General features: G+C 55.9%; 1 protein-coding gene across 10 annotated transcripts; it reads left to right on the forward strand.

The window, feature by feature from the left end:
• Positions 1–26378: 26378 nt before the first annotated feature.
• On the forward strand, positions 26379–84642 carry CXXC5 (CXXC finger protein 5). Of its 10 annotated transcripts, none has more exons than XM_068959198.1 (4): positions 53463–53788; positions 58894–59060; positions 74872–75891; positions 83629–84642. In XM_068959198.1, the coding sequence occupies exons 3-4, from the start codon at positions 75103–75105 to the stop codon at positions 83671–83673; spliced, it is 834 nt and encodes a 277-aa protein (XP_068815299.1). In that variant the 5' UTR covers positions 53463–53788; positions 58894–59060; positions 74872–75102; the 3' UTR covers positions 83674–84642. The 10 variants fall into 10 exon arrangements, with proteins under 10 accessions (XP_068815295.1, XP_068815303.1, XP_068815296.1 ...); XM_068959197.1 differs by lacking the exon at positions 53463–53788 and adding an exon at positions 57673–57711 and having other exon boundaries at positions 58200–59060; XM_068959194.1 differs by lacking the exons at positions 53463–53788; positions 58894–59060 and adding an exon at positions 26379–26526.
• Positions 84643–139579: the final 54937 nt, after the last annotated feature.

Consider the following 139579-nt stretch of genomic DNA (forward strand, 5'->3'; position numbering starts at 1 on the left):
CACAAGCCCTAAAGAAGCTTGGTCCCTGGGAGCTTCCAACTCACGTACCGAGCCTCCAGACGCTCGCCACCACAGCCTGGAGGCGTCCTTTAGGGGCAAGATGCAGGCAGGAGCATTTTCTTATGCAGAGACCATCCTGCCTTGCTCAGGAAGGTGCTGGGACCCGTCCAGGGGAACATGTTCCCATTCCAGCACTGGAATGCTGACTGACCTTCTGGATCAGGTGGGAGGTGGGCCAGAGCTCCAGCACTGCAAGGCCATGGCATGAGATTTCTTCTCGGCCATCAGTTGTGTGCTTTGACAAACAATGGTACTTACTTGCAAAGAGGGACAGATGTGTATAGTCCAGGCAGGAGGGCATATTGCTAAATTGGATCTGGCCTTCTACCTGTCTACCAATCCATCCATCCATTCACTGCTGTCTAGCACTGGTTGTTTCTGCTTGAAGGTGGTGGCCTGTGATACAGACTCCTCCACGGCCCTGTGAGTGTTGACGCCCATACCCCTCAGCTGAGGAGATGGGACTACTGGTGAGGGAGCACAGCTATCCTGCTGGTGACTACAGGAGCTTGGCTCTGCCTGAGGAGCATCTCTTTGGGTGCCTTGGAAACAAAGCCAGAAGCCCAAGGAAGTCCTTGTGTTCCTCACTGCAGGATGGGGGTCAACAGCTGGGGCTGGCACTGCAGCAACCCAGTGGCTTGCATTAGCATGGCGATGACATCCAGAACTTGGGGCATGGAGAAGGTGCCTCTGTAAGATGAATGCTCAGTAATACCTTTATGTCTAGATCATCAGAGTTGCGAGCTAAACTCCTCGAGCGTGGCACCATCTCTGTCTTGTTTCAAGGGCTTCTCTCTCTATCCACTAAGGCAGGGAGCAGGAGCCTGCCAGGTCCCACCTGCACAGATGTCTGCACTGCTTTCTTCCCACAGAGGATCCAGTCCCCACGAGGCCCCTGGCAGTCACCTCCACAAGCTGCTGAAGTACAGTGAGCAGGATCATGATGGGCCTGTACAAATGCTCCACAGGAAGGCATCTTCTGGGGGCCGGCAGCTAACGGAGGCTAGACTGAGGCCAAACTGTGAGCTGGGCTGGACCTTAACAAAGAGAGGTATCATGTCAATCATATACAGAGAAAAATGAGCAAGGGGTGGGAGCAATCAGATGAAAGGAGCCACCAAGAGAGGGCTGCAGAGGAACTGTGGAGGGAGAGACTGAAAAGGGATGAGGTGGCATGCAGTAGAGGAAAAGCCTGTGTTGGTGGAAGGCTGGAGGGGTGAAGGTGCTGCAAGGTGCATTTAATTAAGTGGATCACTACAGTAAAGGATGCCCTAGCAATGCGGCATGGCTTCTCCCAGCTGTGCTTGTCTGCAACATAGCCATCCCTGCTTCCCCCATAGTATCTGGGAGGGCTGGAGTAGGCCAACTCCACCACCCTCATCCATGCTGCAGGGAGCCTATTTTAAGCCTTGCTAACGTAGGAGGATTAAATTTGGCTGTCTGAGACACGTCCTGCTCCCAGCTGTCCCCCAACCTCTCCTGAGGTTGGCAGCTCTGCTGCAGGCACGTCTCATGACACAGGAGGCTGCTCTGAACCTCCATGGTCAGCTGCCCTGCACAAGAGAAAACCAAAATTAGGCATTTTACATGTCTCTGCTATGCAGGCACCCATCTTGGGTTTGTGGCAAGAACCCTTCCAGGCACTGATCTCAATGGGTCGAACTGTGGAGCCTATCCCCCATGTGTAAAGCACCCTGGGACAAGACTTAGTAGAATGGGTGGGTTTGGAGGGAGCCCCAGCCCTCTGACCCCTCTCTGAGGAGCAGTGCCCTTACTGGGCAGCGGGAACAGAGCTTTCATACAGCAGCCAGCCTGCATTTCAGCTTGTTACACAGCAGCTACAGCAGTGCCCCTGCATATTCTCCCCCGGCCAGCCCACCGCTAAGGTAAGGGAAGAGAGCAAGCCCCATGGATGTCCGTCTGTGCCCACCCTGCTGGAAGAGGCAGGTGTTTGAGGAGTTCTGCCAAGACCAACTTGGCGATTCACCTCTGCAGCCATCTCGCTCCCCCTGGGCCATGCAGTCCTGTAGTTTGCCCTCACTCGTCCGGACTCCTGTGTACACTATGTGTTCCTGGTCAATCATGTATTTTATTAATTTATAGAGTGCTTGTTCCTGGAGCACTTGCAGAAGAGCCTCATGGAAAATTATATTTTGCTGGGCAGATCAATCTGCCCAAGTCTGCAGTGTATGTATATATTTAAGAGAACATTACACCCAGCCGTTGCTGGCTGAATTACTGACCGCCATCTGGAGGCTGGGCAAGAAGGACCAAATTTTCAGCTGGAGGAAATCGGGCAAGCACTGGAGGGGATAGCTCTGATTTACACTCCGTGGAGCAAACTGTGGCCTCCTCCTGAGCACTGAACTGGGCTCCGTCACTGGTTGCCAGTATCACAGGGGACGTCACTCAGTGGTTCTTCCTCAGTTTGCTCACTTGGAAAATGGGGGTAATAATACCCATCACCTATCTGCAAGGCTGTTGCTGTTGTGAATTTTCATGAGCTACCATCTGAACGGGGCTTTGAGCAGGGAAATTGCTGTATCAGCTCTAGGCAATGATAAACAATACTCAGCATTTACATATTCAAAGCAGTTTGATTAACTCTTGGGGTTTAAGGACTTGATTCAATTCCCACTGAACCGTAATGGCAGCTGGACGGGGTTATCAGCAACGCTGCTGTCTCGTGCTGGCCCTCGGCACTGGGTGCAACCTCGGCTGGTCATAGACTGGCAGCCTGGGGTGGGTGGTGGGGCTGGGGCTTCACTCCTCCTGCCGCTGCTGTGCTGAGGGACCTTGGTGAAATCAGGCAAAGCACCTTGTGCCTTAAGTCCCCGCCTAATAAAGAAGAAATAAATAGCACTCATCTCCCCTTTGGAAAGCAGTGAGATCCTGTGATGCAAAGCCGTGCAGAGCATGGAGTATCATCAGTTCTGCTGCAAAAGCTGTAACCAGGTGTTAAATAGCTGTGAAATTCTAACTTGATGCATGCAGAAGATGCCAAAGAAAGGGGTTTTTCTCTTCCCTTCTCTTCTCTTCTCTTCTCTTCTCTTCTCTTCTCTTCTCTTCTCTTCTCTTCTCTTCTCTTCTCTTCTCTTCTCTTCTCTTCTCTTCTCTTCTCTTTCTCTTCTCTTCTCTTCTCTTCTTTCTCCCTTTCCTTTCCTTTCCTTTCCTTTCCTTTCCTTTCCTTTCCTTTCCTTTCCTTTCCTTTCCTTTCCTTTCCTTTCCTTTCCTTTCCTTTCCTTTCCTTTCCTTTCCTTTCCTTTCCTTTCCTTTCCTTTCCTTTCCTTTCCTTTCCTTTCCTTTCCTTTCCTTTCCTTTCCTTTCCTTTCCTTTTCCTTTTCCTTTTCCTTTTCCTTTTCCTTTTTTTTCTCTTTCTCTTTCTCTTTTTCTTTCTCTTTCTCTTAATAGGGAAGGGTAAGACATGGGCCTTTGCCTCCTGTGTTGCAAAGTGCCATAGACCCAGAGTGACCTCCCCCCAGCCCGTCTGTTAATGCCAAGGTGGCATTAAGCAAAGGAGACCAAACCCAGAAGCACACTTCATAATTTTATTCAGCAGATTATTTTGCTTTTTCCTTTCAAGTCCGTTCAGCCCCTTGATTTTAAATGGCCCCCCCTCTGTCCAGCCGGATGATAAGTCTCCCCTGGGGTGCCTTGTGTAAGAGGATCCTTCAGCATTATTATTAAGATCACCGTAAAACAATAGCAAAACCTGGTGAGACTGCGATCCCAGCGTGACCCATTGGCATAAGATTAGGAAGCCTCCAGCCGGCTGTGGGAGTGGGGCTGCTTGTGCAGGGCAAGGGGTGTCCGCGGGGAACTGCAACAACAGGCTGTGAGCTCCCAGGGTAAAACCCCTCCAGCCTTCCTAACTGCCGCCAAGCCACCAGGCAGCCCTGTCAGCTCCTTCTGCCATTAATTAAAGGCGCTCTGTGAAAAAGTAGCTCTCTCCATTGCTTGAGCATTGGGGGACAGCGCTGATCCTGCATGAACGATTTCGGAGCATCCCCTGAGGCAGCCTGGGGAGGGGAGACGCGCTGCCGTGTCTGACACTGTCATTTTGCACCACTGCTGAGCCCAGCAAGGCCAGACCCCCAGCCTGCGTCCCAGGCCCTGAAAATCAGGCACTGGCTGGAAAAGATAAACTGGAGAGACATGCTTCCCCTCCTCCCGAGGATGAATAAATGGTGAGCTTGGCTGTATTGGCCTCCGGTGCCTGCACACTGAAGGCTACCCTGTTTGGTTTTATGTAGTAAAAAAAGATTTTTCTGCCACCAGGAAGGAAACTTTGGGCAATGCCTCGAGCGCAGCTCACTGAAAGCAGCAGCCGGAGCGGAGCCCTCGCCAGCCCCAAGGACAGCAGATGCCCAGAGCTGGCAGAGGTGGGGTTGGTGCAAGGGTCTGCACCGGCCCCAGAGCTCCGGTCCCGGCGCTGGCGCCTGGCTGTGCCAGTTGGGCGGCTCTTTGGGCTCAGCAGCAGAGACACCTGCGAGCAGCTGCAAGGCCCAGGGTTACAGAAACTGCATTAGATCAACGGGCAGGCTGGATCCTGCCCCTGCCTCTAAAACAGCTCCACAAATTGAGGGCGAGGGAGACCTCAAGGGAACATCCTGGCTGGTATCTTCTGCAGGAGGCTCTGGGCGGGCAGCCACAGTGGGAGGGCCCAAGGCTGGGTCTGGGGTGCAGTGGGTGGCTAGGCTGTGCTGCAGCTGCCCTCCCATCTCAATCTGTCCATGTCCCCCCTCCACCCCGCTGGCCACAGAAACACTGTGGGTTGGGGCAGCCAGAACCCCTTGCACAGCAGCAAATTTTGCTGTCTCCCCAGCATGTCCCGGGCAGTCCCCGATGCCCGTGTGTCACACTGACTGACCCCCCCTTGCAAGTGGGTCCTCCTAGGTCTAGTGGGACATGCCCGGGGCTCGGTCCTCGACTTTCACCCCCCTTCCCAGTCCCCGGGGCCGTGCGTCACCCTGGGCAGGCAGTGCCGCTTTCTGCTGATCCCTGCAGCCTCAGCACGGCCCCCTTCTCCGCGGGGTGCTGGGGGAGGCGCTGCCTGGGGCCTGGCACCCGGCGGGAGGGAGCACCGCGGGGAGCATCAATGGGCTCCGGTGCAATGCAGAGCGGGGAAAGGGCAGGCTGGAGATATTAAATCAAGCCAGCTCGGCTCGCGGGTTTCGGGAGCGAGGTGCAGCGTGCGGTGTCCCGGCCCTGCCGCCATCCTGGGGTCTCTCAGCCCGGAGGGGGGCGGGGTGGCGCCGGCACCCCCTCCCCGCCCCGGCGCTGCGGCCCCGGGGCACTTGCGCAGGACCGGGACGCCGGGGGCGGGGGGGGCCGGGGGCGCCGGGACGAGGGCCGGGATGCCGGGCGTCCCGGGGCGGCGGCGTGCGGGCGCGCCGTGCCGCTGTGCAGCCCGCGCCGGCCGCGCCGCGATCGATCCGCATCGACCGTCCCCGCCGAGCTGCTCCACTTTCCAGCCAATGTCAGGCGGCGGCGGCGGCGGCCCGGGGAGCCCCGCCGGTGGCACCGCACACCCTCGCCTGGCGCGCCGCCCGCGCCGCGCTGCCCCGAAGAGCCGGCCTGGACCGCGCCGCGCCGCGGAGCCGCACCGCGGAGCCGCGCCGCGCCGGGCACTGCCGCGCCGGGCAGCGCCGGCACCTCACCGGGCACCGCACCGAGCACCGCACCAGGCACCCTACCGAGCAACCACGACGGGCAGCGCCGCACCGGGCACGGCACCAGGCAGCACTGCACCGGCACTGGGCAGCACCATACTGTCACCATACCGGTCGCCACCGTATCGGGCAGCGCTATACTGGGCACCTTACTGGGCACCGCTGTGACAGGCAGCAGCACACCGGGCACTGCTGCACCAGGTACCACCGTGCCGGGCACTGTCGCACTGGGCGCCACAGTCCTGGGCAGCACTGCGCCAGTCCACACTGCACTCTGGGCAGCATCAAATCAGACACTTCTGCACCTTGTGCTGTTGTACCAGGCACCACACTGGCCCCTGCACCGGGCACAACTGCACCAGGCACTGCACTGGGCGCTGCCATAATGCGTACTGCACTGGGCACCACTGTACCAGGCATAACCACACAGTGTATCACTGCACTGCACTGACACTGCCGCACCAGGCACCGCACTGCAGCGGGCATCATAGTGGGCACTACTGCACTGGGCACCACACTGCCACCCCACACTGCCCACCACCCGACCCCACTACCCATACAGCCCCTGCCACACTGCATCACCACCCTACACCATCCTGCATAGTCCCCCCATGGCTCCACCCAGCAGAGCCTCAGCCCATGCCCCCTGCTCCTCACCCCCTACCGCACACTACCTCGTACCACCCTGCACTGCCACCCCATACCTCACTGTGCCAGGCCTCCACCCCTTCTGCACCCTATACCCCACTGCCCTTCGCACTTGCTCCCCATGCTGGAAGGCTCCCTGGAAGGAGCACATCTGCCCCCAGGACACCAACACCACGTTCCCATCCCCCTGGGCTGTTCCCTTGATTTTGCAGATGGAAGTGCCACACAGAGCAGGGTCCTCATCTGCGTTTATGCTGCTGGCCCCTGTGGGACAGCCAGGCTCATGGCCCATGCGCTGAGTCCGGCTGTGCAGCCACGTTGCAGAGCCCGTCCAGGCATGCAGCAAGGGGAGTTGCCCCTCGGCACAGGCCTGCGCACCTGGGGCCGCGTGCCTGTGGCGCTGGGAAGGTGCTGGGGCCATTATGCAGCTGCAGAGATGATGGCTGGGTTGCGTTATTTCCCTGATAGTGCAGAAATACGTCCAAACACTGACTCCATTATCTCCTGCTTGGTTTTCTGCGTAAGCGTGAGAGTGACCCATGCATGTTTTTAAACGTAGCCTTTGCACTAGGTACACAAACCAGTGACTTTTACTTACCGCGGAAATGCTGTCTGCAGACTTAATAGAACAGCTTTTGATTGTGTGGATAACACTCTGAAACCTGGCTTGGTGTGTGCTGCTCACCTCAACTGCTTTACAACCAGCAACGCAAACAGTTTAAAAACAAGGCTGTCCTAAGCGTGATACAAAATAAGCCCGTGATAATGCTCCAACGAGAGCCTGCTAGGGAAGCTGTGCATAGCCCAAATATTAATATGAAGCACAAGCAACGCACTTTTTGGAGCGTCCTTTGTGAAAGAGGAGGAGGGGGATTTTTAAGTATCTAATTGCCACGCCACTCACAATGGTGATTTCAGAGGAAGAGGCTGATGGTTTTAATGAGCAGGCAAACGAGTGTGCAACAAGTAGCTAGTGGGACTGCGAGAGAGGGTGAAACGCTTGCAGCAGCAGGAGAGCTGGGAAGTTTGGGCAGCCTTGGCTCTAGGGCTGCTTTCTGAAACCTGGAGAGTCTGTTTCCCCCCGATGTACCTCACCCCTGGCTGTCACCACCCTTCTCCCAGCCATGCTACCCGGTGCCTCTCCCCAGGCTCAGCAGTCTTCTCTTCCCAGGGGCAGCCTAGTGAGCCTAGCGCGGGCTGGCCTGTCCTCGCTCCTGCCCGCGGAGACTCGCTCCAGCACCCTGGCGGCGAGTGGGTCCCCTATAGACTGTTTCTCTTGTGCTAACAAGCAAAGTCTGGAGGGCGAGTGCTGCACGTGGCTGATCTTCCCAGTGACAAGGCAGTGGATAACAGCCAAAGCAGGCAGCAAGGCTCTTAGCGTCGGGCTGGCACAGCCCAAAGGCCACTGCCCCAAGGGTGGGTTGGAGAGCACCCAGATGTGCTGTCGGCACATGTGGATGGTGCCAAGGCAAGGGAAGTCGCGAGCTCAGACTATCTTGGGAGGTTTTTTGGGGGGAAAGGGCACTCTGTGACTCAGTTTCCCCATCCAACGGAGAGGGGGGGGCTGCCTGCCCCCGCCAGCTCTCCAGGAGGCCTGTGGCGGCAGTGGCCGTTAGGCTCGCAGGCAGGCGGTTGTAGAAGCTTCCTGTTTCTGCGGGATATGACTGGCATTGTGCCGCACAGCGAGGGGGGCAGAGCCTCTTCTTGCACCTGCCCAGAGCATCTGCTAGGGAGAAAATTGCCATGGCAACTCTGCCGGTTGCTCCGTCGCTGTTCCACCGGGGACAGAGGGGTCTTCCTTGCCTCCCCCGCTGCGGCACGAGCCCTCTGACCCAGGGAGATGGGCAATCCCTGCAGCTCGAAGCAGGCTGCATGTGCCCCAGGAGCACGGCTTATAGGGAAGGAAGGCTTTGCTGTGGGGGCGTCCCCTGCCACCAAGCCCTGCTGTTCTTGTGCAGTGTCTGGGCTGGGTGGGAGGAGATGGTGTCCTGCTCCAGCGCTGATCCAACCCTGTGGAGACTCTAGATGTCTAAGGCCAACCATGACTGGAGATGAGATCTGGACTTCACTGAATTTAGGGGAGGGTCCCCGCTTTGAACCTAGCTTAAGGGAGGGCACATGGCTCCCCACCTTCCCAGACAGCTCCGCACAAGTCAGAGTTGAGGACTTTGTCCTTTATGGAGGGGGCGCAATTTCTGGGATGCAGTCTCGGGCCTGGCACAAACAAGGCCTCATCTCATACGGGTGCAAGAGAAGACAGGGGAGATTCTCCCAAGGGCAAGGAGGTCCCTGCAAGTCAGGCATCTGGGACCCCTTGGGAAGCTGGGCAGGGTGGGAGGCAGGCCTGCCCCTCCAGGCTCCATCACATGGTCCCCATCACTTGAGCCCCTAACACCCATCATCTTGCTCTGCCCTTGCTCATCAGCAAGGGGCCATGGGCCTGGGGCTCCCCAAACCATGGGCACAGGTAGGAGCCATGGAAGAGGAGAAGGTAGGAGGAGATGTTTTTCCAGCTGAGATTGGAGATGCAATGGAGGAAATTGAAACTGGAAGCAGAGCTCCTGAGGGCTACAGAGACTGTCATCAAATCATCTGGCCCTAGTGTTTATGAAGGCACAGACGTACCGAGGGAAATACTGATTCTGAAGGGCTGGTGAGACCCAGTTTCTTGCAAACCCTTTCCTCGTTCCGAGAGCAAGTGGGATATTGAGGAAAAATCCAGCTCCTCAAAGGTCATCAGTCACTCTGAGCCCTCCTCCATGTCTTTCAGCCTGGCCACCCTTGCTTCCTGGTGTGCAGCCTGCCTGGGGGCTGGCTCAGGCCTGGCCTGGCTGCCTGTGAAAGAGCAGCCAGTGGGGTAGCTTTTCCTGGAGCGAGGGCTTGGGGCACCTCTTCTCTCTCCTGGGTCTCGCCCTTCCTATTGTATCCTTTCACCTCTCTGCTGAGTTGGGTTCATGGTGGCTGGGGGGCATAGCGCTGATCTGCCAGGATGGCAATTCCAGTGCAGAGATTGCATTTGGAGCCTTCTTGTTGCAGCAGGCCAGTCAGGGCACAAGCAAGGCAATGGGGTGAGAGGCTGCAGCGGGAGCAAGGCCGGACCAGCTGGGGTGCTTGAGGAGACTGAGCCTCTGGCATGGGGCAAGCTTTTGTCTTCTTCAGTCCCATCTGCAGCCAGAAATGGCTTTCTTCCCAGACCTAACCCACGAGCAACACGCCGCGAGGCCAGGTGCCTTGATGTTGGAGAGCTGCCCCTTAACGTGCTGAGTCTTCTTCACAGGTATCAGCCTCCCTTCTTCGATTCGCTTCACGGCACCTTTGCAAGCCTTTTCCCCAGCTGTGATGGAGGCTTTGGCCACCCCTAGTTCGAAGAAACTTTTCCGACCTTGCTCACCAGCTGGCTAAGAGAAGGCAGCAGGCGCAGAGCAGTCGAGCTCCAGAGAGGACCGTCCCTTCACCCCCTCAACTCCTTGCAGGGCGTCGGTGCTGAACTGCAGCCCTTCTCCTAATTCAGAGCATTTAGTCAAGCCTCAGCTGCTTGAAACCAAAGCAGTGCCCCGGTACATGCATTTTTTAATGGGAAAAACAAGCCTGTTTTGCAGTGCAAACAAGTAATTTAATGAGGGAAGCCCAGCCCTTGTTCTGAATGAAGACAGGCCCATTTTTCAAGTGCAGACAGCTTTCCCTGCGAGGGCAGGACGCTTGAAGGTTTAGCTTTCTCAGCCAAGATGCTGTCAAGCCCTGCAATGAGGGACTCTCTGCCCCAGAGAGCTTACAGAAGGGAGCACAAAGGGTGGGATGAATAAAAAATGAGTGTCCTTTTTTACAAAAGGGGAAACTGAGGCACAGAGCAATTTAGGGACTCAGACAGGTCATGTGCAACAGCAGTGATAACACTGGAGTCGAATGCAGGTGGCCCAAATCCCAGGCTCTTGTTTGAATTGTGGCTGAATTTTCCAGAGGCAAAAATGGCTATTTTTGCTTCTGAAGCAATCAGCCAAGGCTGCTGAGGCCTCAGAAGGAAGGGAATCACCACAGTGTCTACGGGAAGTCTCCTGAGGCACAAACTCAAGTGAGGGGAGAAGAGTCCAGTCTGAAATGGACTGATATAAGTACCAGAGTGCTAAGACCTGTGCCCTGCTTCTCAGGCTGGCACTACGCTCCCCGAGATGAATATTTGTAATCATCTGTGGCATGAAGCGAGCATCAGCACCCAGATCTCCACCAAGCATTTGCTAAGGAACCTGCTGGCCTCCCTCCAGCAGGTCATTTGTTTCTGGAGAGCCTGGAGCCTCCTGGAGCACCCATGTGACAGTGACCCGGAGGGTGCTGCAATTAGATGGAGCCCTTGTTGGGACAGTCTTAATGCCCATCCCTGAGATGACTAACTTGTTTTATTGGCTGGTGTCAAAGTGGACCTGCTTCATTGTTCCCATACCACCAATGGAGCAACAGAGGCATAGAGAGGTGAAGGGACTGGCCCGAGAGCATCCAGTGGCTGGAGTGGGACTGGAGCCCAACTCCCCAGAGCAGTCCTTGGCTGCACTGTGGCCTGTGGGCTGTAAATCTGCCCTTCGGTCAGGGCATTGCTTGAAAAAAACCTGATCTCTGCCTCTTGGCAGCGTTGGGCGACTCCAGGTGACCTTGCTCATGGGGCTAACTCGTGGGTTCGAGCACAGTCAGGGTGCCGGGTGCCCATAGCTCACCTCCTTGAGGGGTGCGCGCATGCTTAGCCCAGCTTTGCCCCTATGCCTGCCTACGTGCCAGATGGTGGAAGAGTTTGGCCTTTGCTGTGGGCCGAGCAAAGTGCCTGTTGAAAACTGGCCATGTGTGAAGATAAAATAGAGGGAATGTCACGTTCCGAAGCCGTGGTCTCCGGGGGCTGCCGAGCGGGCTGGGATTGTGTCGGGAGGACAGCAGCCAGGACGTCAAGGCAGATCGGAAACTCCCCCAAGCCTAGCCTGAAATCAGAGACGTTTGTACCTAAGCAACACACAAATCTGCTATGAGCTGCGTTTACTGATTTCACTCCTCTTCTAGACATAGTCAGTGCGCTTTGTACAGAGCAAAAGCGGAAGACACCGAACACCAGGCCCTTCCCAGGGGCTTCTGAGCCACAAAACCTCCTGTTTGCTCTGCTCTAGGTTTAGACAGTTGTGTCCGTCCTGTCTCGCTATGCCTGGACTCCAGTGGAGGTCCCCAATTAGCTGATGAGCAGCTGTGAAGGCATGCAGCCGGCAGTGGGTTCACTGTGGCCAGGGTGCTGGGGCAGCATGCTGGGAGTCTGCCCTCTTGGCTTATTCCTGTCCTCTGCCTTGGTCTGGTCATGTCCTGAGCATGTGCTGGACTTTTCGAGCAGATCTGAAGGGGGGAAAAAGCGTCCAACTGCTCTTGAAAGTCAGTAGTGGCCCAGCTCCCCCATGAATGCTGCTGCTGAGGTCTGCAGTAAGCTGGCACAGCCACACGCAGGGTTTTTGTCTTCCCTGCCATGAAGCGTGACAGTGTCCCGGCTGTGCAGTGCCCCAGTCCTGGACAGGACCCCCAGTGGGAACGCAGGAGGAGAGCTCGGATGTTTGGGGCCTGGGTAAGGCCTGGAGAAAATGTGCTCATCACCCCGATTTGGACCGGAATCTGCTATTTTAGTAGATGTGACCTAATGCTCTGTAGGTGCCTTTGAAAATAGCCAGAGTGCATTAGCAGAGGCTGTATTTCAACAGTGCTCTCTAACCTGAGCCCCTGTGGAGCAGCACCAGCCATACTCTCATAGTCCAACAAAAAAGGGCAGCTTGACAGCAAATTCCTGAGTTCTAGCGGAATTTAAATTCCAATTTATTGTATGTGGAAGGAGCGAAAATGTATTGTCCAGATAATGCCAGACCACTGGATTGTAGCATTACATTGAGAACAAGGAAAGATGAAGTCCGGGGGAACAGCGCTGAAATAGTCTGCATTAAAAATGGCATGAAAATCAGCTTTTTCCTGTGAAATACTTTTGCTGGAATGAAATTGTTTTTCCTGATGGCGGCCGGTTCCTTCAGGGGTTAACTGCAGCCCTTTCCAGAGAGCTGTAAAAAGTGTTTCCGAAATAGTTCCACTGCCCGTTGTTTTTATGGCTGGGAAAGGCAGGGCAGGCCTGCCCAGGCAGGAGGGGAGCCACAGGCTTGTGGTGCAGATGGAAACTGAGTTCAGGAGATCAAGTGGGGAATTCAGGCTGGGCATCAGGAAAGTTATCCAAGCAGTGAGGACAATGGCCCTTCGGCATCAGATGTCCGAGCCTTATCTGCAGTCCTGGGCAGTGGCATGGTGAGAGCTTGAAGCCACAGCAGTGGGCACAGAAAGGGGCTTGGGACCCCCTGTCCTGATGCCACCGATGTCACCGAAGTGGTGAATGGCTCTCCCTTGCTCATAGGGCACAGTGAGGCTGCTCAGACTGAATGGGTCAGGATCAGCTCTGGCCTGCTGATTTCAGGGAGGGTGATGGAGAGCCTGGAGGTGCCCAAGGCTCCCTCGGACACAGCCTGTGACATGACGATACTTGTGCCGGGAGGGTGGTGTTTGGGGGGGTTAAGGCTGCATCCCATCGGAGGTCCTGTCCCCTTTCCCTGATGCCAGCAGGATTCATCCCCTCTTGACAACCAAGGCTCAATGGGCCAGCTGCAGGGATAAAGGGAGAGGGAGGAATTTGGACTGCACCAAGCGTCAATCCAAACCTTAGGTGCCTACTGCGCCCATGGATAGAGTTGTTTTTTGGGACTGTGGGGCAACGTTCAAAGAGCCTAATTCAGCCTCCCTTGCCTAGCATTGATGACTGAGATGTTCATGGGTCTCAGACAAGGGAGAGGAGGAAGAAATACAACACCCCGATGATGGTGACTCTCAAAGCCAAAGTGAGTAGAGATAGAGATGTTTGCAGATCTGAAGGCCACAAGAGAGTCTCTGGCCACGTTCTCTGCATACCCCTGGGCCATTGGACTTCTCTAGGGTGCCCTCGGACTGGGCTTGGACACATGGGGCTGGATACATTGGGACACGGGGAGCCGGAGTCCTGAGGTAAGCAGAGGGTGCTGGATGATGGCTTACCAGGTACTTCAAAACTCACCCAGCGCCTAAATAGCACAAAGGAGAGAGTATGGCTAACAGGCATGCTTGGCCTTGATGTCTGCCAAGCAGCCAGGAGGTTTCCCCCTTTCTGATCCCTCCTTTAAACTGCCTCCAGCTCTCGGGGGTTGCACTACACTTGCTCGCTCCTGCTCTGCTGTGCAAATCTTGGCTGCCTGTTTTCCTCCAATGCTTTCGGGCCAGAGAGTTTTCCAAGTGCTTCATACTTAACTCAGGCACAGAAATTAGCGTCCAGGATGCAGCAAAGAAGGAGCAGCCAAGTTTGATTTGGTCAAAAAGTATATTGAATTCCCTGACCTGCAGAGTGCATGCCTAAAAACAGTACGTGAAACAGGACGGCAGCTGAGGAGTCTTCTCTTCAAAGCGTGCCTGTCCTTGAGTGGGGGGGTGTCAGAGGAGCAGAACAGGGAAGGCACCTGGGCAGGGAGGTACCTGGGCTCTAGGTACCATGGCACCTGGAAAGGGGCATCCCAGGGTTAAGGAGAAGTGAAAGAAATATGTGCAGTTTTGTGAGCAGCAGATCTGGCAGAGATGGGATTTCTGGAGACGTATGTCTCAAGGGTGGAGGCCAGCTTCTAATTGTGTAAGCGATGAGGCTGATAGAAACAGGCTTGCGTTTGGTGGCCAGGCTTGGCCCAGCCCGGCGGGGGTGAAGAGCTGGGGAATTTTTATTTTCGCTCTGTGCCTTTTCTCACTCTCAGAAGTAATGAAATGCAGGAGCCAGCATTAATGCACCATTAAGACTGCAAATTTCAGCACGCAGCCATCAGGAAATGCAAATACTCAGGTCTACTGTCAGCTCTGCCTTCACTACAGCAGTGGAGGAAGGGGCTGGTGTGCTGCTGACCTTTGCTACCTTGATGAAATCCTTGGTGACTCGCAGTTTCTGGTGCTTGCCTCCCTTTCCAAACCCTTCATCTTCCCCCACCCACATCTGGGCTGCTCTTCTACTAGCACGGATGGACACAGAGAAGCGTGGTGGCATAAGCTGGCTTGCTCTGGGACCCTGTGCTGAGGCTGAAACCTGTGGCCAGGGGGCTTTCCCAGGAAGCCGGGGTTCCCGAGACAGTGGGAATCTGGGAAACAGGCTGTGCCACAGGGTGCAGTGCCTGCCGACAGCCTGGAAGGACTGTGCAGCCTGGCTCCTGGTCCTTTGGCTATGCAGAGAAGTCTCCGTCACCCAGGCCACCAAGAACAACAGTCCTGAGAAAAAGAGAGAGAGCAAGAGAAAGAAAAGGGTTGCAAATGGGGAAGGGGAGGCTGAAAGGAGCCCTTTTTGCAGCTGGCGAGCACCGTCTGTTCTACCTTTGGGTTGTACTGCATTTCCCTGGCAGGGACCTGCTTTTCCATAAATTTTGGTGGAAGGGAGAGTTTGGCAGAGCCCCTGGCTGCAGGGAAGGATTTACTGCTGCTCTGACTGCTCTGGGCTCTCCCTGCGGTGCTGGGGCTCCCGCAAAAATGCCCTGCTCAGGGAGGAGGAGGAGGAGGAGGAGGAGGAAGAGAAGGAGGAGGAGGAAGACGGAGCGGGTGCCGGCGTCCAACTGGGGCTGCTGCCAGGGCCTTTCTTGGGGGTCCAAAGGGGAAAGGCGATGCTTGGGCTTTGTATGGAGAGACCCCCGCGCTCACTGCTGCCACAGGGGAACATCTCTCTTGGGCAGCCTGGTGGGCAGAGAGCGGCGCCCAGTCCCCTATCTCCTTGCACTGGCTGCCTGTCCTTGGTCACCAGTTGGCAGCCCCATGCCCCTCAGGGGGACTTCTAGCTGGGTTTGCTTTTCTCCCCATGCTGTCACGGGTGAGGGCAAGGGGTCCCAGTCAGCCCTAGTCTGGGGCACAGGGCGATGCAGGCAGCAGGGCAAGGAAGGAAAGCGTGTGGGCAAGCGTGGCCTTGGCCCACCCACAGGCCTGCAGTGATGGAGGTGGCTAGGGGCCAGGGGCTGGCTGGGCCCCCCAGCACTGCCCCGTTTGCTTGCTGAGCCGTCCTGCCAGGCTCGAGGAGGGTGAGGGCTGTCGGAGAGGACACGGCCAGCTGCCAAGGCTCTGGCGAGTCTCCTAGCAATGAGGAAGCACCGGGGAGACCGTCTGAGCCGCCTCCGCTGAGGCCCATGAAATCTCCTGGCACCAGCCTTCCCGCGTGCCCGCGCACCGCCCTGTCTGCCCCATCCTGGGCTGCAGCTCTTTGCGGCTGGATGTAGCTCTCCCATGTCTGCACATCCCTGGGAGCGCACTGGGGCCAGGCAGCTCGTGGTAACCTGCCCTCCACAGCTGCTGGGTCGCTACAGCGGACAACGGCCTTGTCGAGCAGGTGATGATGCAGTTGGCCCGGGTGCAAGTTTGCCAATAATGGACAGGTTTCCAACGCCAGCTCTTTGCCGCCTGCCTCACTGGCCCAGCCCCGGGCACCTCACAGCCTGGCGGATGGTCCCCGGATGCTCCCTGCAGCCCAGATGGTGCACGTCTGCACATCCCTCCTCGGAGACAGCGAGCCAAGGAAACGGCTGGGGCTGAATCGCGTGAAACAAAATGAGCTGGAAGCAGCGGTTGGAAAGGCTGGACTCCAGCTTGCTCTGGGTTATTAGAGATGAAAAGTCATGCTGCCTCACCCTGCTGGGAAAGGACATTTTTCTTCCATTTCCACAGAGGACGTGAATTTGCCAGGCAACCTCTAGGATGTGAGTAACGACCCTACGAGCAGCTCTGGAGCTCTTCCCAGCCGGTTCATTTGGACACCGCACTGCCTTGCCTCCCAGCCGCTGGCGACCCCAACACTGCAGAGCGCTGAGCGGCGGGCACCGGCCCTTGCTGTGCTCCTCTAGCCAAGCTCGCAGGGGCTCTCGGGGCTCCTGGCAAACCTGTCGGCAGCCTCACAGTGCGTGCGAGAGGCATATTGCGGTGGGTGTATGTTATGAAAGGCGAAGCGGTGCCGGGTGGGTTTTGCTTTCTCCCCCTTCAATCGAGAGCCGTCGGGGAAGTGATGCGACAGCTGCCATTTTGTTTGTGGTTGGACGCGGAGCGCCGCAGAAGGAGCCATTATGCTTTTTTTCCCTCGTGGCGACTTTCTATTTATTCTTCCTTTCTTTCCCGCTTGCTCTCTTTAACTTGAAACGAAAGTCACCCAAGGAGGGAAACGCATCTGAAATGCCTGTCCTCTCTCCTTCGCAGTGAGCACAAAATAGGTATTGGCCATGTTTTCAGATGGAAAAGAGAGGCCTGAGGATGGATAAATACTTTTCCAAAGCTTTGGAACAAGGTGTGGACAGCGCTGAGAATAGCATCTCGAAATCTCAACTGCCAAGCCCTTAGCCTAACCAGAAGGTTATTCTTCTTCCCTTATGCTCATACATATCCATTAGGATGAGACCATATGTGTGAGATGTAGATGAATTTCTTTCCTCTTGACAAGTCCAGTTGGTCTTCCTAGGTAAGGAAATGGGGATCTGTTCCCATCCAACTCTGGGCTGGCTCTTTGCCGTGATTTCCTGGATTGTGTTTGCCCTGGTAGAAACAGAGCTACAAGTCTGACAGGGCCCAGTGTGGCCTCAGGCCTAGCTGTTCTCCACCCTTGGGGGCTCTTCATGCCAGACACTTCCGGAGAGGTGCAGAGGTTCCCCCGAGTGTAGGAAGTGGATGAACGTGGGGAAGCCTTCAGTGGAGGACAGCAGCAGAGTGAGATGTTCTGGTGGGGAAAAACAGCTGGCTGGGGAGTGCTGGAGGCCTCTCTGAGTCATCTCAATGAGGACCAAGTTCCTCACCACGTCCCAAAGAGCTTCTCGGTGAAGAGGTTACTTCTCTGACAACAGGGAACAGCGCGGTGAGCACATCCCAATGCTCCTGGTCTTCAGGTGGTTGCCCACGGTGTCTCCTCAGACTCTGGGCAGGTGAGCCTTTGATGGGATCCCTGCACATCTCAGTCCGCCCAAGAATTTGGTGCTGTCCTTCTAGTTGAACACTGTTACTCAAGGGTCCTTTGAAGATGAAGTTTGGGAGATGTCTTGGAGGTGTCTTTAGGTGGTTGAGGAACTAGCCTGTGATGTGAGAGACATGCAATTATTGCTCAGCCCCTTAAGCATCCTTTCTGGAGGAAGAGATTTCTGGACGTAATGGGTCCTTTTAACATTTTCCAATGCATTACAGGCTGCAGATCAGTGCAGAAGTGGCATCAACCCGGATGATGGATGTTGTTTAAGTGATCAGGGGGAGACAGCTTCCTAATACCTGCATGGTCAGATCTATCAGCTTCTTTCAATAGCATCGATCACATGTTGCTGCTGACATCTTTACAAACGGTAAATGGGAACACAGAAGGAAGTCGCAGGTTTTGGGCTTTTTTCCTGTGCTTAGATATAAGCATAGAGGGGCTGAGTGCTTATCATGTTTAAGATGGTGGAGCTAGGCAAAGGAGCCCAACTTAACTGGTAGGGGGTAGCGCTTGGGAATCTTTCTGGCAGGGCACGCAAAAGGGAATCGGATGAAGTACCCTTAGTAACTGGTGCCATGCATGGCTCTTGCAACCCCAGCTCTCCTTTCAAAGGTGACTCAGTCAAGACTGCAGCTATGCGAGCGTTACTAAAGTAGGAGATGCAGAATAAGGGGAAAATCATCGGGGAGGGATCTCACAGCAGGGGGGACCCACTATGCTCCCTTTCTTGGAGACCCAATGACCTTTGGAGGTGACAGAGCATGCTTTGTCTGCCAGGCTTTCTCAGCTTCACTCAGACTTTCTGGCTGCCGATCTGGGTGCTGAGGGCAGCCTGAGCTCTCAGCACACTGACCTGGCCTGATGATAGAGACTTGCCTCTGTAGGGATGCGGAGGATGACGGGCAGTTTCATGGGGACTCTGATAACCCTTAGGGCTAAACTATGCTCTAAAGTTACCATGCTCCTGGGGCTCCCTAGTGATTTGCTTTTTCAGAGTATTCCCCCCAGGTTGGTGCCCTCACTAGCCAGAAGCTCTGCTACCAGGGCTTGCCTGGCTGGGGATCCTGCTGAGCCAGCTCCCCCAGTTCAGGGACTACCACAGTGCAAAGGGTTCCCTGTAAAACAGGGCTTGTCTCCTGCTTGGTCAACCTAGAGACCATCCTCTCCCACTATGTCCATGTCCTTTCCTGACTGCTGGCCCAGATATGCCAAGGCGGCTGGAAGAAAGCTGCTGTGAAGTGGTTCTTGCAATACAAGCTCAGCTCCACTTGACTGCGTCTCCGTGGCCGGCAACGAAACAGCAGTGTGCTCAGATGAGACTCATCACCGTCTTCAGACTCCCAAATCTACCAGGCTTCCTTCAGCATTGGTACCTAAATGCTCTGTCGGCTGTGGCTGCCCCTTTCCAGGGGCACCCAGTGGGTGCAGGGGCCAGGCCTGTCACTGCTGATCACTGCCTGCCAGGGAGTTGTATGGGCAAGGCCTTGGGCGCGGGCGGCACGGAGGGCACGTGGTTAATGTGCTGGGTGGAAGGAGACGTCCTGACCGTCATCCTGGTGAGGGGGAGGCCATCACAGCTTTCACGGTTGTTTCTCCGCAGCTCCTGACTCAAGCGCGCCCAAATTAGCTCTTGCCATAAGTAACTTTTGATATTTCCTAGGGAGGGATCATTTAACTTACGTATCTCTTTCTAAAATTGCAGTTGCCTCGAACCATGATGTTTACTGACTTTGGAGTGATGCTGTGAGCAGAAGTGGTTCAGCAAGCCCCATCTGACCCCTCTGTACATGCTCGCGAGAAGAGACCCTCTTGAACAGCTGTCCTGTCTCTCCCCAAGTGCTGTGGCTGAAGGGTCCTATCTTGTTATGGGGAAGATGCTGAACTGGGTGGGCCAGGGGCTGTGTTGGCAAAACAGGGCTGTCCAGAAGAAACGGGTGAGTGTGCAAGTGGGGCAGGAAGAACTTTTCCTGTGGGGTTGGCTTGTTTTGGATTTCAGCTTCCACCTGAAAGACAGCTGCCTTGAGCTGAGAACAGGTGTTTTCATGTCACTAGTGTGTTCCCAGACGTGGCTGCTGAGCAGCAGCTAGGGGTGAGCCAAAACCCTGCAGGCGCAAGGAAAGCTCCTGTGTTACCGTGACCCAGGCCGAATGTCCCCTGCCTGGCTGTGAGTCACAGTGCTTGCCAGTCCCCCTCTCGCGGGGCTTGGGCACGCTTCCTTAAACCACCAGCAGCAGACGTACGCAGCAGGAGCGGCCGGGAAGGGATCCGAGCAGAGCCGACGTGCCCCAGCCTCACGGCCGCATCCCGGCTGCCTGCCCAGCCTGCACAAGCAGATGGCTTTTGCAGGGTGCTCCGGAGGTTGGAGCAAGGCTATTTTGGACCACGTGGGCGTCTGAATTCCAGGCGAATCCCTGCTCAAAAGACGCCTGCCAGGGTCCCCGGAGGTGGAAGCACTGCAGCTTGAATGTCCTCGTGGCTCTGCTGCCGTCTCTCACGTAGGCGTTCCTGCAGCCATGCCTGCTCGCCAAGCAGCCAGGCCAGCACCCAGTCCCACTTGCCTTCCCGCATTGCAAAAAGGCATCACACCCACTCACCCTTCTGCTGGTAAAGGCTGCTTGCCTGGGGCACCCAGTCGGCCTCCGAGTGCCCCGCGTGTTATCTCAGCCCCCTTAACACGGGTGCAAGCAGCTCCTCAGCCCCCAGGCAGGATTGCTTTGGAGGGGACTTGTCTCATGTCCCCGCAGGAGGCACGTGCGGGTGCCCTGCACCCCTGCCGCTTGGCACTGCGCCGCAGCCATCGGGCTGCCATCTCCGTCCATCCTCCTGCAGGCCAGGCGAGGGAGCCTGGACATCTGCTGCTGCTGCCCTGTGCCCGGCAGCCCCCGGACCTCTCGAGTGCGGGCGACAGCTAAGCCCAGAGGCAGAGACCCCCAGACGAGCTGCTCTACCTCCAGCGAACGCTTCCCCAGACTGTGCTGCGCGGCTGCAAGACCTAGCGCTGCAGGCCGAGGGGATGCACCCCTGCCTGCCCCCGCTGGCAGTTTCTCCCCAGACCCCTGCCCAGCGCGGCTCCCGCGGGCGGCCGCCCACCATTTCGCCCTGCCGCACGCGGCGCGGCTCACGCAGCCGGGCTGGCTCCCCCCGCCGCCGCGCTGGGGTGGGAGAGGGCAGAGGGAAACCGACTTCCTGCCCTTCTCGCAACTGCCTGCGCCGCTTGTGTTTGCTTTGAGGCCCGTGTCCCTCTTGCCAGGACATTCCCGGGCAGCGGCCGCTGCAGTTGCAGAGGAGCCGTGGGACAGCCCTGACCGCAGCCGCCTGCTTGCTGGCTGCAAAGGCGAGCGCTGCATGCCTGCCCCACAGCTGCACCCCCCCGAAACCCCCCGGCCCGCCACGGCCCTGCACTGGGACCCCACAACGGGGAGGAAGGGGCCGGTGAGCCCCGGCACGGCGGGAGCGCGTCCACGCCGGGGGCCCTTTCCAGGAAGGGGTGGCCAGCCCCAGGGCACCGCCGAGCGACCGCTGCACGTCCCCAGGAAGTGGGACCAGAACGCGCCGCTGCGGCGAGTGACTGAGACGGCTGGGGTTAAAAATTAACACAGCCGGAGCCTCGATTAATGCGCAGCGGGGACATGAGCTGGCTGAGGGCTGCGTGTCCCTCTTGGGACCCAAAGGTTTTGCGCTCTGGAGCCTGCTTCTCACAGCCCCCCTCGCTGGGGGAGGAGGAGGAGGCGCTGCCCCCCCCCCCCCCCGCAGGGCTTGCGACCACCCGACCGAGAAATGGGCTTGCAGCGCGCGGTGTGGAGGGGCTGGCCCAGAGCAGCGGGCCAAGCAGTGCCGTGGGTCATTCTGCTCCCGGGCACAGCAGCCACGCTCCGGCGTGCACGCTGGCAGGTTAACTCGGAAACCCCCCAGCTGCTCCAGCTCGACTTTCTTGCACCATTACAGCGAGGGCCACGGGAGGAAATGGCTTTCTAAAAAGACAAAAGGGTTGTGCTGGGCTGTTCTCCCTGCTGGGGCAGGGACTCTCGCAGCGCAGCGTCTGCAGGAGCTATTCCCGCTTCGCCAGCGCTGCGTCCCGCTAAGTTTCTGGGTCCTGGTGCTGGGAGGTTTCAGATGGAAACTCATTTCAACAGTCTTGAAATGGCTGAACAAATCCAGACCCCTAAACTGGGGGTGTCACTAAGATCTGGGGCTCCCTGCACAGCGCTGTTATTGGCAGCTGCCCGGATTTGGGTTCCCTCTGGGAGAAGACACCCTGTGTCCGTGCCGGGGCTCGGCGCGGAGGAGGTGGCGAGTGGCTGCCCGTTCCGTAACCCGCTTGGATCACAGCGGCTGGGCCAAGCTTTGGGCTTTTGAGTTGGGTTTTTTTTTGGACCGTGTTTGTGTGCAGGAGGTTGTTGGGACGCATCTTTTTCTCAGGCAGCCTTGGCAGTCCTCCAGCTGCTGTCCCACAGTGCCCTGCAGCCCACTGGCATCCAAGGGGCTGTGTACCTGCACGACCCACACCTCTGCGGCGTTGGCTTGCCCGGCGTCCCCTCCCCAGCTGTACGCTGGCGCGCCGCCCGGCCGGCTCCGTCTGCGGTGCGAGGGTGCATGCCTCCGCTTCCCCTGCTGTTATTCCAACAACGCCGTAGCAGCCCAGCCATGTGCCTCCGTCTGGAGCCGAGTAGAGGTCCTGGATTTGCTCACCAGCCAGGGAGAGGAGACAGCACAGGCCCCTGCCGCAGGAGCCGCGTGCCCTGCGTGGCGGGGAAGATTTTGGCACCAGTTCTGGCATGCGGAGATGGGAGGCAGCGTGGCTGTTTGCAGGCCTGCCTTCCGCCCTGTCCCCCTCGCCCTCCATCCTGTCTCCCTTGCCCTCCGCACCTGCCCCCCTCCACCCCTTGTCTCCGTCCTGCTCCATCCCTGTGCCCCTCACCCTTCGTCCCCGTCCGCCTTGCCCCCGCGAAAGCCGGCGTTCCCGCAGCCCCCAGGCACTAGGCTGCAGAGCAGGGGACGTTCCCAGGAAGGTAGGGACTTCCTCCAGTGCAAAGGCAGGTCAGTGCAGATTTACTGGGGAGAGGGAGGAGGGGAGATGCGGGGAGCGTGTACTAGCGCTCTGGAACTGCCCAGGGTGGCCCGCGGTCTTGCCGCCGCCATGCCGGGAGTGGGCCATGTGCCATGGCAGAGGCGGGGGGATGCTGGAGAACGGTAGCAACTCTGGGGACACTCGGGAGCTGGAGGTTTGCTGGGAGCTCTGGGCTGGAGTTCCGGCTTTGCTGTCCGCTTCTTGCCTAACTGTGAGCAAGTCCCTGCTTGGCTCCAGGCCTTGATTTCCCCTCTTGGCTGGGTGCAGCGCCTGTTCTGTCGCCCTGTAAGGTCATGGTGGGCTGGGCTTTCTTGCTTTGTCACACGGGCATGCAGTTGTCCGTATCCAGACTGGCATAGCCTTAAGCTTTAAGTGGCTTCTGCCCTTGATGAAGGTAATCTCCATTTATTGGAGTTTTCCAAGCCTGCTGGCAGGTGAAATGGTCCCGCGGTTGAGCAAGGACCTTTTGTGGGTGTGGTGTCACTGTGCTTGGGGGACTTCAGCCCAGTGGTTAGGGCATGAAGCCGGGGTCTGCAAAATCCAGGTGCAATTGCGGCAGGCCCTGCCGTGGTCCTGTCTCTGCAAGGGGGATATTAGAACCTTCCATCTCATAGTGGCGTCGGGTCAGGCCCATAAAAATGGCAAAATCGGCGAAAGAAGGCAAAAGAAATGCCCAAGTCCTCTCTAAACACTGCCCAGGCGCGGGGGCCTCCCACGCTGGGCAGCACCGAGCACATAGCCAGCATCGCTGGGTTCGGGCTGTGGCTGGTAGCTGCTGCTTGGGCTCAGCTCTGGTGGGGAGCTGGCCACCTCCTGCGTCGCTGGTGCCACTGGGATCCCGTGCGTCTGCAGGCAAGGCACTCCACCGGCCCTTTTTGGGGAGAACGCTTTGGGGAGAGGTAGGAAGGCAAGCTCCACGCTGTTGGAGCGCGTGGCCGCCCGCGTGAGGGCGAGCGGAGGAGCCGAGGGGCTCTGAGTGACGAGCCAGGCTGGCGGCGGGGGAGCAGCAGTGGCCCCACGCGCCAGCTGTCCCTCGCAGCCCTGCGCCGGAGCCCCCGCCAAGGCGCGGGCCAGGCGGCCCAGCTGCCGGCGCTGCCCCCCTCCGCGCGCCGGGCTGCAGAAGCGGGGCAGCTGCGCCGCCGTGGCCTCGGGGCGCCCCGGGAGCGGGGCTGCGAGCGGGGCCGTGCCGCTACCCCGGGGCCACGAGCTCGCCCGGGTGCGGGGTGAGTCCGGGCCAGGGCACCGGCAGGATCCCAGGGAACATCTCAGGCTGTGCCCTGCCTTTCCCCCCCCCCCGCCTGGCGTTTTTTCCTCGTCTCCCCTCTCGAGGCCAACGAACGGGCTCGCCAGCCCCGCAGCCCTGCGCCCCAGCCCCAGCCGCGCTGCGGGACCTCGGTGGACGGGGCAACGCTCCCCTCTCGCCCCGCCGTGCTCCACCCCTGCCCGGCACGGCAGAACCGCTCTCCTCCGCTGTGGCATTGGAGGGGGAATTTTGGGAAGCGCCTTGCGTCGGGCTGAACGTGCTCGCAGGGAAGGGAGAGCGTCGTCACGCCAGCAGCAACCGCGTTTGAAAATCCCAGTTGCTAAATATGTGAAACTTGCATAATTAACAAGACGTGTGTCAAATACAAACGGCGCATTCACATTACTTTCACGTTAGGTTTTCTGTGCCCCCCCCCCCCCATTGCACCGTCTACAGTTTTGTTTCATTTAAAGACTCGAACGGGGTGGGAAGTGATTTTGTATTCCTGTGAAGAAAAAAGAAAAAAAAAATCAACGGCAACAAAACTGAGTTTCATTTTTGTCAGTGTTTTCTTTTGGAAGGTTTTGGATATTTGTTGGCAACTGAAAAGCCTGCAGGACTGAGGGCTTTTTGGTGTTTGTCCCTGGAAAGCTGCAGTGCTCTCTGCTGAAGAGTGTGTTTTAATGAATTTTTAACTCCAATTTTTCATTTCCCCGCCGCTCACCACCGAAAACGACCCCCCGCCCCGAGAACCCGGGGCTGTGCTCATTTCAGCGGAGGCTTGGTGCTCAGCTTCGCAGGATTCAGAGCGGAGAGCGGGCTTTTCCTGAAGCCAACTCCATTTTGCTGGGGGGGGGGGAGCAGGCAAAAAAGTTTAGCAGAAACTTCCGGGCCCAGTGTAGCTCAGCAGGGGCCAAATCTCAGGAGATCTTCCCCCCCCCCTCCCTCTAGACAGCTGGTTATTTTTGTATCTTGGGTTATTTCCTATGTTTTCCGGGCAATTTCTACAGAACAAAGGGCAAATGACTCTCTGCCTCGGAAATGAGCAAGTTTCGGGGTCCAGGTAGCTCCCCGAGGGCGTCCCCTAGGCCTTGGTGGCGTGAGCCTCGCCAGCGCCCCAGCCCAGCCCCTGCTCTGAGGCCTCAGGCGGTGCTTGGGGGGCGGCGCGCTGCGAGCGCCGGCCCTGGCGTTGCAGCCTCACTTGCGGCGGCTCTTGTCCCGCGTCAAGCAAAGGCAGCCGTCCCCGTGAGGAAGAGGAAGGTTAAACCGCTCGGCCCGGGCGCCCGGCGTCCTAACGTGGCGGCGGGAGGGACCCGCTGGCCGCCTCGAAGACGGCCCGGCCCGGTGCGAAGGGCAGAGCGGGCGCCGCGGGACGACTTTCTCCTCTGCCGTCGGGGCGGCCGGGCTTCACGGCCGGGCTCCGGCGGTCCCGCGCCCCAAAGGGCAGCGGGCTGGGCGCCTCGGTGGCCCCGGCGTCGCCGGCCCGGCGCGCGGGAGCCCCGGGGTTTGCCCCAGGCCCTGCCGGGAGCCAGCGCCTTCTGGCACCAGCAATTGTTGACGGGGTGCAACTGCGCTGAGAAGAGGTCGCCCGGCCTTTTGACCTAAAACGCAGCGGAGGGAGCCCGGCCGCCGGGGCCAGCGGGAGAGGAGGCATGGGGGCACGTTTGGGCCCAGCCTCGCCGGCCTCCCTGCGAAAGCCGGGAGACGGGAAGGAGGAGGGAGGTGGGAAGGAGCGCGGGGATGAAAGGGCAGGCAGCGCCGGGGAACGCGCCGACAGCTCGCCGAGGTTAAAATCCAATAATCTAAGATGTCTCCTGCGAGCGGGCGGCTGTGCGGCTCCCGGCGAGCCGGGCTCCACAAGGCACCGGCACGCAGGCGGCTGCTGCCCCGGGCCGGGGCCGGGGCTGCGCTGGGGCGCGCGGGGCTCCCCAGACGCCAGCTGGGGGGGCAGAGGGAGGGGGGCACACGCCGGGGTGACACCCCACTGGGGGGCAGAGGGAGGGGGGCACATGCCGGGGTGACACCCTGCTGGGGGGCAGAGGGAGGGGGGCACACGCCGGGGTGACACCCTGCTGGGGGGCAGAGGGAGGGGGGCACACGCTGGGGTGACACCCCACTGGGGGGCAGAGGGAGGGGGGCACATGCCGGGGTGACACCCCACTGGGGGGCAGAGGGAGGGGGGCACACGCTGGGGTGAAACTGTGTGGGGCAGGATGGGGGTGTGGGGGGGGCACCCTTCGGTGACACCCCATGGAGTAGATGGGGGAATAGGGGGCGTCCTGGGGTGACACCCAGTGGGGCAGATGGGGCAGGAGGACGCCCTGGGGTGACACCCAGTGGGGCGCATGGAGTGGGGGGGGCCCGCTGGGGTGACACCCCACGGGGGTGTATTGGGGGGAGGGGCCCACGCCAGACTGACCCCCCCCCCGTGGGGCAGAGGGGATGGGGGACCACACCGGAATGACACCCCACGGATTGAGAGGGGGTCGGGGAAGCCCACGGGGGTGACTCAGCGAGGGGCGGGCGGGGGCGCGCCGCGGTGACACCCCACGGGGGCGGGGTCCCACAGCGCTGCCGGTGCGGGGGGGGCCGCCTCGCTGCCGGGGGGCCCCAGGCCGCGGGGGGGCGGCGGGGCCGGCGCGCGCGTGGGGCGGCGGGGGGCGCGCGCGGCGCGGCGCGGCGCGGCGCGCGGGGCGGTCCGGTCCGGTCCGGGTTTTGCCGGCAGCCGCGGGCAGCGGCCGCGGCAGCGCCGTGCAGCGTGTTTCGGTGGCTGTGCACTCCCAGAGCGAGCAGGGATGTGGAGGTGGGTGTGCGGCGGCGGCGAGGCACCGTGCCCGCCTCGGCTCCCCTCTCGGCGGCGGGCCCCCTCCCCGGCACCGGGCAGGTGCTGAGCCCTCCCGGCGGCGCGCCCCGGGGCCGCCCGCCCGACGCCGGCCCCCGCCACGCACGGCCGCGCTGCCCGGAGCGGCGGCGGCGGCGGCGGCGGCGGCGGCGGCGGCGGCGGCTCCCGTGTCCCCGCCGCGGCGTCCGCGCCTGCCTCGGACCGCCGGTAGGTGCCGGCCCCGCGGGGCCGCCCCGGCGGGCGGCGGCGGCGGCGGAGTTGGGGGAAAAGTCTCGGGAAAAAGTTTGGCGGGGGGCGGCGGGGGGAGCGGCGGGCCGGGGGCGGCGGGGCCGGTGCGCGCCGCGCCGCCCGGCCGGCGGCGGGGCCGTGCCGTGCCGTGCCGTGCCGTGCCGCTCGCGGCGGCGGCGGGCGCGGGGCTGGCCGCCTGCCCGCGCCGGGGCCGCGGCGGCCGGCAGCGGCCGGTGCTGCGTGCGCGGCGCCCGGGCGGCCCCGCCGCCTCCCCGGGGTGGCGGCGGCGGCGGCGGCGCCGTTGCGTTGTAACGAGCAAAGTTTTGTTGGCGCGATTGAAGCCGCCGTCCCCGCTCCCCTCGGCGCGGCCCTTTATGCCCGCGGCGGCGGGCGCGCTACTGGGCGGCGCTGCCCGATGCCGGCTGGCGGCGGGGGCCGGGGGGGCCGGGGAGCGGGGGGGCCCGCGCCGTCCCCGCCGCCCCAGGCCGCCGCAGCATCGCCGCCGCGCCGTGCCCAGCGCGGCCGCCGGTGGTTTCCCGGGTGACAATGGTGGCGGCGGCGGGGCCGGCCGGGGGCGGCGGGGGCGGCGGGCAGCGGGGCGCCCGCTAGCGCCGCGCCGGCTCGGGGCCGCGGCGCCGCCCGCCCGCGCCCGGGGGAGGCGGCGCGCCTCGGGCACCGGGCACCGCGCGGGGCTGCGCCGCTACCGCCCGCCCGCGGCCGCGGGGGCGCCGGGGGCCGCGCCGGGGCGGTGCTCGCGGCGGGCCGGGCGGGGGGGTCCCCTCCCCCGGCGGCGAGGGGCCCCAGGGTCCGCCGCCGCCGCCCCCGCGGGTCCCGTCCCGCTTCGCTGGCCCCGGGGGCGGGCGGTGCGAACGCCGCGCTTGGTTCCCGGCGTTGATTTTTTTGCCAGCAGATTTTGCCTCCCCGCAGCCGGCTACATCCTTTGGGGTTTCTCTCGTTCGCACAGCAAACGCAGTTTTGTTTTCCGCCGGCGACAGCTGAGGGGTGGACGTGGGAACGGTGCCGCTCCGTATAGCTGAGCCATGTGTAACAAGTAACTGAAGTTTTTTTTCTCCTTGCAAAGTAATTTTTTTCCCACTTTGCTGTTGAATCTGTAATATGCAATTCATAAAGCTCCGCTCCCCCCTGTGTTTGATGTGAGGGCACTGAACATACACTAAGAATAAAAGATTAAATGGAAGCAGACGAATCGCAATGTACAATGTGTAATATATCTAATACGCATCCAGAGCGGGTGCTGCCAGCTGTAAAGCGATAGTGGATTTTGTGAATGATGACTGAATGTTGTGATTATTGTACAAAACTCCACTGAATCGGAGCCAGACAGGCCCCATGGGTGAACTGCTTTTTTTTTTTTATTATTATTATTATTTTTCACGGCAAGGTTGTATCCTGTAATCAGAGATGTCCTTCTTATTGCAGGCCGTTGTTTGGTTTGGGTCATTTCATTCTTTGCTCAAATGATTGATTGGGAAAAGAGAGAAGGGGGGGGAAAGTCCTCCTTGTTCTGCGTCCTACACATAAACAAAGCTGTACACACATCCTGTGATAACAGATCACATGTGTGCCGAGCTGGGCCTGACCCTGGCCTGGCAACCTTTACTCCCAGGAGCAGTTCCCTTGAAGTGGTGGGGACGGCTCACGTGCCCAGGGCGGTTTGAGGGAGGCCAGGGTGATGGGCTCCCGCCGCGCTTTGGAAACGCCACCCGGAGAAATGCCTTGCCTCTGTGCCAAGGTCCCCCTCCGTGGATGCCTGGGGGGTTCGCCGGCTCCTGCTGAAGTCGGGGGAAGTTTTGTTTTTTTGGAAATGGGCCCTGCTGCGTCAGCAGCCCCTTTGTGAAGGTTTTGTTGGCTCTTCGCATCCCCTTCACCCAGCGTTTTGGTACCCTTTGGCCCCATCCGTCCCTGGAACCACGGAGAGAACCCTGTCCTCGACTCTTTGGTTGCTGGAGGCTGGCGAAAGCTGGAGTTGTCGCCGCAGGTGTAACAGGTCCCTCCCGCAGAGCTGTGCACGGTGCCCTGATCCAGCACCAGCCGGGAGGCCAGGCCCCGCACCAGGCAGCGGGGGCAGGATGGGGAGCTTGCCGCGTGCGTCCTCAGCGAGGTGTTGTTGGGAAGTCCTCGTGTCTAACCTGACCGCTGGGTTGCAGGCTGGACGTGACTGCTGCGAGTGATTGCGGAGGGTCCCGCTGAACCCCGGAGGAGCTGGGAGGTGCAGAGCTGAGCCTGCCGCTTCATTCTTGACTCCGTCCCACGTAGCCCCTTGGGTCCTGGAGGGCTCCCAGGCCCTACCTAGCAGGCCGGAGTGACCGGGGACTGCTGTTACACTCGCCGGAATGTGCTGCTGTGCTTTCTGTCTCATTGCACTCATTTCCCCTCTTCCTTTGATTTAGTTGTTTCTCAGTTGAATATCTGGGCCGTTTTAAGATCAGCCTGGAGACAAGCAGGGGGAGGCCAGGAAACCTGGATCAAGGTGTTTGCCTCCAAGAGGCGTTGGTTAATGGGAAAGCAGAGCTGTTTTTTCTTGTAGGGCTGCATTTGTGGACGTGGAAACCATTCCCCTGTCTGCTCTGTCCGTCTGCCCCTCTGCTTAAAATTTCCGTCCTGAAAGATTTGCGGGAAACATCTTCTTTAGCAAGTGAGGAACTCCCTGCATCCCCAAAGAAAGATAAAACACAACAGGAAAAACAAATCTTGGCTTTTCAGAGGTGGCTGAGAGCTCTCATCACAACGTCCAATTCAAATTGGCGCCACCACCATGTGATTTGAGCCTGAAACCCTAAAAGTGTCACTGCACAAGGCTGCTGCCCACATTAGTGAGATAACGAGCAAAGGCCGTTAAAAGTCCCCTGCTGCAGCCAGACATAATACGTCAGATGGTTTTACAAGCGTCGCCCCTCGGAGCTGGGGAGCGCCAGGAACAGACGGTATTCCCTCGTGGTGGGAGCGGACTCGTTTGGTAATGCGGCGCCCCGGCGACGGCCGTGGGGGTGCGCGGCTGCGCGCGGCGAGGTGTGTGTCAGCAGGCTCGCAGATGTTGTGCTCCGACCTCCGGAGCTGACGTGGGGGTGACCCGTCGGCGGGTGACAATGAGAGCAGACTAACAAAGGACCCGCTCATAGCTCTCAGAAGTTCATCCTGGCTTTCCGCGGCGGTTTCTTTAACTGCGGGGCGATCTCGCGCCGTACGCTGGGGTTGGCGCAGGCGCCAGCAGGGATTTGGAGGGCTCACGAAGGACGTGGTCGGAGGGGGCATTGCACCTTTGCCTGAGGACGTGCGTGGGATCTTTAGCTAAACTTGCCGGAGCCGTGCCTTGTGACCCGAGTGCTCCCTACGCGTCGGATGCGATGACGGGGGGGTTGTGCAGGGTGAAGCGGGGGCGCCTGAAGAGTTGGCGACAACTGTGCCTGGGCGAGCGAGAAGGCCTGCGCCTTGGAGGCAGGGGACTGGGAATGTGTGGAGAGGCGCGTGTGAACCGGTGCTCTTCAAACGGGCGCTGCGCTCCCCCCGCCACTGCCCGCGTAATTCAGATTACGCTGCCTCGGTGGGAAAAATGCAGGAGTTGTCTGAGGCTTTGAGCTGAGCTGTCCTTGACATGGATATTGTGGTGGAGATGTGGTGAGCGAACGCGGCGCTGTCAGGTGCCTCTCTGCTGACCTCGGGGAAGTCGTGGCCCGCCTGGCCCACAGCCCGGCCGGGGGAGCGCGGGGCCTCGTGGTGCTCTGAGGCCACGGTTGTGGCAGGGCTCGTCCAGCGGCAGCCTGAGCACCGTGGCCAAAAGCCTGCTGCGCAAAATGAGTTGGCAGGGGGTTATTGGCGGATGCCGCTCTCCAAAATTCAGCCTGTTTCTCTGTGATAAAAGGATGCAGCTGACCTAGGTGGTGGGAGCTAAAGCGGAGGGGCCTGTGGCAGGATGGGGAGATGCACGCGCAGCATGTCTCCCTCCAGACTTTGGTTGTCATGTTGTCCTGTCCCTAGCTGAGGGGTGCCTTACCCTTGCCTGCGGCCCCAGCTTGGCTCAGCCACCATCCCTCGCAGACGGGGCATCCACTGATGTCGCTGGTGCTGTTCCTGGGTTGTTGGCTGAGTGGTGCCGAGGACAGGCAGGTGTAGGCAGAGCAGGTGCTGCTTGCCGTTACCCCTGGATATGGGGATATTGCATGGCTTTTGCTAGTGCCCCCTGCCCAGATCAGTCCCTCTCTGCCTCCTGCCACAGCTTGTGTTTTAGGGGTTTTGGGGGTGGAGGGAGTTGGCAGTCAGGAGGCTGGGATGCTGGCACGCTCAGGCCCTCGCCGCCAGCATCTCCCCTGGCACGTGCTGCCGTTGCTCTGCAAGTACCTTCTGTGCTTGGAAGGCCCTGAGCGTCTTCCCTGCACAGTGGCGTGGGCTGCTGCGCTCTGGCTGCCTGCCTCTGCGTGCTGCACTGAACGGCCACGTCCGGGCGTGCGCTGCCGAGGCCGGATCCAGCCCTGGTTTGTCCCAGGCTCTTAGTCTCCTTGTGGCCGCCTTTCTCCCGAGGAGGGGGAGGCTGGGCACTCCAAGGCCTGGGGGGAGCATACCGCTAGGGTAGTGCTGGTGTAGTCCAGCCTCGTCAACTGCTGTCCCTCTCTTTGCTCTGGTGGCACATTTGTTTTCCTAAACCTTGGGTGTAGGAACAACCTCTTGATTAAGTGTATTAATAGTTAAACTTTCAGCTCATAGCTTAAACTCACCAGACCACGAAAAGCCTCCGTCCTTTACTCATGCTCTGTTGCTCAACTAAAATATTGCACTCAAAGTTTTTTTTTTTTTTCCCCCTTTTCCCCTGACTCAACTTTGACTCTTGGGAGCTTGGGGGCCTTTCAGGGGCTCCATCACCTCCCCATCCAGGGGTGATCCCAGCTTTCCACGCTGCTACTGGCTTCTGCCGCTCTGTTAACAGCCAGGAGCAAAATTCTCCTCTGAACGCTGAGCAGAGGGGAGGGAGGTTTGCAGCCCACAGGCTCCATCTCACAGTGGCCAGGCCAAAGTGGCCATGTCTTGCCCCACGTAATGGGAAACTGAAGGACTGGATGGGCTGGGGAGCGCCAGAGCTGCTGTCCAGGGGAGGCAGGAGGCCTGGCTGTCTCCAGAGTCGGAGAGTAGAGGAGAGCCTCGGCTGTTCTTCCCCCAAATCACCCTCTGCGCTGTGGAGAGTGGGTTAGAGGCACGGCCAGTCAGCGAGCGTGACGAGCTGAGACCGACGGGAAGGGGCAGGAGCCACTCGTGGTAACCGGCCTCTGAGATCAACTGTTTTCCTTCCTGTCTGGCAAGCCACGAGGCAGACGGGTCAGGGGAAGGCAGGAGGAAGGATGGAAAGGAGGAGCTGTGGCGTAGGAGGGGGAGAAGGGAAGAGGTGTTGGGAGCAAAGGGGTGGCCAGATGAGATGAGGAACTGCTTCCCCTGCCAGCGAGGCTTGGGCCCAGGCAGATGGGGAGGAAACACGAGGCTTTGCTCCAGCTTAGGGGTGGCTCTCCTGTGGGGAGCGGGTCAGGATCAGCCCTGCAGCAGGTTTAACCTTCAGTGTGGGCATGGGCCCTGGAAGGGAGGTGGAGTGCAATTCCCCCCTTCTGGGGAGGCTGTGGAGAGCTGCTGTCCTCAGGCAGAGCAGGGGGTGAGTGGCAGGGGAGAGGGCAAGAGCAGCTAGCTGCCAGCTCCATGCCCCTGCACAATCCCTGTGGGGTCCCTTGAGGGACCTCCGGAACGCCCATGGTTTTGGAGCCGTGGATCGGACGCAGACTTTGTGAGCTGAGCCCTGTCCTGGGATAGCTCCCGAGAGCTGGGGAGCAGAACAAAGCGACCCAGAATAAATGGCTGTAGATCCCATCCCCCCTTTGGGAGAGTCCAGGCAAAGGGCATGGCAGATGTATGGTGGATGATGGTGTGATGCATGTTGGACGATGGCCCTCAAGGTATCTGAAGAAAGTTGAAGGAAGCTTTTCAGCCCATCAATATCTCTGTGCTCAAAGCACAGCTGTGCTGTGCCACAGAGCAGGTCCTCCCCCTGCCCAATATCCTCTCCGTCAGGGTGCTGCAGGGCTTGGGGTGTGCTGCATTAATGTGTTTGGAGTGTTTTCATCCTGGCTCGTCTTCCATAATGGCTTGGAAGCAGGTGGAGGGTACTATATGGTCTGGGATGACAGTCATTGCTGTGCATGGGTGGCAGCCTGTTATTATATGAATACAAGGTTTTTTAAGGTCACAAGTTTTTCAAGAGGCAAAATGAAGCTGAGGGAATCCATGTGTTTTGTGGGAGCACTTGGATCTGTTTATGTACCAGGTTACCTTGCCCACATTTAAATGCAGTTGTCTATCCAGCATAAACAGTGGTGGCATCTGTGTGGTGGTCCCTCCTGCCCTGCTCCATGAGCGATGAGTGGTCTGTCCCATCCTCTGTGCAGAACTGACCTTCTGTGCTGCTTCTTCGGAGGCAAATGTCCTTTGTGGGTCACTAATGCAGCAGCCCAGAGATGAGGTTATGGTACGGAAAAGGGACCCGGGTAATGGCCTGAACGTCCCTTACCTCCCTTACTGAATTCACATTATGAAGGCTTGGCTCCCCATCCACAATCTGGCCTTGGGATTTGAGGTCCAGCTCAGAGTATCTTCCATAGGCCAAACGTGAACATCTTTTGTGCTGGGAGGATGCAGACCTGTCACCTTTATGGAGTGATGCCTACAGAGTGCCAGTCCTGACCTGGGAAGGTATATGTTGTTGGCCTCGTCCCTAGAATTGATGGTGAAGAAAGGAAAAGCTGTCTTCTGACTTTCCAGGTGGGATGTGCTTGCCCACCTTGACTCTTCCAGCTCAGAGAAGTGAGAGCTGGAAAAGGACTTAGGTCATTGGCTTTATCTTTGTCAAAGGCATGATATAACTCTTCAGTGAGAGGACGTTGCGGGTAATACGTGGGCCCTGCACTATGTTGTAAGAGGTGGAGTCTTTCTCTTCTGAGTCATTGGATCAGGTTCATCCCAAGGGCCTGATCCTCAGCATCGCAGCACCGGATCCTGCTGGCATAAGAGCCCTAACTTCAGGGAGCAGCTCCTCACCTGCTCCCTGACCTGATCAGAGCTAACCCCCAGGTGATAGTGCTGAAAGACCATTTCTCTCCATCCCCTGCTTGATGGCCTCTGAAATCTCAAGCAGCTTGGCTTGAACTAACTTCAGGCCCTCAGAAGTGAGAGAAGTTGCTGTTGTACCTGCAAGGCACTGTCTTCATTCCTGAGATGCCTAGGTGGCAGGTATAGGAAAGGGTGCTGTGGACTCAGCTCTGCTGTTGGGGTAAATCTGAGTGACTCCGCTGAGTGCTAGGTAACAGATAACTGGGCAGAGCGTGGCCTATGGCTTTGAGATGCATCTGACCCTAGCATAAGTTTACTCAGCACTTACGGATTCTGAGGATGGCCCAGGCCTGAGCAAGGTTTGGATTTGTGCTCTGGTGTGATGGGATTGGGCGTATTCACTTCCAACTTCCTTTGCCTGTGCTTTTCTTGGTTTTCTCTTGATTTCCTGGTGGTTGCCTGCTGTTTGAAGGTGGCACTGGTCTAGCTTGTGACCACGACTTGTTGGATGTTTCATTTTTGCCTTTGCACTCCCGCCTTGAGTTCTTGAGTCTCCACTCCAACTCTTGATAGAGATATCTGGGCCATATCTACCTCCCACAGTTGTCTTCATGTGAGTCTTCCTCTGTGCCCAAAGGGGCAACACTGCTCCATCTCTTCTGTTCCCAGATGGGTCCCTGGGGTCGCTGCTTCTCCTGTATTTTTGCTTGGACCTGCCCCTATGGCTTGTGTGCCTCTTTCTCTACCTCAGAGGCTTGATGAGAAAAGCTATTTGTGGTCTGGATCCAGGTCCAGGGTCTGTCATTTCGACGTCTTGAATGCTGTGCCTCTGAATGATCCTAAATGTTTGCAGTTACATGTGTTCCCAGCTGTAACTCTCCAGTGCTCCTGGGAGGCTGAGTTTCCCTTTGATTTCCTCTGTGCTGCGTAGACTCTTTTCTGCTGCACTCACATGTGTTGATTGAGGCATTGCTGGCTGATCCTTGCTGTCCAGCATCTGCAGCTGGCTTAGAGCTAGAACGTGGCTGCAAAGGGGCATTCGTGCCCAAAGTGCTCTGATTTCTCAAGGAAGGCTCAAGACTCTCAGGCAGGGGTGCTAAGAATGGAGCAAACCTTTGGGAAAAGGTGAAAGAGTGCTCTTCCTTCAGCTTTGTGGGAGTCTTTTTTTTATGCGCTGGGGAATATTTGAGTTCATGTCAAGAGAGAAAGAGTTGAGCCCTCAAATGTGGCTTGGAGGTTTAGGGTGGTCTTGTCTCCTTTTGGCAGGTCTAGACCTCATCTGTGCTGCACGTAAGTAAGGGATCTGAGGTGATCTTGTGGCTCAGGGGTGGCAGCGGGCCCGGGGACAGCGAGAGTGGATGAGCTGAGTGCCTTTACTTGGGGGGTGTGGATGCCGGGCCGGGCCATTCTGCCGCACCGCTTTCCCCCGGTTTGCAGAGTTTCAGCATCCTTGCTCAGGTAACAGCAGTGTGGTCTGTCTTGTAGGTCCTGGGGACCCTTCACTCTCACTGACCCTCTCCCTAGCTTAAATGGCTGTGCTCTGATACAGCCCCGTCATGCAGAGCCCTGGACCCTCTTTCTTAGGCCAGGCTGTCCTATTGATACCCTATCCTTCCTCGGCTGCGCTCACCATATCTCCTGCCAGCTAGGACGTGGCACAACTGCGGTACCCGTCAGTCTTGCTTCTTTGTGCTGGGAGAGAGCTGTTGCTGGGTTCCCGCGCCCACTCCTGGCCCCGCCGCCCGTCTGGAGCCGGCGCCTGACCTTGGGCCGCCCGTCCGTGCGGCCCCTCTCTGAGCCTGGCTCTCTGCGTGGCGCTGCCGGAGACTTTTCCCCTAGTTCCTGTAACCTTTGCGAGCAAGCGGCTGAGGATCGCTGACTCCGGGGAGTGCTTGCCTTGCCCTCTGCTTTACCTTCTTCATCTCACTAATCTGATGACCGGAGGTATGCGAAGCATTTCAAATATGGCCTCGTTAGCTGGCTCCGGACAGAGCACGCAAGAAGCGTTTCTTCACACTCTTATTCCAGCCTGCTGTTCCTGTTCCCTCCTCCCACGGGGATCCCGCTGCGGTTTGCCCGGCTGCTGCAGTACGTGGGCATGTCAGTTGGGAGCAGCATGGCCAGTTGCCTGTGGGGCCCATCTTGTGTGCCTGGCTGCAGTGAAAGCCCGCAGGACGGATGTCTCCTTTACAAGTGAGGTCTGGGATGTGCTGGAGGCCGTAGGCAGATGCAGCCACACGCACATGTCAGGTATTATGGTTGTTAGAGAGCATCGTTTGGAGCGTGGGCGCGTGGCTAGTGTGCACTGATGATGGGGACCGGGACGTCCCTTCTGCCCACAGGCCTGGCATATGCCCAAGTCTCTGGCAACCCTCATTCCCAGTGTTGTGATGCAGTGAAAAGGTCTGGAAGGACGGCACGGGGCAAGCGTGACTGCTGTCACCCCCTCGCTGGTGGGGTGGCCTGGGGAGATGTCCTAGGGACTGCCACAGGAGGGGGGCCTGCGTGAAAGGCACCATGTCAGCCTCAGGTGTGGGACTGAGTGGTCACATCTCCAGCACGGCCCTGTGCCCCTAGTCCAGCCCCCGGGCTTGGTGTGCGCCTGATGTGGCCGCCGAGCTGAGGCTTAAAACGGGAGGTTTGGGCGCGCCGGGGAATGGAGGTGCTTGTGCCGGCCCGGCGTCCGTCTGCGCTTGCCTGGCCAGGAGTCGGCTGGCGCGCGGGGCTCGGCGGGACGGCGGGTGCCCGGGCGGCTGGCCGGCCCCCGGGGAAGGGTCTGTCCTGGGGAGTTTATCTCCAGGTGGGAATAGGCTGGGAGCAGGGGAAGGGCGGCCTGGAGATAAACAGCTGGCTCGGCGCTATCCAAGGAGACTGCGGAGCCAGGCACCCGGCTCCGGTCTGCTCCCGGGTGCTTTTATCGCAGGCTGTCCTTCCAAGGGCAGGGTCAGCCCCAGAGCCGGGGCCGGAGCCGCCGCCGCCGAGGGAGGCTCCCCGCCCAGCCCCCTCCTGCCACCGCGTCCCCTCCCGCCCGGCGGCTCTGCCTTTCCGCGCCCCGGCGTGAAGCGCCGAGCCGGCGCGGTCAGGCTCTCCTCTGGCCTCCTGCCACGGCGCCGCGTCCCTCCCGCCGCCTCGCCGCGCCGCGCCGCCGGCCCGCCGCCCGCGCCGGGGGCGGCCCTCGCGCCTGCGGCGGTGCCGCGCTGCCGCCTCGCCTCCCGCCTACCCCGCGCTATCGGCGCGCACGAGGACCCTGCGCTTTTGATTTCCTGCGCCCGCTCGAGCAGCGCGCTCGTGGCCCCGTGCTTCCCGACCTTGCGGGCGAGTCCTTTGTGCGGAGCCGAGGGGAAAGGGCTTTCGCTCGTGGCCGCGGGCTTGCGGCGCGCGTCCCTTTTGCGGCGTCTTCGAAAGAGCTGTTTGGGTTTGCGCCACCCGCTCGCCCGTTTGCAAAACCGTGAATTGAATCGGCGCCCAGCTGGGAGGGAGGAGGGGGGACGCTGGGCGGGGGAAATGCCCGGCGCGGGGGTGGGTGGCCGGGCGGAGAGAGAAGCCCCCCCCAGGGCAGCTGGGCGGCGGGGGGAGGTTGCGGAGGGGCCCCGCAAAGAGCCTCGCTCGGCCGTGAAGCCCAGGTGGGGTTTTGCTCTCTGGGGAGGTCCTGCTGAGGCCGGGCCGGGCGGCGTCGCGCCGAGGCCGGAGGTGCCAGCCGCGCTCCTCGGGACGCTGCCATGCAGGAGGAGACGCCGGCAAGCGCTGGCAGGATGAGGCCTGCAGGGGTTTTGAAGGGCAGGAGGGGGCAGCGGGACCGGGGCAGGGGGGTTCGCATCCTCTCCAGGCACCCGCACCGCGCGGGGCCGGCAGGGTTCGCACGGGAGGCCGAGAGGGGCTGCGGAGGGGGCCGCCGGCCCCTCCACGGCCCCGCGTGTCGAGGGCGGCGGGACGTCTGGATGCCCCCGGGCGGCTGGAAGGGAATCCCGAAGCAGCTCCCTGGGCAGCTGCTGCTTTCCGTTAAAGGCCGGCGGAGGGAGAGGGGCCGCGTATCTTTTCCGGACGTTGATTCCCTCGGAGCCCGCCGACGTTCGCCCTGCTGGGGCAGCCCTCAGCCCCCTTCGCCCGGCCAGCGGCTCCGAGGGGCGGCGGGGCCGGGGCGCGTGGCAGTGCCTGCCGGTGCGGCAGCCCCGGCCAGCGGCCGCCTCGGAGCCGTGCCTTGCCGCGGGAGGGAGGCGGTGGGAGTCTCTTAGCGATTCCCAGCTCGGCTGAAAGGAGCTATTTAAAGCTGGGGGAGGAAAATAAAAATATAAGGCGAAGGGAGCGGGGAGGTTTTGGGAGCGCTGGTGCTCTGGTTGCCCCTGCGTGCACGAGACTGCCCGGGCCCGTGGCGAGCTCCAGCGCCGGCGGGTTCGTGGAGCGGCCGGCGGGGGCGGGAGAGCATCGTCCCCGCGGGAGGGGGCTGGCGCGGCCCCGGCCCCCCGCCGCCGCGGCAGGTCTGGGAGCGAGGCGCGAGGCGTTTGCGCTTTAATGCATCAGGACAGCTTGCAAATTCCAGCCCGGCGCGGCGAGGTGCCGGCGGTGGCCGAGCGTGCGCTGTCTCGCATCCGAGCGGGGCACGCTGACAGAACAAGTTAGATCGCAGGCCGCCGGCGGGGTGCGCCAGCCCGCGGGGGGGCCGGGGCCGGGGCCGGGGCCGGGGCCGGGGTGCGAGGCGGCTTGCGGGCTTCGGGGCACGGCCTGCGGGGAAGGCGCCGTGCCGGGGAAGGGGCCCGCTGAGCCGCCGCTGCCGTTTTGCACCGTTAAGAGGCTCGGCGGGCTGGAGCGGGGGTCGACGTGACCCCCCCCTCCCCGGTCCCCCTCCCCGTGGCCGTACGCACGGTGGCTGTGGCACTGAGAGCTTGGCCGGAGAAGGGCCGGTCACTAAAGACCCGTTTGCCTCCCCTTACGCAGAGCGCAGAGGTGATTCCCAAGCTTGAATCCCTTCCTCACAGAGTAGTTGAGAGCCTGCAGGCTGTTTGAGGGCCCTCCTGTGCCGTCTGAATCTCCCCGCTGAGCCCCCCAGGGCAGGAGGGGAGAGCTGCCATCCTTTACGCTTGAGGAAACTGAGGCACCGAATGGCAGCATTGCTTGGAGGTGGCCCCAGTACCATGCCGGTTCAGTCGGCCCTCCCGGGGCCGCGACCCGCGACATTGCTGCAGGCAAATGCTACGGTCGGACCACGTGCCTGCCGAGAGCACGTTCCCTCCCTGCTTCCCTGGCTATCGCAGGTCCCTCAGCGTTCAGGGCAGGAGCACGTAGGACGATGTCCAGCCTGCGACCATCCTAAAATCACAGCACAGGCTGTCCTTTGCTGGTGGGGGTGGCACATGCTGCCTTTAAGGCACAAGGTTGGGAACAGGCAACACGAATTCAGTTCCCCGTCGCTGCTGAACGGGTAACATCTGCCTCCCGTTTCCTGCATCACTCCCGCTTTCCCCTCCTAACATAGAGCATGTGGCTTGCTGTGCTGCTCGGTAAGTGTTTGCAGAGCACCTAATCTTGGGGCGCTTTGGTCCCCAGCAGGACTTTTCTAGTGCAGCGTGTGATGCCAGACTGACACAATTTGGCTCGGGAAAGCTGTGTGTTCACACATGGGCGCTTCCAAAGCGAGCAGCTGGGTATGTGTGCGGAGGAGGAAGGAAGGAAGGGGAAAGCCAGCCGTCAGGGCGTTTCTATTGATGAGTTTGTTTTATCACGTAGGTGTCGAAATACTTTGCAAAGAGAGCAACTAAGCAATGTTTGGGCCTGGCCTTTAGCAGAGGCGTGATGGGTGGGAAGGGGCTGGATCTGGGCTGAGCAGTGGTCCAGGGAGAGCACAAAGCAGCGCCTGGGCTGTGCGAGGCGTGAGGGAGGGGATAGCTGCACCCCGGGGGAGAAGAGGAGAGAAGGGAAAAGACATCTTCGCTGGAGCGTAGCGGGGAGGCTGCCTTCACTGAGCGGCGCCCGGTGCAGTGCCGTGGGATAGACACGCTCTTGAGCGCGGCTGCGGTTGGGGAGCGCCTGGCGGATAGGTTGCTCTGGGGCTCTCTGGCCGCAAGGAACACAAGCTTGCAGTGGATGACTTTTCCCCAAGTCCTTTCTAAGAGGCAGTTTACCATCCTTTTTCTAAATATTTGAGTTTATGAGCTCCCAACAGTTGAGATGAGAGCTGTAAATGTTTCCTCCATCAGTTGCTGCGTCCAGATCTTCCTAATGCTGCTTTGATTCCCTTCTTCTCACCTTTAAATTTTGTTTCACTAAATAGAGAGCCTTAAAAAATGCTAATTAACCATCTTAATGGGGAAACTGGAGTCACCTTGAATACTAAACCAGTGGTGCTGAGAGGTCTTAGCCTCTTAGAATGAATTTGCTGGGCCATGGCTTTAGCGTTTTGTCTCCCCTCCCCTTCACTACTGAACTTCCAGAGCCTGGTCCTGCAAGGTGCAGCGAGCGATCTCCGCCTGGCACTGCCTGCTGTGGGAAGTCTGAGCTCTCAGCCCCTCTCGGAGGTGCTCAGCCCTGCAGAGGATGGGGCGTTTTTATTTGTGAAGGCGTTGAAGGATTAGCGAGAGGATTAGTAAATATGACCCCAGGTAAAGATTAAGACAAAAAAAAAAAATGCTGTTTTTTCCTCATGCTGATGCACCATGAAGATTAAAGTGGGATGAATTCACACAGCCAGCAGTTAGTTTGTTGTTGGAGGGGGTGTTTTTGACAGGGAGGGATGGAAGGAGATGAGTGCATCGGGACCAGGAGGGCGAGGAGCGGGAGCGGATGCTGGGCTGGCAGATGGGCTGCTCTCCTGTCCACCATGTGGGGATGAGACGTGGGGCCGTGCCTGTGAGTCCGTAGGTGTCGTGTGCTCCCCGCCAGAGCCTGGCATGCATGGTGGGCCAGGGCAGACCGGAGGCTCAGCTCCTTCCCAGCGAAGGGCAGCATGGAGGAGGTCAACCGCGCATGACGTGGGCCGATGGGCGTCAGGATCCGGCACCGCCGCTCCAGCAAGTCCTCGCTTGCAGGGCTGCCAGGTCCCACGCTGGCAGTGGCAGCCTCCCCAGCAGAGGATGTGTTACCACCCTGGGGTACCGCTGTCCTGCTGAGCTCTGGGAGGGATAGTAAGGACCCTGTGGTGTCTGGAGGGTGCTTGGCGGAGCAGAGAGAGGCAGCGGATGGGCTTGGGCCCATTCAGGCCATTGGAAAGTCTCCTGTTGCCTTGCCAGACTGTTAAATCCATCGCTTTGCAGCGTCCCACATGGGCTCAGCTGCGCCACGTCTGCCGCAACCCGCTCACGGGGGCATATTTTATTTCAAGTAATACTTGGCTTTTCCCTCTCCTCCTGCTGCAAGAATAGACCCGCTGGGGGTGCAGGGAGCAGGCAGAGCCAGTGCTGTTGGGAGTGGGCTGGAGGGTAGGAAAGCAGGGGGATTTTGTGGAGCGGGGAGAGGTAGGGAAGCAGTTCAGCTGTTGTCCCTTCACCTGCACCCGCGCTGAATGTCTCAGTAATTGCAACCAGCCTAATCCTGGAAATAACTGACACTCAGCTGCAAGGCCGCAGCTTCAGCAGCTAATCTGAAAGGACGTTAACTCAAGAGAGCAGGCTGGAAAACACTCAGAGCAGCCGGGAAGGCAGAGGCAAATAAGTCCCTCTCTCTGCAGCTCTTCCCTGCCCTTGCGAGGAACGGCCTCTGTTATCTGTAATATGTGGTCTTTTCCATTTTGAGCTCCTCTGATCCTCTATCCCGCAAACTGGCCTGAGATTCCCCGTGGAGTAACGATCTTGAAGGATTAGCTGGGGACCTGGAATTTCAGCTGCACGTTGAATATTCATCAGATAAAGCTCTTCTCTTTCGGCTGGGCCCCTCTCCCTCGGTTTAGTCCAGTGCTGGGCTGGAGGGTATGTGCGTGGCTCTGTGACAGGCTGGCTGCTGAGCCACTGGGCCTGCATGTGCTGCAGGGGACGGAGGGAGCTCCCAAAGGACACAAGGGCTCCTGTCCCTTCCCTGGAGGTGATGCATGTCAGGTTGAAGCCCTGGACCAGGAGGTGGTAGCATGAAAAAGCCCTTTGGGGAATTGCGGGGTTCCCCTCTCAGCCGCAGGGCACCAGAGTCGACAGCGTCACCCTGGTGTCGGCTGTGCGCCAGGGACGCTCATTGCCGGTGGGACCTGGGGTGATGTGATGCTTACACCCACTGGGGTGCAGGCAGGGGTGCGGGGCCACGGAGCAGCTGCAGCCGGTCAGGGGCTGCGTGGCTCTGCGCCGCTCTCCATGGCCGAGCTGCCTTCCTCCGCAGGCTTCATTAGAGTCTCTCCTGATTTACGCCAGCACGCACGGAGAGGCGCCGGGGGCCGGGAGGCGCTTGGTTTCGCTCTGCTTCAGGCTTTAAATTTTGTCACCGCATAAATCTCTCGCAGCACATTGCTAATGAGAAGAGGGGGCTGGCGTGCCCTGCGCCGCCCCGGGGGGAGTGGGTGCTCAGCATGTTGTGCCTGGGCACGAAATACAATCTGTCCGAGCTGCCTTGCCTAGGCTTGCCCCGGCACGGCCGCTAGTCGCAGTGCTTTGGAAGGTCACGGAGGACTTCCAAGAAGAGAGAGACCTGCCCCGCTTGGGACACGTCCTCTCCTGGAGCGGGGTGGCTGCTGGGAAGGGGCTCTCTTCCCTCGCTTGGAGCTCGTGTGTCTTTTTGGCTATGAAGAGGGAAAAAAAGGAGGAGAAATGAGGGAGAAATCCCTGGGCTTTACTGACCTTCTGGAGGACCTAAAGGCATGTGCTGGGGGAGGGATAGGACTGTGCCTAGTATATTTTGGGAGGAAACTGGAGTAGCCATCTCTGGGGAGACCAGCAGAGGATGGGAAGCTGTGACTGCTCTGAGCTGTGCCTGGAGCAATAAAGGGGCACAGGCTGCATCTCCGGAGCATCCTTACCTCCCTTTCCTCTTCTCCCATCGCACATTTGCGTTTCTGGCTTGGGGCTGCGTGCTCACGCGGGGGCAGTCCTCTTCTGGGAGCTGAGACCTATCTCCTCTGTTCATGGTCTGTTCCAGGAGTGAAACGGGGGGTGTTCCCCACTTTGGGGAGGGGTCTGCATGTCCCGGTTGTGCTTGCCTCTCCGTATGGGCGTAGCCAGGCTGGAGGGAGGACCCCAAGGACTTGCTTTGCAGACAGCGGATGGGTGGATATGCCTGTCCTGATCCAGGCTGGAGCTCGGGCTGCTTGATCTTGTTTAGAAGCACTCGGTGGGCACTCGGTGGGCAAATGCTCTTGCCACCAAGAGAAGCCACCGCTGCGATGGGCTAGCCAAGTGCCTGGAAAACAGTCTCAGGCAGGAGAGAGCAAGGAGAGAGGCAAGCGAGGCAAGCTGTGGCAAGGCAGGGGCATGGAGGTGAGTAGGCTGGGAGGTGCCATGCACCCCTGGCTGCTCTCGTGGCGAGTCCTTCCCTTGCGAAGATTGCATTTCGTCAATGTGCTCGTGTCACGGGTGCTGTCAGAGCAGATGGTTGCTCTCAGGTCGGGTACAGACCCCCAGAAAACTCTTCGCAGCAAGCAGTGCCTCCTGCTAACTCCCCCATCCCACACTGAAAAGTCAAGCCGTGCTGGGGAAGTGTGCATCCAGCATGCCGGCACCTGTCTGTGGCACTGGGCAGAGCTGCGCTGGCTCCTTGGGTTGAGCGCCGGCTCTGGGCTGAGTGAGCAGCTATTGCTCTGGAGGTGGTGTGGGCACATCCAGCGACTGCTTGCTTGGGAATTTTACAGACTGTGGGGTTGGGTCAATGCGTTGGGCTTGGGTGTGTTGTTGAAGGCCGAGTGGCAGCCAACGGGTCAGATCCAGCCTGTGAGTCAGCTTGTTCTGGTGCTGGGGACATCGTGCTGGTGTGGGTTGTGCTCTTTATGTTGGCCCCCGCTCCAGGAGTGTGGGAGCTGATGGTGCCTGGGTTACTGCGGGTGCGACGTCACTGCCCGAGGGGTTTGGTAGCCAGGCCATGCGGCTGCCTGGCTGGAGCGGTGGGGTGGATCTGCTTTGGGATGGGGCACGGGCCAGACACCACTCGTGGCACTGTGCTCCCCATTTCCCCGAGCCCCAGGATTGCTCTGAGGCAGTTTGCGTTTCTGCTTTGGACCGTGCTGTTTTCCTCCTACCTCTTCTCTTTCTGTCCCCCCATGCACACGCTTATACCCGGGCTGCGGGGGTGGCTATGTGATGAGAGTAGCAGCAAAAGCTGAAACCTCCAAGCTCTGATTCCCTGGCAGATGCTAAGTGCCTGGCCATGTCCCAGTCCTTCCCTGCCTCAGTTTCCCTCCGGCAGCACAGCAGTAATGAGACTGGCTGACTGTCCTCACCAGCCTTTCCTGGTTTACAGCCCCCTGCTATATGCTTTCTGAGGGAGCGCCAGGCTCTTGCGGGAGCACAGAGGTGGGGTTATCTGCTGCTCAGAGGTATTGCTAACCATCTCCCGCTGATCCCCACGTGGGTTCAGTTGTCTGTGCCCTCATGGCTCTCCTTCAGGGCTGCCATAGGGATGCCCTGCCCCAGACAGGGAGGGTCGGGGGACCTCAGCCTGGACCCCCACACCAGGGAGGCTGGTGCCTGGAGAGATGCGGGCTGTATCCGTGGCCTGGGGCACCAAGATGGTCTGAAGCATCCCTTTAACCATCACCTCGGGAGCTTCGGTGAGGCAGCATCTGCCGACGAGCCCTCGCCAGGCTGGTTCCGCCGGCCTCTATGCTGCTCACCTGGCTGTGTCGGCTGCAGCAGCCGGCACGCCGGGCAGTCCTTGGCCGAGCGCTGGCGCTGCCTCCCAGCCCGCGGGGATGGGGAGCGTGGCGGGCTCTCCGCGAAGCATGCTGGGTAGGAGCGGCCTGGCAAGGGGCTGACAAGAACTAATGACCCTGCAGCCATCGCCTGGCTAGGAACTGAATCCGCCAGGAGTTTCTCTTTCACGCTGCGGCCGGCACTCTAATTAGTGCTGGGGAGACCTGAGGACGCTGCAGAGAGGAGGAGAATTGCTCCCAGCCCTGAAGGCTTTGGCTGCTGAGCTCATCAGGAGAGCGCATGGAGTCTGGGGCTTTGCACTGAGTGTGTGGGGGGGGGGGATGTGGCTTTGCTGCACCCTCTCCTCGCCATCCGTGGTGCAAATGGGGAGCTGTAACCCTGGCGAGGTGCAGAGTTGTCCTTCAAACTGGTACCCATCCCCTTCCTCGGAGTGGGGGGGCTTTTGATGAGCCAACTGTCGTTAACCCCCTGCTACCTTCTCCCCTACCAAGCAGCCAGCGAGCTAATGTTGCCTCGGGCGAGTTCACGGGTGCTGGGCGAGCTTGCCCACCGCTGCGGTGGGTGGCCAGCTGTGTGTGACGAGGTGCGTGGGTGCCGTGGCAGGGACCCGCTGTCCCCTTCAAGCTAAGCTGCTCCTGTCGGAGGGGAGAGACACGTGGTCCCGGTCTCCGGAGGTGAGGCCGTTCCCTGCCGAGAGCGTTTCCCCCGCCTGTTTGCCAGCTGGGAGCGGAACAGGCGTTGCTGCAGAGAAGTGGAAAGTTAGAGAGGCTAAAGAGCAACTGTTTCCCCTCTGAGAATCACCTCTCACAGCCGTGCTGCGGGAGAGGCCTCATCGCTTGCTCGTTGTCTGCAGAGACCTCCAGGGACAAGGCGGCAGGAGGGACCCTGCTTTCGAATGCAAGCAGCTTTAAAGAAGAGCCCAACGTGTTGCTCAGCCCCATGGAAATGAAGGGCGCAAGCCCACTTTTTGCTTTGCAGGTCACCTTTAATCCTGCCGGTTGAGGCTGTCCTAGAGACCCATCTGTCGCCCTGCTTCTCACGACAGCTCGTGGGATCAGAGCAGCTGAACCTTTCCCTGCTGCCCTGGGGGGAAATGAGAGGAAAAGGGTAGGATTTTTTCCTGGCACCAAGGCCGTGCGGTGTCCCACAACTTGGTGTCTGCGGGCCTGGCTCGTTGGGGCCGTCTCACTCTTTTGCCTGGACCGCGTGGGCTGTGCTGTGCCATCGTCTTGCAGCAGCACCTTCGCTGGTAACGTGGCTTGGCTCTTCACAGCGTTTCCTTTCTTCCTATATTAATTGTGTTGAGTGTGTCGCGGGTGGCTGGGAGCGACGAGGCCAGCAGCCAGGGAGCAGAGCTCTTTGTTGAGCCGGGTGCGAGGCAAGTCCCACTCATGCGCGGCCCCGCACGAGTGGCTGCTGTGCTCTCCTGCAGGACAGGCATTGCGAAGGGAGAGCTCTCTGCCGTGGTCCCTCTAGCCCACCTGGTGCCAGGGTGACTTTACCCCATCTGGCTGGTCGTGTCCGATGCAGCCCTCCTCCTTGGATATGCTCCCTTTACTCTCACAGAGCACTTGGTGTAAGGGGGTAGACCTGGGTCCACCGAAAGAATCCTCCGCTGCTCCATTGCCTGGCATCCGCATTGTACCCTGTGCTGTGGGGCTGGGCTCTGGAAAATGTTCAGGCTCTGCCCCGTGTCCCTCTGAAGCGAACTGTGCGTATGCTGTGTCCTTGCAAGCTGCTGGCTGCCTGCAGCCCTTCTGGGACGCAGTGCTGCTGAAAGCCAGGCTTTGTGTCTTGATGACGAACAGAGGTGTCTCGTGTTAGGCACTGAGGTAGGAGATGCTGGCACAAAGTCTTGGGCTATTCTCCTCTGCCTGCTTGCAGATCTTAGTTGTGTCCTATCTCTGGTGTAGGTGGCATTGATCATTTGCTGTAATTTGTGAGGAGATTGGGCATCTCTTGCCCTAGTGCAGGCAGCTACCCTCCAGCAATAATAGAAGGTTCCCCCTCATATGAGAGGGAGGAATATAGCCCTCAGGGGACACTGGTTCCAGTCTTGCCAAGTCCAGTTTAGAGGATGAAATCCTGACGTTTCCCTCCGATGCTTTTTCCTCAGCGCTGCTCTTGTGCTGATTTGGCGCTGCAGAGCTGCTGCATTTGATGGCTGCATTTCCATGCTGAACCCCCAAATGCTGACACAAGGGCTGGGGTGTGGGAGGTGAGTGACGCTGCTTGGCTCTTGCTGGGTCTCTGCCTGCCAGGCAGACAGGGCTGTAGTAACTTGCCAGGGCCTGGATGCTCCTGGGGACTCTGCAAGGACCAGGAGCCCTGCCCTGCTGTGGCAGGGACCAGCCTGTTCCTCCCCCACTTTCCTCGGCTTGGCTAGCAAGCAGATGTGGATCCCAACAGCTGGCCGCATCCACCCCACTGCTAGCCCATCTGCAGCATGCCTGGCCCACTGAGCTCTGTGCGGCTGGGGCTGAGGAGGAGCCCGCTCGGAGAGGGGATGGAGGGGCTGTCTGCAGGCATGGTGGTGACAGTGCTTTTATAAGCCAGCTACAGCAGCTGCCTCAAAGCTCTCCTGATGTCCGGGGTGGGCAGAAGAAGCTACCTCACCCTCCTCTTGAAATCAGTGAAGTCATCCTCTGGCCTTTCTGCTGGTGTCAAAGGCTGATTGGAGGGGGACTGGTTTCATGGTCACATGAAGGTGGTGGCGTGCCCTCTTCCTCTGGTGGCTTACTCAATCTTGGCCTGTTCTGCGCCTGGCTGTCCCCTGCCATCTACTTGGCTTCATCCCTCACCCAAGGAGGTCACCGCTGATTCACCGCAGTCGCTAACTCCTGCAATAGCCAGAGCTGCCGCCATGGGTTGAGTCAGCCTGTCTGCATTCACTTGGCCCTTTGGGGGCTGTCTTTCCTCGGCACTCTCCGGTCCCATCCTGCTGCTTCTCTGCATAGATCCTGAGCCTGTCTTGAGAGCCCCCATCTTCAGAGTTCAGATCAGAGGCCTTCGAAGGGGAAAAACAACCTCATTAGGCACAGTTTCTCCCTCGGGAACGGGGCGCTTCCCTGCCCTGACCCCACTGCGTCAGCCCGGCTGTCTGCTGCAACCGCCTGCTTTGTCGCCTCGGTGAAGGCGCTGCCAGGCAAGGAAGCGCCTTCCCCAGCCGCAGCCTTGTCCTGAAGCGCCACAGGCACCATGAATCATTTATGAGGCAGAAATGAAAGCAATTAAAGACAAACTTCGAAGTACCATCTCGAAGAAGGGCCCGGTGCTGCCCTTGGAGTTTGAGGTGCTGACAAGTAGTTTGGGGTCTGCATCTTGACCTATGTAAAGGATGATCTGATCAAAAGTCTGCCAGGGACTGTGATTACAGTGCATTGAACCGTCTCTCGGTTCCTGGAGATAAGGTCGCTAGACGTCTAGGTGTGGGAGGAGAGGCAAAGCTGAGGTTCTGGCTCACCGGGCTGCTTGCACCCTTTGGGAGCTATATTCTGGCCTTTCTCCATCTTGCTTGTGCTGGGATCAGCGTCCAGATGTTGAGCACTGAGCGGTGTTCTGGTCCTGCCCCAGAGCTGGCTGCGTGGTAGTGCTGTGAAACACAGATCTCATGGGCAAGAGCACCTTGCAGGCACTGCATGGTGCAGCCGTCATTGATGCTGGATACACAAAAACCCTGTGTGTCTTCTGCATATCCTGGTCCATGCCACGGCAGTAATTAAGCATCAGTGCTATTTCCAGGGTTGCAGAGGTGCTTTACCTGCGTCCATGCATGAATTTTGCCTGCAGTGGGGAGGGCCTGGATCTCCAGCGCTCAGCTGAGCCACACAGATGGGGTGGGGGCCTGGCTTTGCTCAGGTTTGGGAAGAAATTCTCCCCACAGCTGTTGAGGTAAGGAAGAGAAAGAGGCTTGAGTTTTGTCAGCAGAAGCTTTAGCCGATGAGGAAGTCAGTGCAGGGGTCTAAATGCAGCTTAATGACTTTAAACAAAACTTCCTGACTACTTCAACTCCCTTTCCCTGCCATTGGGGATGCAGTAAGGTTTGACCTCAGGTATGCGACTGCTGGGACAGCTGTCAGGAGCAGAAGCGCCATGCAGAGGAAGACCTACAGATGCAAAATACATTAAATTCCTGCAGCTTCGTGGCTGAGAACGCCCCAAGCTTGTGTCACTGGTGAGACTAGCCACCCCTGCTCTAATTCGGAGTCACTCCTCTAGCTGGGCTGCCATGAAGCACGTGGAGACGTCGGGCTCTGGCCTGGCGCATTCATCTCTCCCACCCACTGCCCCAGTTTGGTTTTGAGCCCATCAGGCTGCGCCTCAGCCTGGGAGAGGTGGTATTTGGAATGAGAGCTGCGACTCGTAGGAAATCACGTGGCTCGGAGACCTGGGGCTTTACGGGAAGACAGATTAGAAAAGAGAGGGAGAGGGGGCAAGCTATGGAGGGGACTCCTGCCTGGGGCTGCAGCTTGCCGCGGGGAGCTTGGTCACCCGCTACTCGCTCCAAGCTCGCACGCAGCTCCCTTCACGTCTGGAGGAGTTTGGCCCGTGTTAGGCATGAGTAAGGCCCTTGGGATTCGGCCCTGCTCCTTCCCTAAATCTCTCCCCGCGCGCAAGCTGCCGGCTGATGCTTCCCGGCAGGCGTGGGGAGGCGCTTAGAGAGGTCGTGGGGCGAAGGGCAGGTGGGCAATCAGTCCTCCCTCCCTAAAGCAGATGGTCCCTCTGAAGCAAGCTGCCCCTTCCGCATCGATTACCCGGGCTGGATGTTTAACGATTGCTTTCCAGGGTTAATTAAACTCTCCTCGTCAGGGTTGCTGTGCCGTGGGGGAGGAGCGTTCCCTACCTGTGTTTGTGCTGCCTCTGACTGCAGCCGCGTCGGCCCCTGGGAGGGAGCGAGTCCGTGGCTGGAGCTGGGATTTGCTTCCAGGCCAACACTCACCCTTAATATAAATCTAGGAGCATGGCAGTTGTGCAGGGAGGATCTCCGTGATGGTCTGTTCTTCTCTCTAGGGCATCCGAAGCACAGCGTTTGTCAAGGTCAGCTGCAGAGTCGAGAGTTAACCAGCTCACCATGCGGCCTTGAATATCAGAGAAGAGGCTGGCTGGTGTCTTCTCCCCCGTCTGTCGTTATTTTTTTTGAAGCCAGCCTGGTCCCTCCTCCCGCTACCTTGTTCCTGTACGTTTAGGCTACAAACACGTCTCTATTTCCAATTATTTTTAAAGCCGTCAAATATTTGGCAGCTGGACAGTCATTGTAAAGTAGCGTGTTTTGCAGAGCAGGTCACCAGCCATGCAATTGTTCGGAGTTTCTGATTCTTGCATATATAAATATGCCCTTTCATCGGACGCTCTCAGTCGAAACTGCCATCTTTTGCCTCATTGTCAAAATCGGCGAGGTTACGCATCGTTTGCTGACTCACAGCCTCCTGCTCTAATTACTCGGCTAAACTCCCTCCTCAGAGCTGGGAAGTGAATCCAGGCCCCTTGTTTTCCCTTACTCTGCTCTAGCTGCCAGGCTGTGCTCCTCTCCTGGAGGTGGAAGACGATGCCTCCTCCAGGCTGCCTCCCATCACTAGCTTGGCCCCGGTGCTGGGTGCACAATCCCACCTTCTACCCTCAGTCTCAACCGGTTGGATTAGACCAGCTGAGAGGCTGCCGCCCAGCTGCAGGCAGCTTATGTCCATGTGGACCCGTGCTGCAGCGCCCATGTGGGTGCCCGACCCGAGTTTCCAGCGGTGGTGGTAGGCTGTAGCTCCCAGTGCCGGTGTTTCTGATCACTCCGTACTGGTGGGCTGTAATGCTCCCAGGGAGCTCTTGGCATCCTTTCGAGCGTTCTCATTTTCGGGGGTGCGTGGCTGCGTCCTGCCCGTGGGAAGGTTTTGGCAAGGGCCTGGAGGCATTGCCGGGGCTGGCTGTTCTGCAGGCAGCCTGCCTTCCCTGTGTTTCTCAGAGACCGTGCGGTATTGCCTGCTCTGCTACCTGGGCAGGATGTTGCAGGGACTTTGGACTGAGCCCTGGCAGACCAGAGGGTCCCGCGTTCACTGCCAGTAGGTGCGTGGGTCCTGGCGAAGCGGCCGGCTCCCTTTGCCCCGTCTGCAGAGGGCTCACTGGCTCGCCATATGCCCCGAGCATCGCTTTGCTGAGGCATGCTCGCCCGCGTGCTGGCAGGAGCCGGCTCCCGCGTAGCAGCTGCTTAGCTTTCGTGCTGCTGAGCACCTGGCACGCTGGGACACCGGTGAGGGGTGCAGCCGCGGCTTGCGCCGGGGTAGCCCGGCCGAGACCCTCGGGGTAAGCCCTGAGCCTGGTCTCCTTCCTCTGCAGCAGCACCAACTCAGACAAGCTGTGCACTAAACCTGTTAGCTTATCCTCTTTTATCCCAGTCTGATATGATCATCCGCACTGTAAGCTTTCATCCAGGCCCAGCGTGATTTCCAGCGTTGGAGTGATTTGAACAGACGCCGCAATTACCGCAGGGTCAGTCTCACCCCACTCCTCCGCACTGGCTCGGGCTCTTCTGGAGGGGTCCTGTCCACGTGTAAGTGCCCAGAAACAAAGCTGCAGAGGAAGACATGGGCTCTGACATTAATTAGCATTCTTATTTTTTAAAATGTCCTCAATCCTAGGCTTGCCGATGTTATGTTGTGCCAGCATTGCCAACAGGGGAAGATCCTGCTCCCTGTGTGCTGCTCTGACACAGATCTCCCTTCTTAGAGGGCTGCGCCTTCCCTCTTTCCAAGGGGGAACCCAAACCCAGCCATTTCCCCCTCTGAGCCTGTGCCCCCCAGTCCCACTAAGCCTGGTCAGATTTGTGCAGGGCCTGAGTTGGATTTAATGTGCTCTTTTTATCTTCCCATGTGTTCGGTGGTAATATTGCGGTGGAAACAATGCCCCTGCAAATCCATCTTGCTAGCAGAGGTGAAACCTAGCCTCGTAATCCAGTGGTAACGACAGCGCTCCGAGCCCAGTAATGCAGTAGTGCTTGCTTTGGAAGAACAGATATTTTATTTATTTATATATGTGAAAAAACATATATGTATTTGCACAGGCTTCTGTCTGTCACAGAATGGTGCAACCACGCATCTTATCTTGTAAAGCCATATTTTGGCCCTTTTTTCAAAAGAAAGTGAATTTTAAGCACAGGAGACAGTGATGGTTTCTTTGGAGCTGTTACGATCTGCCATGTACAATAAATCCGTCTTAGTTTGTGGATTATTGGCCCAATAGACCGTAACAGCGCTGTCAGCCCCTCCTGGCATGCTGTGTCCAGCTAGCTCAATGTTGTGGGGGTTTTTCTTTTTTTTTCCACAGAAATTTCCTAAGGATTTTTCCATGCTGTGTGCATGTACAGCAGCTGATATGGAAATCACAGGAGCTCAGTCGTATGCCCAGTTTTTTTTTTTTCTTACCCCCCCCCCCCCCCCCCCCCAAAACGCCCAAAGGCGCAAATCTGCATTACGGACTCCAGGTCTCCAAAATATTTTGAAGAATAAAGGCAGAGCCGTTGTTTTTTGGGAGAGTGGCGCGGGAGCCACAGTTAGCACGGGACTGCGTTTGAAGCGCGCATTGGTATTTTAAGGGATAGTTTTGCGGCTGCTTTTGAGCAAGGTTTTTCTCAAACAAAAACCCCAGTCACAGCCTCAGCCCGGCACCCCTCCTGCCGGGAGAAGTTGTTCCGGGTTCGCCGCTTGGCTGCGGCGTTTCCTGCCAGCGCGCCGGAGATCCTAACCTAGAAAAATACTATTTCTAAAGAAAGCGCTGCCGTGACGGCGCCCGGTAGCCGCGTGGCCCGGCCGCCTCCGGTGGGCCGTCCGCGAGGGCGCCGCGCGTCGCCGTGCCGAACCCCCTCCCTGTGGCCGCCGCGGCCCGGGCCGCCAGGCGGGGTGCTGCGGGGGCCACGTGCGGCCGCAACCCCCAGGCCGCGTTTTGGAGCGGGCTTCGTGCCCCGCTCGGGGCCACACGGGCTGTGCCGGCCTCGCCGTTCGCTGAGCCCCCGGAGCGGGGAGCGGACGCCGGGTGCGAGCCACCCCTCGGGTGCCCGCGGCCCCCCTCCCGGCGCGCGAAGCCTTGACGCTCGCCGCCTTCCCTCCCCCTCGGCTCTCAGCCGGGAAGAGCAGATAAGCGCTGACCCGGAGGTCGCCCGCGCCGGCCGGCGCGGGGGCAAGGGTGGCCACGCGGGGGGCAGGGCCCGCTGGCTCCGTGGGCCTCCCCGCCGTGGCCCCTCCGGGCCGCCAACAGTGTGGGCAGGCCGGCGGGCGCGCGCGGGCGCCGCGGGTGGGAGCGGGCCTTCTGGCACCGTGGTGCCGACCCCGCTCGCGCCCTCCGCGACGGAGAGGGCCGCGTCTCGCCTTCCTCCCTGCTCTTTATCTCGGCCCTTCCTCCCTTTCCTCTCCCGATACCTATCGCCCTCCCTCTGTTCCTGCCCTCTGCCTGCGGCTTTTCTCTCCCCTTCCTGTGTTTGCCTGCGCCCGGCGGCCGGGCAGGCGCCAACGGCCGGGCTGCAGCGAGCGAGGCAGCCCCCGAGCCTCTGCCCCGACTGCCGCCGGCGCGGGGAGAGCCAGGGAGCCAGGCCCCGGTGTGCGAGAGCGGCTGCGGGCCGCCGTCCTCCCCGTCGGGCCCGGCCCGACGGTGCCCTTCTCTCCGCAGCTCGGCGCAGAGCGCTGCCTGCGCGACTGGCCCCGCGTCCGGCCCGGCGCCGGGTCCCTCGATCTCTGGGCGCCCGCGCTGCGGTTCGGCTCCTCCACCGGTGTTGCCGCAGGGGCCGTGCTCGCGGTGCGGGCAGAAGCTAGGCCGCGGCTCGCCGCCTCGCTTCAGCATGTGCCCAGCACACGCGCCCCCGTTGCTGGCTGGCCGCAAGGGCCGCCGGAGAGCGGGGGCTCGGGGGAGGCAGGCAGGGGGGTCTCCGGCGCTGTGGTCAGCCAGGCGGCCAGCGCAGGAAACGCTTTCATCTCCCCCGTTCTGCAGATGAATGCGTTGCCTCAAAGCCGTCTGCGGCGCTCCGAAGTCCAGCTGTGCTGGGCTGGCCCATCCATGCAGCAGGCACTCCTCCCACCCCGGTCCCGGCTGCGGCCCCGCGCAGGCATTGTCGCCGTCCCCGCCGCCTGCCTGCGCGACAGCCCGCTCCCAAGGTCAGTTGCGGGGGACAGGGACAGAGGAGAGCGAGAGTAAGATCGTCTGTGGTTTTGCAAGGGAGCGGCTCCCCGGTTGCAGGGCTTTGTGCGACGGGAGCCCTGTGTCTCTCCAGCTCTGCCCCGGGATCTGCCCCGGGACTGTGGCCATGGAGGGCTAGAGCTGCTGCAAGAGACAGCCGCAGGGGGGACGCTCTCTTCGTGCTTGGGGCCGAGCGTAGTCTAGGGGAGCGCTTAGGGCGTCTGGCTGGAGAGGGATTGGGTGCCATGGCAGGGCAGATGTGTAATTCAGAGTGGGTCTGGGGCAGGCTGAGAGCTCAGCGCTGTCAGCAGCAGCGACAACCCAGGCCGGGTCTAGGTTGGCTCGTGGCCATGGTGGTGATGGTGACGGCCTGTGCTGGGCGGTCGTGTGAGGGGTCTGGCGCAGGGCTGCTGGCCGGCGGTGCCTTTAAGGCCCCCTGCCCCTCCTGCCAAAGGAGCTGGTCGGAGTAGGTCCATAAGCCCATTAAGAGCTCAGCGAGCCTTACGCCTCGGGGGTCTGCAGGAGGGACTTGCACTAGTTTAACGTAAACCGCTTGAGTCGGAGCAGGGCCGCCTGCTGCGTGGACATGAGGACGCGGGCAGGCGGTTGCATGCGACTGTGTTAGCACCTCTGGCTGGCACCCCCCCCCCCCCCCGCCGGCGCCCACTGTCAGCCGGAAATCCCAGCCCCGAGGCGCTAGCGGCATGCTTGTCCCTAATCCCTTGCAGATGCACGGTCGGATAGGCTTGCTGCACCCTTGGTGAGTTAGAGCTCAAATCCCAGCAAAGGCGGTCAAAGTGAAGCATCTTCACTAGCTCTAGGCAGACCACAGTGCATGTCTACAGGCGGTTAACGTGGCTCAGCTGACAGGTGGTAACGCGAAGCCTGCCGGACCTTAGCCCATGCGTCTTAGCACTCCAGGAGTTGGACCCAGGCTTCTCTGGCCACTGTGTTAACTGCCAGGCTCTTCGTTCTGCCAAAAGAGAAGGTGAAGTCTGCAGCACGGAGAATGTCATAGCTCAGGTTTTGGCTTCGCTACATCATTAAAATGCAGCATCAGGGGAAAAAAGTGTGTCCTTTTTTTCCCAATACCTCTTTCACTGCAAATCGTGAAGGAGCATTTTCCCCCTCCCTGTGCTGCAGTTCACCTTTACGTCACATAGCAAAAAAGTGCTGGCACGGCATGTGGGTCCATCCAAGGCACCCTAGAATGGCACAGCAGCCTCGATGGAGGAGAACCTGGGTAATGTGACTGTGCTAAAATGTGAAGCAAGAGGAGCTGCTTGGATCTGTAGGGGGAGAGGACCTTCCGGAGAAAGGGGGGCAGTGGGATCTCGTAGTGGTCCCACTGTTGTCCTCTAACACATGGATGACCCATCAGAGAGTCCCCAGAGGTACCAGAATGATACAGGATAGTAGGGCGTGCTGGGGAACTTCCTCTACCCTCAGCCTGGATGTGCCGTATGTCAGAAATTAACAAAGGAGGAAAAATATCAGGATGGATCTTTGTGAAACCCTTGGGATGGAAATGCTGCTTCCTCTCTTTTGTGTGCACAGCGTTCTTCACAAAGTGTCCCTTACTCATGTCTTGGATTTACTGAGAACCTACCAGAAGATCGAGAAAGGTATCACAGACGTCCCCTAAAATGCCAGCAGCATATCCTAACTGTGCTGATCTTTTTTTTTTTTTTTTTTTTTAAACTAGTTCCCACCACTCCCTTAATTCAAGACTAAATTCTCTCAATGCTCCTGCTCTCTGTGGGCTAGAGCTGCTGGAGCTGTCTGCGTGGCTTCCTGTGCTCTGCCCCATGGCACATCTCCCCCTGGGTTTTGCTGCTACAGAGCAGGAGTCATCAGGGAGGTGAGGTGTGACAGCTCCTGCACTCCTGTCGCCTCGGCCCCGTCCCCTTGGTGCTCTTGCTCCCGAAGCCTGAGGAGTCTGTGACGTGGCTCTTCCCTGACACCATGTCCCAGCTTGGTGAAGAAGACGGAGGAGGACGAAAGGAAGCAGCAGGCTGGGGAAGGCAGCAGATGGAGTAGGATGTCTGTTGTGCAAGCTGAGAGTGGGCACTGAGGATGGCAGCATCTTGGCAGGAGCTGGGGCTGCCATCCTGGCCCGTCCAGCCCTACCTGTGAAAGGATTCGGAAACCCTTTGACACAGGTACCTTCTGCCCATTGCTGCCTGATGTGAACTGCTCTGTTCCTCAGACCTTGGCTTTTGTCCTCTGGAGCTTCCCTTGCAGGGAAAAGCAAGTGCTGGTAATTTGCCTTTTGTGCAGGAGATCCAGCAGCTCTTTACTGGTCCAGTTCCTCCTTGGTAGCTACTGTTCCTTGCCTTGCTCCTAGCTCTCTATGGGGATTTCTTTCCTTTCCTTATCCTAGCTATTCTGTACCATTCTGGTACCTCTAGGAACTCTGTGCTGGGTGATCCCACGTGTTAGAAAGGACAACAGTGGAACCATGGGAGCCAGACTGGGCAGGAATGGAAGGATATTGGCTCCCCTGCCTGCATTAGGATCTGTTTTCAGCCTCTGTGGGCTGGGCTATCTTGGTAATCTCCTTTCTGTGCATCTCCCTTCCCAGCTCTCCTGCCTGCCTGCCTGCAAGTCTTTAAGTGGCACAGCAAGAAGAGCTCGCCTGTCTCCTAGAGCTGCAATAGTGTGGAGATGGCCAGCAGGGCTAGAATCTGGCCAGAGAGGCTCTTCTAGGGCAGTGTCCCACCATGTCAGGTGTGTGCCCTTAGCCCTGGTGGGCTGCTTCTGAGAACAGAGCCTAGTTTATCCCTCAGCAGCAGGGCTGATATGCTCCCAGCTCTGCCCCTTTGCGTTGGTGCCCTGTCCTCTAGAGGATGCTTTCCTCCCTCCTGTGGGGCTTCCAGACACTGTGGCAGGAGGACACATCTGGAGATGGGCTGCTCTGTGACAGTCATTGGTTGGCCACCCTGGCTCAATGCACTGAGCTTTTTTTAATATGCCTGCATAAATCTGCTTCTGGTGCCCCCAGCCACTCAGCTGCTTTTCCTCTGAATTCCCTCCAACTTCTCTGCTTCACTGTGGTACCAGGTCACCCAGGACGGAGCACTGCATCCCCCATGGGTCATCATCACTCCAGATGAGATGCATGAGCACTCCGTTACCAAACAAAATTACCTCTTTCCTGCTTGGCGTGTCTCTTTCCCATCACATTTCTATCTTGTCTAGCCTGTTCCAAGGGTCTGGATTGCTGGCTCAGCCCTACTCATCTTTTCCCAGACATTTGGTTCAAGGAGTTATGCTTCTGATGACTTCTCTCATAAGGCAGCCAAACAGCCCACTGAAGCACCTGGTGTATGCGGGTGTTTTATTTCAGGAATGCATGGGATCATCCCTTTCTTAATGTGAAGAAACATGTTTCTCCTGATGGGGTCCTCAGTCTAGCAGGTCCCTGGGAGGAGGCTGGAGGCTCTGAACCGCTCCTGGCTCACCTGGGAGAGAGGTGAACAGCAATGCAGTAGGTACTGGCCGTGATAACCACATCCAGCTGCCTCCTTGTTCCTCACACGGCAGGGAAGCGAGAAAAGGTAGGACATTGATGTCTACCTCTAGTTTGGGTTATATACCCTTGGAGCTCAGAGCCAAAAAGGACCGGTTGGTTAGCTTGCTTGATTGCCTTTGTAAGTGGATGAAGATCTCAAGATACTCTCATGCTGAGCATGGTCACTCAGGCGGTAGGTGACTGGTGTGCTGCTGTGGCTCCTATCCTAGTGAGGTGTCGCCTCGGGACCCGAAGCCTCCGCTTCCTTGGGAGTGTGTTCCAGGGGTGGGTTGTCTATGCTGTTAAAAACGTCTGCCTTATCCTGCTTTTGTGTTTATCTGGCCCCAGGTTCCAGCCACTGACTTCTGTCAGGCCTTTCTCCTTCAGGTAAAGAACTGTTTAGGGTCTGGGGCTTTCTCTCCGAAATGGTACTTAACGCTCTGTAATGAAGTCTCCTCAAATCCCATCTCCTGTTCAATAAGCTAACTGCATCGAGCCCTTTGTATCTCTCACCTTGTGTTGTTTCCTTCATGCTAAAGGATCAGATCTGCAGCTCTTCCATTTTGCAACCTCCTGTGAAACTGGGGCTATTCTGGAGCTGATCTCTCACATACTGTACACAGAGCTTGACCCTCCCCCTTGCTTATTGTGCATCCAGCAGCTCTTTCATCTGAGGATCCCCCCGTCCTGCTTCATTGCATGCCTTGGTTCTGGTGGTGGCACCTTCCTGCGTTGTTCCAAAGGCCTCGTCACTGCTTTCTACCTGTATTGTGGCTGCTTCTTTGGGATCTGCCAGTTCTTAATCTGTCTCACTTGTGCCCTATTGCTCTGGCACAATGCTGAATTTTTTTAACGAGAATGGCTTGTGTCTGCAGGGAAGACATCCAATGAAAGTCCATGTGTGTTATAGTGGTGCAATTGCTTTTCTCAGCCAAACTTGCAATCTTGTCAAAGACAGAAATTGGGAGTTGTTGGTACAACCTCTCCACCATGCCCCCGCATCGATGAAGGATGAGTTCTTGACCCAGCCTTCACTGGGAACTGTTTTTCCAATGACTCTTCCCGTCATCTTACCCAGATTGCCGTTTTTCCATCCTGCTCTGTCACGCTACATAGAAGGAAGAAATCCTTTCTCCTGAATAAGCATCAAGAACCCAAAGAGTTATTAGAAATCCCCTCCGAAGGAGAGCTTGGCAGGGAGGAGGTGCACCACCTTTGCTCTTCTGGCCTCAGATGTGACAGCTCACCTCTGGCTTGCTGAGGGAGCTCAGCGTTCATGCATCTGAGAGCGTGACACGGATTTGGTGCAGGTTTCTTTCGAGGTCTTGAGCAGTCTCACAGCCATTGTGGTACTGACGCTTCAGAGGGCCCAGCAGGGTGCCTGGGGATAGAGAGGGAAGGTTTTTCTGACTGTAAATACTACCTGGAGTTACACCATGGAGGCAGAGTCTCTGCCCAGAGCTGCACTGAAGGCAGAATTTCCCATTCACGACATCACAGTAGGTCGCTGTCGAAACCGATGTCACAGCTGCGATATCTCCGCTCTCCCTCCACATCGTCTCTCCACAGCTGTCGCCAAACCCTAGATGCAGGCAGCCAGGAACAGGCTGTTCTCGCTCGTGAGCCTTTGCCTTTCCAAGTGCCAGGATTTGTTGATCTCCAGGACGTGGTGCAAAACCTCTCTGTGCTCAGTCTCCCAGAGGATAAGGAGCTGGTTGCTCTGTGGTCTCCAGCAGGTACGAAGGGATGAGGGCCTTACGAATATTTATATCTCCTTGCTATTTATACTGTGTTGCTCCAGCTAGCCCGCTGTGTCAGGCTCTGCACAAGCACGTTTTTGTGGACTGCCCTTGCCTACAGTGAGTGTGTAGGTGTCCAGAGACAAGCTTTGTAGATCTGGGTCTACTCCTAGCAAGGGTCCAGGCAGTAGAGATTCCAAAGGGAAGAAGGGGGGCAGAGAGGGCCTCAGAAGACCTGAGGACCTGTAGAAACAGTATCTGCAGCTCCCCAGAGTGAACAGAAATGACGGAGGGTATGCAGAGCACCATGGGTCCTGGAGCAAGGGGGCAAGTGTCCCCATCCTTTCTTCCTGACTGGCCTTTGGAGGGAGCATTCCCTCTGCCATTAGTGCCAGACTGCTCATATGACCAGGTCCCTCTCTGTACGCGGCATCTTCCAGAGGGGGCAAGCCCAGCTCATGCTGCTGGGGCAGAAGATGAGAGGCAGGGCTGTGAGGTTTGGGGTGCTGCCACGAAGATGAGCAGAGGCAGGGGCTCGACTATGGGCTCTGCACTGCCAGCAGAAAAGAACTTCTTGCCGCAAGGCAGTGGTATAAGCTGCTCTCGCCTGCGTGTCTCTCCACAGGAAGACAGCAGATCTGGCGGTGTGCAGAGCAGGGCTCATCCTGTTTCCCTGCAGTACCTGGTGGTGTACTGGTTTTGTGGCAGTTGTGCTGCTCTGCTCTGGGGGCTGGTGTCTGTGGAGCCTCAGGTTTCCGTGCATGCATTTTTTGCATTCTAGGACCATCATAGAAGATGGCAGTATGTTTAGTATAAGCAAAAATCTCAGCTCCTTATTTACCTTCTTAACAGAAGTCTGAGCCTACCTTCACAGCCTTTCCGGGCCTCAGTTCTGATGGCATATTAGAAGCCAGCTCCTAAACGTGCACATAATTAAGTTGGTGGCAAGGGCACATGTTGGCTGCTTGAGTCAAGCCTACACCTATGTGTTGTCTTGAATTGGGCTTTCCAGTTTTAGTCATTGCTGACTTCAGCAGGATCTTGCTCAGCCCTGTAAACTTGCCCTGATGAGGGACTGAGTGGGATGTTCTTGCTGCGTACAGCAGTGGGCTTGAAAGATCAATTTGTGTCTGCACTAGAGCGTCAGGGTTTGATCTGTATTATTCTAGATCTAAAAAATGTGATTACTTTTTCACGTTTTTTTGTATTTCCTGAGAGCAGTCTAGTTTCTAGCTTATCTTCAGACAGCCTCGAGGGTATTCTCTTGGAGTTTGGGAGTTTAATCAGGCATTGCTGGGGCATGTGAACTCTGCATATAGTTGCTGTTCCCATGGAGGGGAGAGCTTCTTGCAGATATTTAGGTTGGCGTGCCTGTGCTGGGGGCTGGGCCTGTATGGGAACGCGCTGCTCCTTTTTCTAGGGACGGAATTGGGAACGCCGGCAGTGAAGACCTGCTCTGCCGGGGGCAGCTCTTGGATAAGGTGCTGGCAGCATGATGGGCACGGCTGGCTTTCTGAGGGCTGCCTCCCTGCAGCAGGACTCGCACCAGGGAACAGCTGGATTTGGTTTTATTTGATGTTTTTGCAGCGGAGGGAGGGAGCTCTCGTTCCCTCCAGCCCTGGCTCAGCCACCTGCGTCCTTTTTCCCAGCCGCTGAATTTTTGTTGTAGCATCCTGGGTGGGGCCCGGCATCCCCCGCCAGCGATCCCAACCCAGTGCTGTGCCCATCGCTCTCCTCTCGTTCCTCCTGCCAGCCCCGGGCAGCTCGGTCCCCTGCAGCCCTGACCTAACTTTGCTGCTCTTTTTATTTTGGGTGATTTTTAATTCCACTGCTAAGCGCGGGCAATCAGGACCTCCGTGGAAATGACCGATAGGCGAGATGCTGGGCTCTGCTTTCCTGGTGAAATCGAGGGCTTTTGTTGCTGGCTGTTTAGCAGGCAGTATTTCTTTTTGGGCTGGATATGTTCCTGGCAAGAAAAATGATGGATGCTCTGTTTCGTTTCCAGTGGCAGTGTTTCAGATTCCTTGCTCCAGGGCAGAAGCTGAGCTAACTCCGATTCCGGAACAGCTCTGGTACCTTGGCAGCTTAAAGGCCACGGGGTTGCTTGAATGACAAGTGGCACTGAGCGCAGGGAAAGCTCGGGAGAATCGTTTTTGTGCAGCGTGCCCTCGATCTCTCGCAGGAAGCAGGGCGGGAGGACTGAAAGCCCGCTGAGCGGGGAGGGAGCCTTTCATTGTCTTAGTGCTTTGCAGGCAGAACGTGTGGCGTTAGTAAGCGAGCCCAACGCACAAAGGAGCAGAGTGCCGTGCCTTCCCGGCAAGCGCAGAGTCTCTCCAAGTCTGCTGTGGTGGCTGGGTAGTCAGTGGGAAGCACAGCGTCTCAGGGCGTGACTGTAATTTTTCATTCTTAGGAGCGCTTAGACTCCTCTTATCCCCTTTTGTGCCCTGGCCTCCCATTATACCTGGCTTGGAGGGCTGGGTGTAGATGCTGGCGGCTGTGCTCTGAGAACAGCATCCTGTAGCATCAGAAAGCCCACGGGCACTGGCGAGCACTGGACCTGCCAGTGGGGCTCGCCTGCCGCCTCTGAGCCTGGTGCAGCGGGAAGCCCCGGTGCTGGGAATGAAGCGTGACGGATGGGCGCTAGGCTTGGAGGGGGCATGAGGCATGTCTGAGACCTGCTGGGTTTCATTAGGCTCTCCCAGGCTCTCTGTGCCTGTGCGAATGGACCTGAGGAGCACGTGGGTCTGGAGGCAGAGCCCAGGGCTCAGTGCTTGCGATGGAGCAGGGCCTGCCTGTCCCTGCCAGAGCACTCCTGCACGATAAGAAAACACCCCCAGAGACGCCCCTGACTCTGCTCCCTGTCTGGGAGGGCACTGGCAGTCGGGCAGTGAGAGTTGTTACCCTGTCAAAGCCTTCTGGTCCATCAGGCTTGTTGGAGGCCTGAGGCAATTCCTTTGGATTCCAAGCGAGACTGTGATGCAGAGTAGGAGGGCGCCTGGGCGAGCTGCTTCCCTTGCCCACACCGCGCCCCTGCTACTGGCCGGGCTGGCCCTGTCTGTGCTGCAAGCTCAGGTTGTACCCAGAGAGGCTGCAGGGCTGGGAAGAGACTCATCTGTGTTTCCTGAGCGTTGTCAGGTGCAGGGAGCTCTGCTGCTCCATCACAAAGTAGGGCCGGTATCCTTCGTCCCAGCTCTGGCCATTCAGTCTTCCTCCTCTTTCTTTCCCTTCTTCTTTCTATTTTCCTTATGCAAGTGAGGCCAAGTAAAACGTGGTGCTGACCAAGAATAACAACCACAAGCAGATCCAGACAATGGTAAGCCCCCAGCGAGGGCAAGGGCGACCCGAATCCTCCTGGAGGAAGACGGGATTATTCTGCGTCCTATTAGACATCTGTCAATAGCTGCCATTTCTGGACCCCGGTGCCTTTCCAATCGTGCAGCCGCCTTCCTAACATTAAAGCAACTCCTTCGTCAGCAGCCTGCTGCACATGGAAAAGGGGCCGTGTTTGGGAGCCAGTGCTCTTGGGGGCTTGGGAGTGATTGCATGTGTTAATCCTGCAAATGCAAAAGCAGTGCGGGCCCAGCCCTTGGGGGCATTTCTGGTGCACAGCCCGAGGGGGAGTGGCTGAGATGTTACTGAGTCCTCTTGGATGCTAATGTCCTCTCCCACCTGCAAATGGGTGACCAGTTGGTCTTCTAGGACCTCACTGCACCCTTGCTTTCACAGCTTCTTCTGACCCGCTTCCTTGTGCTCAGTCATTACCTCGGTTTGGGCACCAAGTCCTTAGCCCTGGCCTGCCTGTCTTTGAGCCAGTGGCCTCGTCACTAAGGACCACGAGGTTTGTTGCCACGCGTTAATGACAAAATGCAAATTTGCTGAATCGGCCCAGGTGCTCTCAAGTGTTCGTTCCCGCTGCTGGCTGCTTTTCTTGCTAGACTGTCTGACAGAAATGGCGAGACAGCTACCAGAGGTGCCATGAATAAAACACCCATGAATTCCTGGCCTTCCCACTGCCAGCTTTCCTGGGATTCCAAGGATCCCATTGGTTTATGGTGGGTTGTTGCATGGCCGCTTAATGTGTTGTGGAATGAGCCAGTTTTGAGAAAGGTGGGAGTGAGAGGGGACTTCTCTGTGCCAGGGTGGCTCCTGGAGGTGGCACTGGTGGATTTGGGCCTCTTAATCTACAAATATTCCCATGCTGGTGTGCCTACAACTTTTTTTTTTTTTTTTTTTTAAATTAACTTCTAGGAGCTCTTCTGCTGCTGATCGGTCTCATTGTGACCTGGTTATCAGTTATACCCCAAGTAATTTATGCTTTAATCGGCCCATCTGTTAACTGTAGTGATTCACACATCTTAGCTTGTCCTCGAAGGTCTGCAGGGCTGCGTGTGCATCTCCCCCGGGTGAAGGCTTGCGTGGGTCCCTTGGAGCACTCTGCTGCATCTCTCGTGGGTCCTTGGGCATGCTTGGGGCAGCCTGGCAGCCCCAGAGCCCGCCGCGCAGGGCAGTGCAGTGGGAGAGCTCTCTGCAGCACTCCTGGCTTTCAGGAAAACTGGACACCTTTATAAAAAGCGCTTTCAGTTCCCTCCTGGGTTCCCTTCCAGTTGGAGGTGTTCAAGTGGTTTCCTTTGTGACACTTTCTGCCCAAGATCCAGTTTTCCTCTCACCCCCTGGGTGAGGAGAGCGCTTGGAAATGGGCAAACTGCCGTCAGGCTGTGTGTTGGTACAGTGCTATTATCCTGTGATGCTGCAGCCCTGGGATCAGTGACTCTTGAACTGCTGGGATCCACCTCTGTACAGTGCTCACAGATGGCTGTCTGAAGGGCAAGAAGTGGCCCGAGCGTCCTTCACGCACTGTCTATTCAGTCTGGTCCCTTGGATCTTCCAGCCCTGAACTATCATCGGTCACTTCCCTTGGTAGTGCTTGTAGAGAGGCACCAGGGACTGGCTGGGCCAGAGAGGCTCAGCTGCTCCGTCTGTGATGCAAAAAATCCCTCCAAGAAGGTTTGAGAAGACTTTGCAGAGGCAAGGTGTTTCTACTGGGGCTGGGCTGGGATGGATATCTCATCTCCAGGGCTTTCCCCATAAACCACACGCTGGCTTGCAAAGTCTGTGGGAAGGACAGCACCTTGCTGACTTATTTTGGGTTTCCTGGGCTTGCGTGCTTGTTCTTAACCACAGATTCAAAGTTGTGTCTCCTCCACTGACCCCAGGAGCAGCACAGCATTGGGAAGGCGATGCCAGGCTAGGAGAGGTGGGCGAGAATGGAAATGTTCCCCAGCGGAGAGCCGTGCCACAGCGCGTGAATGTCAGATGCTGCTTGGCTGTGAGATCGGCTCTTGCAAACACAGATCTGTTCAATCCCATTTGGGGGGGGGGGGGAGAGAAAAAAGAAAGAAAGGGGGGAGGACTTTCTGAGTCTCAATCTGGTAGGTTTTAGTTACAGTCGTTTTAGGATTTGGGCAGCGAATGGCACAGCTTTGGCAAGGGGGGGTGGATGAGCTGCGCAATGAAAGCACCGGGGGAGGTGAGGCTGCCAAGCCTCTGTTATCCCCCGAATGAATGGGGGAGCTCGTGGGTGGGGGCACAGCCCCCTGGCTCGCCCTGGGGCTGGAGAAGGCTGAGTGAGGCCAGGCTCTCGTTTGCCTGGGTCTCTGGGCAGCAGCTGTGTGAGTGAAGAAGGGGGAGGAGGTGCCTGGAGTTGTCCACAGGGCAAATGGAGTCCTGAAATACTCGGATGGACGTTTCAAATCGCGTTATCTCCATAACCGCCCTGGTCTGGCCGTTCCAAGTGGCAGTGGAGATAAGTGGATTTCGAGGGAGCGCCTGGTCGTCTGACATTTAAGACTCCTTAATCCATAACTACCACCCCTCAAAGGCAGGATGGAGCCACGTTTCCAAGCCGGGCGGCATGAGGTAGCCCACAGGGACGCGTGGTCTGCCTGAGCAGATGGGGATACCTGCAAGGGTGGCTCACCTATCTTGGTGCTCACCTGGGGCAGGTCGGGGTCCCTGTGTGCACGGGGACCAGCTTGAGACCAGCAGCTCCCTGTAGTTCTGCCGTTGCTTGGGCAGCTGGGTTGAGGTGCCACAGGGAGGAGACTGGACCAGAGCAGTGCCGGCGCTGGAGAGGCTGAAACAGCTGTGCTGAAGGATGAATCTCTGTTTCCCTTCTGACCATGGAGGTGATGGTGCTGTTGGCCACATCCTCTTCTGTTCCGCATGTGCTATCATAACCTCCTTGGAAGGCCAAGGGGACTTTGCCGTGGATGCCATCCTTGCCTGGCTATATTTGAGTCAGGAGATGGGAGCGGTGCAAGGATGTGTGGTTGCAACCTGGTTAGCCAGTGGGCTGGGAAGTGCAGGAGAGCGTTCAGCTGAGCTCTGCGTGTAGCAACAGCCATTGTGCAGATAGCAGGCACGGTTAGGTGGGGAAACTCTGCCATCTGCAAACAGAGGCCTTTGGCCTGGGGCCCCTGGCCTGGGGTGTCTCCCTTGCTGGTAGGGAGGTGTTGTCGCCTTCTGCCCTCTCAGCTGGGCATCTGCAAGAAGGAAGTGTGGCCTCACTGTGCCATCCGTGGCAGATGCACTGAGCTGTGGTTAATGTGGCAGGGTGGTGACTTCCCACTGAGGTCACCTGTATTTCTGGCACTGGCTGGCTAGGCAGTGTGTGTCAGGAGCAGCTCTTGCGAGGCATCACCGGAGAAGAGTGGCTGTCTGCAGGGGAGACTGGTGAAAGCCACTCTGTGCGCCATGATGATTTGCCATCTGCTTTCAGGGCTAATTCCAGATGCTGGATTTAATCTTCCATAGCCTTTATAATTCAAGAGTTGGCTTCTTAATGTCCCTCAGTGCCACCTCAGTAGCAGAGATGAGCAGAGCGACTGCCATGACCAGCCCTTCGAAGGATGTTCTGGAGGATTGGAGATGAACTGTCTCCATGAAAGTTGTCCATCTGGCGACCTGTCAGCCCTCAGCCTAGTTAACCTGCAAATGCCCAGAGTGAGACTTAGTATTTGCAACACAGCCCAACAAAATTCAGGCCTCTGTGTCCTCTCTTGATGTCTTGGGAAAATGGTGATGGTAACTTTCTCGTGTCATCTGGAAGTGGGCTTTTGTCTGGACCAGTTGTTGGGAAGATGAATGTGAAAAGCAGAGCTTCTGGGGGAATCTAAGCTGTTGAGTTGACAGTGCTGACGGCTTGCAAACAAAGTGGGTGAAGGATGTCCTTGTCTTTGTCGAATGGTATCTCTGCACGTTTAGCAGGCACCACGTTCTGGCTGAATGGATGTCCTTGAGGGACACTCAGCCTTGGGAGATGCCGGTTGGATCCCAGCCTGGCTGTTGTCTGCTAGACTCACCTGCAGCTAAAGACTCAGTGGCGCTTCCCTGTGATGCCAGGCTGCCAGTCTCATTTGAGTGCATCTGGAGAGGTCCAGGAGCCTTTTGGTCTAGCGCCTTCTGCCGAACCTCTTGTTGATTAGGCTGTGATTAGAAGTCACTGCTAGCTTTCAGTTGACCTGGGTCACCTGGCGAGGGGAGCAGCAGAGCAATGTCATCATTCTGGCTCTGATTCTGCTGTGGATGTTTAGGAGCTGAGCTGGGTACTGCTGCACTGAGGTTGGAGCTGCCTGAAACTCTCTCTGGTTCTGCTTGTTCTTGTGAGCCTTTGCTTCCTTGTTTTGCATCTAGACCCTCTGACTAGCCATGGTGCAACAGAGTGGTTGCACCATCGCACCTGCTAGCTTTTCCGTGACGGAGGGAAGAGAGGGTGGTGTGAAACACAGTGGCCATCATGCATCGAGGGTGTCATGCATTCCACCCACAGCCCTCCTCTCCTGGCTGCTGAGATGCCATGTCCTCAGCTACTGGCTGGGATGGTGCGGCAGCTCAGATGGCCTGTGATAGTCCATGGCAGACCATGGCCGTAGGGCACGTGGGGTGTCAGAGCACAGGAAAAGCTGTGGCATAGCACTACTGGGGAATGAAACCCAGGCCTTGCATGGGGCACACGAGACAAGAGCCAGCTCTGTAGTTCTCTTGCTCACTACATGCTGCTGGGCAGGTTGATTTAACATCCCTTTGCCACCATGGAGTGTCAGTGGCCAAGGCCATGACTAAGACAGGGACTGCTTTTCTGTAGACCAAGAAAAAACAAGCTACCGAGCTACCAAGACTTGTACAGCTGCTAAGGCCACGATGGCTTGCAGAGACTCCTGTTCTCTGGAGCTGCAAAAGCTTTTGGCTAGGAAGGTACCTCCAGCTTCAGCCCTGGTGGCCAGCTATAACACACTGCCTCCCTGTATCTAACTCCTTCCAGGGTTGCCTTGGAAAGAGAGAAACCCTGAGGGCAGGTGTCAAGGGCAGCTGCGATGCTGGTCCTCATTGGGGCTGGCCGCAGTGCAGCCGAGTCCCTTACCAGTGCTTTGCAAAGGAGGTGGAGGGCTGTGCTGGGTGACTGGCCGCTGCCTTGGCTAGATGGGGAGGGGGTGAAGGAGGGGGGGAAGCGGGGACAAAAATCCTGCAGTGTACACAATTACCGCCTCTTAGTGCCTCCTTTTTTGAGGCTGAAAGGACGCCGGTTTCCCTTCCGTCGTACGTCTGCTCCACCTCTGCCAGCCAGACAATGCCGTGGCCCCAGCGCCCACCAAGCAGCGCACAATGGGGGAGAGCGCGGCGCTGAAAGAATTTAAGAAGCAGAACTTTTATTTTCTCTCTTTGTCTCTTGAGCCTGGGAACACCTCAGCTTCAGCTTTTCTTCTTTTTTTCTCTCTTTACAGTCGTGTCTGTGCATGGCTGAACGAACAGTGGCTGTTACAGGAGGAGATTGATTTATTTAAAATTAAAGGAAAGCAGAAGTTATTTTTAAAGACAAGAGATTTTACATCTGAAGGAGCTGATTACTTTCCAGTAATGTTGGGCAGCGGACAGTGAAATAATACAGGGGGGTTGGAAATCGCAATCTGTCATTTTTACAAGAAGCAAAGCTCCTCTCTCCTGCTCCCCTCTTATGATAAATGGTTCCTGCAATCAGGGAGACTCTTAGTCCGTCAGTTGATGACTGTTTCTCCAGGTGCTGGGGCATTTGAGATCTTTTTGCAACCTTTTTTTGAGTTGTTAGCATTATCATAACATCGTGCTGTAACAAGAGCCCCTGGCTGGGCTGCGGTGATGAGGACCAGAGCTCTCCCATCTGAGCCGAGGCAGGCAGTGCACCGAACTTCTGCATACCCCACCTCTGAGAGAAACCAGGGACCTCGCGGGGAAACCCAGATCAGAGCCCTGGCTGAGAGCAGAGAAGGGGAGAAAAGAGGTGGCTTAGTTTTGAGGTACTTCAGTTTGAGTTGAGCTCTTAGGTGAACCCCAGGGAAAAGGAGAGGCCTGACGTGGGGTCAGGCTGCCTTTCTTCCTCGCTTGGGATGTGGCAGAAGGATATCAGCTTGCCCTGGTGAGGCATCCCAGGCTGGCGCTCTCGGTTGCTGGGATGGGGAGTCCCCTGAGCGGAGCTGCCTTCTCTGAGCGCAGTTCCAGGCAAGCTCTTGGGGCTCCCGAGGCCTTTTTCTGGGAACAGGGAAGGACAAGTGGGAGCATCCAAGTTACTGTGGGTCAACTGCAGCAGCAGCCTCCTCCTGGCAATGAGCAGAGCCTGGGTAGGTGCAGTAACTCACTGGTCACATGAAGCCCTGGGGCTTTCAGAGCCTTTCTGCGGCTCTCAACAGCCACAGGCTCAGTGCTTGCCTGGGACCTCTCTGGAGAACCGGGCTTTGGAGAGGAGCCCACAAGGATAATGCTTTGGTCTTTGCAGGTGTCAATGCGTTTGCCGGGGGCAGTGGGTAGTACAAGGGCACAGCGAGGAGCAGGCTCCCACCTTGCGATCCCCCTGCTGCTCTCCTCACAGGGTGCATGGTCCTGGTGGCACCCCCTTGCTGCACACCAGGACGCGCGATACGAGGATGCTGTGCACCTCTCCCCCGAGCTGGGTGCTGAGCCTCAGCCACAGTGGCGGGCTTCTTTTGCAGCGTGCTATCTCGTCCCATCACCTGGTGGCATGACTTGGGCTCATGGCATCCATGCCTGGCCAGAGGCTGGGTCCCACCACAGCCCTACTTCCCCCTGCTTGTGGCCACTACCTAGGGGGAATACTGTGGTGCTGGGTGCACGTGGACATTCTCAGTGTGGTCCTAGGCTCGGCGCATCATCTTCTTTGGATCCTCTTGCCGCAGGCCTGCAGCCACTGGGGTAGCTCACTGTCCCTCTCCATGGCATACTGGGCTCTGAAACATCTCTCCGATGGAGGGCACAGTGGAGACAGGGCCAGTGACCCAGCACCTCCCCAAGCCACCCTCCAGAGCTGCCCGGACTATTTGCAAAGGGCTAGTGCCCCATTCGGCCTGGTTTTGGGCCTCCTGACCTTGACAGTGTCCCCTTGAACCCTGGCATCTCTCCAGCCTGCTAAGCTGCTCGGTGTAAAGACCTGAATGAATGGGTGCATCACATGGTCCTTAAAGCTGCGTCTGAAACTAAGCACCTTCTGACAGACCCAGATGACGCTGCCCGGTGTGTTCTCCGGGGGCATGGGGGCCGGAAAAGGGGCCGGAATGGAAGGGGGGGTTTCTGTCTGCCTTTACTCAGGTCAAAGAGGGGATTAAGATAATTAATTCCACCCCCCCCACCCCGCCCCAGCAATTAGCAGCCTGGCTGGGCAGAGGGTGGTGACAAGTAGCTGGGATGTGCTGAGTTGTTCACGCTGTTGGGGTTGTGTGGTCCCAATTGGGGGGGCAGGGGGTCTCTGTGCACATGAGGCAGCTGGGCACCCTATAGCTGGTCTGCAGGCAGGTCCTGGGGGCTCTGCCTGATGGCGTGGGGATGAGCACGTCCTGCCCAGGTGCTGCCCTATGCCTCCTAAGCGCAGTAAAAGGGGCACATCATAGGTGATTCGGCAAGCTCCTTCCCTTGGAAACCTGCTACTGGTGTTTGCAAGAGGCTTTCGCTCCCCCCTGTCTCTGTGAGGCTCTTGGGCTCTGGGGTCCAGCACGGGGGCGAGGGGCCATGGCTGGCATCCTTGCCCAGTATGTGCTGCTGTGGAGGAGGAGCAGCCTGAGCCCCGTGGGACTGCGGAGTGAGCGCAGCTGGGCTGCGCGGGAGCTGAAGACGCAGCGAGGGGCAGCGCCAGGCGGTTCCAGATGGCAGGAGCTGGAGGGGCCGGAGCGGCAGCCCGGACAATGGCGGGATTGTGCAGCGACAGGGCCGCTCAGCTTGGCCGCCCCCTCTGAACCACCAGCTGGGTGCTTTCTAGAGCGAGGGCATGCAAGCTCTGGGTGTGAATGCTGGCCGCATACTGGCTTGCCGGCTCGGGCTGAGGTGGTACCTGTCTGGCAGGGCCCAGAAGCCCTTGCCCTAAAGGGTGGCAGTGGAAGGAGCTGTGCTGGACGGGCTGTGGTGGCCTTGTCCCACTTGTCTGCTGTCATCTGCTGCCGCAGGAGGACCCCAGGGAAGGCTCCAATCCCAGCCCAGGCTGCCATGGAGGTACTTATGGTGAAGCTGGCTGCTGGCTGGAGAGAGCCAGTACTGTGCTGGTATTATGGCTCAGGGGATGCCGGAGGGCTGTGCCAGGAAACCTAGCGGCAAGAAGGTGGGGGAGAAACAAGAGGCAGGACTTTGCACCTTCCTCGGAGCTCGCAGCAGCTCAGGAGCGAGCAATCCCTCTCCGTCCCTATCGGCCTTGGGGAAAGCTGTTTATGATCAGCATATAAAACCTGTACCCTCTTTTCATACTCTGTAATGATCAATTCCTGTTAGGGGAGTCTGCGGGATGGTCTCAGACCTGATCTTTGCATACACCCGGCTGGTGGGGGCTCAGAGCTGCTGGACCTGATTTATGCGGTGGGGTGGGAGCACAGAGTAGTTCCCTGATAGAGCCAGCTGGAGAAGGCTGGCTGTTACGGCTGACCGCGGGGGAAGATGTGCCCTTGGAAATAACTGATGGAGATGGAGACTGCAGAGCGTGGCTATGCAGAGAGAAGCGTGGAGGGGCAAGGCTGCCAGGAGCAGAGCCAGGGAGGGAGCCAAACGTGAGGGACTCTGCTATTGACGTTACGCGGCAATGAGTTGTGATAGCAGCAAGTTCTTGCTGGGTCCAGCTGGTAACTGATGTCCTGGAGCCAGTGTCCTTCCTGGTTTGGTGCTCAGACCGTGTCGCCTGCTGAGCGGGGCTGGGAACAGGGCCCTGCGGTGTGGAGAGCCAGCCCCTTGCAGCCCCGCGTGGCGGAGAGCCCCTTGTAGGCACACTAGGAGCAGTGCAAGGTGGGCTTTTGCTACCCCTCTTGCTGCTGCTCTTGTTTTTGGCTAGAGACTCCTCCTCTGGGATTAATGCTGGTGCTCTGGAGCTGCTGAGCCACTGGAGCACCAAGGCCAGAGACACGTGGTTGAAGTTTTAGGAAGGGAACACAGCAAAGAGCCCCAAAAGGTGTCTGAGCAATATCAGCTGCAGCTTAAACTCCACAAGATTACCAACAGGCCAGAAATGTGAGCTCGGCAGGCTGGTAAATCCAAGACTGATCCGGTGTGATGCTTGGGCCTTACAGATCCCAGCTCAGCAGCAGGGCTTGGCTGGGAGCCTGCTGCCCGGGCACGGTGCAGGCGAGGCTGGGGCAGCGGGTGGCGGCGGCGCCGTTCCTGCCGCCGATGGCGCCGGCTCAGCATGGAGTGGCCGCCAGCGTGTTGCTGCAGGGTTGGGAAGCCGGGTGCCGATGCGGTGTTCGCTGCGGGAGCCATGCTGCTGTGCTGTGCTGCCTCACCTGCCGGCATCCGCCCTGGAGCTGGGACCTGCAGAGGAGAGGCTGCTTAATTAGAGCAGCCTGCTGGCCGGCCCGCTACCCCAATTGCAGCTCCTTCCTCATCAGCTGAAGGCATCCCACAGCGGTGCTCAGCAGGGGTTTGTAGCCACGGGCTTGCAAGAGCGCTGGAGGTGTCCGTGCCGTGGCCTCTTTCGGCAAAGTGCAGAAAGGCAGCTGAGCCGGGCCTGCCGTAGCACGGCGAGCGGAGGCAAGCCCATTTCATATGCAGCGGCCGCTTCTGTCTCCCCCTCCAGCCGCAGCGGGAAAGGGACGGTTGTTCGGCACCAAGCAATGCTGGGAATATCTGAGCTTCCGCTGCCGCGGCATGGGGAGCCTGGGAACCTGGCGCCTCCGGCCCTTCCGCCCCCTCTCGGGTGGATGCAAGGCGCCGCGTGAAGCACCCGCCACGCTCGCGTCGCCTGCTAGCGCAGGGTGAGGCCAGCTCTGGTCTCGCGTGCCAGGCCTGCAAGCCCTGAGCAGTGCCCGCATGGTGCGGCCCCCTCCTTTGCCAGCCGGCCGCGGAGGTCCCTGCTGGGCAGCGGGTTGGCGCTGCGGCCCGAGGAGCCGCGAGGCGGGGGCACGTGGTGCGCTGCGGAGGGCAGCGGGACTGCTGCGCCGAGGGGCGGAAGAGGAGAAGGGCCGCAGGAAAGGCAGTCGCAGGAGGGCGTGAGATAAAGCCGCCGGGCTGCTTTATCTCACATCCTCCCGTTAGATGCTTTTCCTGCCGCGCTCCCCTTCTGGCCCCAGCACCGGGAGCTTTTGTCATTAAGGTGTGACCCGTCCTAACGCTGCTGGAACGAGCCTGGGCTGGGCCCCGCCGCTCCCCGGGCAGCGGCTGGGCCCCCCCCGCCCCGGCTGCGCTGCGTGGCTGCTGGCCGGCGCTCCCTCCGGCACCCTGCGGCTCCCGAAACGCGCCGCGGTCCTCGCCAGCGACCTTTCCCGCGCCCGGGCCTGGGGTGCCGTGCTCCCCACGTGTCCGTGGGCTGGGGCAGGGCGGGCTGTCCTGCTGTGGCCCCCTCCCTCCCCATGGGAATTTGAGAGCTCCAGGCTGGAACCCGAGTCCTGCATCGATCCACACTGCGTCTTAAATCCCGCAGCAGCTGAAGCGAGCGGTTTTAGTGCGAGGGTGGGGGTGTTTTTCTCTGCAGGCAAGCCGTCTCCTGTATCGGGGTGAGGTGGGCTGTCTTCCTGTTCCCGTAATGTGGTGTTTGGCTCGGGCTTCTTGCCCCCATGAGTGTTTAACGGCAGAGCCGCGAGGCAGCGCGCGTACCGCCTCGTGCTCACGAGCCGTGTCTCCGTCCTTAGGAGGGGTGCGCACGCCGTCGGGTTTGCAGTGAGGCTGCGCTGGGACAAAGGGGATGCGGAGGGAGGGCGCGTGGGCAGCTGCAGAGCGCCCCGGGGCTGCTCCTCGCTCTGTGCGCGCTGCTCCCGGGCAGGGTGCAGCGGATCCCAGCAGTGCTCTCGTGGCATAGCTGTGTCCCCCTGGTCATCCAGGGGCAGAGCCCCAGCACACCGAGGAGCTGGGACTGCCGGGAGGACCCGCGGGAGCGCCGGGATGGGGGGACACGGCCTGCACGCCGGAGCAGTGGGGGCAGCCCTTCCTGGGGGCAGCGGATGGGAGAGGAGGCCTCCTGTCGTGCTGCCCTCCCCCAGCTGCTGCTAGGGTGGGGATGTGGGTTCCTGCTCCGCTAAGCCCTGCAGCTTTTCTCCTCTAAAGCCTGATTACTCCGGTGGTGGCTGTGCGTGCGTGCGTGTGTGCGTGCGTGCTCGGGAGGGGAGGAGGAGGAATTTCACAACAACAAGTGTTTGCAGCCACGCTGGGCCCAGCTGCCCCAGACCTGCCCGAGGGTCCCACGGCATCGCCTCCTGCTCTGGGGGAGCCACGCCAAGAGAGGGGGGGGCTCTTCAGCACTGCCCAGTCCCTTCCTGCCCCAGCACAATGGGGCAAATGCTGTGACTGTGCAAGCAGGGCAGTCATCGGGGGGAGGGTGCGGGTGGGTGGGCAGTGGGCTGTCCCGGTTTTTTGGCTGGAGGGGGTCAAAACTATGCCGAGGAGGTGGGCAGTGTAGCTCTCTCCTTAGCTCTCCTATGTGCTTGTGTGAGTGGACACCTTGGGAGCCTTCACTGCAAGAAGCAGTCAGGCCTGGCTAAATTTTGTTTCTCCACCGTAGAGCAGAGAGGAAAGGTCTCTGTCACACTTACTCCTTAATATTTCTGTGTTCATGAGACTAGAAAATAAAAATCAGCAGGTGGTTGTAGTTCCTGTTTGGCCTCAGGGTGCTGGGTGGGTTGCGTCGCCTTTGTGGACGGACAGTCCATCTCTCCCTCTCCCAGAGGATGGGTGCAGGGCTTGTGGGCCGGATGCCCAGCTCGAAGAGCTCGTAGAACAGGGGGATGAGGACCTCGGAGCAAGGAGGAGGATGGAGGCAGTGCTGGCCCGAGCTGGGAGAGAGCAGCTTCAGTGGAGAGGGCCTGGGAGCCCGGGGTCCCTCCGGGTGCGGCGACAGGTCCTGCACCCGGCTCCCTGGCTGCTGTACCTGCCTCGATGGGCAGGAGGGGACTGCACGGGCTGGGCTGTGAAGGATGGGCAGCCTCGGGCTCGGGGGCCTGGGACAGCCTGTGGGTGCCTGCAGCCCCTTCTGGTGTTGGGGCCACCTGCTGCTGGAGCAGAGCAGAGGAGCCCTGTGACTTCCCTGGGATTTCAGTCCTCAGGAGAAGGAGAGCTAGGCACAGAGGGCCTTTAAACAGCAGAGTGACATTGCTCCCAGGCCAGGACTTCCTTTGTAACCCCCCGGTTTCTGTCTGGATGGCGACCCTTTTAAAGAGCAGCGGAACGGATCTCCACCAAGGTCCGTTCCCTGGAGTTTCTTTGTTCGTGGCGCTGAGACTTTCATTGCAGGGGGAGGAAGAGCTGCTTTGAAAAGCCTGTTTGCTCTTGCCAGTACTAACTCTCTTTTATTTTCTACTTCCAGAGCCGTATGTTTTGTATCAGAGCCGCAGACTATGTCTTTGCACTGAAATTGTACTGAAGACCTTTGCAGCCGACCTTGGAGGATACGCCCCGTTCATGAGCGTTCCTATTTAAGCTTTCTCCGGTGGCTGGTGTGTTGGTGCTGCGAGAGGGGCTTTGGGGGGTCTTTTGCTTTGGTTTTTGGGGTTTTTTTTTTTTTTTGGTTTGGTATTGCTGTTTTGTTCTGTGCACCATGTCGAATTCGGGCTCCCATCAAGACACTGGGAACAAGCCAGACACGTTGGAAAAAAACAACCAAGATGACTCTCAACCCCCTGTCAACTCCGAGAGGAGGAACAAAAGTGGAATAATAAGTGAACCTTTGAACAAAAGTCTTAAGAAGTCCCGTCCACTCTCTCACTATTCCACCTTTGGTAGCAGCAGCTCGGTAAGCGAACATTCAGAGAAAGGCACCCCCTTAACTAATGGCAATGAAGCAACTGTGGATAAAAGTAATTCTACCTCAAAGCACAAAAACATCTCTAGTATGTTGAGCAAATTAGACAGGGTGTCAGAAATCTCCTCAGAAGGACAGAACGCCCTACAACAGTTTGCTCAGTCAACAGAAATGCTCAAAAGAGTGGTACAGGAGCATATTCCTCTAGCAAGCGACCATGGGACTGGTATCTCTGATATGGAGGCGGTCTCAGCTGCAGAGACAATGAACAGCCCCTCTGATTTTCCTTACCTGGGGGCTTTTCCCATCAACCCAGGCCTTTTCATTATGACCCCCGCTGGCGTGTTTCTGGCAGAGAGCGCGCTCCATATGGCTGGCTTGGCAGAGTATCCAATGCAGAATGAATTGGCATCTGCCATCAATTCGGGGAAAAAGAAACGGAAAAGATGTGGCATGTGCCCGCCCTGCCGAAGACGGATAAACTGCGAGCAGTGCAGCAGTTGTAGGAATCGCAAAACTGGCCACCAGATTTGCAAATTCCGAAAATGTGAAGAACTCAAAAAGAAGCCTTCTGCAGCACTGGAGGTAACCGGCCCCTGTCAGGCACCCTAACCCTTCTCTTGGGCTGCTCTCCTGGGTTTGGATCTTGCCCTAGATAATAAAACACCTGGTACTTCTTACTTTTTTTCTTTTCCCTTAACAGTTCTCACCATAAGTTGTCTGCTTTGCCCAGTGCCCCCAGTCTCCAACCCTCCCTTACGTACTGATGTTGTTCTGGTTAGGGGTGAGGGCTAGAGTCTCTCCCCAGGTTGCTGGTGGCCCTATGCATGCTGGGGTTTGGTGTCCCTTTTGTAGGCATGTGCAGCAGAGAGTTTCTGCTGCTGAACTCCTGCTTGAGTTTCACTGCCTGTGTCCCTTCGACTGAAAGGACTGGAGCTATCCATTGTGCCTAGCCAGGGAGCAGTTCTAACCTGGTAAGGGAGTTAAAGGATGGAAAGACAGAAGACCTTTTTAAAGTAGAGTTTGTGAGTAGTTGGTGGTGGCTGTGAAGCCAATGTTTGTGGTGTACTTGGATCCTAGTCCCTTAGCTTTGTTGTAAATGGGAGAGAAGAGGCCCATGGTTTTAGGGTGGGAAAGGGTTGCAGGATGTGCTCTTGGACGTTGTTGAAGATGAGACAATGGCCAGTGCCTTGGGCAACATCTCTTGTGCTAAGGCAGTGTGAGTTCTCTCAGGGCCAGGGTCTGATTGTGGTTCTGTTGGTGTGAATCCATGAGGGCATTCACTGGATTTCCTTTGGAAAATCCAAATGCATTGTGTGCATCCTTAGAGATGCCAGGAGCCCCCCTGCTCCTGCTGAATTCACTGAGCACAGCGGCTGTTCTGCTCTCCACAGAGGGAGGCCTTATAGTGGTACTTGGGCTGTAACTCTGAGCTCCATGGGGACCACGTCAACACGAGGTTGTTGGGTTTGGTCTGAGAAGCTGCTGCGAATTGTCCTGCTGGGTTGGGGTGCTGACTCGCTAAAAGTGCCATGGAAGGTACACTATTAATGTGGGGACCACAGGCAAGGTCAGGTGAGTTGAGTCATCAGATAGGACTGAAATTCAACTGGGGCCTTGCAGGTCTGGCAGGAATATGGTTGTTCCCAACAATGTGATGTGAGTGAGAGTTTGGTGCCTTAGGAGTGCTGGGGACGTGCTGCAGTGTGTTAGAGGTAGTATGTGGGCACTCTTCCCTCTGGGAGTGTCTGCTTCATGCTGCAGACCAGTGGCTGCTCTGGGCCAACACCTCTCTGTAGAGTCTGCTATGTATTGCGCTTAAACTGGGTTTGATTTTCTCGGGAGCTAATCTAGACATCAGCTGCATGCATATACCTTTTTGTCCTCTTCCTGCTGGTGAGTGTACCCACAAAGCTGGCAAAGGTTAAAAAAATCATCCTGACATCAGCTGGAACTCACATACTGGTGCGAGGGCATCGTCCATCCTCTGACACCTTCCCAAAGAGATAACCCACTGTTTTCTTAAGTACGTTCTACGTTTTCAATTAGCATCAGCTCTGAATGAATAGTGAAGGGAAGAAAAAATCTATTTGGGCGGTGGGGATCAGGAGAGGGGGACTGTGTCTTTCAAAAACCGCTGTATTGCTAAATTATATTCTTGTTCTAATTTGCTGAGTCAGTGATCTGGAAAAAGGGAGAAAGGAAAAAAAAAGTTCATCTCTTCCAAAGAGTCCTAAAACAGGTCAATAGAATCACAGCTCGCATCAGCCTGAGGAGCCGCTCCTTTCTCCCTAGCATTATGCAAGTTATGGGGATGTTAAATAGCATGGGGAACCCATGAAACAATCACCCCGTTGATTTGTTTCCCCATTCCATGGCTGACTGAGAAATTGGAGCTGCTGAAATTGGACTTTTAATTTGATAGCATTTGGGGACCCCACAAAGGACAGGTCACTTGCTTTCTGAGGGTATCTGCAAGAATGTTTAAGGTGAGGAGAGCTGGTGCTCCAGGAGGAATCGGACGCCTGGGCAGACACAGGTTGCCTTGGGATGTCACAGACTCTTCCGTCAGAACGGATACTCAAAGGCTGTGTATTTTAGGCCGCTATTTTAGAATATCACCTTGTGCTGTGTATTGACCTAGGTAAAGTTGAACTACATTGTGACCATATGTAGAGGCGCTGGGAGAGGGACACACTGAGACCCCCTCTGATGTCACCAGGACATTTTATGTTTCTGACCAGGCTGTTAGGTCTCAGCCCACGTCATCTTCCAGCCTTGGCAATGCCTTGGTTTTGGCCAATCTTAGAGCAGTCCTCAGAGCCTCTACTACCTGCCTTGCTGTAGAAACACTGTCTGGAGGTGGCAGTGGCCTGGGGAACAGAGGTGCTGGCCACGTAGGGCGGTCAACTCGGCAGCTTCATGGGCTGTTGGTCATGGTGGCACATCAGCCATGTGTTAGTGTTAATGTCAGAGCAGGGGACCATTTGATGGCCATTAATACATGGTTGCCAAGTTCATTGTGCTTTCTTTGAAGCGTTGTCCGCCTTGGTGGGGCCCTGTGCCAGAGCTGAACAGGAGAAGAGCACCCCATAGTGAATCCTGCCAGGCTGTGTCAGTCTGCCAGCCATGTGTGTTGAGAGGAGCGTCCTCAGAGAGCCAGGGCAGGGGCCGCAGCTGTGATTAAACATTGATCTAAAATCAAGCAGTAAAAAAAAAATAGAATTAAACCTTTATGGCAGCATAAAAAAACAGGCTAAATCCCAATACCGCCGTTAGACTTTATCTGCCCATCTAAAGAGCCTGAAGAACCGGTCGTCACTGGTGTCCTAGTGCAGCCGCTGCTAGCTGAGGCACTGAGGCTGGAGAGGCAGGTCAGGCACTTTGAGCAGGCAGCAGCATGTCCCTGCACCAGCCGGGCTCCTCTGGGCTCTACCAGCCCCAGCAGCTCTAGGTAGCGCTGTGTGGTCTGCTGTCCAGCCCTGGACAGATAGCTCTGGGCTTTTATCTCCGGAGCGGAAGGCCACATGAACACCATGAGTAGTGAGGATTTTACTCAACAGAGCTGTCCTCCATCTGGAATAGCCCTGGAGGAGTGCCTACTGCTGTCCACAATGCCCCAGCTAATAGTGGGGTGAGCGTTGTTGCTACACTGTGTGGATGAGGGGGAATCCAGCCTGGGCATCTGCATGAGAGCTAGTTGTCCATCTTCCCTTAATAATGAAGAGAGAGAGAGAGGTGTTTAAGATGACTATTTCAGGCATCTACTTTCAGGCATGTTAGAAGCTCCCTCATGTCTCGTTCCTCTCTCTTACTCAGATGTGGACGTCTATATTTGGGTAGATGGCTCTTGCCTGGGAATCTGTTGCTCTCTGTCCCTGTGGGTTCCACGTTTGGGTTTTTTTGAGGGATCCAGGCTGGGACAGCCAGAGCGAGCCATGCTGTAGCTCTTTGTCCCAACACCACCGTTTGCCAGGAGCACTTTTGTCTTTCCCAGATATTAGGTTACAAATGCAGAGACAGTTGGGAAACTGATTCCTGCAGCTCTCTGCGCATTTGCCTCCCCAGCTCAATTTGCTCTGCAAGCCAGCATGCACTGGGAGTAGGAGAAAGTCTGATCTGCCCTAGCCGGGCACCACCCTCTACCTCCTGTTATCTCCCTTCTACTCCATCCCTGTGCCCAAGCGCCAAATCTGGGTGAGGGTGCTCATGGAGGTGAGCACTTTGGGGTACCTTCTGCAAGAGTGTGGGGGAAAGAGTCACTGTCTCAGATGTCTTGCAGATGTCTTGATCCAAGAGAAGGACCAGAGGAGAGCCCATCTGGCTCCTGAGAGGGATTAAGGACCCGAATGTGGCCTGCTTCTGGGTTTTAGGAGAGTACGTGATTCGCCATGGGCCCTGCATGGACGCATGCGTGTGGCGAGCTGTTTCTGGGAGCCGGTGTGCCCCTTTGGACCGTAGCTCTTAGTGTCTTGAGCTTGTCCCAAGGCTGATTCTCTCCACTGCTGCCGGCCCCCTGGCAGCTGTACCCACTGCCCAGTGAGCCCAGGCACCAGAGCCCAGGCTTGTCTGGGGGCCTCTGCCTACCTGGGGTGCTTCTCTCCTCCTGTAGGTCCCCAGCATGTTGCTTTGGGCAATACAATAAGGGCCCGTACCAGTGAAGGCTGCTGGGCTATCTAATCCCACATTGATCTGGGAGATGGTGCCGTTCTCCCTCAGGTTAAGCCAGCTCTGCCCCAGAGGTGTTTGGGGCTTGGAGGGGCTCTCCTGGAGAAGCAGTGCTAAGGACACTTGTCTCACCCTTTGGTAGCCGAAGCACATAGGCTGGGGTGCTTCCAGGTGTTTTGTAGGCTGTGTTATGTCTGGAGTATTTCAGAGAAACCACTAGTTCCCTGTGGCTTTCTTCTCTCCAGAAGGAGTTCAGGATGGGGTGGGAATGGGGACGTTCTCACCAAGGTTTGGTTCAGGGCTCTGGGCTGTTTTCCATTGGTGTCCTGTGCATGTTTGGACATGCAAAAACCAAAGGGGAAGGTTTTCATGGATGACCTTGGTTGTGGCATGATGTCCCATCTGACGGCATGTCCTGTTGGTGATCGTGTGGCCCTTCATTCTGGCAAGCATGACTTTGCCTTCTGTGGGGGCTCTTGGCATCTAGGAACACCATGGTCCTTGCACAGGCAGCCCTTGGTCTTGTAAATGTTGTTCTGGTTTCCCACCTCTATCCAGCTGGGAAAACACCCCACCTCCTCTTTCTGGGTAATCTTGTCCTCCTACCAGAGTAGAACAGGTCATCTCTCTTTCAGGGCCTTTGGCTCACATGAGTTCTCCTGTCCTCTCTTCTTTACTGGAGGTGGCTTCAAAGAGGTGTTTTTCGGTGTCATGCAGTTAGTCACGCCCACGATTGAGCCTGATCAGGATCTGGAGCATGTTACTGTCCATCTTCATCCCTCTTCCCTCTGTGCAGCGAGATGCTGAGGGGTCCACCATGGTGCCCAGAGTTGCTCTGTGGGGGAGAGGAGTGTTCATCGGGGCTCCTGGTCAGGCCGTAGACATCTGTCCCTGTGTCCTGCTGGGGAGGGAGCGAGTTAGAGTCTATGTGTCCTCACAGATTTCAGTATGGCACCATACGGTCCCACCAGCACACGGCCTGCTGCTAGGTTAGCAGCTCCATGGGGTCCAGCTGTGAGCAGCAGAGGCCTGGCCCGTTGCCGGGTGAGGGACACTGTGGGCTTTCCTTGCAAGGCCTCAGAATAAGGGTGAGGATAGGAAATAGGAAAGTTTCTGAGAGTCCTGGGGTGGGAGACTGTTAAATCCCACTTCAGCTGCTACCCCAAGCTAAGTCAACTCTCTCTGTGCCTCAGTTTCCCTACCTGACTCTCTTGTAAGCATGTCTGCCAGCTGGACCAGGGAAAGGTATTTGAGCAAGGCAGCTAGTGTCACAGGATGCATCCTGGTGCCTTGCATTTCTTTTGCTTCTGCATGCCGGGTGATTGGGATCTGTCTGTCTTTTCTCCCCCGTTGTGGCTGAATTGCCAGGGTCCCAGCTTGACTCACGCATGAGCTCCTTTGCATTTTTTCCTGCATTTTTTTTTTTTTTTTGATGTCCTCAAGCGAAGGAGAGGTCTGAGCTGGGCTGCCAGCGCTGGGAGCAAGGGAGGTCACCTTGCTGTGCCAGGCTCCGCTGGAAAGGCCGTGCCCTGCTGCTGCAGTGGCGGCTTGCTGCAGCCGGGCCATTGTGCTCGCTATCGGCCGGAGGGGAAGTTGGAGGCTGTGCCATTGTGTCTGGAGCGGTGAGGGGACAGCGGGAACAATTGCAGAGCTGTTTTTCCAGATGCCCTTTCAGGAGCGAGTGTTCCCATTGCCTCCTTGTTGTTGCTGCGTTATAACCTCAGTGAAATCCTTCAGCGGCAGACCGCTGGCTGCAGGGCAGTCCCAGGTCAGCGAGGTCCCTCTTGGCCTGAGTTTGTTCGGTCTCATCTCAGTCCTAAACAGACTCTTGCTCATCTCACTTTTAGCCAAAGATCTTTGCCCAGGAGAAAAGCTGGGTCAGGGACTAGGAGCTCTTGTCCTGAGCGTTCGCCCACCTCTGTGGGTGGCTAGCGGAGGGGGCAGCCAGGGAGGGGGAGGCCTACTTAGTGGCCCATGCCTCGGCTGGGAGGAGGAAGGCAGGGTGCTCACAACGTGCTTGCTTTCCCCCGTTTTGCCTGGGCTGCAGGAAGGGCTGTGCTTCACCCATTCCTTGCACAAGTGGAACAGAAGCATCTCGGAGCGTGTTCTCCTGCCTGCCCCCATCATGGGTGCGTGGGGACCCTCTGAGGCACAGTAATGCAGCCGCTAGCTGTTGTGTGTGCACGCCCTCTGAGATGAGGATTTTTCTGCCGCTGGAAGGCATCCTTTCATTTTAAAAGCACCTGTAAGAAGACTGGTCTCTGCGAGGTGGGGATAGGCAGCAGGCAGGGCCGCTGGAGCAGCAGGGACAGGATCAAAGAGGACGTCAACACCAAGTGGGGGCCGGGTTGCCACCCCCAGGGTGTCCTGCCGCGCAGGGAACCGGGAGATGCTCTGCACTGCCTGGGCAATGGCCTGGCATCTAGCCTGCCAGCCAGGAGAACGGTGCTGAGCCCCTCTCCCTCGCCCCGATCGTGCTCTCCTCAGCCAGCCTCTGGAGGAAGAGGTGCATGGGCTGAGGTGTGTGAGACGCACCAGCTCCTTGCACCCATGAGAGCCCCAGGTGCTCAGCGTGTGCAAGCCTGAGCTCCCTTCCGAAAGTGCTGAGCACCCAGGGCCCCCGTGGGCGCCGATCCTGCCTGGCAGTGCTGAGCATCTTTGACAGGCTAGGAGTAGGAGCTCTTCCTTTGCTGCAGGTTGGAAACGTGGTGCCGAGCCTTGTGTGGGGACAGGGGGGTCCTGAGCCTGGGCTGGATTGGGCCCGAGGCCAGCAGCTTACGTGTCAGGCAAGGCCATGCGCTCGCCTTCCACGCGCCGGCTTTGTCCGACGGTGCCGGGAGCGCCGGGGCCGGCCCTAATGCCGAGCGCAAAGCGGTTCAGTGCCGGGACAGGGCGGCCGGGCGCGCTCGGCCGTGGTACGGCGTAGCACCGTGAGCTCCTTAGCGCGGTGGATCCCTTTGTGCCGCGGCCAGCGGGCGGACAAAGGGGCGGCTTAGGGAGCGGGGTGAGCTCACGGCCGTGCGCGGGGGCCGGCACCCTCCGGCGGGAGCTGCCCGCGAAGAATACGGCATTGTGCTCCTGCGGCACGTGACGCGCCGCGCCGCGCCGGGGGCTCTCATCCCGGAGATTACGGCCCGTCTCTGCCTCCTCGGAGCCGACAGCTTCTCCCTGAGCCCTAGGTAGATTTTGCTTTTTCTGACATGGGCTCTTCCTGTCCTTCCCTGCCCACCAAGGACAAAACCTGCCATGCTGCGGCTGAGTCCTCGACGTGAGGGACGGGGCAGACGCAGCCTGGGCTCTCCGCACGGTTGCCTGCTGCTTTTACTTAGCTGCCTTTAATCAACTTAGCGCTGATGATATTAGCGTCGCTGCCTGCTAATACCTGTTTGACGAGGCTCCTTCACGTAAACAAGGCTGTCCCGGGGGCTCGTTAGCTGTGACCATAAACGCATCGGCCCCAACCCCACCTCTGAACCTGAGCCAGCCCTGGGGAGCAGCCGGGAAGGAGCCCCCCGGAGCAGCCGCTGCGGGGAGAGGAGCCGCGGCGCAGCGTGGAGCGGAGCTCTGCCTGCCGGGGCTTGTGCCCGTGACCCGACTTAACGCCTTGTCCCTTCTCTGTTTTGTTCCCCTTCCCCTGTCTCTCTTCCTTTCCAGAAGGTGATGCTTCCTACAGGAGCTGCGTTCAGATGGTTTCAGTAGGAACGGGAATCCCAAAGCTCTGTCATCCAAGTGCAATGTCACTGCTTGCTTGTGTTGTCTCAGGCAAGGGATTTTTGGCTGAAATGAATGGATGCACCTGTGTCTCTTTAGAACCAAAAATATTTTCTCGCAAATTTCATTCCTGTTTTTATAATTTTTTTTTTGCGTTTGTTTAACATCTTCGAGTCCTAGTCAGACATTTAACTGCTTTTCAAATAAAATAATTAAAAGAAAAAAACAATGGATCTGTAAAGTACCAAGACTTAATAGACAGAGTATGGACAATCAGTTTCTTTCTGTGTTTTGGTGTTGATGTTGTTTATGTGTGAAAGATGCAGTACTTGTGTAGGGAATGTAAATTTACAGTAACCTTTTAAAATCTAGTTACTAATAAGCACTACTGTAATTTAGCACAGTTGTTTAATTGCACCCTCATTTATACTTTTTATTTGATTATTTCCCATCATACAATAGAGTGGATAGTTTCTAGAATGCCTCAACTTCATGTTTATAAATGAGAATATGTTTAAAGCGATGTAGTATCCCTTTTCCTAGCCATTCATGTATGTAAGTTTAACCAGCAAGAGGTTTGGTATAAAAGATGAAAGAAAACAATTGCTACAAAAACGATGGTCCTTGAAAAAGGAAAAAAGAAAAAAAGAAAAAAAAAGAAAAACGTCATTGTTAGTTTATTAAAACAAAACAAGAAATACTGCATACAGAAAAAACTCCTAATTGCAATGGTTTACTTCTAGAAGTCATTTTTGTAAACTTACTGAAGTTAAAATCAAAATAAAAATAATATTGCAGGACCTGTGCTGAAGCAGTTACGAAAAGTGATATTTCTCTTCTGTTCAAATCCCCGTCTCTCCAGCTCTCTCTACATCATTAAATTGAAATGCTGTTTGTAATGTTTTAGCGATCCAGGCTGTTTTTGTGAATAAAATGAATGCATGTTTTGTGTCATGATTTACAGCTTTGTTATTTCTCTCCATCCCCGTCTCAAGCAGTTCAGCCCCCCCCCACGATGCTGCCGGCGGCCGAGCCAGCCCCCCCGCGTCGTTTGCGACGTGGCCGGTGCCCCGCGGCCCCTCCGCACGGCTGTCTCGCCGCGGGGGCCGAGGGCGCGCTCGCGGGTCTTGCCGCTTCTCCTTTTCCCCCAGCGGTTTGTTTGCAGCTCCCCGGCGAGCGGAGCAGCCTGCCGGCCCTGCGGCCGTCCGCACGCGGAGGCGGCAGTGGGGTGCTGCTGGGCTAAGTTGGGAGCGGGGTCCGGCGCCACTGCGCAGGGGTGCGCCGGCAGGTGCTGCTGACGCCGCCGGGGCAGAGCGGCAGCCCGAGCTCTGCAATCCGGGCCCAGCGCGGGTGCAAATGGGGAGCGGAGCGGCCCCGTGTGCTGCGTTTTACCCCCATCGCGAGTGTGTTGGGAACGGGGGATGCTGCAGCTCAGAAAGAGCCATCACGCTGCATAACCTATAGCTCCTGAGCTCACTGCTTTTTGCTTTCTGTCTCTCCCTGGGGCCGTGTGAGTGCTCCCGGCTCCGCTGCAGGAGCAATTCTGCCCGCCAGCAAGCGGGAAGCGTGCGGACGCTGTTGGGATCCCTCCGGCCAGTCCCTGCATCCCAACAAGGGGAACTCAGCAGCGTAACAAAATAATGACCTAGGAACAGCTTCGTCGGCTAAATCTGCGCATGTTTAATCCTGGCGGTAGCTGGGTTAAGCCAGCCTTGTGTCTCCTCCCAGGGATATTTCACAGCTCGACCTGCCTGGAGTTTTACCATGTTGCACATGCCATTTGTTTTTGTAAAAGAATATAATTAACATGCCACAAATAACTGCACTGAGAATTGTTTTGTCAGGACAAGTAGAAAATGAAAATGTAGAGGAAGAATCTCTTCAAGGCGAGTAAGTTTAGGTGACTTAACATTTGGTGAGACAATCGTCTGATTTTCTAGGCTGTTTTTTCTGCAGGTTTTTTTCTGCCAGGACCCAGCACCAGGTCAGTGCGAGCTGTTTGGGGTGGAGGGCTGTTGGAGGTGGCACTGGGCCTGGCCATAGGACGGCGGCTGCTGGGATCACTGCCAAGGCTGTGGGGTGTTGTGACGTGCTCTCCATCATCATGGTTATTTGGGAGGAGGCTGGTGTGATCCTTCAAGCCAGCCCTTCCCGAAAGCAGACAGCGTCATGTGCGTGGCCCTGGCAAGTGGAGACAAGGCTGTGGACAGCGTCAGCTGCGTCCTGCCTGCCTGTGCCTGCAGGAAGCCCTGCACCAGCCCACCTTGTCCCAGGAAGGTCCCAGGGTCTTCTGGGCTACGTGGGAGCGAGATCGGGCCCCCGTTGCAGCCAGGGCAAAAGGCAGGTGTGATTGGACACGGCAGACCTGGCTCCTACCTTGCTGGGAGAAGGTAGCCAGAAGTCTTTGTCCCTGGCTCCAGCCAACTTTTGGGCCAGGCGGGTGCCTAGAGCCGAGCATCTGTTAAACAGATGTGCAGCCCAGCAGGAGGGGAAGACAGGGAGGCGATGGAGGTATGTGGACTTCATGCAGCTCTGCTCCCTCCCTGCCAGGCAGGGACCTGCCAAGACCCAAAGAAGGCAGAAATCACAGAGGAGCTCTTTGAAAGTCCTTAAGGAAAACTTCCACAAACTCCATCTCAACCAGCTTTCGACTCAGGCCACCCCACTGCCTCCATTGGCACTGGGCTTATGCCAGGGGACAGGAATTTCATATGGGAACCTTGTCCTGGGCCTTGGAGCAGCTGGGTCATGCTGTCGGTTGTGCCCAGGGGTGCAAGCTGGACAGCCTGGAGCCTGCGATGGATGGAAGCCAAGGCAGGATGGCAAGGGACAGAGCCACAATGTCTGCAGGGACAAACGGAGTCTGTGCGCCGTTGCTCACATTGAGGAACGTTCTGCTGCATGGCGTACCTGGGGTGCGTGCATGCCATGCACCAACCAGTTTGGCACTGGTAAGTATCTGCATGGAGCTAGTTCCCAGTTTGCACTGCTTGGGCAACAGCTGAAATCACTGAGCAGGAATGTGCATGTAGGGGGGTGTTTAAGGTGGAAAAAAGGAGTCCGGCTGATTTTTATAACTGTGGCTAACATTTGGGATGGTGTGAATGGGCAGTGGCTGGCACCTGGGGGAACCGGTGCTTGGCCTATGCTGGGAATCTGTCCTGAGAGGGTGGTGGGAAGGGGGAATGGCATGCAGAACCCCGTGCAGGGCTTTCCAGCCCCGACTCTATGCTGCTATTTCATCCTCAGCAGCAGCCACAGCTGGGGCTGCCCAGTGAGGCCGTGCCCAGATTGCACACCCAGTCCTGTGATGCCTTTGCCCTCCGTCCCCAGCTAATTGATGTGAGCCCACGCATTGCCCTCTGTCGTCACTGTGGCTGCCAGGGCTCGGGGCTGTCTTGCCCCGGCAGGGTGGGGGATCCCCCATCCATGTCTCCCTGGCAGGTCTGCTCTTGGTGCTGTACATACAGCCTCAGGGGCTGTCATCAGCACAGGCTGCAGGGTGGGGAAACGCCCCCAGGCCAGTTGTAGATGGAGTAAACCCCAGGCTTACTCCCTACCCTGGAGCAGTAATGTCCCCAGCCCTGCTTTCCACCAGAGAAATCCCCACACTTTTGCCAGGCGGGAAATTAAAACATGGAGTGTGTCCCTCAAACCCCTGATAGGCATCACTCAGGCATGGCGCGTTGTGGCAGCCCAAATGCTTCAGCGAGCCCCTTGCCAAGCCCTGGGCAGGTGTAGGGGAACACACCCAGGGCAGCACCCTTTGGGCACAAAGCATGGAGGGGGAGAGCATCTCTTGACTTGGAGAGCGGTCCTCTCCCAGCTGCTTTACCTGGCTGCAAAGCAGCCAGCATGTGCCGTGCCCTGAAGGCGGTGCAGCTGCTGTGCCTGGAGCTGGCACCCATGCAGGTGTGTGATTTTTGGAGCAGCTTGCAGGCCCGAGTGTGGGCAGGAGGGGGGACAGTACCACTGCAGCAGGAATGGCCTCTGCCCATGCCTATCTTTGCACTGATAGTCCTCTTGCCCCTTGCACGGGGTCAGGAGCTGGGAAGCAGCAATTGGCACTGCTCTCTGTGCCACAGCGGCCTGCCCAGCCTGCTGGGGAGCCCCAGCCTTGCTGCCACGCCAAGCACCAGCACCCTCAGTGGCAGTGTGCTCCTTGGCTTGTATGGGCACCGCCACTGCTCCTGGCCTCCAGGCACTGTGCTTGCACTGGCGGATGTCCCAGCACCCTTGGGTCAGAAGTAGGCATTGGGGCCCGTGGGCGCTGGCAGGGGCTGTGGGTGCTGACAGGGGACGCGGACATTAAGAAAGGGTGTGGACATTAACAAGGGATGTGAGCATCAGCAGGGGATGTTGGCATCAGCAGGGGACGTGGATGATATCAGTGGATGTAGGCTTTGGCAGGGGACGTAGGCAATAGCAGAGGAGATGGGCATTCACAGGACATCTGCAGGGACTGTGGTCATTGGCAGGAGACACTTGTGTTAGCAGGGCCTTCTCCAAGAAAGACAAGGGAAAAACAGTTTGGGAGATAAAATGGAGCCAGAGAGAAGGTGGGATTCAAACTCTCCCTGTGAGCAGGCCTGGAGATGTGAGGCCATGGGGAGGTGGGAGATGAGGTAGGCCCCTCCACATCATTGCTAGCTCACCCTCATGCCAGGCTGCGTCTTTGCCTCTGAGGCTCCTGGGCTTGTGGATGGCTCTCTGCTTGCCCGGTCTGGGCAAGTGTGGTGCAGAGACTGCAGGCATCCCTGAAGGCCAAGCCCATCTTCTTCATTGCATGCAGCCATGATGTTGTCGCTGGCTACAAACCCTGCGCTGTGCTATGCCTCCAGCCTGCCCAAGCTGCTGGGGGAGAAATCCCAAAGGCTGCCATCCCCCAGGCCCAGGAGGGCTGAGTGCTGGGGCTAGGACTGGCTGCTGGGTGGCACTGGGAGGGCAAGACAGTGATAAGGAGCTCTGCACAGTGTTGGGGATGCTGCTTAAGCGGTACCACAAGGGCTGGCCTGGGGGGGGTCACTCTTAATTAAGATCCTCATTAAACACTTGGAAGAGGAGTCAATGCAACATGCCTCCAGTTCTACTGTGTACCGGCACAGAGGACATGGCTGGGTTCAAGCCCCCCCTTATCGCTTGACCTTGATGGCCCAGCCTCCATGTAGGAGGACAGAAGCAGATGATGCTGTGAGGCGCTGGTGCCCAACACACAGCTTGGGCCGGGGCTGGCAGGGATGTGTGGCCACAGGCATGGTGGCGGCACCAGCAGGGGTTTGAATAAAGAGCTGGCTCAGCCAGACTCGGGGGAGGACGCTCCCCAGAGCCCTTGGTGCAAGGAGAGCCACACCAGAGCCGGCGGCAGGAGCTGTGACCTCTGTGTTGATGCCAGAGCTGCACACAGGGGCCCCTCATGTGGTGACCAGGGCTGGGTGAGCAAGGCTGGCCTGTCACGAGAGCACCCCCAGCAACTGCAAGTGGCAGTGCATGGCCTGGGGCGGGGGGGCGCTCATACAGCCTACTCTGGTGTGGGGTGAATGCTTTCCCCACTTTCTGGGCTACACAGTGTGCTGATGGCCCCCTGCCCCTCACCTTGCTGCCTTCCCACCTGCCGGAGCCAACATTGTCCTCCCTGGCCTGCTGTCCTTCCTGCCACTGGTTTGGGCTGGTGGTTGCAGTTGTGACTCAGTGGGTTGATGGTCTCCTCCAGGCCCACCGTACTCTTGGATGCAATTAGCAGCCTGACCTCGCACTGACCTGCACGTCCCCCCTCTTCCCTCCCTTCCTCCCTCCTTCCCTCCCGGCACAGGGAATGTGAGCAGGATGCAGGAAACGCTGAACAAAATGTGCTTCAGCTGAGCCGGATGGCGGGCTTGCTGTGAGCGCCACGGGCCGAGCGTGACCTCCTCAAGCAGGCTGGGGCAAGCTGTGGGCAGCGTCACTCCCACCGCTTTGCAGCAGCCCGGCCGTGACGGCGGGGCTGGCAAAGCCGCAGCGGAGGCGCTTGCTGCCACGCTCGGTTAATGTTCAATGGGAAGTTCAAGGCTCTTCTTTTGTGTCTTGAAGACAGGGTGGGTGGGACGTGCAACCCCCCCCCCCCCCCCCCAGCCTGGCGGCCCTTCCTGTGACACAGCTGCAGCTGGGGAAAGCATGGTGGTGGCTATCCCCAGAGATAGCCAGCTCCCTGGCTCCTCAGGGCACTGGCAGTGCAGAGTGGCCACCAACCAGGGTGCCCTGCCATACCTGGACCCTGCATGGCCTCAGTGGGGTGGTGCCATGGTGCTTGCAGTCAGGAGCCTGGCCCAGCAGGCAAGGGGCTGGCAAGGGGCTCCCGTTGCAGAGGCTGAGCTGGCCAGCCATGCTGGTCACCATGGGAAGGTCTCAGAAGCACTGCCAGCACTGCACTTGTGGCCCCTCTCTGGCTCCAGTCAGGGCTCAGGAGCTGCAGGGAGGCAGACGTTGAACTGAGGAGGTCACAGCAGGGGAGCTATGAACTTGGGTGGTGCTGGCGGCTCCGCGAAGACGGGTTGGAGCTGGCCATGAACTTGGAGGCCTGGGAGCTGCTGGGTGACTCTGCCTCAGCCCAAGGGTGAGAGGGCGGCAAGAGCTCCCAGCAGGGACTGGTGGGCTGGGGAGCAGCTTGGGTGCACCGCATAGGAATGCTGCACAGCCAGGGGAGTTCAATGGGGCCAAGACACGGTCCAGCCAACCTCCACGCCGGGCAGAGAGGTGGTTGGCATCTCCCACAGGGCCAGGCCATCTGTGGGTTCTCCCTTGTGTGCCTTGACACATGGGCTGAGCTGCTGCTGCTGCAGAGTGAGGCAGCTGCTGCTCTTGCATCGGGGAGATTTGGCAGCCCTGGCCTCTGTCTCAGCTGGATATGACCTGTGCAGGCAGCATTGCTGGCTTGGGACATGCTGCTCTGGCACCAATTGCCAGTGGGGCTGCTGGGACAGGTTTAGCCCAGGGAGGTTGGCAGTAGGTTGCCATCCCTCACCAGGCATGGGAAGTCAAAGGAGATCCTGGCCACCCCACTGCCTGCTTTTTGGGGGCTGCTATGGACTGTTATGAGCTTTCTGATCACCTTCAAGGCTGGAATCTTAGGCCACGCCTGTCAGCCCCTGGGTCAGCTCACACAGGAATATCAGTCTAAATAAATCTTTCCCCATTCAGTTCTCCCTGACTGACCAGGTGAACTTCCTTCTGTGTTGCAAAGCTCCTGTGAACTTTTCTGCCCAGTGTTCAGCCCTGGCTGAAGTTCTCCTCCATAGCAGTGCACTTTTTGCAAATTCAGACTAAAAATCCCCCATCTTTTGTAGCTTATCCACCAGGAACAAGTACTGAATTGGCTTCTTTCCCCAGACAGTGCCCATGCTGAAGGGTGTGACAGGGGCAGCAGGAGGATCCTTCCAGGACACTGGATCAAAGACCTGATGGCATCATTGTCTCTGTTCTGGAGCAAGCCTGAAGAGGCTCCATGGTCTCTTCTTAGGGCAGATGAACCATGGGAAATCCTTTATCACTTCACTGCATCTCTGAGGCTTTCAAACTCCCTGACCTACCACCACAAACCAAGGTCTTCCTGTGGCTGGGAGCCATACAAGGTGGATATATACGCAGCAGAGCCCTGGGAAAGGGGGCCGTACGTGGGCGATGACACCATCTCCTGTGTCCCACCATTCTGAGATGAGCTGGGTCCCAGGTGAGGCAGAGCTGTGGCCCTAGCTGGCCAAGATCCTCAGGCACACGTGGCTCTATGGGATGCCAAGGACTTTGCTGCAAGACTCATAGGTGGTTTCTCTAGTTGGGGAATGTACAGAAATTCCCCAAGGTCCTCCTGCTGTGAGGACCTTGGGGAATTTCAGCTCTGAGGACCTGTGTATCATGCGCTCTGCTCAGTAGGGCTGCTTCTTGACTTATCCTGGCTAGGGGGAAGCATCCTTGCTTAGCAGGGAGTTGAGGTCTCAGTCCCCATCCCTGTGCCCTGTAGAGTGTGGGGAGCTTGGGCAGTGCCAGTATCTCCTGCATGGAGGGGGACATCTCTCTGCTCCCTGGCCCCTTGTCATCACCCCAACTCCTTCAGCATCTGCAGCATACCCCACAGCAAGGAAGAGCCTGTGGGCAACAAGGAGCATATGCCTTGGTTGAGCAGAGGTGTCCTTCCTTTTAATCAAGGATGAAGCCTGATTATTCTTGGTGCACATGTATGTGCCCCCCAAATTGAAGCTATGCCACAGCTGCTCTGCTCTTCCAGGCAATATTTGCTTGCCGCAAAGTTCACACCAATCTGCTGTGGTTCCCGCTTAATCAGGGACTTGTTGCTGTGCCAAGACCAGTTTCAGCACTGCGTCAAGATGTTTTAAGGCCAGAGCAGTCAGGATTTGTGAGAAATAGGTCGGCCTGTGACAGCAGAAGGAGGCTACTAAATACAAGATGCTGTGTTATCAGGGGAAAAAAAAATGCTGAGGCCTTTGCACCGTGGGAAGGGGAGGGAGCGACTGATGTGGCTGCAGCCCCCCCCCCCCCCCCAAAGCATTAACATTCAGCCTTTGGATGACGACTTGTGAATAACAGCAGCTGAGCAGGGACTTAGCAGAGGCAACAGGTACCAGCCCAGGCCAGCAGGTTTGCAGCCTGGAACCAGCTGAGGCTGACAGCCACCATGAATCGTCTGTCGTGGTGGTGGTGGTGGTGGGGGGGGGGTTGGTTACATGCCCCCCCCCCCAACATTGTGAGTGGATGTAGTACTCGTGATGCCAGCCAGGTGGTACCATGGGCAGCAGGGAGACAAGATCCTGCTGCCTTGTTGCTTTCCTCCAGCCTGCCCCACAGCCCCCTCGCTCCTCTGCTCCAGGGCTGGGTATGGAGACCTTGCGAAGCAGGAAAGGTGTCCTGCTGTCTCCTGCCTTGAGTTTGAGAACTTTCGGCTTGCTCCTCCTGTGGGTGGTCTGGCTGGACACTGTGTCCCAAGCCTGCAGCCCTCTCCCTGAGGCCAAGCAAGGCTGACAGGCTTGTATCTCACTGATGGGCAACAGGCAAACCTATGAGCCAGTAAGTGTTCAAAGAGGCTATACCAAACCCAGGAACGGAATAGGAACAGGACAAGCGTAGATGAGACCTCCAAAAGTATTCAGGCCCTTTTTCCCGGATGTGGCAGTTAGTGCCACTTACTTTCTGGCCTTTCCTGTTCTCCTCTTCCTTGCCAAAGAGGGGTGGTATCCAGGATGCTTCACAAGACCATCTTCTATGGTGAGGGTTTATCAGGGACAGCAATAAGACAGTAGGAGAATCTTCCTCTTTCTTTTCTGGATGTGCCACAATGTAGCATCATTTTACCCTGGCAGGGCCTTGGCTGACCCTGGATTTCCCCTCACCTGCCCTTGCCCTTGCTGAGCAAATTTATATTATCTTCAGGGACACAAGGTCTGGGCCGGTGGGCAATACCAGTGCCCATTGCTCTTTTAGCCCTGCAGGCCAGGAGCAGCACCACTAGACGTCATCTGAGCCCCGCTGCCTCCAAGCTCATCTGTGGGAGCCAAGGACGAGGGCCTCAAGGAGTACATCCTACTTGACCTCTACAGTCACTAATTTCTTCATTTTGTTTCACTCGCTGGCCCTATTCTTTTTAAAGCTCCATCTGCTGTAGGTAATGATACCTCCAGTAGTGGCATGGCCATGGGCCTTCCCATCTCCGGTGTATTGTTTCTCAACAGAGGGGGCAGATGTGCCAGGAGATCAGAGCCCGCAAAGGACTCACATGTCCTGCACCTTCCTCCTTCCTCCCCTGCAAAGTTGGACAGTGCTGAACCCCTGACAGTGAGCAGGAGAGCTCAGTGTGGCTCAGCAGCTCTCAGCTGTGACCCACTCATTGCTGCAATCTTCCAGATGCTCCCACTCACATGACAGTGGTGACATGTTTCCTTTGATATCCTTCCACCTTGCCATCGCAGATACAGGTCTCCCTTCCAAAGCTGGGAACCAGAAGTTTTGTAGAAATACAAATTGCTGCATAATTCCCTGAAAATCATGTTTCCCCAGCCTAGCTCAGGCAAAGGGTTTGCCTGGGCAGGCTCAGGGAGTTCTTAATAGAGCTGACAGCATATTGTGCTAGGTCCTGTCTATTTTTATACCATGTTTGGGTAAGGGTTTGCAAGTTCAGAAGTGATGAAAAGCCATGGTAGCCTGAATGGTGTAACGCTAACCAAGGTAACCTTACTAAAGGGCACTACAGCTGCCCTTAGCCAGATGTGTCTGGCACCCTCTCCACCATGCCTGCGGCCATCCCAGGGCTACAGCCACCTCGTGTGCTTCTCAAGATGCACGAATGCAAGCAGGGCGCACACTCTGTCCCTCCACCTCCACAGCTCCGGAGAGGAGTATTCAGGTCAACACGCGGCTGTTACCAGCAGCCGCTTGCCGGCGTGCCGTGCCGAGGCGACTGAAGCGTGCGGGAAGCAAGCCGCGGTGGCACGTCCCTGCAAGCACAGTGCACTAATGAGCGCTGACAGCTCCTCCTGCCGCCGGGCGACCTGGGCACTGTCCCCAGTGGCAGATGCTCCCTAGAGAAGGGTGGGCGGCCATGCTCCTCACCCAATCTGACTCACGCGCCAGCCTGCGTAAGCAAGAGACACTCTTTGCCCTGTTGCCAGGCCAAGACTTGGTTTGCTTCAGGAGATGATCCTGCTTTGCACTGATGCTTGGCGACGTCCATAGGGCACAACTGCCATGAAGCAACCCTTGTGCTATTGACTTCCGGACATGACTGTGGGTCTGGCCCTGCCTGGGAGGGCAGATTTGGTCTGTGTGGTTGCAAGGGAAGTTATTTGCCATGGTGGTGGTGGTGATGGAGGGGAGTACTGGAAGCAGAGACCCCCAGGGGCCTGAGACAGCTCAGTCCCAAGTGCCAATCCACAGAGTAGGGTCAGATCATGGCTGCACCAGGTCCTTTTAACCTGAAGAGTGAGCGGTGAGGAGCTAGGTTTGGGCAGAGCCCACATTACATGCTTGCTGCTCCCCCCATGTGCAGTGAGGCCATGGGTGCAAAAGGCTGGCTGAGTGGGACAAGGACTCTGGCACCAAGCCACGGCCACTGCTTGCTCTTCATGATCTGGAGGCTATCCACGGGCAGGATGATTTGTTGCCTTTTGTGGTGAGCCTGGACAAATTAACATTGAGACATCTGCAAGGGGAGGTTTAAATTGTCTTTGCTTGGCGGGTATATGTGTGTGCGCGATGGGGGTGCCGCAGGCTGCTCCTCTCCAGTCCACCACTAAGCGCCTGAGCTCACTGGTAGCCCCTGCCATCTCTCCTGGCAGTAGTGGTTCCTCGCAGAGGAAACAGTTCTGGAACGAAGGACCCCAGCCCTTGCCTCAGAGGCTGAGCCTCAGGGCCCCAGAGGAGGTGTTGCTGCTCCTGGGGGACTCAGAGCGGGCCTGATTTGGGGGATGGGGGCCAGTGCAGAGCAGAGGTATAAGAGGATGGGGGATTGCATGGGAAAGCCTGGAGAGGGGCAAAGGAAGGGAGAGCAGGAAAGAGAAAATGCGTCCTTTGGGCAGAGGGAATAGAGAAAAGCAGGGGAAAAGAGAGGAGCTTGGAGTGGAAAGGAGACACAGAGGGAATGGGAATGCAACTTGCTAGGGAATAGGGCAAGGTGGAGTCCCTGGTGCCACCACACTCTGCCCAGTCTCTCCAAGAGATGGTTCATTAGAAACCAAGGAAAGACCAGAGGTGAATCCTGGCATAACGTGATTTAACTCCAACCTGCAAGGAACTGGCAGTAGGAGTCAGTCTCCTGGGTAGAACCATACGGTGTCCACCAAGAGCTGAAATGCACGCGGGTATGTTAGCAAGGCTCAGCTGATGGGTGGTGACCTGCCTGCACCCTCTGTCTTGAGATAGTCTGCTACCTGAACCAGCTCTTCAACAAAGCATCTAGCTGCAGACTTCATCCTCCCACCTCTATTTTCTTGCGTCTCCAGATAAAGCGGCCTTTTCTCCCTTTGATTTCAAGCTGTGTGCACAGCACTGCACTCGCCCCTTTGGCTGGACACAGGGAAGAGGAGGAATGTAACCAGGCAGGTTTGTGCAAACACAGGCACTGCATGGTCCCCCTTGGTCTTTAGTCTGGTAAGCAAAATCAGCATCTAATCCAGATCAAACAGGACTTTAGCTCCTGTCAAAGGACTGATCCCCTGTTCTGCCCAGGCTGTGGTATTTAAAGGGACATGGCCAGGTTAAGTACAACTGGAAAAAGAGGGTTTGTAAACAAAAAAAATCATAATAAAAACAACAACAACAACAACAACAACAACAACAACAAAAGCTGGGAAGGATTAACTGGAAGAGAGCTTGTAATGACACATAACTGCCAAAAAAATCCTGTGGTTAATCAAGACATCTCCCTGAAGTGTTTGAAACCTCAGGTAGTGGGAGGGGGAAAGAGAGAAGTGAAACCACATAGAAACAACAGCAAAACAGACCAGACAGTTCCTGAATCAGAGCACCACCTGACCTCCCCTCTCCTCTCCTCTCCTCTCCTCTCCTCTCCTCTCCTCTCCTCTCCTCTCCTCTCCTCTCCTCTCCTCTCCTCTCCTCTCCTCTCCTCTCCTCTCCTCTCCTCTCCTCTCCTCTCCTCTCCTCTCCTCTCCTCTCCTCTCCTCTCCTCTCCTCTCCTCTCCTCTCCTCTCCTCTCCTCTCCTCTCCTCTCCTCTCCTCTCCTCTTTGCAGAATAATTCCAAGAAGGAGCTGGATTGAATGCATGATTTAATTATATCATTTTGAAACTGAAACACAGGCAGCTCACAGGCCTGCTCTGAATGGAGCAGTGGGGTGCCCGAGTGGCATGGGGCAGCTCAGGTGACATGGGGCAGCTCCGGCAGTGGTGCCAGTGCCTCAGAGCATTGGTACCTCTGCATTGCCTCAGCCTCAAGATGAGATTTAGCCACCTGACTCCTACTGACCCTAATAACTGGCATTGACTTAATTGGGAGTTGGGTGGCTAAATCCTATGCGAATCTAGAAGTGCAGGAGTCAGTGTCACAAACGATTTATTTCATGCATCTCTCAGCCTCCTAAACTCGGGAAAGCCAGTTCTTAACAAAGATCCCAGTGTTACCAGAGCCAGTTTTGGAACGGATCTACAGCAGCCTTTCTTTATACCCAGTTTTCTCTATTTCCTCCTGCCTTCTCTTGCAGCTCAGATAAGCTGCTGGATCTCCCAGGCTGGAGACCAAAGCCCTTCTTGGTCCCCTCTCCCTGTCCAGGAATAGGCATGCATCAGCCCCAGACATGGGCAAAGCCTCCTCTGCCCACAGGCCTGCTGAGCCTCCCTCCAACCATGGGCAATTTGCAGGCCTGGCTCTCTCCTCCCAGCCCCTATGAGCCAGGCTTGGCTCACATATGGGTGCTGCAATGGACATAGTGCAACCTGGGGACCTCATCCCTGCTCCAGGATGCCATGAGCCAGATGTGGCTCTTCTGCTTCATTCCAAATTGCTACCCTGATGTGTTGAGTGTAGAAGACCAGAGAAGACTCCTCAGTTGGGATCTGCTGTGCCTGGGCTGGCTGCTAAGTCCAGGGTGGCAATACCAGCGCAAAGGGAGCCCAGGGCTTGAACTTTGCCTGGGGCTTCTGGCCCATTCAGAGCCAGAGCAAAATGCTGGAAGCAGGTGGGGGACCCCCTGGCCTGCAATCCCCTGGGCAGAGCTGTCCTGCATGACTCCAGTCCAGGGCTTCCTGGTACTGTCTCATGCAGGGGAGAAGTGAGCCACCTACGTGCCAAACAGCACTGCGTCCTTGAAGCAGGGTGCCTGCCCTGCACTGAGATGATTTCTCACGCTGCGTCCCTGGCTCTGTTCTCCATCATGACGTGTGTGGCTGCAACACCCTGTACTTCTCGTTATGAACATAGGACCAAACCAAACCAAATGGCCTGGACCTTTCCCAGACACAACCACTCTTGGGCTACTCCCTTTCCTTCAGCATCTGCTTGGACAGTCTCTCTGCCAGTGACATTTGGTGTGTCACTGTGCCGCTAAAAGGATCCTTGGCAATTGCCTTGTGTGCTAATCTCAGCCCTGAGGGGCACATCATTCCTATGGGAATGGGGGTGCATGCAGGTAGGAGACAGATTTATGTGGCCAGTGCTTTGCAGGCAGGAGTGAAAGGTGGGGCAGGCAGCAGGACAATTGGGAAACAGCTGGCATGGACTTACCGACGGGCTGGTGGCCGAGGGCTGGGGCTGGAAGGAAGGTTTGGCAGCTGGGGGCTGGCGGTTGTCCCTCCTGCCTGTAGTGCAGGATGGACCTTTGTGGCTAGAGAGTTCAGGCTGGGTTATAGCCGGTGCCGCAGTCTGAACATCATATTCATATCCTAGTCGCATTTTTTTGGCATCTTTCCCCTCTTTGGACATGGCAGTGCTCCAGGAATGGAGGGTAAAGAGGTAAACGAACACATCTTGCTTCCTCTCTGCTTCTCCGACTGTCTCAGAAGTGTTTGTCAGTTGTCCTGAGTTACATCTGCGCTGAGCTGAGCTGACACCCCCAGCCAACTGAGGGCTATCCTGCTTGGGGCCTGGGAGCCTCCCATTAAGGCCACTGAAGGGTAACAGGATCACAGCCTGTCCTACCTCGGCTCTGCAGATGATGCTAGCCCAGGAAGGGGTGGCCACAGCTTCGCTGCCTGACATGAGAAGGCTGTGAGCCCAGCAGCTGCAGGGAGCCGGAGACCTGCCCTGAGGTTTGGCTTCCAAAGCCAGCAGGAAGGGCAGGCACGAGGCTGGTATGCCATGTACAGAGTCTCCGAGCCCTGCCTGCAGGCTCTCCTGGGCAGGCACTGGGAGGGGACAATTTGAGGATATAGCTGAGAAAACTTTTTAGCGCTTCAGACCTTCTGTTCAGTGGCAAATACAGCTGCGTGAGGGCTCAAGCACTCAGAGTTAGACCATGTATGAGCCAGCACAGCTCAAAACCATCTTGAATTTGATGACCATGTCCTGTTTATTCTGCAGGGTCCTGATTCATTTGTTCCCAACATGGCACAACCATTGCTTTCCTTCACTGAGTAGCCCCTGCCTCATTCTCCACGTGGTATTTGAGCTTTACTAGGGAATTAAATTATTTTGAGCATGGCAGAAAATTCTGGGGGGAGTTGTCTTCTCCCCACTACCCACATGTGACCCATCGTTACCTCAGTTAGTCCCTAGAAGGGAGGCCAAGAGGACTAACTGGCAGTGGTTGAACGTGAAGCTAGACACCCAGTGAGTTTGCATTAGGCTTCTAACTCTCCTGCCTGTATATCTTTAAAACTTGGCACAGAGAGACTAGGGTAAAAAAAAGCAGGAAGGAACAGAAGGCATAACATAAAGCCCCAACTTCACTTTGGGAAGTCCCAGGGCCACATACCGCTGGGGTTGGGAACATATCATACATGCTTGTCCTGTTGATGTGCCTTGCCCAAATACCTGCTGTTGGCCACTGTCAGACTCAGACACGGTGCTGGTTGGACCTTTGGCTGGCTTGGCATGGCTGTCCAGTCAGCCATCACACACTCCCTGCAGCATGCTCCATTTGAGAGACCTAGCAGCAGGTTTTCCAGGGTTGAGCATATAGTTTGTGTCATCTGTAGTCTGCAAACAAATCTGCAAACAACAGTTTCCAGGGGCTGATAATTTGGCTAAATATGTATGCAGCTCCTCAGAGAAAGGAGCAAGCATATCTGGACCCAACACAGCCAGGCAATGTGGTGGGAGATCTTCATAAGGAAATGGTAATACTTAATGGACGAACTGCAGTCTCAGAGATGACCATCCAGTTTTTGCTTAAATTTTGGAAAGAAAAATTTAGCCTGAATCAGCTAGAAAGCATAAAAAATTTCAAGCAAGCAGTTGATATGTGGCAAAAGTATACTTGGGATATAAGAATAAGTAGGGCTTTTTTTTTTTGTTTTGGCTTTTAAATCAAAAACTCAGGGGAAAGAAATCACTTTGGGTCAGCCCATAATGAACTGTTCTTGTTATTCTTTCTGAAACAAAAAAGTGTTATTTGGACAGGAGACACATGGTTTTAGCTACTACCAGTATTAACTAAATTTCTAAATGAATTACAAGTGAAAAGTTGGGAAGCTCCATTAAAAACATGAAAGTCAAAAGGAAACATTTTGATTGTTCCAAGATAACATATGTCCCTTTTCATTGCAACTTGTACCCAAATTCACAAATAATTACGGTCATTGTGAAACTGGAGCTTTTGGTGGATAAACCGTTTATACAAACAATTCCTGCCTGGCAGCCTAGGTTGGGAAGCAAAGGACTGGAAGAGGCTGCAAAGTCCGTCCTATCCCAAGGCTCTGCTCTGCTCTACCTACATTATCCCTGAGAAGATGCAGCATGCTGAATGACCCTTGTTTTGTGTGCCACCATGATCCTGCTGGGCTATGTTTGGTGGGGATGCCTGGTGGTACAGCAATAGTCCTCCGGCCTGGCCTGAGAAGGGGCTGGCGTGGGGGCATGACTGGCTTGCTTTGGGAAGTTCATCCTGCCTGGTTTGCTTGTGGATCTGGTTTTGGAGCTCAGAAGCAGGGGCAGGGTGGGTTATCAACTTACAGTATTGGCTGTGACTCTGACTGAGGGAAGTGAGGCTGCAGGCTGCTCTTTTTCTGAATGTGTTAGAGCGCACAGTTCATGATATCACTGCATGTCCCACGTAAAACGTTTCCATCATTCTTGTAGGCTGCTAGTGGATCGCAGCAGAGCCACTCCATGCCTTTGCATGGACCATTCCCCCAGTCTCTTCTGTCAAGGTGGCCCGGGAACAAGGAAGATCCTTAGTGAGACACGACCCCAGGAGGTCACAAACACTCAGTGGCTTTCTGGTACAGGCTTTTCAATCTGAATTTTTGTGCCCATTTCGCCACGCCAGGGCACAGCTCAGCCAGCTTTCATGCAGGATCTGGCTGATCTGGGAGAAATTCCTGCTCGCCCTCTTGCTGTCCTTTCAGCCCAGTTTTCCAGGCTGCTCTGACTGCCTCCCCTCCCAGAGCCCATTCAGGATGGTGTTTGGCCAGGGAGACCCTTAAGTCCTTTTGGATGTTCCCTCTTGCCCTTTCGTAAGCAGGCCAGAGCACAGGTTGCAAGAGCTACTTAGAGTCCTTTGTGCTGGGACAGCAGCTTCCCCCAGCTCTCCAGCCCTGGAGACCTCTCCAAAGAGCCCCGGGCAGCAGCCCTGCCTTTTTTTCTGCCTCCTCTGCACTGGTTATGCAGGTAGCTTTGGAAGGAACACAAATTACAGCAGGAAGAAATCATTGTACAGCTCTGGTGGGAAAAGATATTACCCTGTGTTGCTAGTGAGATTGGCCGTCTGCAGGTATGGCCTGGAGGAGAGCTATATTCCAGGATGATCGCTGATAAGATGCCGGGTCCTGCTCTGATGGCCTCAGGAGACGGAAGTGCTGCACTGTGAAGCTATGGAAACGGCAAGGCTAGGTACGAAGCTGTAATTGGGCCACTTCTCCTCACATCACAGCAGCGCAGGCAGGTATGCCTCGCTCTTTTGTGTGTGTGCATGCATCGGAAATAGCAGGCTGCAGAAACGGCACCCTGCATTCGGTAGAACAAAATCGCTCCATTTGGAGTGGGCCGAACGGCACGGGTGCCTCCAGCAGCTGTCCCCAAGCCAGCCTCCCTCCCTGGCTCCCTGCTTCTTCCCCCGCCCCATCTCTGCCTTTGAGTCACCTCCGCAGCATGACGGCTGCGTCCGCCTCGTGCGAATGTCACGCTTAAAAGAATTGGACATGGCTGGGCTCAGAGGTGGGAGAGGCGATACAGAAGTCGCATCTTGTTTTTAAGGAGTTGCACCAGGGCAAACCACCCAAAGTTGCCCTTCTAGGAACAGGGCTTGAAGAGCCTTTTATTATTTGCCAAGAAATGTAAGCCCAGAGGTCCGTGAAATTGTCAGGATGTGTGAAATCAGGCACCGCCGGGGTAGTTCTCCCGCATGACCGTTTTAAATATTTAACACGTTGATTATACAACATTTGGAATGAATCGCCGGCCTGAGCCTTGACTTGGGGGAGGATGGGGGATTTGGCGGCCCTGCTTTGGTCTCCTTGCAGCAGCTACCACGGTGCTGGCGGGAGGGGAGAGGGCAGCCATGGGGGCAGCGGGGAAGCTGTGCGGGAGGCACTCAGACGCGAGTCTCCACTGCTCAGGAGTCTCCAAGTGACAAACGCTCTCAGGAGCAGGAATTCATTGCTGTAAATATGTTTGCATTATTTATTTTAAGCATTTTTATAAATCATAATAGGAGAGACATCTGCTGTTAAAACTGCAAACTGCATTCATGCCTAGGGCAAGACAGGAAGAGGCTTTTCCCCTGGAAAGCTTGGTGAACTTTGGGGAGCACTGCAGATTTCCAGGGAGAGTGGGTGAAAAACATCTGGGGATATTTTCTTAGAAAGAATTAAATAACCAGCCCCCTTCTTTCTGGGGTCTTTATTTCAACACCCACAGTCCTCCCTGCTTCCCTCAGACCTCTTGCTTTTGATAACTCTTTACATAAAGCTTTATCGTGAGGATGGAGTCTGGTATCTGGAGGGGGGAACGGCACCTCTCTCTGCAGGTAAGGCTCTGAATTTGCCATGCTGCAAAATTAAATTCTCCCCAGGCCCAGTGCCATTTGAAAGTCCCCCACACTGAGATTTTATCCCAGCAGCTAGAGATCATGGGGGCCTTGTTCCAGGTGACGGGAGGAAGCTCTGGGTGACTCTGACTCACTACTTCACAAGATTAATTGCCAGGCGTAGCAGGAGGTTTATCACTACCACCTCGGCTCCCTGGATTTCACCTCTCGCCACGGCTCCCCTGGCTCACTCTCTGCGCCCGTGCAATATATCCAGGGGGAGTTACAGTGAGAGGAAACATAACCACTTCCAAGCCAAACTGCACCCTTCTCCAGAGGTCTGTGCAACAGTGTGACATTTCTGCAGGCTTTTGTGCTGCTGGGGACAGCCCCGAAACTGCCGGGGAATGAATGAATTGCTGCAAGGAGGAGGCTGGCCAAGGAGGCAATGGGGAAAGGGTGAATTATCTCCTCTCTGCACACCCTGGAGGTGGCTCCATCAATCAGCTCAAACACCCTCTGGAGGTGCAGGCCCAGGCTCTGTTGCTACCCCCCCGCCAGAAACTGAGCAGCTCATGTTGCTCCTTTGCCTTGGCTCCTGGTCCCTGGGAAGGGGAGTGGATTGCTTGAGTTGGGCTCTCACCATGACACATGGCTCCTTTTTCTGAGCCGTGCTACAGCTCCTTGCCCTACTCTGGCCCACCAGGGAAAGAAGGTAATAAATGCACTCTCCAGGGCCCACCCAGACATACTCAGGGATTCTCTCCGTCCTGAAGTCCTCAGCCCTCCGGTCTCCCAGCACTGACAAGCTCAGCAGCTGTGATGAACAAAATCTTTTGCATAATCAATAATTAATGTCTGGGGTTTCCAAGCAGCTAATTAATCTCTTGGTGAATCCTGAAAAAAATATTTAGAATAAGTGTAGGTGTTGGAAAGCCAGGTGAGCCGAAGCTCAGGCTGAACCCAGGATCTTCCATCAACCTGTGTCCTTTCTAGCTGTCCCTAGAGAGTTTCCTGCTCTAAATGATGCTGTTCATTGCCAGGGAGTGGACAATATTGATCATAAATATTTGCCTAATGAGATCATATCTGCTTTCCAGCATATACAGTGGGTGACCTCAAAAGGCCTCTATCCTTCAGATAAGCTTGCAAAATTGTCTAGCTGAGTCTCCCAGCTCTGGAGGTGCATTGCATTGGTTTTGTATGATGGTGGACTCACTCATGCTGTCCCAGATCAGAATAGGAATACTGGAGGCAGGGAATAAACCTTCCTTTAGACAAATTAGAGTATCCAACCCTAGTACCCCCACCCAAGACCTGGGAAATGCAGAACATTCAGAAGCTTCATCCAGTGCGACATCTCATGTGATAGCACCCCTACTTGCAGAACCTCTGCTGAGTTCACTACAGCTTCAGAGAAGTGGAGATTAAGAGCCTGTAGAGCAACAGTTAAGCTTAGGTACATCCAGAAGAGCCCTGGATCTAAGGCTTTGGTTGAACATTAAAAAATTTGTTTGGTAGGGGAAGTAGTGGGAAGATGAGAAAGTGAGGAGCGAAAGGACATTGGCAAAAATTTAGATTCAGGGTTCAATTATTAAAGTGCTTCTTCCAAAAAAATCCGCAGACAATTCAGTGTTTGAATCTCAGATGTTCTTCTCTGCTCAGGTGCGATGTTCGTGCAGGCTTGCAAGACTTCCTGGCTTGCTCACTTCTCCCCACAGGAATGAGAAGGGAGCAAGTCCTGGCTTCTTCAGCCTCCGTTGGCTGCTGGTCACAGCTGCTGGAACTCAGAGCTGTCTCCATCTCACCTGCTTGGAGCTGTCTTCATCTCAGCTAGTTGTTCAGGTTCCCTTTCCAGTCACTGGAGAGGAATGGGTATCTTTAAGGCAGGACTCCTTTGTCTTATATAAATGTTGACACTCACAGGAGTCAAATTGTCCCTGAAGTGCCTGTTTCCCTCCTTGACTTTAGGGGAGCCTAGATGATTATCCCCAGCTGTAGACCTGTGAGGTATGGTAGGTAAATCCCATGCCAGATATGCAATTATGCTCCTCACCTGTGACCAAGGACTGTGCTTTGTAGGCCTTAGACCAGCACCAGACAAACCCATATCTGCTTCGCTTCTGTGCTGGACGTTGTTCACATTCAGGCTTGCTGCAGTCCTTTTATGTGCTAGCAGGTTATGAATTTGCTCTCCCCAGTACTGGCTCCTAGATTGTCCCAGAATAGCCAAGACACCGACTCATGGCTCATTTTGAACAATTGCCAAGCAGCTGCAGCTGTCCTTGACTTTATCTGTGCTCCAGTGTGGCTTTGCACAGCCCCATAAGTTCACTCTAGGAGACTCCACTCCCCCTTCCCAGAATAGAAGACATCCAGGGCCCAACGTCAGCAAGTTTAGCAGCTATGGGAAGCATTATCCTTTGAACAATCAGTAATTAGTCAAGTTGAAAGGCCAGAGTCCTTGTGGCTAATGAGTAGCTCAAGATGAGAGCCATGATCTTCTGACCCTTTTAAAGTCTGGCCTGGTGACTTCCAAAGACTTCCTGGCTTGCTCTCATCTTTATTCTGGCTCACAAATGGCCTTCTGTCCTGGAAGCTGATCCTCTCTGGCGGACACTAAGCTCATGGTCCTCGCCCAGTCACTTGCAATTTCCTCCTGTTCCTCCCCAAGTCCTCCACACCCCTCTCAACTACTTGTTTCCATCATACCCTCTGGGTTCCTCCTCTCTGATATGCTCATTCTTACCTTCCCATAAGTGTCTTGTCTAGCACTGCTAGTTATTCAATGCTGTAGATCAACCAGAGCTGGTCTGGTTCAATGCTTGTCTATGAGATGTTGCAGAGGCTTGTTTTAGGCAGAGAGGCTGATGGTTGATGATGGGGATGTGACGATCTACTTTTGATCCATATAGCTTACTCCCCGTGTCTCCAACCCCTCTTAATCCAGTCTTCAGCCTGGAAGAAATACAGCTTGTGTTTTGAAGAGTTTTGAAGGGAGGACTGACTTCTGGGTTTGGCTTGCTTTGAGGGACTGTAAAATCAGAGTATGGGGCAGATGACTCAGCCAGGGGAGAAGGCTGATTGGAGAGCACCTGCATTTCCTGTGTAAGCTACAAATGTACAATGACATTCAGCCACTAGTTCCTTCAGGAGCGACATGGAAATTTAGGGCACAGTGGGATTAAGGGTTTTACATGAGATCTGTCAGGCCTCCTTGTCCATTGTTTTAACCATTAAATATGTCTGTTCCCCTACAGAAAGGTCATCTCTTACAGAAAGTGGATATTTTTTTCCTTCATTGGTATTACAGGCTAGGAGTGTTCACAGCCCTGTGTTACTGTGTATCAGCTGAGAGGTGGGAACATCTTGGATTGAGCTAATTCAGGTGACTTCAGTCATCATTCCCGATCCTTAGAGCCACCCAGAGTGTGAGGGGACATGATCTGGTCATCTGCCTTCATGTTTAGTGGAGTTGGGGTCAAAAGGGATGCAAGATCCCAGGGCAGCTGGCGAGGACCGTTGCACAGGACTGCAGGAGCCTCCTCTCAGCTGGAAAGGGTGGTGAGAGCAATAGCAGTACTGGAAGATTTAGCCTTCAGAAGGGAAGGGTTCAGGGAGACCTAATAGCAGCCTTCCAGTGCCTAGGAAGCGGTTATCGAGAAGATGGAGCCAGATTCACAGTGGTGCATGGTGGGAAGGTGAGAAACAATGGGCACACGTTGAAACAAGACAAATTCACACTGAGTTTTACTCTGTGAAGACAGTCAAGCATCAGAGCAGGTTGCCCAGAGAGGCTGTGCACTCTCCATCCTTGGAGGCTTTCAAATTCCTACTGGACAAAGCCCTGAGCAACTTGGTCTTATCTCATAACTAACCTTGCTTTGAGCAGGAGGTTGGACTAGAGACCTTCTGAGGCCCCTTTCAATTTGAAGTATTTTGTGATTCTATGATGAGGTCAAGACAGTTGAGCTCATCTGAAGGGCAACATTCCAGGACTGCTCCACCTCATCACACAACTAATTCCAACATGCTACGCTACCTCCCAAAGGTGGGAGGTAGGTGGCTGAGCCAGGGCTAAGGCCATGGATTTGCAATGCATTGGCTTCTTCCATCGTTGTGTTTTTTTGCATTATTTTTTAATATAGATCATTTTACTGAGCTGTTCACAGCATGGCCTTATGAAGCAGCTGGTGTGATCATGGGTAAAGTGAACATGCGGCAGCACGAGGAAGAGGGCAGGCAGAGGGTAGACTTACACTAAGACTGCTGCAGAAACTGCTGTACCAGGACAATATGGCCTAAAGAGCAATGGGTCACATGATGCCATGTTCACCTTTGGGACTTTCTGCTGACTATGGGACGCCAGGACACTGATGAGGTCAGGTGTTGGGTAACAAGGGCTAAATTAAATTACAGTGCTTACAGATGCAACCATGCCTGGAGAGAAAGTGCTCATAACTCCTATGGGAAAGAGGAGATTTATAGGAAATGATCATCATCTGTGGGATCTCCTCCATCTTCCCACAGAGGTCAGAGAATGGCACTTTTCTGAGCTGGGATGCTGGATTCCATAGAACCTACACCCCATCCATTGCCCTTCCTGGGCACATGTGTCATCCCCAGGGTTTCCCCAGGTATCAGAGTGAAGCAGAAGGAGACTCATAAAGTTTGGCAGCTGACTGGCTGTGCCTGAGCCAAACTGACCTAGTGGGATGGACAGAAATGTAATCATGCCATCCCCTGCAGTACTGCAGGCCATTCTCGAGCACTCAGGTACTCCAGGGGAAGAGAGGGATGTCGCAATGGTTGAGTCAGTGTCTCTCTGAGCTCAGACTCTCAGAAAAAACCTGCAGAGCACAGCAGCTGGAAAGGCCAAGGACGTGATGTGCAATATAGCAGTGGTTTCTTCCCTTCTATCTTCTACAGCTTCTCTCTGAGGCATGTTCTGGTGTAGAGGTTCACATCCTGCCTGGCTCTGTTGGCTGCATCAAAGTGATCAGCTTTAAAAAACTTCACAGCTCCACATGCACCTCACTGCTAAGGAGCTGGGGAACAGAGACGTCTAAAATCCCTATGCACTGTTTGCTTATGGGATGGATACCTGACAGCAAGGCAAACCTCACTTTGCTGCTGCAAAGGACCACACCTGCTTGTGTGGTTCTCCCCTTCCCAGCACAGCTCCCCTTTGGGACACTGCTCTGCTTTGGCTGGGGAATGCTAGTTCTTTAGCAATTCAATGTCCAGCAAAACTTGCAGTCATGCAACTATATATAGCCTGAGAAAGCAGGCTGTGAATATTGAGATGCAGTCTGGAAGTGCTTCCTGGCATTTTTCCAGCAGCTGGGAGCAAGACACATGGCTTTGGTTTTTTAGGGGCAGTGGTGTGCAGGGGCGGTGCGGGGAGCAGGGAGCTGGCAGCACAAGTGGCTCAGAGGGGACTTCATCCTCACGTTGCTCCAAGTGCAGACTGGTGGGATGAACCAGCAGATGTGACGCCCTCTCATGGTATTCGGGGGCTGGAGGGAGTTTCAGTGATGCAGAGACATGGCCCAACTCTCCACTCAGCTGAAACTTCCTGGTAGATGGGGCTTAGCTCTGAAGCAAGGGTAAAGGTTATCAGTGCTGGAATGCCTGGGAGGACCACAGAGGTGTTACGTCTTCCTCACAAACTGTTTTCCTCTGGCTTCGGGACCATTGGGTCTCCTGGATTGGGAAAGCTCAGCAGAAAGCATGCACAAGCCATTGGCACAGATCCTGGCTCCAGCATGGCCAGACCAGCAGGGACAAAGCACAGCACAAGTCAGCTAACCCCAGAGTCCCCCCTCATCCTACATATTGCTCTGGGAAGGCCTAACAAAATGGTAGAGGCTTTGGGCTGGACACTGTGCTCCACTGCTGCCTCTCTCCCACGCAGATGAGAGACTCAGCAGTGGGATGCTATGGGATGAAGTCAGCGGGGACTGGCTCCTCTTGAAAAACAGAGGCATTCAGGGCTTATCCACCTCTGCCTCGCTGCAAAACTGGCAGCTGCTGGGAGGTGGCCCTGGAGAGCATCCTAGGGGCAGGAGTCACTGCCACCGTGCTCCCTTTCCCTGGGGATCCTGCACCCACAGTGATAAGGGCTCTTCGAACAGGAGATGGGGCCCAGGAAGGGACCTCTCCAGTATGGCCCCCGAACAAGCCCCTGCCACCTGCCTGCTCCAGGGCCCGGGCTCCACGTTGGAGAGGATCTCTGTGCTAGTGTCTCCGGCAGCTCCGGCAGCATCCTCCTTCCTCGCTCTGCCGATCACAGCTGCAATGAGTCCTCTGACACCTCCAAAGCTTGGAGTCTCCCCTGAGGCCAGCCAAGGCATATGGTGGGGGGAACAGAGCAGTCTGCAGGCAGGTGAAAACTGCAGGGCTGCAGCCAGGGCATGCTTTGGCCCTGTTCATGTCCCAGAGCCTGGCTCATTGCCTGACTGTCGAGCAGGAAGATCTGGGGCCTTTTCAAGGCCAAATTCTAGGCTGGCTTGGCAGGATTAGGCCTGACAAATCTGTGTGTGCTAGTTAAAGTCTTTTGAGATGTATATGGGGTTGTTCATACCTTGCAATAAGCCAAGGTAACTTGCTCCAAAGGGAGAAATCTAGCCTCATCTCCCAGGTACCACCTGTCAACTCAGAGGGGCTCCCACTGGGTGGGCTCCCACTGGGCCATACGCAGAGCACCAGCTCTTCACATCTGCTCTGAAGGAAGCTGAGGCAATGGCAGTGGGACATGGCAGCTCTCACATGGTTCAGAGGGAAAGCCAAGAGCCCATCAGAGCAGCCCCTTGGCTCAGGGCTCTCCTGGAGCCAGCATGCCTCCACGTCTGGAAAGCAGAAACCCCAACCAGCAGAACCTAAGTTCAGCTTCTTCTCACAGAGTTGCTCCACTTGTCCTGTGACAGATACCCTTTGCCTTCTTAATAAGTTGGCTGTTAACACTGAAACCTACTGATGGCAATCAGAACCAGCTTTTAATCTTTTCTGCTCTTACTCTGAATGATTCTTGTGCTCAAAGATCTGAGTGGGGCTGGGAAGTATCGCAGTAAACCTGGCACACTGCTCCAGGGTTCATCTTATGAGTAGGCCAGGCAGGCAAAGAGCTACCTTTGCTATAAAGCAAAGCACAGAGCTGAGTTTAATAGACTTGATAGTGTTTGCTCTGTCCCACTCTCTTACTGCAGAGCAATCCCAGAACTCCTTACTGATCTTTTGACATGTATGGTCAACCTTACAGGAAATGGTATAGGAGAGGTGGATAACTGGCACCCAGACAGGGCAGCTAGAATATACACAGGTGTATGCATCCTGTCCAAGACTTGGTCCCCGTGCATTCTTCCATCTTTACTCCAGCAGTGGTAAATTTGGATTCAGGCTTATTTTCTTCCTTCCCATATTGAGATGTAGCGAGGTCTCCTGTACATTGAAATAATAATCTGTAGGTTTTACAGTGCTGAAGGAGCAGAGACTGCCACAGCATGAATGCTCTGAAGCAGACGGCACTGCTACACAGAAATCTATGCCCAAATGCTCCATATCATATCGTACAGCATATGTTTAGAGACAGGCCAACAAATTTAGACCTGAAAAAGTGTATAATTGCCAGGCAGGACTTGGAAGCTGGAAGAGCTTCAAAGAAAATAGAACTTGCATGTCTTGACAGCAGTGGGCTGGTACTCTATGCATGACGTTTAGTGGGACAAATCCTACCTTTGCATGCAACTTAGTCCTAGAAATATCTGAAGGTCACATCTGGCTCATTTGAAGAGCCTGTTTCAGCTAAGAAACTTACAGCACTCAAATACTTGTTGTTTTGACTCGGAAATAAGGTTTGCTGGTTTTAGCATGATACCCGATATCCCCATATAGCCCTTTTTCTCTCTTCCTACTATCTCTGCAGCTTAATTTTTTCAATGCCTTTGCCTAGTAACAGCCCCGCAAAAGTGGAAAATTATGTCATTGGCAGCAGATCTTACTCTGGTCAGCGCCATGGGGCTGAAAGCAGCATGCAGGACTGGTCATGGAAACTGGCCCTCCTGAAGAGCAAGGCACTGTGCCTCTCCTGGTCCTCAGCATGGGTCTGCGGGCAGCAATTGCACTGTCCTGTGCTCCAACACACCCTCATCCTCATGATGTCACCCTCCCTGTGAGAGACAGGTTATCCAAAGGCAGGTCCTCAGCAGTGGTCCTCGTGGCTTGGGCTGGCCAGGGGCTCAGAACTGATCTAAACTGTGCTGTGACCTACCCTAGATGATATTTGGTTGTAAGCCCTCCCTCCTGGTAATAAAGGTGCTGTCAGGAATGCTGCAAACTCTTGGGATTACACCATCAGTAGTGCCCCATGTTTGGGAGTCACATGGCTACGCAAGAAGACCAGTCTTGTGAACCCTTGCTGTGCATGCAGCAAGGAACAGGGAACCTCATTCCATCTTCCCTCCACATCTCCTACGACCTTTGCGCTGCAGAATCTCTCTCCGTGTCTTCCATACACCCTAATTCCTCCCTTTCATATTACCAGCCGCATCCTTGAAACCCCCTCCCTGCAGCCTCAGCTCCCTGGTTGCCCTGCCTGCATTTGCCTATGTAGTGCCAGCACAGTGGTGAACATTTGGGTTCTCCTCAGTCTTTACTTTCTCTCAGAAGCCAGGTGAAAAACAGTAGCTTTTAGGATCTGTGTTGGCAGAGAAGAGTGAGCAGATGGTGCCCTAAAATCTCTGCACCCCAAAGAATGAGCTAACGATAATTTCTGGAGCTCTCGAGATATTTTTTCCAGATCCTGCTGAATCTGGCAAGCACTATAATTGCAGCTCAGACTGGCTGGAGAGGGCAATACCCGGCTGGGCTCCCTGCCTTGCAGGCCATAGTTGGGCCCCGGTGATATAAAGCACAAAGCTCTTTCCTTCCTGTTTGCTATGCTCTCTCTGTGAAACCTTCCCCTGCCTGTGCTGTGTGCACTGGAAAATATGTAAATACCAGGGCACAGGAGAATTACTCCCTCGTGCCTGCTCTGCGTCTGAAATACCCATTAAAAATATATGTTCCAAAAAGAGCACCTCTGCACTAAAGCACAAACTCTCCTGGCAATGAAGGATTGTTTGAAAGGAATGAGAGGGAGCAGATCAAAGGGTTTAACCATGCACTCTGCGGAGAGAAGGGACAGCCTGGCTGTCCTGGCTAAATTAGCAGCAGGGACAGGGTTTTGGAGGCTATACAAAATCAAAAGGACTATCTTGAAATGCCTGCCACTCATGCAGGAGCCTGTAATTTGGCGGTGGGGCCTGCAGCACTGTGTCACAGCTCAGCCAGCTGTGCCAAGCCCAGGGAGGAACACAGCCTCCAGGGCTGCACCGAGTGGCGGAGTGAGTCGGGGGGAAATAGGCTGCCAAGGCAAGGGCTTGTGCAGCCTGCAGAAGCCAGTAAGTAGGTCTACCAAGGAGCCTTCAGGACATGCAGCCCCCCCGAACCTGACTATGCTGGCCCCATTTCCCTCAGTACCAGTGGGACAGGGCCCTGGTAGCAGAAGGACCTACCTTTGTGTTGTTGCCACCCCGTATTCTCAGGCTCCCATCCTACTGCTGGATATCGGGGTGGCAGATCTGGTGGGGAGAGTGGCATCCCGACCTGGTGTAGTGCAGAGTCCAGTGCTGCACACAGCCCCACAGCCCTGTCTCTGCCTTGTCCCCACCAGCGTACCTGCCCTGTCATGGCCCTGGGTGCCCAGGGAATGAATTGCACATAAATTTGCTGCAAAATCTCCCCTTCAGCTTGGCAGAGAATATTTCTTAACCAGATATTATATCATCCCAAAGGTGCCATGTTATGTACGAGCACAATTTAGGTTTCCAGGGTGCTCCAGAAAAACCTCACGTGAGGCTCAGAAGAGCCTAGGAGGTGAGGGTTGGTGATGCCTCCCTTCCTAATCCCCTCCTCCAAAAACACCCTTGAGAGATGTGCCCAAGGCTAGGGGAGCTCTTGGACAGTGGCTCCCATCTCCAGGGCTGGGCACTGGATCTTGCACAACTCCAGCTGATGAGAAAGGGCAACCGATGGAGAGGTTTTCCTCTTCTTCAAAGGAATTCACTGTCTGGCTGGAGCTTTCAAAGGAGATTTAAAAAGAGAAGATAAAAAAGAAAGTTAAAAGCTGCCCAGTGAGGGGTGGAAACAGGGACGTGGGGAGAGACCAGGAGAAGAGCCTGCAGCAAAGGAATGGCAGAACTTCAACGAGTGCCAGAGAGAGTTAGAAGAGGATGAGGAGAGCCTTCAACATGTGGCTGTTCCACCAGGGCAGCTGTTCCCATCCCCCAAGATTTACATGTGTCTGTCATGGCTGGCTGCATGCTGGGTCCGGGTGATTCTCGAGTCTTGGCCCTTTCTGAGCCCTTCCCACAGGGATGGGGCTGGAGACAGCTGCATCTGGGGAGCCGTGGGGAGATGCATCTTAGGAAAGCAGGACAGGCGGTGCGGGAAAGTCTGTTACAGGGACACAGAGCTGAGACATCGGGAGGGAAAATGTTAATAAACTGCAGTGCCTCCCTGAAAGGAGCCAAATGTAAATGAGATAATTAAGCTATTATTTAAAGCCAGGAGACGGTGGGGACAGGCCCGGGGTGGCCGAACTGCATTTTAATCAGCTGCCTGGCTCAGGGCTGGAGAGCCTCTGCAGCGCACCCCAGCCCTGTGGGCTCTGCTGCTCTGCCTCCACTCCTGGGAGCTGTGGGCACTGCCCACCCATCCATGAGGCCATGCAGCCATCCTTGTGCCCTCCCCACTAAACTACTGCCAACTCACTTCACAGGGTTTCAGCCAAAGGGGTAGTGAGGTACAGTGATTAGAGCATCAAGGTGTGGGTTTAGCTCCTCCTGTGTCACCACTTTTTTATGGGACTTCAGTTAAGCTGCATGAGCCCCTCTCCTGCCTCAATTTGCCTGCTGTCTCTATTTTACAGGCTAAAATCTAGTAATGAGGATAAGTAGTGTAATATAGTGAGACTAAATGCACCCGAGGAGGAGTAGGCCACAAATGCTCTGGTAGTGTTGACTGGATTGACCTCCAAAAGGAATGACAGGGCTTTGGGAGCCTTCTTTTATCTTCTTGCATGGGGTTATGAGGTGACCAGAAGACTTCTAAGTAATTGCCTTGTGGCTCAGTTTCCCTATCTCTGACAGTGGTGGTGGTGCTTTGGAGCAGCTCCCAGCATGGTGGGGGAGCTCTGAGGGTATCTAAGAATGCAGTGAGATAGTGAGTGTGGCAGGGCAGGTGTTCCTTCCTGCCATTTCTTTATTTTGATCAGGAATGGAAAATAAAACTAAGCCCAAAGTCATCCACAGCAAAAGGCAAGAATTCATTCTGTTCCCTGTCATCAGGACTGTCCTTCCCTGGAGCAGAGCATGCAGTTCCCAGAAGCAGGGATCTCTGAAATCCTGAGCAGCATGGAGAAGATGGAAGGTTGTTCACTGTCTCTCCTCATACCAACTGGGGCCCAGGTCAAATGAAATTAGTATGGGGTCAGATTCAAAGGAAGCACAAAGAAATATTTATTCCTATGGAGTATCATTAAAAGGTGGAACTCCTCAATGGAGGACGGTCTGAGTGCTGAAAGTTTACATGGACAAGGTGACAGCTGAAAGGCAGAAAAAAAGGTGGAGAGCTCTTAAACAGAAAGATAGTACCTCTCTAGCCCAGGAAACCCTGAACCATGAATTTCTGGAGTCCAGGAGAGCAAGGAAGTATTACATGCACCAGCCACATTTATAATTTCTTCACAAGGCACTTGGTATTGGCCTCTGATGGAAACAGGAGACTATGTTAGAGGGACCTCTCCTAAGTGCCTGTAACACTGCCCTTATCTTTCAAGAGGCTTTCTTACAGTATGGTTAAAGAGTAAATTAAAAGCCTGATCCAGAGTGGCTTTCAAGTGCCTAACTCTTATTTAGCTACCTAATTCTCACAATTTCAATTCCTTTGCAGAGCTGGGCCCTTAAATCCTGAAGACACTTTAGAAAACGTTACCCAGCATCTCCTGTTAGCAAGAGATACCCCAAGTACTTTTACCGGCAATCCACCGGATCCCTGAGCATCCAGCGAGCACCAGCAATTGACACGTGGCTAGGCGCAGACTGATCCTGTACTGCATCCCTGCTCAGATGGCTGCTGGTGTTGGTGGGGGGGGTTGCTGCAGAAAAGGCCGATGTTTCCAAAGCATGCGGTCTTAGAGGCACCATGCTGATCCATGCAGCTTCTTCACAGCTTTTATGGGGGTGTAAATCTGGCCTTCTCCCTGTTTTATTTGTCCAAAGGAACAGCATTGTTCCTTCTCTCCATCCAGCTAATCAGGTTTACAGCAGCCTCCCCTCTCCCCTTGACCTCAGACCTGGGGATGGACTTCAGAGGTACAATCAGTCTATAAATATTTGGTTCCGATAACAATGCAGGTTTCTGCATGGTTATTTTTCCTCCTCATGTACATGGGCAGGTATTTCCTTTCTACTTGCTGGATTAGGAAATGAGTTTGTATCCTTTTCCTTTTCCTTTCTTTTTCACCCTGCTCTCAGGAGTAGCATCAGTGCCATCAGCCACACCAGCAAGGCAGGGGAGATGTTCAGGCCTCATTTAGATATGGTCAAGGCTACGTCCTGGGCTCTGAGCATATCTCAGTGGCCTGGGGTGTGTGATCACACAGGCATAGCTTGGCAGCTATACTGGAAGTGGCTCAGAAATCCAAGGAGTGAAGAAAGCAAATTCCATGTGATTTAGCTAGCTGACCCTATAGCAGTGAGGAGATGAGGCTAAGTTGGGGTTCATGCAACCTCGTACAGAGGTTGTAACGCCTCCGTCGGGACTGGGCACCAAAAGCTGTGAAACAGAAAACCCAGGAGGTAAAATGGGTAACTCTTAGTGGCTTATTTTTCATAGAAAACAATTTACATTTCTTTTTTTTCTGCCTGATCTTCACAGGCAAGACAAAATTAGCCCAACAAGCAGCCTCTGAGCTCTGAGAAGGAATAAATTACTTAACCACTGTGTGACTCAGTTTCCCAAACTGTGACCCAGGATAATAACCCTTTCTTCTCAGCCAGCAGTGTGGGGAGGTTTGTGCACTGCTTCCTTGAGGTAAAGCTCTGTCCACAGCTATCCGGAGAGCGTGTTATTAACCCCAACTCAAGAACCAAGTATTTTCCAGACTGCTGGTGAGCATTATAGGACCATGTATTTATACATGCTGGAGACATGAGGAAATGCCATCTGGGGTTGGGGCATGGCAGCTGCTATGGAAAGCACAAACACAAACTGGCATCTTCAGCCTCTTGGGCGAGAAAGGGTTCAAACATTTGAGCTCAGAGTACAATGCATTTTGCCCTGAAGGAGATGCTACAAGAGCTCAGAGGAAACCTCAAAGTAGCTTAGTCTCTCTGCCCACGATAGAGCAATCCTGGGTGGGATGGCTCTGTTTGTAGACATCTACTTTGCAAGTATCTCAAGCTGCCAGAGGTGAATCCCAGCCTCACTGGGTCTGTACTGAATGGAGGAGAGAGGTTGCTCGTCTCGAAGCCTCACACTAACGTGGGCAACTTTTTCATATCAGTCCCTTTCATGTGGGTGCAAATGTGGCTGGGAGCTGGCTGGAGCTGTGGCTGGAGCTGTGGCCTGACTGAGTGTGACGTGGCAAGATGACAAGGCTGGACTTGTGTGTAGAGGGGGAAGGCCTGGTCCCACAATGTCCTGCTGTGCTAGTGCAGTTCAGCAGCCTCCCAGCAACGCTACGAGGGTAAGTGTTTTCCTGGCCTGCTGATGTTGGGTGCTGGGCTGGGGGCCACAGCAGGGCTTTTCCTGCCTTCATGGTTGTTCCAGGCAAACCCATCACAGGTTCAGACAAAAGGAAATCAAAAACAACATGGTGCCCCAAGCATTTGTAAAGTTGTTTTCTCAAGGGTTTGTCCGAAGGCCGAAGTTCCTATTCTCCCAGCAGGAAAGGCACAGAAAAAAATCTAGGCAGAAAAGCTTCGGGAGCAGGCACTGGCTTGAGTATGTGGGAAGGGGGCCAGTGCTGGGCCCTGTGCAATGGCAGTAATTTTCCACACACAGTGGATTAGGTGGGGCTCTCAGTCAGCAGTGAATTCTGGTTTTTTTCCCCACTTCTTCCCTACCTCTGGAGAACTGTGTTGGACTGGAGCCCGGGAGAGGCAAGATAAAGGTCTTCTCTATCAGACAGCTGTTGAAAGATCTCAAATAAAGAAGCAGGCATCTCTCGGTAACCATTACAGGCAGCAAATGTGAAGGGTAAACTGCAGGACAGGCACTGTTCATTACCTGGGGAGGCCTTTGAAGTTATCTCCTCTCCTGGCTGAGTAACTTGCCTGACCTCTGGCTCTTTGGGGATCTCCAGGGCTCAGCAAGCTGGGACCTCACTGCTGCCTTGGGAGGACAGGAGAGGTCTGCTTAGCAGGCAGCAGCTCCCAGCACAGCAGCTGCCTTACTGGTCAGTGCTGGGACAGCTCCTCTTCGCATCTGACTGCAGGCAGAGAAGTGGCCATGGGGGTCAGGTAACCTCAGCCCCCCGCCACGCCGCCGGGCCTGGCTCAGTGCTCATGACCAAGCTCCACAAAGCTTTGGTCAGTCACCTCCAGAGGTCTTGAGCTCTGGAGCGGACCTGTGGCCCCAAAGGCTATGCAGGGTGCGTGCAGCCAGGTGATCTCGCGGACACATTCATGGCTGGCCCTTGCCCCTCATCCTTTCTGTCTCTCACCTCTCCAGTCACTCCCCAGCCTGAACACAGCCTGGAACATGCCAGATTTCACCCTCACAATCTGGTCCTACCCCTCCAAAAATCCTGCAGCCATGTGCCATGCCGGTTTGGGTGGTGTTAGGGCTGGTCAGGTGGTGAGGCTCAGCAGGGAAACAGAGCCAGTGTCAGCTCCTCACAGACCCCTTTCCCACTCTCCCTGTTTCCCGTGGAGTGATGGGGGAGCTCGGGTTCTCACTTCTGCAGCCCTGCACTGAGCCAAGGGGGAGCTGGAGGTGAGTTCCCTGTGCCAGCTGCTCGCAGACCTGGACGGCTGTTTCAGGGCCATGGTGGGCAACTGCGTGCCAAGCAGCACCCACAGGCTCCTACAGAACAGGACTTTGCATGGCAACATGGTGCGCCCAAGCTGAATGCTGCATGGAGATGGGGGTGGGATGGGGGTTCTTCACAGCAAGGTGGGTGCTGCGGAGCTCAGTGTGGGTGTGGCTGTGCCAGTAGGGTATGTCTGGAAGGTATGTCGCCCCACGCGCAGTGCTAGAAGGGGAGCAGAGGAACATGCAACATCCATTTGGGGGCAGCCTGCTCCCCTCACCATGTCTGAGGCCTCCAAGTGTCAGGAGGATGTGGGTCATAGACTGGCCACTGGAGGCCTGGCCATCACGTCCTTGCTATGCTATGGTGTGTCACACATCTAATCAGATTTCATGGTCCAGGGAGGAATTCACTTCCCCATGGGAAAGCTTGAGATGCTTGTGCTGGCCTCACATGTGGTTCTCTACCTCTGGTGCAGTGCCCAGTGGGGTAGAGACAGCAGGCTGATGAGGCTGTTATGTCCAAGGCTGCCGGGTAGGGGTGCTGTGCTGGGCTCTTCTATGAGTCATGCAGGGCCAGCTGGACCACCCCAGTGTGTCCACAGTGAGCAGGGTCCCAGGAGGACTTCCCATCCCTTCAGTCCTGTTGTCTCTTCCTCTCCTGTCCCAACCTCACTTGTCTATCTCTCCCCATCCCACCTGTCCTATCCAATTCCTTCCTGTCCCATGCTGCTCCATCCTGTTCCATCCATCTCATCCCATCCCACCTGACCTATCCCATCCTGTCCCATCCCATCCTCACCTGTCCATCCTCACCTGTCCATCCCATCCTATCCTATCCTGTCCTATCCCACCTATCCTATCCTGTCCTCTACTATCCTATTCTCTCACATCTGTCCTATTCCATCCTATCCTGTCCCATTCCATCCCATCCCATCCCATCCTCTGTCTCAAGCCATCCCACCCATCCTATCCTGTCCTGTCTCACCTTGTCCCATTCCGTCCCATCCTCGCTCATCCACCGCATTCATCTCATCCTATCCCACCTGTCCTATGTCATCCCACCCCATCCCTTCCCAACCTGTCCTGTCCTCTCCCATCTGTCTCATCCTATCCCTCCTGTCCTATCCCATTCCATCCTATCCCTTCCCTTCCCATTCCATCCTCTCCTGTCTGTCTCATCTGATCCTGTCCCCCTTATCCTATACCATCCTACCCTGTCCCTCCTTTCTTGCCCTCTCCCATCCATTTCATCCCATCCCACCCATCCCTCCTATCCCATTCCAACCCATCCACCTGTCCCATCCTGTCTCATCCTGTCCCATCACCCCAGCCACCACTGTGTCACTGCCTGCATCTCCTCATGATAAATCTGGTGCAAGCATCTGGTCCTGACCAATTTCACGCTACTACATATTCCTTTTCTGACCCAGTCCTATTTGCCTATGCCTGCCTGAGCGTATATAACAGCCCTCTGGTGCTGGCTGGGCTCCTGCCATGCTGGAGGCAAGTGGTGGGGTGACAGAGCAGAGGAGACTGGGATGAGGTATCGTCCTTTCGAGAAGGTCCCTATGTGTGCTCAGGCCTCTGACCTGAGTTCATGACCTGATGAGAGTGGCATGTGGAACTGTGCTTTCATAGCGCACCCTGTCTTTCGTGCTCGGCCCAGAAGCTACTAGGAAGATAGCAAGTAATAAGCATGGAGCAAGTCACTCCCGGGGCATCCCTCTGGGGCGTATTTCTCCCCAGGACCCTTTCTCCTTGATGCTTCTACCTCTTGGTTGGACATTTTTATACACATCCTGCATTGAGTCATGGACAAACATCAAGCAGGAACTGATTTACTCCAAATTAAGTGACTGGGGTCTGATTCTGTAGCATTCAGAAAGGACTGGTTTGACTAGGGTCCTAACCTTGGGGAGAGCATGGACCAGACAGATTAGTGCCACCTCCACCAAGTGTCAGGGTACAGCTGCCTTTTTGATTTCACAGTTACTGAGGAAAATGATATAGACCTGCCCTTGACTTAGCCATTTTATAGCATCTCTTGAGCTCAGTGAAACTGGCTCTAAACCTTTGATCATGACAAATAGGAGCTGGTAAACCAAATTCAGTGCAAAGTCACTGGATGTCTGTGAGGCTGCTGCTTTTTCAGGTTTTAGTTGTCTATCTGGTGAGTGACCTGTGACTCCACTGCCTGTGCTGCCAGACAGGGTGGCTGGGATGTTGTCATCTGAGCCCCTGTTCTGTGAATTAGGAGGAGCCTTGGGAGGCTGGTGGCACTTGTCCTGCCCCTGCTTGGCCTGGGTCCAGGCTATCACCTCTTGGTAAAGAGCTTGCTGGGAAGATGCTAAGGGATGTGTCTGTCGCACCTCAGCTGTGTTGGCACATTTCGCTGAAGACAAAACTTACATGTTTGAATCATTGGTCATATCTTGCTGGGATGACACGGAGGGCACTCTGGGGTGGGCAGTTGGGAGGTCACATGGTTGCCATCCCTGTTTGCTGGGCAGTGGTGAAAGTCTAAGTAAGTCTTCTATGAGGATATCAGTCACCCAAGTCATCCAGCTTGGGGTCTCCTCAGTCATCCCTGCTTCTCCAGAAACCCATCTGTCTCTGTGGCAGGGTGCATCACAGGGGACACAGCATGGGCTTACAGCCCCACTGAGGAATGGCTCATGTATGTATTATTCAGCCCTTGCACTAACGGAGCATTTCCCAATTCCATGGTCCTCTCTATGCATCACAAGCTGGGACATCTGATGGGGGGGATGCTTACAGTGCTTGGAGGACATGTCCCTGGTCCCCTGATGTGCTGGCATGGCTACATTGCCAAATGGATGCCTTCAGAGGGGCAGCAGATCCCCTGAACGCTTACTGGGGTGCAGCAGGGGTTGTGTGTCTGTTCCTGTGTGCAGGAGGTATGCCCATGGAGGGTGCATGCGTGTTGCATGCAGGCAGTGGGATGGGAGGGAGTGAGGAAGACAGCCAGCCGTTGCAGCATGGCTCCCCACTCCCACTGTGCCCTGCTCTACTTGCTACAGTCCCGGAGCTGCCTTCCCTTCCCCTCCGCTGCCTTTTATGCTGCTCGCCCGAGGCTCGAGGGTCTGGGGATCTTTCCAGGCTTCCCCAGCTGGGGTTTCGCAGCTCTAATTTTAGGCACTTCTCAGTGTTGCTTTCTCACTGCTCAGCAGAGGAAAGCACTTGTACAGGGAGGCGAGCCTGGCCCTTCCCCACCGCTGCTTGCTTTTTCTTTGTCTCTCCCCCAGCACACTCCTGCCTGGTGCCTCCTGCACTGTGATGCCTGTTGATGTTAATAAGGCCCTTTTAAAGCCCATATTCTTGCAAGGGTGCAGTGTGGGGATGCATATGGAGCCAGACCCTGCCCCTCAGTGATGCTCACCAGACCGTGGCACCACAGGCCAAGCCTTACAGCCCTTCCAGCACATTCTTGAAAGGGCTCAGGTCCAGTCTTTCCTGCAGGTCCAGAGGAAAGCCCAGTCCAGTATATCAGGCTGGCTTCAGTCCAGCAGAATCTCTGGAAGGAGCTGGGGAATGCCTCACTGCAGGAAACCAAATGCTAACTGTAGGGTGAAAAAGTGATCACATCAATCCATGCACAAAAAAAATCAATCAAGAGCTAATTCAGTTCTTGTATCTTCCCTTATCTGCCTGTTAGAGCTGCTGTCAGATGTGATCCTGGACTAGGTGGGCCTTTGGGCTCAATCAGTACAGCTAGCTGGTAGGATTTAATTCAGAAGTCCAAACTAAGGACAGCTCTGGATGTGAGACAGGATATTTCACCTAGATTTTCAGTTTAAAGTCCTTGCTGTGCAGTTTGGGCATGAAAGTGGAGAGTAACAGCATCCCCCCCCACCTTACACTCCATGACCAGAAGGAAAATATCTTCTGGGGAAGGACTCTAGGTAGGAGAAAAATCAGGTGAAGAAGAGAGAGGAGGTGATGGTACCTGGGAGACTGGGCTGGATCCTGCCCACCATGCACTTTTCCTGCTTATGCGTGAGAGGCACGTTGGGTTCTGACTGCATATCCGATGGGCTTTCATTGTACAGCAGGGAAAGGCTGGGGCAGGAGCTGTCTAACTGGATTGTAAGCTGCGTGCTACTGAAAGGGCTCTGCATCCCATTATCCGTAGACCTGTTCATGGCACATGGCTAATTCAGGCAATTTGCAACACGTTTACACTGTCGATATAATAACCAAACTGTCGGCCTTAGCTGGGCTGGAGCACCGTGTCATGAACAGCAATCTGCAAATCAGGCTCCTAATGTGGGCCTTGTTATCCTTGCAGCTGGAGGAGGAGGAGGGAGACCCCACGGCTGGGGCTGCTGTGGGCACCCAAAGCAGGACACGCACTGTGCTTCAGTAAAGATGGGCTAACAGCCCACTGAGGCCAGAGACATGCCAGTGCTCTCAGAGATGTGTGTGCCATTGCTGATGCCTTCCTGGCCTCGTCCCATCTCTCCCCACTTTTGGAGCCTCTCTCCTGCCTGCAGGGAGGTGGGCTGGCACGGTCCCCAAGGAAGAGCTGTCCTGCAGGTGATACGAAGCTTAACTGTTCCCTCCACACTTGCCCCCCCCCCCCCCGTCACAGGTTTCCAGGACCCAAATCCAGTGTTATCAGAGGGCCACAGTGTCGGAGAAGGGCCCAACTGGCTCCTTTCACCCTCTCCTCTCCCCATCCCTCATGTGCGGAGGAAGGGGGGAAGTGGCACCAACTCCGCTTTGCTGCCAGATTATTTCTGGGCATTGCCTTGGACAGACACAGCCGGGATCATGCAGGCTTCAGAGCAGGAGCTCACTGGAAGTCACACTGGGGGGCTCAGCAGAGAGCTGAGCGGCCCAGGGGGTCTGGCGCTCAGGGGTCTGGGAAGTCACATGGTGCAGAGCCTGGGATTTGCTCCTCTCTCTCTGCTTGCTTTATATGCTTTCCCTATCACAGAACTGGGGCTGGCCTCCATCCTGCCGCATCTTTCCCCTAGTGTGCTCAGTTGGGCGGCTGTGGGGTGGGTAGAGCGATGCAGGCTGCCCGCCGGCACCGTGATCCTCCCTCCTCCACCCCCCCGCTGTGCACGCGGTGCGTCATCAGACGCTCGGCTAATTCAGGGGCAACTATTTTGTGCCTGTGATGGATCACGCTGCATGCTGTGCCACGGCCCCCGCGCTCAGTGGCCCAGATGCCCCCCTCCTGCCTGGCCTGCTTCTCCCCTTCCTCCTGTAACCAAGGAGAAAAATTAGCAGTGCGGGGAAGTGGTGCTTTCTGACGCAGGGCTCACACCACTAATCACCCAGTGCTAGGAATGGCTTCAGATCCCCTTGTCTCCAAACTAGCTCATTGTCACGGCTTCTCTGACCCTGTCTACGGGAGGGTCGGGGGCCTGAGGCTGATTCAGGTCTAAGTGCGGCTGTCACGGTCTCTGTGCAGAAAAGGTACAGCTGTTGTTTGCTGGGCCCCACGAAGGGTGCCTTGGTGGGGCTGTGTTGACCCAGAGGTGAAGCTGTTCCTGAGATACCCCATGCAGGTAGGCTCCCTGGGGTGATGGCTGCGCTGGGATTTTTCCCAGGGGGAGGGAGAGACAAAGGATCATGCCTGGGCCACAGGGCTCCTCTCCAGGTCTCTCCAGCCCATACAGGGCCTGAAGAGCATCTGCAGGGCTGAGACATGCATGAGGCAGTATGGGGAGAGACTGCTGTGCTTAGCTGAGCTGAGTGTGCAGGGGGAGCCAGGTGAGTACCCATCAAGTGCTCATGCCTCCATGTGTCTGTGGGATCCCTCTGTGAGATGGGCTGCGTAGATGGGGTCATGTGGCCCTTCGAGGAGAGGTTGCCTGTGTGGATGCGCACCTCAAGGAGAGTTGTTCAAGCAGAGCTTTTCTTCCTCACAGCCCCCACACTCTCTGCTCCTGACACAGCTTGCGAGGCCATTGGGGGAGCGGCGTGCCATCACCAGGGCAGCAGAAGCATCCTCCCCAGGTGGGCGCAGAGTGCTCCGACTGCAGTCACAGTTGGCCAGCAGCCAGACTGTGCGTCTCTGCCTCACATCCGAGGCTGTGCAGAGCTCGCTCACTTGCTTTCTCTCTCTCTCTCTCTCTCTCACACACACACACACACACACCACACACACACACACTCACACAATGTTGCATTTGAATCCCACCAGTTTGTCTTTAAGTTGGAGGTGGTTTTCATAAACCATCCCAGACTCACTTTCAACGGGATCTGGTGTCATCCCAAATGGACTGATGCAGGGAAATCACCTCACTCAGACTGGGGTGCTTTGCAGTTTTACATATCCCATCCAAGCAGAGAGGTAAGGGCAACATCATAGAGGTGAGAAGGGGAGGAGAAGGCTCAAAGGCATTTTCATGCCCCTTGTGAGACCTGGAGAAACAGAGCTAAGGCAAAATCAGTCCCCTAGGTTGTGTGTGGGGAGATGCACAGCCCCCTGCTCCAGCTCAAAGACGATGGAGCTCACTCTCCACTGTGTAAAATGGAGCAGGATGTGGAGGGAAGAATGGCTTTAAACAGTCAATTTCCATCGCTGAAAGCTGACAAGTTTAAAACAGCTAATGTGCCCCGCAAGATGAAGCCTTCGGAGATTTACAGCTCTCCTCGGCTGACTGCTCCCATACGGTGTGCATGTCAGCCAGGGAGCCTTTTAAACAACCAAGATAAAGCTGCAGAGAGGCCGCACTGCCCACCAAATGGATGGCAGAGAGAGAAGAAAGGAAGGAGAGAGGTTGCTGTGTGTGTTTTTTTCCCATCAGACAGGCTGCTGAGCTCATGTCCTCTCCTGCAGCCACCACTGTGGAGTTACTCTAGGTCAAGGTCAAAACAGCCATCTTGTAGCAAAGTTTTCCTAAGCCAACCTGAGAGGCCATTTGCCTAGTGTTGCAGGAGCACATCAGGGTGCCCACTGGGGTGGGCTGGGGCAGACATCAGCAGGACCTGTGGGTGGACCAGCTTCATTGTGTGCCCGTGCTGGGGCAGGAGAAGCCCATGGGGCTGGATATAGGGGTCAGGGAGCCCTAGAGATTCGCAAAAAACAATCTGAGCCCTTCACAGTAGTCTGGGGTAGCAATGGAGGGAGTGGGAAGGTAGGGAGCAGGCTCCTGGGTGGGGGGAAGTGAGAGTAAGAGGTCTCAGTAGGCCCCCAGGCCAGGACAGCCTCTCCCAGGGGGCTCACACATCACAAAGTGGATGTACGATGGTTTAAGAGCAGTTGCCACTGAGCTCCCCTGAGCTCCTGCCTACGCAGTCTCTGCCCCTTGCTAAGGCCAGGCAGAGGTGTTACGGGTGCTTACCAGGGCAACCTAATTCTTGATTTTATCTCTTTGTTCCTCTGCTGCAGCTGTATGGCTAGGAGAGTGGCATGCTTGAGCAGACCTATGACCGGCACTGTGCTGTGAGGGCATGCATCAGGGCATCAGCTGGCCGGGACTGTGGCCGGGGGACCTGGCTCTCCGGGCACATGGGGCCTGCCTGCCCACCCTCAGCATGCTTGTGGTGTCTGCAGCGTGGGAGCCACATCCGGTGTTGCCCTGAGCTCCTGCTCTGTCCCGCGGACATGCGGTCAGCAGAGCTCTCGAGACAATTCACTTTCCCCAAGCTTGCCAGAACAAATGGGTTGAATGAATCATGTCCTGAGAGCACCTCTGCCTCCCTACCAGAGCCTTGACACTGGCTCCAATGGAAATGTCTGCATAGTCTCCTTTTCCAGGACCATGCAGGCAGCTGGGTTGGGATGCCCATGTCTGCTGGACCAGATAATCTCCAGAGGTCCCTTCCAACCTCAGCTATAGGTGGACCACCTATAGTGATGTAGTGGACCACCACTACATCAGAAGAAGGTGAAAACAGGATGGGAGCGGGCAACAGGCAGGGCCAGGCATCCTCATTCCTAGGTAGGCCCTTAAACCCTGAATGAACTGTTCAGAAAAACCTTTTGTGCCTCCTTGAGCTATTATTTCAGCCAGAAGTTCAATCCTGCTGAACTGCTCTGAGCCTGCAGCTCAGGGGTGAGGTTGCCTCAGAAGATGGGCAAGCTGATGGGTGCAATTGGTTTGCCCATGCATGATGCCCAGAGGAAACTGAGCTCCCTGCAGACATCCCTTGGCCAAGGTATCCAGGAGAGCTGCCAAGGCTGGAGAGTGGGGTGTAGGAGCCTTCTCAGGGCTCTGAGATATCTTTTCTCTGTCCCCAATCTCTCAAAAGTAGAGCCCACTTCCCTGCATCCTTTGGACTGCAGACGAAGGCCCTGCGTGACCTGGCCCTGTAGAGGGCTGGGAAAAGCTTTCCAGGTTGGTTTTGGGATCATCATCTGCAGCAAGAGTTGCCAGGCTGCCAGCGGCAACTTTTCAGCACCTGAGGGGCAGAGCAGCCCTGGTTCCCATGGAAGTGGGATTTTTGGGAGAGGAGTCAGACAGGCAGTGGTAAGCATTGCTCCTTGACATGCATCAACTGCTTCTTCATGTTGAGGAGAAACAGGATATGGCAGAGAAGCAGTGTGTCTGAGGCCTCTGGGTTGTTCAGTCATGGTACGTCTGGGGATGTTTTCCGTTGCTTCTACCTTCTTTGCTCCTCAGCTTTGTCATCCCAAAACCCAGAAGACCCAGACTCCTCTGTCCAACCAGGGATTGGGAGGGACTTTCCATTCCAGCACCTAATTGGTGCTGTTCCTGAAAGTGGGGCTGGGACACAAGGGCTAATGGGAGAACCCATGTGCTGCTGGTACCACAGCACTGCCTTGCCCCCAGTGCTTCAAGAATGTGGTCCTGTGCACTGGAGAAGCAGCCTGCCTGTTGGCACTGGTGGGTGGCACACCTTTGGGTCCCACAGTTCCTGCTGCAGATGAGAGAGACAAGGTAAAGCTGGCAGAAGAGGGTAGAGCCATCATGTCCTTTCCTGTTCCCCTACATCACAGCACTATCTGTAGCTGTGTGGGCATGTGGGCTCTGTAACCACATCCTAGGCAGCTGTCAGCCCCAACACTGCTCTGACTGTCACTGTCCCAAGCACCAAGCCATCAGAGAGCTGTTTGGCCATGTCTCCTCTGAAACCCCCAGACCTCCGGGGAGCAAAGAGCTCCTTCTTTGCTCAGGAGAGACCTGCTGCCTGGGTCCTCACTGGTTCCTGTGCTGTTTATTGGCAGGGGACTGTGCTCAGTGTTCAGGATCCAGCTACTTGCGCTGTGCAGTGGCACAGACTGCTCTGGCAGAGGGGCCACTCTTGGCCACGGGCATGGGGCAAAAAATCTCTGTCCTCCCAGTTGGACCTGGCTTGGGAGGAGGAACCAGCAACAGGTCAGATGGCTCTGGTCACCAGCGCTGCCACAGAATCGTGTTGGCACTTGCCCTTCTGCACCAGGCCATGCCCTTGCAAGGCACCCAGCCGTGGCTGGGCTTTAGGGATGGTGTGGGAGAAGCAACCCCTTATCTCTTCTTTTGTGTGAACACACAAGCCTTCTTGGAGCCGCTGTGTGATGCTGCCAGCCCAAAAGCCGCAAAGGCAGAGAGATTGCCCAGCTTCTGTCTCCTTCCCAGCAGGTGTGGCTGGCCCTGCCAGGCAGATGGCTCAGCGCCTGGCAGAGAGGAGTGCCGGTGCCAGGAGCAGCTGGCTCCATCCGTACCCGGGCCAAAAGCAGGGATGCTGAGCAGCGTGGAGAGCTTGTGGCAGGCAAATTAGGCAGTGACCTCCCCCCACCAGGCTCTGGTTGTGCTGGGTACCTCTGGGCTCTTGCACACATCTGGGATGTGCCACCAACTTCTGCCTCTGCCCGTGGGGCTTGTTGTGGTGGGGCCTTTGGAAGGCCATTGGTAGGGGCTCAGTGATGCTCTGGGGAGGCAGACATCTCTCAGAGACATCCCCAACACTCATTTCCAATGCAGACACCTCCCGGGCACCTCTGCTCTGACACCCAGGCCAAGTGCACAGAGAAGTCTTTTTCCACACCCCTGGGCAGCCAGGGTACAGAAAAGAAAAAAAAAAATGGGGTGGACCCTGCTCTGAGTTGTCAACCTCTGTCTTCAGTTTGCCCTCTGCTGCACTGACTCATGTCACCTCTCTTTCCCTGTCCCTCTCAGAGCACAGAAGTTGAGCCGGCCTGCAGGCACCCTGCATCTCAGAGCCTTCTTTCTCCTGCTCTCCTCTGCCTGCTAAGGCCCTTTCCCAAAGATAGCTGAGTCTGTACCTGTGCTAATGAACTGGTGGTTCAATCAACAGAGCAATTGGAAGCAGTGTCAGAGTTGGCCAGACTCTACTTTGTTATTTCTAACCAGGGAAGTTTGGGCAAGGACTTTCTTTCTTCCACTGGCAGTCACTCTATGCTGTTGTGCAACTCCTAGCACAGCAGCGCAGGGCTGGAACAGCAAAATCAGAATGGAGACAAGAAGACAGTGTGGAAACCCCCACACTGGCCAGGCTGAGAGCCTTAGTCTAACGGGGGGGGGAGGGGGGGGTGCAGCAGATGTTTTTTCTCCCATGCGAAGCCCACAGTGTGTAGATCGTCATGATGACACTAGTTGTGGGGGGAATCATGAAGGCCTCTGTGCCATGAATGCTGTGGACAGTCATGTTCACATGCAGTAAATGAAGCAGCCTCATGATGTGCAGTGCACAGCCTCATTTTCCATGCAGCTATTAATACACATATTTGCATGTCTCTAAATGGAGGCAGAGAGCAAAAGTGAATGTACCAGGACTGAAAGCCTGGGAGCTCAGTGCAACCACCTCTTGAATCTGATTTTAAGGGGTAGGGGAAGGTGTTCCTGGGGCCCTGGCTCCCCAAGAAGGAGAGGGAGGACCAGAAAGGAGGGTGTCTGATCCACAGAAGCAAGGTCTCTGGGCAGGCCATTCCCAACACGCAGACTGTCCCTGCCTCTATCCTTGGCTTGAGCCGATGCTGCAAGTGGAAGTTTTGAAGTCATTCATGGCGCTGTTTGCTTGGTATTTCCTGCCCCTGAGAACAGGAAGCAGCAGTGAAGCTCGGGAGGGAGCTCTTGGGAGATTTCCAGCCTGAGATGTTTCGATCTCTACTGGAGAGGGGGAAAACTCCTTGCTTCTGCTCTCACCCTGGTGTTCAATGCTGGCAGCTCATGGGCCAGATTCAGGCCAACTCAGGCTGGGGGAGGTGGGTTGGGTAGAAATGTAGCAGTCTAGATGATTTCCCATTTCTATTTTCCTTTTACTACTCTAACATGGACCATCTCTGCTCAGGCTCTAGGACAATCAAAGAGATGCTGGTTCACAAGCCATGCTGTGGGAAACCTGTAGCAGAGATGGATGCTTGTCCACACAGCCTGTCCTACTGAAGTCCTGCATTTGGGGAATTCTCCTCTCAGCTCCATAGAGCTGCAGGATCAGTCCTGTCCAGTAACAACCATCCCCTGCCAGGTCTGCAGTAGCATCTCCTCACTGCCCTGAAAGCCCTTTCCTGCCTTCAAGGCCTGGATCCATGCTGAGAAGCCAGCCTTTGCTACAAGGTCCCCTCAGTGCTCCAGGGCTTGCATGCAAAACCTGAGGTTGTCCTGTGCCCCAACACACATCTAGGCCTCCCTAGTGCTGCCTGAACCCCTGGGATCTCTGTCGCAGGACCATGTCCCCCTCTCCAGTGCTAATGGCCATGATGGGGCAAGGCTAAGGGAAGGCCAGGTTTGGCTCATGCCTCCTCTGGTGCTGGGCAAAGGCTCTGTCATTGGCAGGAGTTATTCCTCATCAGAACTGTCAGAGTCTATTACTGGCAGACTATGGCAGGAGTCTCTGATGGACGTGAACAGCACATTATTAATAACCTTTTAAAGAACCGCCAGAGTGTCCTGGATCCCTGTTTATCTCTGCATACAGCCTATACGCTGTTGGATACAGCATTCATAAGAGATGACATCTCAGCTTAAGGTGGTTTATTACTCACCTGAGTCAAACTCCCCCAGTAGGTGGTTTCTCCTCTGGGTAAGGACAAAGTCCCACAGAAGGAGGGGGTTTATTCTCCTTCCAAATCATCCCTGTTTTTCTTTTTGTTCTCCTGAGGGACATATCTGTGCAAAGCTGATGTTGGAGTGACCATGTCCAAGCTGGAATATGTTGGTCCCTGGGTCTTCTCCCAGCTTGCTGTGTGTGTGGGTGCTGAGATTGTTTCTATGGTAATGCCCTGAGCACATTCTTAGATGGAGAAACACAGGGAAGTGTTGGGCAGTGGTGAAGCCAGGATGAATCCTGAGCTGGTGGAGACATGGCTGGGCGGGGATATGTCTGGAGAAGTAAGCCATGTCAGGGCTAAGGTGGTGGGCAGAGATGGGGCAGTTAAAGCTGTCATGTCTCAGCTTTGCATCACAGAAGGGATCTGTGTGAAAAGGATCCCCGAACAGCTTTTGCCTGTGGAACTGGACAGTGGCTCCATCCATGCAGTGGGTTAAATGGAGCAAGGATGCAAGGCTGAGTGCTGGACCTTGGACATCCATTCTGCACCACTGCTCCCACACTGCTGGCTGAATTTGGGCTATGCCAACTGATGCTTGTCATGACTGTTCCAGGGATGCATCCTGGTACACAGTGTGGATGAGCTTGCACAAGATCTGGCTCCCTCCACTGGTGCAGACCTCAGGCACTTTGCTCAGCACACTTTGTATGCAGCTGCAGCCTTGTGCCAGGCTCCAGCATGTGACACTTACTCCTAGATTCACACTGGTGGTGGTAGTCCCTCTGCAGTGGTACTCCGGGCATTGACCTGAGGGATGGTGACCGCACCATGCAAAAAGCAGTTACTCTATAGAGGCACCAGATGGGACCAAGAGCTCTGGAGCTCCTGTCCTTTTTCACCCAGCAGTGTTGACACCAGCCATGGGACTCAGCAGCAGAGAGCCACCATCCCTGCTAGCCTTAGCAAGAAGAGATTGTAGAAAGACATTTTGTCCAGAGATATCCTGGCATCCCTGATCTGCATCCCTGGTGATAGGGTATGTTTTGAAAGTGCTGCAGGGGAGTGTGATTTTTCCTCCCTTGCCCACAGAACGTATCTCTGGGGTTTGGCTAATGGGTGGGAGTCAGTGCTGCAGGCCCACTGGAGCAAGCAGCAGACTGGTTGCAAAGACTTTGTCTCTCTGGAGTGCTGGCTGGCTCTTCAGGGCTATTCAGCTGCATGGTGCCGCACTGTGTCTGGGCACAGACAACAAAATAACATATGACAGAGAGGGACTTGGATGTCACGGGAGACATCACTTGAAACACCTCTTTGGAGGAGGCCTGATGGGTTGAAAGGATTCATCTTTCACATGACCCTGGGAGACCATCTCTGCTGCTCACCTGAACTGTCTGCCCATGACTTTTCCTGCCAGCCTTGGCATCCCTCAAGCAGCCAGTCCCAGGACTGGCTGAGAAGAACAGAAGACCATTCAGCTCTAGGTCTACCTGGAAGAATGTTTCTTGCGTGAAGGAAAGGCCAACACCAAAAGCAATAAGGAATCAACCCTTGAGAGTGTTGGCATTGCCAGGATGCTGACTGTACGGCGCTGCTGCACTGCTGCATGGCGTTGCTGTACTTCTCAGCACTGCTGCATTGGCACAGGCAGTATTTGTACAGCACCTAGCACAATGTCCAGGCACAGTGCCAATGGAAATAGCAACACATAATAACTCTGATCTAACTATGGCAGATTTTCACAAATAAAACTGATTTTCTTTGCAAGCAGCAGATCTAGTACTCAATTCTAGAGCTTGCAAAGAGGAGACTGGTCCACACAAGCAGTAACACTTACTGGCTTGCCTGCTCTCGACTCTGGTTACCCCTCACTGTGTGTGTGTGTGTGTGCGTGTGCGCGCGCCTGGCAACCAGGGAGTAGAGGGCTTGTTCCAGCATAGAGTCATCCCCTCCAGGAGGTGAGCACGGGGAGAAGGAACCACCGCGATGAGCAGCTGGTGCACACTTTTCCATAATCAGTCATCTGGGCAACTGTGAGAGAGGAGTGAGACAAGCAACCAGGAAGAGGAGTCAGTATGTTTGTTCAATGAATAATTCCCAGTCCTATCCCCTGGTCAGAGGGCTCTTTAGGTCATTGCATTTTGCCAGCCCAGGGATGGGGAACAAATGGCACTGCCTAGGGCTTACTGGCATGCCAGGTGCTAGTTGTCTCAAATCCCTACTTCTCTCAATGTGTGTAGTATCTCCCCTTGGATAAGTGGGACTCTGCAGCATGGGAGGATGGGGATCAGAGACCCCAGGCCCCCGCAAAGAAAAGCCACCAAATGCACGTGAAATGCAGCCAAGGGGGATGACTCAAACTTGCATCAGCCCCGTGGCCAGGCCCTGTCCCCAAGCCTTACATTTCACCCTACAGAAAGAGAGAGTGAGGCTTCACTCCTGTGTTATTAATGTAAATGTGCAAGCGTGTGTGCATGCCCTGAGCAGCAAACACTGTTGCTGAGGGAAGGGACTCTCAATCTGGCTGTGTTTTTGCCTCTTCGCAGTGAGGGCATGTATGTTTTGTTGCCATTGCTTAGCCCCCCCCACCCCCCCTTTGGCACCTGCATGCCCTGGGTGAGCCTGCTGCTTTGCTACTAAGCTGCAACATCTTACTCTGGGTCCTGCTCACCGTTGGAGCTCAGGCACTTTCCAGGCTCATGTGCTCAGCTTAGCCCCATAGTTTAAAGCTCTGCCAAGAGAAATGGAAGAATCTGGTGCAGCCAGTCCTGGAAAAAACAGCAAGGATGGACTCTGATTAACCCTTTACTGGGCTGCCTGTTCTGCTCCCCTCTCCTCTCCTCCCATGCACTGGGAAGCAGTAGGCTTTGTACCCCTCCTCCCCCCACCCCAACCAGTTCAGATGCTTTTCTCTACCTCTGGGGAAAAAGCAGTTTTTCTCGTGAGATTGCCCAGAATACCCAAGACCCGTGTATTCCCATGGCACTCAAATGCGTGCCCCCTTTGATCGCAGGAGGGCAAAGGGCAGAGATCTGGGAAAAGGAAAGAAAATCATTTAAAAAAAGAGTCAGGAAAAAAAATGAAGCATTTCAGGCAGGAGCTTCCCTTAGCCTCTCTAAAATACGGTTCACGTTTCCTGTGAGCCTGGGGCACAGATCATATTCGACGTGAGGTGCTTTGCCCAGCTCTGGTGTAAATTCTAGAGCCTCACATTTGCATGGTGTGATGGGAAAAAGCTTAACAGGGGCCCGGGGAGCTGCAGAGGAGGTGGCTGTGCTATCTGGCTACCGCAGGGGCTGTCGATGCACAGAGCATTTCCAAGGCTATTTGTGAAGGTGAAATGGTCTGTAAAGATTCCAGGACACCATGTGGCAGGATAGTTAGCAGGGCTTCTCTTTCGGTGTTTGCACAGAGCTACCGGGATGGAGAGAGGGCTGTGTGCACAGAATGCCTCGCGGTGATTAGAGCATCTGCAAATTTCAGCTTAATACGCAGCATAATGAGACACAGAATATTATTAGCCTGCAGCCATCCCCCCGCCCCAGCGGCGATCTCTGCAGCCTGAGATGGTTTCACCTTCTCAGTGCTGTGCTCCGGGAGCTCCTGTGAGAACTGCTTGCCCTGCTACTGGCGCAGGCAGGCAGCCTGCAGGCAGCTCTGCGGGGCAGGCAGGACTGAACCCTGACAGCAAGCAGAGTGACTCTGCACTTTGACCTGTATAAAATAAGGCTTAGTCCTCCCACCCACTGGCTGGGCACACCAGTCTGTACCCTGCTGGCCTTTCTCTCCGTGTCCTGAGTCACAGCCTGCCCGTGCGAGCATCTACAGGGACCGATCACTGGTGAGGACCTGTCTGGCTACAAGGAGTTATTCCCAACTTCCCATCCCATGTAGCGCTCATGGCCCAGGGCTCATCTCCCCAGGTACGTCCTGTGTGCAAATCATGAGGGCCAACCCCATGTGGGCTCCCTGGGAAGGCAGGAGGTGCTGGAAGGGGCCAGTTGGCTTGGCGACTGCACAGGGAGCAGCGACAGAGCTGGGAACTGTGAGCTAGGCTCTTTGTTTTGCATGAGATAATGCAAGCGTGGTGTGGGTAAACATGGCTGGGTCTACCTGAGGAGGAGTATCCCAAAGTGCTGTACCCACCGGCACATGTATGCAGACTTACATCAGCTTTGAGCCTTCCCACTCCTGTGATCTGTGCTCCTCCATCCCATGTGCCAGGCAGGCTCCTGCAGCCCCAGCCTAACACAGTGCCCACTGCACTGCTGATTTTCCCATTTTCAGACAGAAGATAATGGCCCAGCACATGCAGGCATGCATGCACTAGGCTATATGCAATGTCTGTGTGTAGGGTACATGCAGATATTCATGCACCCTAGAGTATATGCTGTGTGTGTGTGTGTGTGTGTGTGTGTGTGTGTGTGTGTGTGTGTATGTGTAGGGTCTGTGTGCAGGGAGAGTTTGTGTGTGTGTATTTCTGCAGGTTACATGCAGGTAACTGTGTATATACAGGCTCCGCATGTGTGTGTGTGTGTGTGTGTGTGTGTGTGTGCATGGTCTGCGTCAAGGTGTGAGGTGGGTGCCAAGCATATGAAAACAGGCACCTCAGCAGCTGTTTGACACCCCCCCCCCCCAACAGGCCCACAGGTCTGCTGACTCTCTTGACAGAGTTGCTAGGTTTTGGCATGGTGTTTTGAGGGACATGAGCAAGGCATGGTGTGGCTAGGAGATCACAGACCCTGAAGCCATTGCCTTCTGCCTGGTGGAAATTGTACAGGACAACCTAGGCCCCAGGGGCTAAGTGAGAGCCCTTTGGGATGGTCTGCAGCAAAGCCCGTGGAGAGTCCAGACACACACGGGTCAGTGGCTTCCCTCTGCACAAGCCCTTCCCTGTATCCCTCTCCATGTTTTGCTAACCCATGTGCTTGTGTGACCTTGTAGCAGCCTCGAAGGGCAACCTTTTTATGTTTTGTCAGGAGTATTTTGCAGCCGGATCAGTTCCCCTGCCTGGTTCAAAGCTGGTATCGCTACCGAAGGTGTGAGAATGACATCCACAGCCAGAGGCATGCCCAGAGGTGCCTGGAGCGAAGCAAATCAGTGTTCCTCATGTTCACCATTTACCATTCCACAGAGATACTTAAAAAAACAAGCAAAAACAAAGTCCAGGGAAGGTTGATACCAAAGCAAAGGCTATTATGAATGCTATTATACTAACACTAACTGCCACTGCTGTTAATCAGTACCAAATGGGCCAGTTAGTTTCAGTACTGGCCTGAAATTAGATCATCTATTAGTTAAATCATCACTTTGCTACAGAAAGAAAACAGGAGCTGACCCAGTCCTCATAAATTCTGCAGAAGGGTCTGAGAAGGCAGTCCCACATTTTATTAGAAAGAATTTGACCAAAGCAATTCAGACCCATAGTGTGGAGCCAGCTAAATATCTTAATGGTGAAACCAAGTTATCATCCACTGTTGAAGACATAACATCCAAGCTGATTTCGAAGCTGCCATTTCAGACATGTTTCCCTGTGCCCAGCAGATATTATAGCGCAACGTTAACCTCTGCTTCAATAAGAAGTGATTTGAGACTTCATATATACCCGAATTGACTGATGACAATTTCAAGTTTCTCAGGACTTTGATACCCCAAACCCATTTTAATTTTATGAGTGATTTTATGAGATAGTCTTTAGGTCCGTGAAAGCTGGAAACTTTTCTTTCAGGTGCCTTGACCTTATGGCTACTCATCTACCCATGCAGGAGTCCAGCTACACTTTCATCTGCTCACCTTCAAATTCAAAGCCATAAAAAGGTTCGGATGGCTCCCAGCTAATAAAAATAGGAAAAAAAGGGAGAAGCGAAGCTTAAGATAAAGGTGTTGCAAGTCCTCCGCTCTCACAGCCTTTGGAATGTCACTGAGTGGGGGCTGGTATCTGAATCAGCAGCCAGATGGTGAAATCCTTTAGGCACGGTGCTTCTCACTGTTGGCCGTCCGCCGACGCCCCAGAGAGCAGTCAGAGGCTGCAGTGGGCTGTTCACTGAAGTCCAAGGCTAGTGGCCTTGGACAGCCCACTGGGTAGTTTCTCTGTGACCTAAGGATGCAGAGCTTGCAGGATCTGTGGCTGAGGGCAACCTGCCATACAGAAAGCTTGGACTGAGCTCTGCAGGGTCCCGATCACCACCGAGCTAGGTACTGGCTCAAGGAAAACCCAGCTCCGAGTATGAGTGGGTGGGATAACCCAGCTCTTAAACGCCCAAGCTCCCAGCTCTGCTTGGGTTCCTGGGGCTCCCACCCCTTCAACCTGGCTGACTGTGCTTTTTTTGGAGATACACAAAATGAGTTATGTGGACTGGTCTACAGTTCTGCGTGTGTGTGTACAGGTGTGTGTGTGTACATGCAGTTATGTGTGTGTAGGCACATGTATGGGTTTGTGTTAGTGTATGCGTGCACAACGCATGTGAAAAGGACGCTGAATTAGGAGAGAATGCAGAGGAGCAGGGCTGCTGGGCAGCATTACAAGCCAGGGATTTGACCCTCTCCACCAGGCATCAGACTGACAGGGTAGTCCTGACTCAGGGCCTGGCAAGGACACCTCCTGGTTTTATTTGTTCCCATGGCGATCAGATCCAGAGTCATGCCACCAGCTCCAACACCTAGAGCACCTAGTGCAAGCAAACCCTTAACTCTCAGCTTTGCATCCCTCAGTACTTCTAACTCTCTGCTCATTCTTTTCAACTGTCTTGTCTCTTGCATTACATCTACTGACAACTGACATCTACTGACAACTTTTCCTCCAACTGTTCAATGAGGAACCTAAAAACACAAATGTTTCCTTCCTCCAAAGCCTTTTCTCCATGGAGGGCCCAGTAATGTCTCTGACAACAAAACAGCAACGTGTCATTTGTTCTTATTACTCTAGGAGGGCAAGCTGCTGTGCGTGACCAAGGAAACCGAGAGCTGGCTGCCCTCGTGAACTTGCCGAGTGCCTGATGGAGAACAAGAGGAGAGGAGAGCTGAGGGAGTATGAAAAACGTTACTTCTTTCCTACTTATTGATGGAGGCAAGATTGATTGACTGTACTTGCTATAGTGTAGCATGCATCAAGGTAGACACAAAATTGTGGTTAATACTAGAAAACTACTGGCCACATGGATGAACTTAACGTGAGAGAAGATATATGGTGTAATCACAGATTTTGCCTTCATGAAGCTGGGAGGTGAGCCGGGGAGCTGCATGGCTCACTGGGGTAGCTAACGGCAGAGGAGATGGCATTACATATGCAGCATAGATGCATGTGATCACACTGGTTGGCATGACACACCCTTGGAAGAGCAGGGCTGGATTCATCCTGCCTATGTTCTGATGCCTCCAATGTTTATACCTATTGTTAGAGAGAAATGGACACTTCAAGATGTAATTCAGCTCCTAAAATCAGCCACATGAGACATGAGCTACAGGTTTACTCCACAGACAGTGGTTTCCTCACTTGAGAGTTGAAACCCTGCCCAGCAGGCAAGATGCTCTCAGGACTGTCTCATTCTGGAAAAGGGCAGGTTGAAGGAGACCAGGGCGTGGCTGAGGGGTACTTAGGGAAGGTGGTGAGAGATGAGAAAGCACCATGGTACTTGCTTGAACCCTAAACGGTTGACTGAGGACGGCTGCCATTGTAAGGCTACTGTTAGCATGCCGGCTGGGAGGGTGGCCAAGAAAGAGTTGAAAGGGAAGGACTTGTTAAGAGAAGAGCAGTTGGAAATATTTTGTCAGAACATGGCTTTTTGTGAAGTAAAGTCAATTTGACAAGAACAGCTTAGTTTTGTCATGACGATAATGACTTCAGTACTATTTCCTACAGTGACAGATACTCAAAAGAGAATTATTTCCATAAAGGACAATCTTTGGTATAGAGATGCTCAAAATTCTGCCTCATCTTTCCCCTAGTTTTGGTGCTCCCCACCTCCCATTTCCCAAAACAGAGGGAAAAAAGTTCTGTTTCAAGGAGAACTTTGAAAAAGCATCATTTCCCTCAAAAGTGAACACAAAGCTGCCATCCTCAAGAGTCTGGATTTCACCACATTGAGACTGAGTCAACAGAAAGACATATGAGGGGATGACAGAGAAACAGGCTGAGCCATTAAGGAGACTGAGGCTGTTTGCATGGACGAAGGCTGCTCTGAAAGCGGGCGGGAGCTACCTGTCGGAGAGGCGTGCAAGGCAGTCTGAGCACTGTCGGGGACCTGCGCCAGAGCAGCCGGCCCCTCAACAAGCCTGCCACATTCCTGGCCTCCGCAGCTTCCTGTGGCAATGCGTTATACAGGCTATTTTTATGCTGTGTGAAAAAGCATGTCTTTCTGCAAGCGGAGGAAAGGCGGCGTGGAGAGGGAAAGTGAATTAGTGAAGGTCACAGGCATAATGTCGCTCTCTGCGCTTCTGGGCCAGAGTGTGACGAGCTAAAGAGATGGCATGGAGTCTGGGTGACGGACTCGCGGTGGCTCATTTGGGGTCAAAAACGGATATGGAGCAGCTCTGTACTGCACCTCTGACTTCTCAGGGAAAATCTAGCTACTGTGTCCCTCTGCCACCCTGCCGGTGCTGGGGAGCAAGCTGGCACTGTGCTTTTATTTCTGCACTGCTCACTCTGCTTCTGACCATTTGTAGAGTGTCAGTCACTATATGGACTGTAACGGGGTTTTATATACAGAATAAAAAGTAATGATCATTCTCTCCTGCTAAATCGCACACAGTCAAATTGTAATATGGAGTCCTCTCTGTGTGTAGTGGCAAAAGGCTCATAACTGGGAGATTCTGAGTAGCTCCTGCTATAAGCACCCCTTTTCTCCACTGAAATCAGAGAGATGCTCAGCACCAAACCCCCAGGATCTGACCCAAAGCACTGGTCATTTCTGTGATGTTCCTTTCCCCACCCTTTCCCCTTCTGACCCTTCCTTTAAAGCAACAGCTTATGTATGAGCAACAGGGCAGGTAAAAGCAGAATAAGCCTTGCCTGTAAATCGCTGCTTGTAAATGGTGAGAGGATGAATTCAGCATCTAGATCACGGTTGGGCTTTTCCCACTTGGGTGAACTAAGTTAAAAGTTTACTGGAGTATTTCTCTACTCTTTGCTGGGGAGTTGCTGGGCTTAAGAGCCTCAGCTGTGGATGTGAGACCAGGCGAGGTAGAAGGCATCCTACTGCCACACCGCGAGCTGCTCCAAACCCGCTGCTCCAAACCAAAGAAAACTGCTGAAGCGACGGGAGAGATAAACCCAGCTAAGCAGCACATCGCCAGCAGGGTACAGTTGGAAGCCTGCGCATTTACAGCAGTCTCCTTTTTCTGGGGGACGCTGGAGGCAGAGTTCCCATCACTTTCAGATCTCAGAGCAGATTTATGAGCCTCCCAAAAGCTCTCTCGCAGCCCTCCAGGAAGGCTCAGGCTAGGGGTTAGGTGCGGGGGGGGGGGCTATTTGCAGGGAATTGTGAATCTACTTTCTTACACGGCTGCGTACCACTGTGCAACGGTAATCCCCTGAGCAGGGTGAAACGGAGGCCTAGCTACCATGACCTCCTCTGTAGGTTTCCATGGATACCATGTACTATAAATAAAAAAAGGAATTTCAAACCAGTTTTCAGTCCTGCTTAGTGGGAATAGGAAACCTCTTTTGAATTTAGTTTCCTATCTCACCTTACAGGGGTTATTTTGCAGCCTGTTTGAAACAAATAATTACCCCTTCAGCCAGGAAATTACCACCAATCATACCTATTTACTTCCAAACACTCGGCTAATTAGCACATTGGGGAGAGCTGCCTATTTGCACGCTGGAGATGGGAGGCTTAGCGTCTTTATTTTGGTGGTGCTAGGAGAAAGGACGTGGGGCCAAGGGTCAGCAAGGGGCGTCGGAGCCCTCCGAAAAAAATAATAAAGAGAGAAGGAGAGCTGTAAAACTCAAAATGCTGAGATGCCGTGTGAATTAGCGTGCAAGAAGCCCGGCAAAAAAGGGAATATTACATCTGCATCCTTTTGCAATGAATCAGAGTCATGCTGCAGATTTTGTCTGGCATACTGGGTCTCTGGAGGATAGAAAATAATTTGGTCGCAGCAGTGGGAGGTGTGTGTGCGTGGAGAGGGGAGTTGCTTTCCAACAGCCTGCTGTGGTGAGAACATGCCTGACACTTCATTCCTTTCCAGTTAATGCAGCAAGGCCGAGAGGAAACTTAACCCTCTAATTGCTAAAGTGTATCAGGGACTTGGGAAAGTCCTTGGAATCCAAAT

This window comes from Struthio camelus, chromosome 13 (genome assembly GCF_040807025.1).
Source record: "Struthio camelus isolate bStrCam1 chromosome 13, bStrCam1.hap1, whole genome shotgun sequence".
NCBI lineage: Eukaryota > Metazoa > Chordata > Aves > Struthioniformes > Struthionidae > Struthio > Struthio camelus.

What these genes read in the sequence shown, in the direction of transcription:
- CXXC5 (XM_068959194.1), top strand. Translation starts at nt 75,103, where the DNA reads ATGTCGAATTCGGGCTCCCATCAAGACACTGGGAACAAGCCAGACACG. An exon ending in AGCCTTCTGCAGCACTGGAG is followed by an intron (nt 75,892 to 83,628) that starts GTAACCGGCCCC and finishes CTTCCTTTCCAG; the next exon opens with AAGGTGATGCTTCCTACAGG.